Source organism: Vicugna pacos, chromosome 1, assembly GCF_048564905.1.
Source record: "Vicugna pacos chromosome 1, VicPac4, whole genome shotgun sequence".
NCBI lineage: Eukaryota > Metazoa > Chordata > Mammalia > Artiodactyla > Camelidae > Vicugna > Vicugna pacos.
Window position 1 is genome coordinate 69278033 of NC_132987.1, and position 144179 is coordinate 69422211.

The following is a 144179-nucleotide window of genomic DNA, read 5'->3' on the forward strand; positions in this document are numbered from 1 at the left end:
ACAAAATTTTGACACCCCCCCAAACTTTTGTGTCTTTAGTTTGGGTGAACTTTAAACCATATTTATAATAATAATTAAATATGTAATAGAATTTTACAAGGGTTTGCAGACAGAAATGCAGGATATTTTCCAAGAATCTCTCTTTAAGCTGCTGTGTGGTGAAACTCAATATAAAAAAACTTTAAAAATAACTGGTAATTAGCACACAGTAAGGGTCATATGAGTATACTGACAGAAAACCCATGCTTTCTAAGGCTTTTATGAGAGCATCATTTTTTTTTCAAAACCTTTCACAGCCAGAGTTAATTTATGAGCATTATTCTCCTAGGTTTTTGAGACATGGCCTATGGACCTGAAGAATAATGTGGCAGAACTAATGTTTGTGTTTTGGCAAGACTTTATTTATTTATTTTTTAGAAATGCTGAAAGTGAATCACCCCTTTCAAGCTCAGGGGGATGTAATTAATGAGTGCAGAGAAGATGGAGCAACCTCCCCCAGCACTGTAATCAAATAATTTTGATATAAAGAAACAAGCTATTAAATATTTGGAGAAGGCCAGAACTACTCTCAAGTCAAGGTCTCCAGACTCTCAGTCCAATTTTCTTCTCATATTCTGAAGGATTTAGCATCAGAAGAAGTGAATTTAAGTCCTGACTCTGTCTCTTATTTAAGCATCCTCCTGTGTTCTTTAGCTTCAGGATCTTTGTGTGTAATATGGGGATAATTAAGACAGCACTTTATATCTCAGAGGCTGCTATAGGGCTAAAATGTCTAAGGTTTATAGAGCTCTGTGTCAGTGATTGCTGTTGTGGTTGCAGTGGTTACCAGATGAGCCCTAGATTAAATGTGGTTTGACTTTCTTGAGCTTCTTGCCTTCAAGTTCATTGTTTTCCCCTCCCTTCAGAAGTTTTCTGTCCAGCTGATTTCCAGTTGCTTAGAGTATGCCCTCCCCTCCTACAACACCTACTATTATTTGCTGTCCTGTGCAGCTGTCTGTTATAAAAGGAGCTGATGAACAAAGCCAGGCTAAGGTGCAAAGAAATGATTCTGATTTTTCCATGTTAATCTCCCCTCTCCAAGAAGTATTTAGCCACAGAGAACTGAAGGTCAGAACTGAAAGGACCATGTAAACATCAGATAATTCCACCTCTTTTTATAAATGAGAAAAATCTAAGCCTAGAGTTGAAGAGCCATGCCTAAGGAAACAGAATCAGTTGGTAGAAGGGCCGTTTCTAAGGGCTGATTTCTTCTGATTCACTCTCCAGTGGGATTTTACTTGAAGGAAGGGGACATCTGGGGAAAATGGTCTGGGGAGAATGCTTCCAAAGTTCCTTTCCTTCAGAAAGCCAAGTCACTGGCATATTGCACAGAAAGGAGATCTTAAAACACCCAAAACCGATAGGAATTTTCACTGAATCTTTTAAGGCAGGGTTTCTCAACCTCACCATCGTTGACATTTAGACTGGCTAGTGTTTTGTTGAGAAGAGCTGTCCAATGCATTGTAGGATGTTTAGCAGCATCCCTGGCCTCTACCCACTAGAAAGCAGTAACACCTTCTTCAGATTTGACAACAAGAAATGTCTCCAGAGATTGCCAGATTCCCTGGGGGACTCACTGATCTGGGTCAACCTACCAGTCAAGCTATTCAGATCAACAGAAACTGTGACCAAAGTTCAGAGAACTCTAGAATGGGCAGCAGAAGAGAGGGATGATGGCAATCAGTTATGGCTTCAGGACCAGCTACAGCACTGGAGCTGTAATTTTTCCTGCTCATTTTTCTCTTGTAATATTTCCATAAAGCAGAATCCTGAAGAAGCTCTGACTATATAGGATGACCCCACAGTGATAAACAAGTGAATCTCAGTGGTGCAGGGTAGGGAGGACCACAGTGGATGGCTAGATGCCCCATTCAGATCCCCTTTATTGGCTGGTATACCCATCCCCAGCCTGCTGTGATTGGCTGGTAGCTATTTACAGCTGCTAGAGGATTGCTCTCAGCTCCATGTAAGCCACTTCCATCCCATTCCCCTTGGGTCAGACTTCAGCCAGTAACTAAGTGACACAAGTACAAAAGGTCAGCCCCCACTTAAGGCGAGATTATGTGGTGGCGTTTCCGTGTCGGAACTTCTTTGTGGGACCTAGGTGAAGCAAGTCTCAACCGAGACCACGGTCTCACATAGCCTTTTCTACTCTGCCTTAGTTTTTTCATTCCTCTTTTCTTGAGTGCACCCTCCAAAAAGAACGTATATGAATACATATTAGTATCTAAATATGTACTTTTTTCTGATTTTTTGTTATTCTCATGTAAGTTTGATATTTTGTTTTTATGAGGATTTTGTCCATTTCACATGTTTTCACATCCTTTGGTATAAAATTATTCAAATTTCCTCTTATCTTTCCAGTAGCTAAAGCATGTACTTGTGATCACCCCTTTTCATTCTTTGTATTAGCTATTTATGTACTGTTTTTTGTTGTTAGCGTTATATAAATTTTCAGTCATTTTAAAGAATAAACATTGGACATTATTGCTTTTCTCTTTGATTTTTATTTAATGCATTTCAGTTTTTATTTCCTTTTTTCAATTTTACTTAGGATTTTTAAAATATTCTTTCTTTAACTCCTTGAAATGGATACTTAGCTCATTGATTTTCAGTTTTTCTTGTTTTCTAACATATGCCTTTCTTAGGCTTAGTGGGTTTTTAAATAGTGATTTTTAAAACTTTGAGCATTTAGGAATTTCCTAGTTATATTTATGTTATTCATATCTGATTTAATTCCGTTATGATCAGATAATACAATTTGTATGACTAGTTCTTTGACATTTATTGAGGTTTTTTTGAGATTTGTTGAATGGTAACCTAGTATATTGCCCAATTTTGTTAAATGTTTTAGGTGTACTTCAAAATAATCTATCTTCTACATTTGATCAGTATATTAGGTCAAATTAAATTCACTAGTTTAAATTAAATCAGATGTGCCGTGGTGTTACCGGATCTTTATCTTTACTGATCTTTTGTCTGCTTATTCTGTCAGTTAGTTATCTATAGTGGTTGTGGATTTGTACATTTCTCTTTTTAGGTCTGTGAGTTTTGGCATTATATATGTTGAGACTATGTTATTAGATGCATACACATTTATAATTGTTGAATATTCCCAGTGAATTTACTCTTTTACCTTTAAGAAATATGACTTTTTTGTCCATTATTGCCTTTAGTTCTACCTTGTAGAACATTTTTATAGCTTTGGCTATTTTATCTTGATTCACATATGAATGTTTTACAATTAAACAAATTTAAAGGGGTGGAGTGGAAAAGAAAAATGCTCTTTTTTACAAAAGGATTTTACTACTAAATTCAGTAGAAACAATAGGAATAGAAAAATCACCACTTTATAAACAGCCGGGTAATAACTGAATAAAGCAAGAACCATCAATGGATGCTAAAATCATTGAGTGAAATGTTGTTGGGGAACAAGATACTTACAGAGTTTCCAACTATTACCCTCACATTAGTTATTAATTGTGAAGTAGAGAAGTTCTCTTACATTGGAAAAATGTAGTGGGCACCACCTTAACCAAATAATTAAACTTATCACTAATAATTGTGTAGTCTGATATCATGTGCCTATTAATGTGACGTAGTAGATGTGCACACAGTAACGCCTATGTAATATTTCTTAAAAGATTTTTAAACTAAATATAATCATGAGGAAATGATCAACCAAATCAAAATTTTGAGACATACTCCAAAAAAGCTGGGGGAATTTTTATAGATTGAAAGAGACTAATGCTATGTGACAACTTATTGAAATTCTTGGTGGAATCTGTAAGCATTAACTTTACCTTCAAACATAAATTTTTCTGTTATCCCACATCTTTTAATATGGAGAAAGAGACTGACTGTACACAAATGTAACTAAATAGTAAACACTTAACTAGTTTAGGTGAAGGATATATTATACTATTCTTGCAAATTTAGGGGAACTTTGGCATTGTTTTAAAAAAGTAAAAATTGATGCAAAATGATTTCAGAAACTGGAAACATCCCAAACAACTGCTGGCAATAGACTGGATAAATGAATTGTGCTATGTCATTCAAGGATATAATACACAGTAGTAAAAATAAATTATAGGGATAAGCATCAACCTAAATGAGCCTCAAAAACATGAAAAAATGTCACAAAACAATATGTACATCATGAGTCTACTAATATAAAATTCAAAAACAAGTTGTATATAATATTTTGACATGATAAAACTAAGAAAGAAAGGCAAAGCAATGCTGAGCAGAGGAAATGTGATGCAATCATGCAAGGATATACAGAAAACATCTAAGGAACAGGTCACATTGTATTTGTAAACTGGTGGTGAGTATATAGATGTTCAGTGCTGTTTTATTCTAAACTAGTTATCTGTTGTATATGTTTTTGTAGGTGAGATATAGTCCATAATAATGTATAAAATTCGAGAATTCCATGAAATTTTTGAGAATGTAGCAATTTAAATAGAATATGTGACTTATGGGGTTTATCAAGAGCCATTTTTTTAAAAAAGTGCTCATATTCTGCACTTTTCCTGACCCTACCCTGGTAAAGACGTTGTTTAGATGGAGACTGACTGGGACAAAGAGTAGGAGAATGGAAAAAAATGAAGGAGTCACCTTTCTTTCCCTTCACCTGTTTGTGGCAATATCCACTTGGACAAATATTCTTTGGAAATGGCTCTTTCTCCTGTGTATGGACTTGGAGTCATTTCTTCCCTGTCCTACCAAATCCAGGCCTGATTTATGTAGCCAGCTTTTCTGTCCTTTGTATGTGACCCTGAGGGAGCAATGGGACTTGATTCACATCACAAATGTCCTTGGGTTTTACTATAAAATGTCACTAAAGAGCCTTTTACTTTTTATTGATTAACTTTTTCCCCAGTTAAATAATTGACTATAGAAGAAATTAGTTAATCCAGGTACTTTCTTAAATTCTGCATGAAGGAAATATTACAGAAAATTTCTTATTTGGAAATCTGTATTTAGACCATAAAATTTAAAAGAAAGCAGTGTTAATAAAGTTAAATCATTTCTTATTAATGCAAGTAGGTTTTTACATGCTAGTTAAAAGATCCAAGGGTAGATTAACTTGTGGGATTTGACTCTTTAGTTTATTGTGTTCTCTATCATTAAAGGAAGTTTATCTCTGTTATTTGAGAATGAATTTCACTTTGCTTTCAAATTTCTTTCACGAACAGTGAAAATGGAAGAAGAATTAACTCTTAGGTACTTAAACTACCAGATCTAAATTTAAGAGTACTGTAGGAAGAGGGATATTGGTTCTTCAGAACACAAAGTCTTACCGTGAACAGCAATTGTCAGCTCCAGAATTGGCACTGCAGTTTCTAGGAAAGGATTTTCTGACATTTCTTATTCCTGCATTCAGATAGTCTTAGAGATTGTTTCACCATATCTGCCAATGGTAAGACCTCCTTCAGTTTAATCAAGAATAGTTTATCTTGCACTTTTAGAAGTATATCAAATGTGAAAGAATAATCATTAAGCCTTTTATTTTGATGAAGTCTTCAGAGATTTGTGGGGAAAGGCAACATGCAGTACTTTGTAAATGTCAGATCTCTTTACAGAAATGCGAAGGAGGTACTGCAGGCTGTCATCTGTTCCTCATGCTGCCTACTGACCCTCACTGGGAGCTACCGATTCCCAAAGATTCTGTGGCCACTAAAATAAATAGCTCTCTCAGGCACAAAGCAAAATGTTAGACAACACAGAGCAGAACAGAACCCACTTTAATTATATTATGCAATGTGTTTCACAAAGAAATAGAGATCTGGAGGGTTAGACATTGAAGGACAGTTCCAGCTGGCAGGCGATGAAGGAGAATATTTCAAAATGACTGTGGCAAATGACCTAAAAAGCATAGGAAGTAAAAATGGGTAAGTAGGTTTCAGGCATGTGAAGAGAGAAAAATGATGATGCAGTTTTTGGAGTGCAAGAGAACAAATGTATGTGAATGTTAAAAATAAAATTCTGATTGTGCTGCGTTCAGGTACATTTGAGTCGCTTAGAGGATGGGTCTCAAAACAGAGTGATATGGCGGTTGTGGCTGTGTCTCCACCACTAACTGCCTTTTCTTCTGGATTGTCTTCTGGGGATATGGAACCCAATCCTAGGCAAAAAGCTCCCCACTCTCCTTCCTCAGAATTGCTATTAGTAGTAGGCTATTTCACTAACCAAAGGTCCCGCTTTGCATGACAACGCAGATGGCCACGCAGGAGGTAGGTCCAACTATGCGTTTATGGCAGAGTGAACAAAGTCGTTTTAGTCTCCCAAGGTGAAATAAGTGGCTATGAGGCTTACTGGATACATTGACATTAGGTAAGTTATTTAAGTGCAATGAACTCCAGTTTTGCCACTTCTAATTATTACCCTCATCAAAAAATTTAGCTTGTGGAGCCAGATTGTAATCAGCAGCGGAAAAGTTTGCATCGTGCCAGCTTTGTAGGTCATGGTGTCTTTTCTATTAGTCATATTTCTTGGGTTTTGTACTTGCTAATTGAATTATTGCATTTAAAAACCCTAAATGCCACATTAACCTCAAGTCTTCTCCCTTGATTGAGAGTCTTTTCTTGATTTGATCAATGTATTATCGATAGTTTTTTCAACTCTAGTAACTCCAGAGCAACTATTCATACTGAGTCCTTCTTCCTGCAAAGTCCAGTAATTACTCTCTTTTTTCATGAACTACCTCCATTAGTTTTATTCACCTTTGCATTTTTAGATTTGTAAGGCCTCAAATCTCAGAAGTAGTTCAGATTAGCCTCTAGTCCAGTGTATGAAATTCCTCATAGTCATCTCTTCTAATTGGTTCTCTATAATCTCTGCATGAGTGGAACTTTTAGCCCTTTCCACTCTTAAATAGATCTGACTGCTAGAATCTTCAGTCTTATATTAAACCAAAGGAGATGGCTTGATGCGGTTTAGTCATTACTCTTCTGGGGGTCAGGAGATACTTATCTATCATTTTTAAATGTGTGACCTTGAAAAAGGTACTGAATACCTATGTCTGAGCCTTTACTGAACGTTTATTTTATTTTAATTTTTATCACTATTTTTCAAATTTTAGACTCTGTATATTGATCTTTCAGTGCCGTGTTTTTCAGAATGTGGCCCCTGAACCAGTCATAGGGTCAACATCACCTAGAAACTAGTTAGAAATCCTGATGGCCTACCCCCTACAGCTACGGAAACAGAAATTTTGGAATGAGGTCCAGCAATCTGTTTTAGAAAGTCTTCCAGGTGATTTTAACATGCCCTAAAGTTTGAGAACCACTGCCTTAGTAGTTTGTAAAATGAAATCAGAGGGTTAAAATTTCCATTAAAAAAAATACTATAGACTAATGAAAAGATTGCAAAAAACTGAACTACTATGAAATTAAGAAACATGGTTTAAATAATCCTTGGATGAAGAAAGAAATAGAACACAGAAAACTCTGAAACCTCAAAATTTGAAAAAAGATAAAATTATATAAATATTTCATGTTTTAGATGTGATTATAAGTGGCCATTTTAAATTTAGCTCTCTGATTATTTGTGGCTATTATGTAGAAAACAGCTGTAAAATGACTTTATTTTCTGCAGTTTTGCCTAATTTACTTCTTAATATTAATAGCTATTTTAAAAATTCCTTACAGTTTCTGTATACATGATTATGTCATCTGTGAATAAAGACAGTTTTACTTCTTTCTTCTCCTGCTTTATGCCTTGCTTTCTAATTTGGCCCAAGGCCCTTCCTAGTTTCATAGTTTTAGGACTTACTTAAACTTCCAAAGATGCAGTTATATGAAAAAATTATGTTTGCTTCATGACATGTTCTAGCTATGACTCTTTCAGATTGAAATTAGAGAAATCCAGCTCAGCTAGTTCAAGTTAAAAACATAATAAATTAAATTTACTGCTGAAAAAATTTGCAGTCCATCTGCCTTTAGGCCAAATGGTGTTTTCAGGCCTCACTCTCTCTCCACTCCTCAGATTTTCTCTGCAGGCCTTCTCCATACGGTAGCCAGTAAGACTCCCAGGGACTCCAGGCTAGCATGCGCCTTAGAGAAAGACAGCACGCCGCTTTCCTGAGAATTCTAGCAAAATCCCAAGAAATGATGCATGTAGCCAGGAGATGTCACACTCTGACTGCCCATGTCTAAGTTGTCTGAGCATTCTTGGAACCAGAGGGTGAAAAATTCAGTACAGCTTGAATACTGGTCTAAGACAGGGAAAGGAATGGTTCACCAAGAGAAGATGCAGTTATTATTATCAAAAGAAAGGAGAAGCGATTCTGGGGAAGCAAAGAAACAAAGAAAAAGCAACAAAAATAGATCACCACTAAACAAATTTGTTCTGTTAAAGCAGAGTATCGCTAACTACCACCACAACACATCTCTGATTCTTAGAATCAGTAGAAGGATTTACAATACTTATTTACAATACCTGTGTTTTCTCATATGTTCTATGGAATGTGACAAAAATGTAGGTTCTTTAGAAGGATTACATCTAACTCTTAGGAGAAGAACCTTGAGACGCCAAGATTTCTTGTCTTTCTCTTTCACATCCGCATCATATTCTAATGATCTCTGAACATTTGACATTCCTCTTGATTCCCATCTACTGCTACAGAATGTTTCCTGCTACAGTAGGTTCCATCTTTCTGCAACCTACTCTACGAGGGCTTTCTACAATACACAGTAAAGGTGCCCAGCTCCTCCCTGAGCTGCTGCTGCCAGGGAGATGGCAAATAATGCTACTAATTACATACATATTGCAGCATAAATTTTAAGTCAATGACTCCAAGCAGAAGGGACTTTTCCTCTCAAGTGGATATAAAAGATACATTCTTATCACCACAGATCACATACAAAAAATGCCAATTATGGCAAAAGAGAACACAGATGCAATTTTTTCAGTTTACACGGAAGCAGGCAGCATTTCCTTCCCGTCCTGTCTTTCGCAGAGCATACTGAAGTGGAACAAAGACTTCTGTAAAATAACTTAGTAAATATTTAGCCTTCGAATTTTATGTTTTAAGTATAGAAGAGATAACTGGTAACTGGAGCTCCAAATGAAGGAATGAACCACTTCAGTCTGTCACACCGGAGAGCATTCTGGCTGGACCATACTATTCCTTTAGCTCTTCTACTTAAAGGTCATTCCCAGTTTCCTAATGCAGAGAATGGAAACCACCATCAGAAAGCATTACCCACTCTTATTTTTTATGTTTGTAAGCAACTGCATAGTTCTCAGTTCAGTTATGGGTTCAGGCATTTTCAACAAATCTCTTGTCTCCCTAAAGCTGTGAGTTTTTTAAAAAAAAAACTTACTGTTTCTCTGTATAAATATCTGGACCATACTTGATATTCAGAGAAGAGATTCTAGTGTTCTGAGTAGGCAAAACCAGAAAAACAGCATTATTTTCAGCATGCCTTCAGAGATTATTTCTTCTGAGTTACTTCTGAATGATTCAATCTCTCAAAGAACTCAGAGTCTAGGGAGGTATTTCTTTACAGCATCAACAGTGGAGTACAGTGGGATATACCCCAGTGCTTCATTCTTCCCAAATTTCTTCCACATTTTAATCAATTTTTTTCCCTCAAGTAAGCCAAATAAAACATAGTGAAAAATAAATAAGTAAAAATAAGGGTAACAGCGGCTCATGCTCAGAAATGGAGGGTCAATGCAAATTCAGATCCCTTAGCTGGATGGATGACCTCATTACTAAGAGTAGCTGACCATGAGCCATGAATTTTAACCTTGCAGATATGTCTTTACTTTGAATTCCATGCAAGACAAATTGAGTTATCTCTGTCACCTTGAGAAGAATCTCTATTTCTATGTCAGAGTGTAAAGAAGGAAAATGAAGCAAATCTTTGCCATTAGTTCATTATGACCCTGGCTGAGAAATAGTTTGAAAAAGAATTGGTCAATTTTCATTGGAATTAACATGAGCAATCTTTGGTAAGGGTCCATGATTTTATGAGAGTTTAAAAAATTATCTGCTCTCTTAGGGTACCTTATGCTCTCGTCCCTCTCTTATTTTACACTCAGATTCTAAGGGCTTAACTTTCTCATCAACATGAACAAGAGCTTCAGGGACTTAAGTGCTCTCACCATAAGGATAGACAGAGTCATGGACTGTGAAATAATCTTGCTTCCTCTAGATAGCTTTGGGTAATTTATGGGACAAATTTTTTCTCTTATCCCTTATTTTAACATTTATTTTATTTTCCCCAGTCATTTCTATAAGCCATTTAAAATTATATTTTTTAAAATAAAGAAGGTAAAAATGTCTAAAGGTACTTGATAATTCTGAGTCAAAGTTTCCCCAATATGTAAAATTGAGATGCATGAATATCTGACTTACTAACAAGATGGTATAAGGGCATTGTAAACCATTTGCTTGGAGCTTAGAATATCTTTTCTTTATGTCGTGGTGGTGCTTTAGTTCCAAAACCAGTATATAAAATCATCTTTAACCTTTGATTTATCTGAAATATAACTACAAAACTGAGCTTTATATGTAAAAATGTTTTCTGAGGAAAAACAATTCCTTAACTTTCATTTTAAGGTGGCGGGAACACTTCTCATCCACAATGCAATGGAAATGACCCACTCCTTTTTCCTGATCATCTATTTGGTCGGTAGTATAATCAGAGGAGTCTACCAAGAAGAAATTAAAAGTCGAGTTTGTGACTGCAATAAACATACTAACAGAATGAAAATCAACAATTTTTCCTGGAAAACTCTGCCAGGTGCTTCTCAAATACAAATTCACCTGAGTCTGGCTCTTGTTTCAAAATTTCTAATCTGTGGAAGGGGCTGGTGGGCAGGGAAGCACTGGGAACTTCGTGCTTACCCAAGTGGTAGTATTTATAACACTGTATTTAATTGCTTGTTTAGTTATCTCTCTCTCTTAGTATACTGAGCATTTTAGGTCAAGATTGTATTCAGTTCACAATGGTATCCACAGTTCCAACAACAATAACTAGCACATAGAAATGCAAAATAAATATTGGTTAATCAAAGATCTGGGAACAGAGAGAGACATAAATAGGACGGTGGGCATGAAAGCTGGAGAGTTTCCATCATAGAGGCTCATGAAGCCAAGACCTGCAAAGGTCCATGGTGGCTTATAGGGAATTAATTTGTCCTTGGCTATCTACCTGGATGTCCCCCTCTCCCTTCTGTGACCACCCCTGCTTGTCTTTATAACTTGTCCTCACTCTATTCTGCTGGGAAGGAAAGCAGAAGTTTACCATTCAAGTTTCTGTGCCTAAAGCAACCACAGAGACATCCTGAGATTTTTTTTTTAAAGAGACTTTCCTAATAGTAACAATGAGGAAATGTGTAAGTAGTAGAGCTTTATGTTGTATGTTTATTGTCTAGGGCTTATGTTTAGGTTATAAACAGCAAGACTATTCTGCACATCCCTGCTGACTCTTTCTATCCACACACACAAAGAAACCAACCAACTAACCAACAAAAAAACAACTGATGGAGAATTTATTCGCATTTCAGTGAGGAAATTTGACTAGCCTTTCTGAGTATTTTGTTGTAGGAATTGGACTAAATAGGGAGATGAGAAGTGAAGTTGGGACCCAGATACAAATAGACTAGCGTTCCCTAATTCAAGTATCTGTGTGTGTGTGTGCGTGTGTGTGCGTGCGTGCGTGCGTGCGTGTGCATTTAATTAGGCAAGGACTGTGGAAAATGAGAGAAATGATCATATTACTAGACCCTCTTACTTCTCACCCACCCTGTTTCAAGTTTGCTACCAGAGATCCCACCCTAGATTTACCTTTGTGTGAGGAGATATTGCTTGGTCTTAGTAAAAGGAGAAAAAGAGGAAACAGAATAAAATCTCAACTGGCAGTATGGAGGAAAGAGAATTGCCTATGATTTCCAGGGGATCAAGCACATGTAAAGGACACAGATGCAACCCACATAAGAGAGATCAACATTTAAGGATAAGCTTCCTGTAATATATTTATTTGGTTAGGAGGGTTTGTATCAAATCTTCGTGCCATCATCACTGAGAAGCTGCTCCTCCCTGTTGTTGCCAGATCTGCCTTGACACATTCAGTCTCTTCCAAGTTTTTCATCACCTAATGATCTTGAATTACACATTTCCTTGATAAAATGATGCTCCATTTATATCAATGTCTGGGAAGGGATGGATGAGAGGCAGCGTATCACACTTTTACTGCTTTATATTACTGTTTCCTCATATCACATAACAAATCTGTAACAATATGTCAGTATTTTCTAAAAGAGTTGGGATTAATTAAAAGAGTTACAGTAGTGAGTTTACATTATCACATCACAGAAAATTTATTTGGGTATTTGATGTGTCTGTCTATAAAAACTTATACCACCAAGAGGCTGTAATTGGTCCAGCTTAGGTCAGCTGTCCACCAGACCATTCACCTGGGGCCAATAGTGCAGAGCACTTTGGTTCAGCCATCACATCCCACACTCCCTTCCTTTGACACTCAGCTATGTGCAGGTAGTGGATTCATTTAGAACTTGGTCGCTTCCTCTTGGTTACTACAATCACTACATCTCAAAACAGTCCTTGGCATACAGAAGGTGCCTAGTATGAATGAACTTGGTAGCTTCCTATGGAACTAAATGTTTAAAACAGGGTCTGAAAGAAGAGGGATTCTGTTTTCAGAAGAAGATGGAGGTATTGGGTAGACAATACACATGCTAAGAAAAAACAAAAAAACCAACCCCCCTGCCCCCCCCCAAAAACCAATCCAAAACAAAACAAAACTTCTACCATCAAGCCAAAGGGATTTCCCTCTAATTACTCATCTCCCCAGGCTCCAGACTCTGGCTTTCTAACCCATTATTCAACCTTCTCTTGTTCTCTCTTTCTCCTGCTATACCCCCCCAATTTTTAGTAATTACCTTACTAGTTTAATTATCTCGTTTCTCTTGCTAGACAAAGCTCCTAACATTTCACTCCTTGCATTTAATACAAATGAGCAAGACAGTTTCTTAGATTAAAACCAGAGAAACTCTGGTACCTGTTGTTCAAATAATTAATAAGAGAAAGATTTTCTCATTAACATATTTATCAGGCATTACTGAACTCTGACTTAGTGCCAGGCTGGACTCTTAATACAAAGATAAAGATAACATTAAGACTGACATAAATTATAAACTAAGAAGGAGACAAAATAAAAACAATTAATTGGCATGTGATACGCTGGTGATAGAAATGTCCACTGGGCTTTATTTGCGCACTGAGGGACTTGGCAGTAAGGCACCTGTAAGCATCTGGTTGGCTTCCTAGGGAGGGTGACAACTGAGTTAAGTCTAGAAGTGAATTAAGACTTATCCAGAGGAAGGAGATGGTTGGTTTTGGTATGGATGGGAAAAAATACTCCAGAGAGGTTCAATGCATGAAGGGGAGAAATAGCATGACCAGGATGAGTACAGCAGTTTATTGTCACTGAAATATAATTTGAGAGGAAAGGACTGATGGGAAAAGAAACCCTAGTCACAGGTAGAGATCAGCTCATGGAGCACCTTGAATGTCACACTGCATAGCTTGATCGTTATACTGCAGGTATTTTAAGGAGGGGTCTGAACAGATGACTTGGGTGGCAGAGTTGGATATGGACTTGAAGGAAAAAGTCAAGAGAAGTGTTCAGTTCTTAAGTTCAGGAAGTGATGGCAAGGATGGAGCTAGTAGGAGTTGGACTGGTTTATTATTTAAATGATAAAATCTACAGTTTAGTGGCTAGATTTGTTGAACCAAGGGAGAGGTTATCTAAAAAGGGTCACCTATGATAGTGACTGACAGTGGATGTTATAGGGATGGAGGAGATAATTTCCTTTCAGATCCTTGGAAGAAATTTCGTTATTATCACCCATTAAGATGCAGATCCATTTTCTTACTGAGAAAACTTAGCAACTATCCTTTTAAAAATATGTTTTCAGTGATGGTTTTGGAATCTGCCCAGGGCAAAATCATGTGCTTGATATATTGGCCAGTATTTAACATGGAATACATCAATATTTCCAATCACAATAAATATAGTATAAAGACAAGTTCAGTGCTTATCTTAATTGGCTAACAGATAATCAGGCTCATGGCGCCGTTTAATCCATTAGCATTAACAAGATAGAGGTAGGTTTTATCAATACTGACACTTGTTCAGATCCCTAGGTCCAGAAAAATAAGAATTTACAATCACAACCAACACTTCTCCATTAACAGCAGTGTGTTAACCTGAATTGTTTCAAACTTTAAAATTCTGTTATATCACACTGTAAAATTTGCTGCCAACACTTCACTGTCAGTAGCCTAGGACCTCAATACTCAAAGGGAGATCTGTGGACAGTAGCATCCATATTGCCTGTGAACTTAATTAAAATGCAGGCCCCACCCTAGACCTACTGAATCAGAACCTGCATTTTAGCATAGTTCCCAGGTGAATCATCTGTGCATTAAAATTTGAGAAGTACTTATCTAAGATACTGGTCTGTCTGAACATAAAAATTATATAGAGGATTTTAAGCAGAAGATCTTGAATCAGAGTAACTCTCCTGCTGAAAACAATGATGAACTTTGGAAAATTGCTTCAAGACACTGGAGAGCAACCACAAATAGAGAAATACTGGAGCAATTGGACTCTTAAACGAAGAGAACCACCAGAGGAAGATCTGCATTTCAACAACTTTGCTCTGAGGGTACTTCTATCCAGTTAATACAGTGTGCTGGCAGATAAAGGTGAAGCAGAAAACCAGAATCCTCTTGATCTGAGGAATTCAGACATGCCATGATAAATGGAAGAAAATAAAATTCCACAAAGTAGGGAACCACAGGAGAGCTCCCAATATTGATACAAACCATACTCAAATCTTTGGCTGATTTCTCAAAAGTACTCACAGGGGTGGAATCTCCAAGTAGCCAAAGGGAAAAACAACATGTGAAAGAATGAAGGAATTTGATATTAGCTGCAGAGACAGCAGGGAAGACAGAATTTATTAATATTTTTCATTCTTTTTTCTTTTGTCAATTTCTTTTTTTTTTTTACATTTTTTATTGATTCATAATCATTTTACAGTGTTGTGTCAAATTCCAGTGTTCAGCACAATTTTTCAGTCATTCATGGACATATACACACTCATTGTCACATTTTTTCTCTGTGATTTATCATAACATTTTGTGTATATTTCCCTGTGCTATACAGTGTAATCTTGTTTATCTATTCTACAATTTTGAAATTTTCTTGTTTTATCTTTATTATTGTCCTCCTTACTGCCTTACTTACATTGGTATATTACTTTGCACTACTTTTCTAGCTTTTTAAGTTCACTGAAAACTTAGGTCATTGACTTTCTACTTTTCTCTTTCCTAATATAATTATGAAAGGTAAATACATTTCCCTGTAAGAACTCCTTTAGCTGTTTCCCACAAGTTTTGGTATGTTGTAATTTCATTACCATTCAGTTTGGACTCTTTTCTAATTTACCTATGATTTATTCTTTGACCTGTGGATTATTTAAATGTATGTCATTCAGTTTCTGATGGGATTGCCTTAGAATCTTATTGCTGTCTATTTCACATTTACCATCATTGTGGTAGTAGAATATACTTTCTTGTCAATTATTATAATTTCTGCCTCCTTATGAGAGTATTTTACATATTAACATTTTAATTAATTAATTATATGTTTTGATTTAGCTTTTATTTATTTTTGTTCATTTCTTTTTCTACATTCTTTTGGGTTATTTGAATATATTTAAATCCATTTTAATTTATCTATTGGCTTTTTAGCTATACTTCTGAATATCTTCTGGCAGTTGCTCTATGAATTAAATATGTATCTTTAACATCTTATAGTCTACTTTTTGTAGTATTGTTCTATTTCATATAAAATGTAGAAGCCTGGGGACCTCATAGGCCTATTTACACCATCCGCCAACCCTCTTTGTCATACATATATATACATGCATTATAAAGTACACAACGTTGTATGTCTTTTGCTTTAAATAGTCTATATATATTTTAAGCAAATGAAAAGAAAAAAAAAATCTTTTGAGTTCATGTGTATTTACCATTTCCAGGGCTCTTTATTCCTTCCTGAATATCTGAATTTCTATTGGGAATTATTTTTATTCAGCTTGAGCAATTTCACTAAACATTTCTGGTAATAAATGTTTGACAGATTCTCTTATTTTTCAATTATTTGAAATTGCAGTACATTGATTTTGGAGAATGTAATCCCTTTGTCTCTGGCCTCTGTATTTTCTGATGAGACGTTAACACTTACGTAAATTGGTTTCCTCCTGAATAAAATGTGCCATATTCCCCTGCTGTTTTCAAGATGTTCTCTTTATCTTTGGTATCAACAAGTTAACTATATGCATAAGTATGGTTTTATTCATCTTTATGGGACTTGAGGCTTTCTGAGGTTCTTAAAATTATAAATTTATATGTTTTATCAAACTGGAAACATTTTGACATTCTCAAATATTTTTTCTGCTTTGTTGTCTTTTTTCACACTGTAATCTATTTATTTTGATTTATTGATCTGTTTTCAACTTCAGCTGACTTTTTTCCTCTTAATTTTCAGTCTATTCTTAAGTCCATCCAGTGGACTTACATGAAAAATTATGTTTTTCAGTGATAGAATTTTCAATTTTTCTTTTGCACATTTAAAAAAAATTCTCAATTGGGTTTTCCTATCTTTTTATTTGTTATGACTATATTTTCCTATATCTCAATGAATATGGTTGAGAGCTACTCTGAAGTTCTTGACTACAAGTTGTAACATTGGGTTACTTCAGTATTGGCCATTATCAATTGTTTTTCCTTCTTAAAATAGTTTAGATTTTGTTGCTTAATATTTCTAGTTTGGATTCTATCATGGATGTTGTGAATGTCACATTATCGAAACTAGGGTTCTGTTATATAACTGAGAAGAGAATGTGTATTTTTGTTTTAACTGACAGTTAACTTGGTTAGACTGAAACATACAATTGATTCTTGGGTGAAAACTCATCTCAGTTGTTTTAAATTTTTTTCTTCCATTAACTGGGTTTCTTACACTCTGCTGTTTGTCTTGTACATGTATGTAATTTGACACTTAGCTAAAGATTTCTACAGTTTGTGAACAAAATATGACTCCAGGGCTCTATATTTTTTTGTGATTCCTGCTTTCCATACGCACTTCATGTTTTAGTAGCTAGAGTAGCCTCAACTTCTGTTTTCTCTTTTTTCAGTCCAGAAATAAAATATTGTGGCTTAAACATTCTGTAATTGTCCTTCTTGAGGATGTGAGTATTATCTGCACTGAGGCTAAATGCCAAAATGAAGATAACCAACCCCGTGGTGATCCCTTCTGCCAAATTTTGTTTGTTTCTTATTGAACTATGATAGACTTGCAAAATTATATTAGGTGTACCTTATAGCGATTCCATATTTTTATACATTATGAAATGGTCACCACAATAAGTCTAGTTAATATCTGTCACCAAACAGTATTGTTACAATATTATTGGCTATATTCCCTATGTGGTACATTACATCCCCATTACTTTATTTTATGAGTGTACTGCTTAATTTCCTCCCCTATGTCACTCATCTCTCACCTCTCTCCCCTATGGCAACCACCATAGATGTTCTCTGCATCTATGAGTCTGTTTTTGTTTCATTACAATGTGATTGTTCATTTGCTTTGTTTTTTAAGATTCCACATGTAAGTGAATTCTTTCTCTGACTTACTTCATGTAGCATAATACTTTCTGGGATACTACTATCCATGTTGTCACAAATGGCAAAATTTAATTCTTTTTCACGATTGAGTAATATTCCATTGTATATAGATACCACATCTTCTTTATCCCTTCATCTATTAATAGACACTTAGGTGGCTTTCATATCTTAGCTCTTGCAAATAGTTTGCAGTGAAAGTTGGAGTGCACTGGGTGCATGTATCTCTTTGAACTAGTGGCTTTGTTTTCTTCAGATAAATACCAAAAAGTGGAAATGCTGGATTGTTGGGGTAGCTCTATTTTTAATTTTTTGAGGAACCGCCATACTGTTTTCCATAGTGGCTACACCACCAACAGTACACATGTGTTTCCTTTGTTTCACACCCTTTTCAATACTTGTTATTTCTTGTATTTTTTATAATAGTCTGACAGAAGTAAGGTGATATCTCATTGTGGTTTTAACTCTGACTTTCCTGATAATGAGTGATGTGGAGCACCTTTTCATGTGTCTGTTGGCCATCTGTATGTCTTCTTTGGAAAAGTGTTTATTCAGGTCCTCTGCCCATTTTTTAATCAAATTATTATTTTTTGATATTGAGTTTTATGAATTCTTAATATGTTTTGGATATTAACCCCTTATTGGACATATGTTTCTCAAATATCTTTTCCCATTCAGTAGCTTGCCTTTTTGTTTTGTTTATGGCTTCATTCACTGTGCAAAAGTTTTTTGGTTTGATGTAGCCCCACTTGTTTACTATTGCTTTTGCTGCCCTAAGGAGGCAATTACAGAAAAAATATTGCTAAGACTGACATGAAAGAGTGTACTGCCTTTGTTTTCTTTTAGGAAATTTATGGTTTTAGGTCTTACATCTAAGTCTTCACTCTACTTTGAGTTTATTATTGTATAGAGTATAAGAGAGTGGTCCAGTTTTATTCTTTTGCATGTAGTTGTTCAGTTTTCCCAACACCATTTATTGAAAAAACTGTCTTTTCTCTATTGTATATTCTTTCCTCCTTTGTCATATATACTGTAGTTTTGTAGTATAATTTATAGTAAAGGTGAGTGATACCTCCAACTTTGTTCTCCTTTCTCAGGATCGCTTTGCTATTTGGGGTCTTTTTTGGTTCCATACAAGTTTTAGTATTATTTGATCTATTTCAAAAAAATACCATGAGTATTTTGATAAAGATTATGTTGAATCTGTAGATTACTTTTGTTAGTATGGACACTTTAATAATATTAATTCTTCCAATCCATGAGCATGGTATATGTTTCCATTTATTTATATCATCTTCCATTTCTTTCATCAGTGTCATAGTTTTCAGGGTACAGATCTTTCACTTCCTTGGTTAACTTCATTCCTTGTTATTTTATTCTTTTTAATGTACTTAAAAATGAGATTGATTTCTTAATTTATTTTTCTGATAGTTTGATAGTAGTGTGTAATATGTGTTGTTTCGTCTCCATATGTTTGTTTTTTTTTCCAGTTTTCTTCTTGTAATTGATTTTTCATTTCATACTATTTTGGTCAAAACAAGTACTTGATATGGCCTTAATCTTCTTAAATGTATTGAGATTTGTTTTGTGGCCTAGCATGTGATCTATCCTGGAGAAACTACCATGGAAACTTGAAAAAAATGTGTACTCTGAAGTTTATGAATGAAAATGTTTTTTATATGTCTATTAAGTGAATCTGTCTAATGTGTCATTTAAGGCCAGTGTTTCCCTATTGATTTTTTGTCTGTTTGATCTGTCCTTTGATGTAAGTGGGTTATTAAAGTCTCTTACTATTATTGTATTACTGTCAATTTCTCTTCTATTATGTCTGTTAAAGTTTGCATTATATATACTTAGTTGCCCCTATGTTAGGTGCATATGGTTATGGATGTTATATCTTCTTATTTGATTGACCCCTTTATCATTTTGTAATGTCCTTCTTTGTCTTTTGTTTTAATCTTTACTTTAAAGTCTATTTTTGTCTAAGTATTGCTACTGCAGCTTTTTTCCATTTTCATTTACTTAAATGCAATATCTTTTTTCCATTCCTTCACTTTCAGTCTGTGTGTATTTTTAGGTACAAAGTGAGTCTTGTAGGCAGCATATAGATCCTGTTTTTTATCCACTCAGCCAACCTATGTCTTTTGATTGGAGCATTTAGTCCATTTACATTTAAAGTGATTATTGATAGGTATGTTCTTATTGTCATTTTGTTACTTGTTTTCTGGTTGTTCAGTAGTCCTTCTTCATTCTTCCTTCTTGTTCCCTGCCTTTGTGGTTTAATACTTTCCTTTAGTTTCTTTTATGTTTGAGTTCCTTTCTCTTTATATTTGTATGTAATTTGTAGGTTTTTGACTTGTGGTTACCATGAAAGTCATAAATATTCACCTATATATACAGTAGTTTATTTTAAGCTGATATAGTTGCATGAGTTTGAAAAGCACTACATCCCCCCATGAATGTTTTTATTTTTTACATTATATTTTATACATTTTTATTTTATGTATCTCTCAACTACTTATTTTAGTTATAGTTGATTTTACTGTTATCTTTTAACCTTTGTACTAGCTTTATAAATTGCTGATCCCCTGCCTTTACTATATATTTGCCTTTACCAGTGAGATTCTTTTTCTTTCATATATTTAATATTTTTATGACTTTTTTGTAAACTTAAAGAAAACCTTTTAACAATTTTTCTAAGACCAGTTGAAATGTAATGATCTTCTTTAGTTTTTACTTGTCTGAGAATCTCTTTATCTCTCTTCAATTCTGAATGATAATTTTCCGGGGAAACAATATTCTTGGTTTTAAGTATTTTTCTTGTAGCACTTAAAATATATCCTGCCACTCCCATCTGGCCTGCAAAATTTCTGCTAAAAAATTAGCTGATAATCTTATAAGGGTTCCCTTGGATATGGCTGGTTGTTTTTCTCTTGCTGCCTTTAAAATTCTCTCTTAATCTTTAACTTTTACTATTTTAATTATGATATGTCTTGGTGTGGGTCTCTTTGGGTTTATCTTGTTTGGTACTCTCTTTGCTTCCTGGACCTGGATATCTATTTCTTTACCCAGATTAGGTAAGTTTTCAGCCATTATTTCTTCAACTAAGTTTTCCATTCTTTTATCTTTTTCTTCTCCTCTGAGAGTCCTATAATGTAAATGTTAGTATACTTTTTTGTTTCAGGGGGCCTTTAAACTATCCTTAATTTTTAGAATTATTTTTTCTTTTTGCTGTTCTGAATGCTGTCCTGGTGATTTTTCCTGTTCTGTCTTCCAGATTGCTGATCCATTCTTTTATATCAACTATTATGCTGTTGATTCCCTGTAGTGTATTTTTCATTTCAGTATTGTATTTTTCAGCTCTGATCAGTTCTTTCTTATATTTTTTAACTCTTTGCTGAAGTTCTCACTGTGTTCCTTTATTCTTCTTCTGAGTTCTGTGAGCATCTTTATGACTATTACTTTGAATTCTTTGTCAGATAAATTATTTATCTCCACTTCATTAGGGTTTTTTTTTTTAAATAGGTTTTATCTTGTTTTTCTTTTGGAACATATTCCTCTGCCCCTTCATTTTGTTTGACCTTCTGTGTTCCTGTTAATTAGGCATAAGAGCTAACTCTCTCAATCTTGAATGGCTTTGTGTAGGAGTGTCCTCTGTATATACTGCATGTGCTGTGTGGCTTTGGTGGGATGACTGGTGCTAGAGCAGGTACAGACTGGTGGTATGGCTACTGGGACACACCATACCAGGGCCACCCTAGCAAAAGGGCTGGAAATAAAGCAGGCAGGATTTGAGGGATACTGGGCACTATGCAGGGGTGCTGCCCTGGTGGGATATCTGGAGCAGGAGTGGGCATGGATTCCAGATTGCTCTGTACCCCTCCCCCAACGTTGACTAGATAGCTAGAACCAGAGTGGGCACTGGCTAGGGTTTCGCAGAATGTGCCATGCCTGGGCCACCTTGGCAGGGCAGCTGGAGCTGGGACAGGCACAGCTATCAGTCTACCACCTGTAGCTGGTGTGGGCCAGGGGCATAGGTCACACTGGAATGGCCTTAGAAGACCAGCTAGGGCATCTGGAACATGTTTCCATTCATGCTATCAAGGTGGAGGGGAAAGGCAAAAAACTCTCTGGTCCTTCCAACTCAGGGAGTTCTAGCATTTCTTAGTCCATTTAGCAGATACTCTAGAGTTAGTAAATGGATTTCCTTCTTATAAAGTCTATAAAGCCCTTTAAACTGCTATTTTTTCAATATGCCCCAGGGTGGGCAAATCTGAATGAGTAATATCCCTCAGTGATACCCTACTGTAGGTTGTTGTGTTGGAGGTAGTGTTCCCATGGATACTGTGTCTCTGTCTCTCCTACCATATCTCTGTGGTTGGTCTGTCATTTGCTATGCAGAAGCTTTTCAATCAGCCCTCAGGTCTTCCTCAGGAGGAATTCCTCTATATGTAGGTGTAGAATTAGTATGTCCATAGGAGGAGATGAGTTCATAGTCCTCCTACACCAAAATCTTGGACCACCCCCCCCAAACTTCTCACTTCTGCCAAGTTATAACTCCTGTCTGGAATCTGTATTTTAATTTTCACTTGCTAAACCATTAGATAATTGTTACTATATTTTGTTCAGAGTTCATAATTTTTTTCTTTGGGACAGTTGATGCAATTAGGAACTTACTTGGCACTACCTAATATAATAGAGGAAACAATGTTTAGAGTTAAGTTCCTAGATTTCAGTCTCCACTTAAGACCACCTAAATTGGAATCTTCATTTTAGCATAATTCTTCTATGACTTGGATATGTATTTTTGCTAGTTGTTAATTTATCGCTACTTAGATAAAAATTTACCTTTAATAGTCTGCTTTGCAATAATCTCCTTTAAGCATATCTCCTACACAGAGAGTAGAATGTTAAATTTTGAAAATAGAGCTGGAGGGACATTGCAAGAGAAAGGGCACTCTCTTTCTCATTTCAGTGTGCTATTTTTGTTTCTTTTTGTTCCTACTGCATTGCTCCTAGAGGCACATGTAGATAGGGACATCCAGTGCCACCCTGCCCAAACCATGTGCCCAGAATACACAATGCCTCGGTAAATTGGTAGCCGTGGTTCAGACCTGGTGATCACCTCACTCTGGACTCCTTAAGTGGACACTATACCTAAGGCCTTTTACTACTAAGCTTGCAAGTGGATTCCCATGCCCTTGACTCTCTCACTGATCTACCTGCTAGCCTTGGCCTACCTGAACCCCAGAGGATCATTTCCTACTTGCCTGGCAGTGACAGACCAGTTTTAGTGCAGACAGCCAAATGAACTTCTCCCCAGTACAATCAAAAGCCATTTTACCTTCTACAGCTAGGTCTGAATCCCAACTTCATGGAGGTAATATCCTTTCTGAGTTCTTCTTTTGAGCACTGTTCCCTCAAACATAGACTATTCTGTATAGCTCTGTGTGTACTCTTAAATTAATTTGTTATGGTTAGTAATTCTTCAGACTTTATCTGTTTGAATTACAGTGATGTTTCTGTTTTTGGATTAGACCTTGACTGATAAAGGATTTATCTCATGAGTGATTCTAAGAAATAGACTTGCAAGGACAGGATTGGAGGATTGTTTTGTGTGTGTGTGTGTGTGTGTGTGTGTGTGTGTCCTTGGATTTCAGCAGTGATGAGCCAGTGGGAAATGGAATAATAATTCATGACAATATAAGGAAGTTACTTAAATAAAAAATAAATACATAGGAGAGAATAACTTGAAAGGACAAAAATTTGAAATTAATGCAACTAATAATATCCATTTAAAACTGATCAAGTACAAAAAATAGACAAAACACAAATTATCTCTAATTACTTATATCTGTCTCAGATGTTTTCTGACACTAACCAATTCTCTGATTCTCTGTAGATACCAACTCAATGTCCAGCAATTTACTTCTGACACTAACTACCCAGAGTCAGCATCAGACTATACAGGTTTAAGGGTATAGCCAGTTGCCAGTTGCAAGTATTGGGTCACCCATAATTCTGACTGACCAGCTATAATTTGAAGGTTCCCACAGCTCCCGCTTCAGGTTTGATAATTTGCTAGAACAGCTCACAGAACTCAGGAAGTCATTTTATTTATGTTTATCAATTTATTATAAAGGATACAAATGAACAACCAGATGAAGAGGTACATCAGGCAAGGTCTAGAAGGGCCTCTGGTGCAGGAGATTTTGTCCCTGTGGAATTGGTTGCTCTACCCTCCTTGAACTTGAGTGAGGTCACTAATTCAAAATCTCTCCAAAGCAATGTGTTCAAAAGTGTTTATAAAGCTCTGTCTCCAGAAGCCCCTTGCTTTCCTAGATATTGAGGGGTGGGACGAAAAGTGCCAACCCTCTAATCACTTGATCTTTCTGGTGACCAGCCCCATCCTGAGGCAGTCTGGGGCTCCCAACCTAAGTCTCCTCATTAGCATAAGTAACACAAGTATGATGAATTAGGCTCATAATGAATAACAAAGGACAGTGATAGCACTCAGGAAATTCCAAGGATTTTAGGAGCTTTTTTGCTAGGAGCTAGGGACAAAGATTAAATACATTTTTGTATTACACCAAAATCTGAAATAAAAGAGGCTATATAATTTATTATATATTAATTATATCTACTTATATATTAATTTCCCACAAAAATTAAAAGGAAATAAATAGGATATCTTTGGGTCAGGAGGAAAATGATACCTAGATCAAAATCTGGATCTGCACAAAGGAATTAGAGCTTTAGGAGACAGAAATATGTCAATAAGTATAAAAGATATTTTTCTTATTTTTAAAATCTCTATAAAATACAATTAAATATCTAAAGTATATAAACTGAAGTATCATAGTATTATAGCAAACATAGAAGTAAAATGATAGAAGAGTCAGTAGTACAAAGGCACAGAAAAGTGCAATAGAAGTATGCAATTGTATATTTTGTGTGAAGTTTTATTATTGTCTATAATTAGACTGTAATAAATAAAACCAGCCCTAAGATAACCACTAATTTCTAAAAAAACAGCAACAAGGAGTATAGCTAACATTCCAACAAAGAAGATAAAATGTAAATATAAAACTATCAAATTCATCCTTAAAAAGGAGAAAAGAGACAAAACCCTGAAGGGATGGATATAAAACAATCTGGTAGATTTAACTCAAATATATTAATAATCATATTAAATGTAAATGGTCTAAATATTCTAATTATTTATAAGAGATTTTAAGTGTAGATAAAAATTAAGATCCATGTATAAATCAAATATAATAATTCTACACTCAACATAGATTAAAAGTGAAAGGAAGAAAGATATTTCATAGTAAAACTAATAAAAGAAAGCTGGAATGACTATATTACTATCAGAAAAAACTATTTTTTAGACCAAAGACTATTACTAGGATTAAAGAGGGTTATTTCAGAATGATTAAAGGGATCAATTTATCAAGAGGACATAATAATCCTAAATAATTATATTTTTAATATCTGAAATTAAAAATAGATTAAGCAAAAACTGATAGAACTGACAAGATAAACAAATCCATGATTATAGTAAAATGTTTTAACACTTCTTTTTCAATAATGGAGAGTTTAAGTAGTTAGCACATCAGTAAGGATAAAAAGAGTTGAAAAATATTATCAATCAACTTTCTGTAACTGACATTATAAAAATATTCACCCAACAACAGCACAATACACATTTTCTCAAGTGCATATTGGACATTTAAAAAGATAGGACATATTCTGGATTATTGAACAGATCTCAAAAAATTTACAGATATTCAATAATATGAATTATGTTCTCTGAAAGCAATGGAATTAAGTTAGAAATCAATAACAGAAAAGTATCTGGAAAGCTCAAAAATACTTGGAAACTAAATAGCACATTTCTAAATGATTCATGTGTCAAACAAATATCATAAGGGAAGTTAGAACTAAATGAAATTATTGAAGGATACATAATTATTGAACTGAATGAAAACAAAAATACAAAATAAGAAAATTTGTGTAATGCATTTAAAGCAATGCTTAGGGAGAAATATTTAGCATTTAAGTTCTGGTGGCTTTAAAAATATGTTCACAAATTCTTTCAAGCATTTTTTTAGGGGTAGAGCTTAATTTCCCTCCCTTTCGGTGTGGGTTACATTTAGTCACCTGTTTGTAATGGTTAGAATCAGACAGAAATAAAGGCATATCACTTCTGAAAATAGATTATAAAAACACTTAGTTTCCATTTTGGATGCCCTCTATTTAAGGAATTTGTTGTACTTGAAATAGCTATTATCCATGTCAGTACATTCAGACAACCTATAGACTGGCCTGTGCAGCAGGACACTGGTCTTTGGCCAATAGCCAGAGAGGAACTGAAGTCTGCCAGCAAACAAATGCTTGAGCTTGGAAGTACATCCTTGCTTGGACATGCTATCAGATGATACTGCAAACCTGGCCAACAGCTTAATCGTAAACTTATAAGAGATCTTGAGTCAGAACCATTCAGTGAAACTAGAGCCAGATCTCTGACCCATTAAAGCTGAAACAAAAAATGTTTATTTTTTTAAACCTCTAAACTTGGGGATAATTTATCAAGATTTTGATACTGAGAAAAGAGTATTGTCAACCTAAAATGTTGGAGTGTCTTTGATAACGAGGCAGTGGCTTTTGCTGAGACTGTTATGGAAAGCCAAACATCTTTAAGAAACTATTTATAGAAGTCTCATGGTCTTAGATAAGGCTGCTGCTGAGGGCATTCAGGTGAGTGACCTAAATGTTATTAAAAACTGGATGAGGTGGGGGGGGTATCCTTGTTACACAGTGGTAGAAAGGGCAAGATGAACAACATCAGTCATCTTGAAAGTAGATAATATACCTGATGAACTGGATGATCTGGCTAAGGATAATTCCAGTGAAAATTTTGAATGTGCTACTTGTTTTTACCTTGCCGCCTAACATAACATTCAAGAGAAGTGAGGTAAATTAAGAAAGTGCTGTTAAACATGAAGGAGCTGGAACTTGATGGCTTTGAAAATTCTGTCTCTACAAACAACAAATGCTAAAATTAAGCAGTGGCTTCTGAGTAAAAATAAAACCCAGTGCACTAATGTCTAAGCAAAGAGAGTGACTGTGAAATCTTTTGTTAAGATCTCAGGAAGATCAACAGTGATGTATCGGGGTGCTATTCAGTGAAACAAAATGCTCTCCAAATAGAACAAAGACATGCTTTACACATCTTCTCTGTAGGACTTTTAGGAAGCTTCAGGGTGCCTTCCCCCAGGTTTTCATCAGAAACTCAAAATATAGAACTAGAAAAGGGTATACCTTAAAGAAACCTATGTGTGTGACTTTTGTCTAATGGAATAATAGGCTCCAGTAATTCATAGAAGATCCACAAGGATTTTTAAAGGATTATATACACAGAAACATCACCAGTTGACTCAAAGACCTGGAGATCATGCAAAAGGAACTTAAATAAAGAGAGAACTTTGGACTTCCCAAATTCTGCTGGGAGGTAGGAGACTGAGAAAACTACCAGATACAAACAGCTGGTGCTTTTCATGATGAAGTGAAGCTGATGCAGAAGGTAGAATCAACAGTGCAGAGGGCAGAGATGAGAGCCATAGGAAATTATTCCCAGGCTTCAAGACCTACAAGGAATTTCCAATATTTTCCTGGCTAGATTTCAGAATTGCTGTGGAATTTTTGTGCTATTGATTCCACCTGCTGTATTTTCTCTTTTTGAGAAGTATGACTATAGCATTTATTCTGTGCCTGCTCCACTATTGCATATCAGAATTGTGTGAGGCATTTTTTTTGTTTTAGTTTTGCAAGTCTATAGCTTGAAAGGGCCTGTATTCCAGAAGCTTTAATAATAGATCTACACTCAAGGAGCAGTATCCACATTGGGACTTGATTTATGTGACAAGATTTTGAACATAGAGCTCATTTGGCAATGAAATGAGACATCTGAGAGTTTTGGGTGGGGAAAATGTATTTTGCACGGAGGAGAAAAGTAAAGATTTGGTTAGAGGTTGAACTGTGATGTTTTGAAAATACTTCCACAAATTGTTCTATAATCCTCCCTTTAAGAGAAAGATCTGTATTCTCTTGCTTTTGAATGTGAGATAGACTTAGTGAGTCGAGTATGGCAGAAACCATGGTATGTCATGTCATGTATGTGATTAAATTGTGGGGGAAAAAATGCAACTGCCATCAGGCATGGATTTTCTCACTTTAAAATCACTTGTCCTGGAGAAAGCCAGAAGCCATGTCATAAGCTCATTTGAGCAGCCTACAGAGAGTACCACATGATAAAAATTGGAAGTCTTTTGCCAACAGACAGCAAAGAGTTAAAGACTCAATAGTTACATGAGAGAGTTTAAAAGTGTATTATCTCTGAGTTAAAAGTTTAAGTGAGACTGCAGGCCTAGCTATTCCATGAAAGACAGAAAGACCTTGAGGCAGAACCACCTAGCTATGCCATTCATGCTTTCTGCTCAGCAGACACTATGAAATAATAAGCATTGTTTTCAAGCTGCTGTTTTCTGATAATTTGTTATACAGCATTAGAGATCTAGTACAGATACCTGTATCAGAAAAGTAGAAAACTCTCAAATTAGTAGCTATGCCTCCACCTTTAGAAACTACAAAGTGGTGGCAGATTAAATAGAAAGTAAGCAGAAGAAAGTAAATACAGAGCATAAATCAATCATAGTCAGAAAGATAGTAAAAAAAAATCAATGATATTAAAAATTGATAATAATCAAAACAACATGGCATTGGCAGAAAAACAAGCACATAGATCAATGGAGTAGAACTGAGAACCCAGAACTAAATCCATACCTATATGGACCATTAATTTATGACATAAGAGTGAAGAACATACAATGGAAAGAGGATAGTCTCATCAGTAAATGGTGCTGGGAAAACCGGACATGGAAAAGAATGAAACTAGATCCCTATCTCATACCACATACAAAAATCAATTCAAAATGCATTAAAGCCTTGAATGTTAGGCCTGAAACCATAAAACTCATAGAATAAAACATAAACAGAATGGTCTTTGACATTGGTCTTAGCAATGTCTTTTTAGGAATATCTGTGAGGCATGGGAAACAAAAGTGAAAATAAACGGGACTACATCAAACTAAAAAGCTCTGCACAGCAAAGGAAACCATCGACCAAATGAAAAGACAATCTACCAAATAGAAGATATTTGCAAATCATATATCTGACAAGGGGTTAATATCCAAAATATATAAAGAATTTATACAACTCAACAACAAAAAAAACCAACCTGACTAAAAGGTAGGTAGAGAAACTGAATAGACATTTTCTCAAAGAAGACTTACAGATGGCCAATAGGAACATGAAATATGTTCAGCATTACTAATTATTAGGGACATGCAAATGAAAACCACAGTGAGCTATCACTTCATGCCAGTTAGAATGACTATTATCGAAAAGGCCAAAATAACAAATATTGCAAAGAATGTGAAGAAAAAAGTAACCCTCTTACACTGTTTGTGGTAATGAATTGATATAGCCACTATGGAAAACAGAATGGAGTTTCCTACATTAAACATTAAAAAAAAAAAGTATTATCCAGCTGTTTCACTTCTGGATTTTTGTGAATAATACAGAACACTACTTTGAAAAGATATATGGACCCGTATGTTCATTACAGCATTATTTATGGTAGTTAAGATATGCAAACAACTTTAGTGCTCATCAATAAATGAATCGATAAATAAGATGCAGTGTGTAAATATATACAACGGAATACTACTCAGATTAAAAAATATAAAATCTTGACATTTGTAACAGCATGGGTGGGCCTTGAGGGTAATATGCTAAATGAAATAAGCCAGATAGAAAGACAAATGTCATATGATTTATTCATATGTGGAATATAAAAGAAATCCAAAATAAGGGAACAAACCAAATTAAACAAAAACAAACACATAGATACAGAGGACAGAGTAGTAGTTAACAGAGGAGAAGAGGGTAGAGGACAGTGAAATGAGTAAAAGGGGTCAACTTTATGGTGATGTATGGAAACAACTTTTGGTGGTGAGCATATTGTAGTGCATACAGAAGTCAAAATATAATGTACACATGAAACATATAATGTTACAAACCAATGTTACTTCAATAAATTGAAAAAAGTAAAAATCAGTTGAGTCAAAAATTTGTCCTTTGAAGTCAATAATCAAAGAGGACAGAAAACTCTAATAAGACTGATCAGAAAAAGGAGAGAACGCATTCCAATAACAAGAAAGAGAGGTAACACTCGTATAGATTGCTTAGATATTTAAAAAGTAATTATGGAGTACTATAAACAATATACAGTAGGCCCTCTGTATTCATGGATCCTGAATCCATGGATTCAACCCACTATAGATTGAAAATATGTTTTTAATGTTCTAGAAAGTTCCAAAAAAGCAAAACTTGAATTTGCTGAGCTTTAAAAATATTTATGTATCATTGTATTGTATATATAGCTATTTACACAGTCTATACATTGTATGAAGTATTATAATCAATCTTGAGATGATTTAAAGTATACAGGATGATGTGCATAAGTTATATGCAGACACTGTATTATTTACCATATAAGAGACTTGAGCATCCACAGATTTTGGTATCCATGGGGGCTCTTGGAACTAGTCCTTCCTGGGTACTGAGGGATGGCTGTATGTTAATAAAGTCAACAACTTAGATGAATTGAACAAAATTATTGAAAAAACACATCTACTATAGATCACGAAGGAGTGAACAGGTAACTTGAATGCACCTATATTTATTAAAGACATTTAATTTGTAGTTAAAAACTTTCCAAAATGGAAAACTTCAAGCCCACAAGGTTCCACTGGTGAATTCTACTAAATATTTAAGAAAAACATAAAACCAATCTTGCACAAGATCTTCTAAAAAATAGAAGAAAATATCTCACTTATTTTATGAAGCCAACATTACCCTGACATTAAAACCAGTCACAAGACATTACAGGTAAACAAAACTACAGAACAACAATCCTCATGTAGATATTCGCAAAAATTCCTGACAAGATTTGAGCAAAAAACAAATTAAGAATATGTAAAATAGGTAAGACATTATGAGCAAATGGGGTTTATTGAAAGAATGCATATTTGATTCAACATTAGAAAACTATTTAAAAAATCACATTAAAAAAGCGTATGATTATCTCAGTGGAAGCAAATAAGTATTTGAAAAATTCAACATTTATTCATTATAAAAACATTTATCAAACAGGACACAGAACAGGATTTTTTTCACCATGGTGAAGAGACAACAAAAAACAATGAAATATCAGTGTACTTCACATGAAAGATTGTACTTTCCTTTTAGGATGGAGAAAAAAGGAGAAAAACAAATTTGTTCTTCATTTTTCTGTTTGACATTGTAATAGAGGTCCTCTTTAGAACAATGAGTCAAGAAAAGAAAATAACTGTTATCCATATTGGAAAGCAAGGAATAAAATAGTATTCATTTGCATATGATATATTTATCTATGTATAAAATCCTAAATAATGTATTTAGAGAAAGGTACTAGTAGTGAGTGACTTTAACAAGGTTAATATTTTGCAAGGTGACTATGGAAAAATCAATTGTATTTCTCTATGCTAGCAATAAACAACTGAAATTTTAAAAATTATACTAGCTTCAAAAATATTAAAAAGTTAAGGATAAATTTTATAAAACTACATTTCTGAACTAAATTAAAGAAGACTAAATAAATGGAGTTATATACAGTATTTATTCATCAGAAGAGTCTGTATTGTTCAGGTATCATTTTTCCCCAAATTGATGTATATTTCAGGGAGACATTATAAAAACACAACAGATTTTAATACTCTTATTGAGATATTTGTCATATCATACAATTCATTCAATTAAAGTGTACAATTCAAAGGTTTTTACTATATTCATAGATTTGTGTAACTGTCACCAAGATAAATGTTATAGCATTTTTATCACCACAGAAAGAAATCAGTACCCATTAGCAGTCACTCACCATTCTCACCATCCCTGTCCCTAGGAAACCACTAATATGCTTCTTGTCTCTATAGATTTGACTCTTCTGGGCATTTCATGTAAGTGAAGTCATATAATATGTGGTCTTTTGTGACTGGCTTATTTAACTTAGCAGAACATTTTCAAGTTTCATCTATATTGTAGCATGTATCAATATTTCATTCTTTTCATTGCCTAATGTCTGCTGGCCTAGTTGGTTTATAGTGCTATCTAAGTCTATTTCCTATCCTTTAAATAATAGTTATATATATTACTTAACAATGGATATTGAAATCACTTATCATTTAATTGTTTATTCTGCATTTCAGTTCTGTCAGTTTTAGCTTCATGTGTTTGGGGGCTCTTTTGTTAGATGCACTTATGTTTATAATTAGTATATCTTCCTGATGATTGGATATTTTATTATTATAGCATTTCTCTCTTTGTCTCTAGTAACCATTTTTTTCTTCAAATCTAATTTGTCTGATATTAGTATAGATATTACAGCTTATGTTTGGTAGTTGTTGGCATAGTACATATTTTCCCATATATTCACTTTCACTCTATTTTGGTCTTTAAGTCTAAATTGTGTCTCTTGAAGACAGCTGATAGATGGATTTTTTAATCCATTCTACCATTCTCCACCTTTTGATCTGAGATTTTAATCCATTTACTTTTAGTTTAGTTAAAGGTAAAAGGTAGGATTTACATCTGCCATTTGCTGCTTGTTTTCTATATATCCTATGTCTTTTTGTTCCTCCCTTCCTCCTTACTGTCTTGTTTTGCATTTGGGTGTTTTCTAGTATACCATTTAATTCCCTTTTCATGTTCTCTTTTTGTTGTAGTTATTTTATTAGTGGTGTCTCTGGAGATTAAAATTATTATCTTAAAACAATGTAGTTTGGATTAATGTCCATTTAATTTCAATAGTATACAAAAATTTTACTTCAGTATATATTTATTACCTGACCCCTCCTTTATAACATTATTGTCATCCTGATTACATATGTATATATTATAAACCCATCAACATAGCTTTGTAATCCTTGCTTTATGCAATTATGTTTTAAATAAAATGGTTAAATAAAAGTTATAAAATATATTTATACGGTCTTCTGTATATATACCTAGGTATATCTGAATGTGTATATTGTAATTTGACAGTTTGAGTGCAGATTCTTTTGTTTTCCTCACAAACTCACACTTATTTACTGACAGACATAGAAACAGGGATAGATTTGCTCATTAGGGATCCCCAGGGTTTGGAGTTCAAAAGAGGTAATTGTGTCTGGTGTGTTCATGGGTATAGTGTGGGACATGCAGGCAGGGGAGTCTCTACCAAACTCTATGTATAACTTTTATCTTTCTCCAAGTCATCTTAACACATGTATTAGGGTAAGGAAGAGGTTCCTAACCAGCATCAGGGGGCCTAAGGATTGGCAATGGAGAGGGAGTTGTGGTTCAGTCTGTGTGTGGACTTATTTTAATTTGTATTACTTGGGGTTTATAAAACATCTTAGATGTGTAGATTAATGTTTTTCATCAGTCTGGGGAAGTTTTTAGACACTTTTTTTCAAATATTATTTCTACCTCTTTCTCTCATCTCCTCTGGGACATTTATTATGCAGTTGTTAGTACAACTGGACGGTACACCATAGGTCTCAGAGGTACTATTCACTTTCCTTTTCATTTTTTTTTCTGTTCAATAATACCAATTTTTCTCTCTTCAAGTTTGCTGATTATTCTGCCAGTTCAACTCCAGAGCCCCTCTAATGAAGTTTTCACTGACGTTATTGTTCTTTTCAGTTCAAGAATTTCTATTTGGTTCTTTTTTATTTCATAATTTAATTACACACATTTAAAATCACATCATGTAAAATAATGTTTAGAATTTTTGCACTTTTTCTTTTTACAGTTCAAAACAGTGATAGTATTCTACCTACTCATATATCGTCCATGTAAGTTTCTTCATCCATTAGTTTTTGTGTCATCTGGTACGATTTTCAGAGAATTATGATTTTTTTACAAAATGTCTATCTCTTTGTTGATAGTCTCTCTTATCAATGATGAGAATCATCGTCATATCTTTCTTTAATTCTTCAGACATGCTTGTCCTAGCTCTTTGAATAAACTTAATACTAGCTGATTTAAGTCTACGTCTAGTCAGCTCAACATCCAGATCATCTCAGGGATAGTTTCTATTGAGTGAATTTATTTCTGTTTATGGGCAATACTTCCATATTTCTTGTAAATTTTTGTTAAAAGTGAATATTTGGGATAGTATAATACGGTAACTCTGAAAATTTCTTTCTCCCTCTCCCTCAGATTTGTTGTTGTTGTTACCATTTATTTGTTTAGTGACTTTCCTGAACTAATTCTATAAAGTCTGTATTTCCAATAGTGTGCTGCCACTGAAATCTCCGCTTGCTTAATTTACTGGTCAGCTAATGACTGATCAGAGATTTCTTTAAATGCCTTTAGCCAGTAAATCTTTCATCCTTTACAAAGGGTTTCTGAATGTGGGCTGAGATACGCATTCAGTGCACAGGCTGTTCACAACCCTGCCTTATCCTTCGCTTCCTGTTTGTGTAGTGCTTCAATTTCAGCCATATCTGCGAGATTGGGGTGCTCACAGGTCTTTCTTGGGCATGTGCACAGCCTCGCACATACACACAGAATTTATTTCTACAGAAATATCTTAGGAATTTCCAGAGTTTCCTATGGATGTTTTGTTCCTCAAATCTCCCTTTTAACTTTTTGTTAGGATCGTATTTACCTCAGTGACCTTACAGACTTAAGAGGCTGCAATGATAAACAATTACCATTGATGTTTTTTCAACAAAGGCCACAGGGATTGAAATAGATACCTCTGAGTTAGATTAAATTGTGACAGAGTCCTGTAAATCTAATAGTAGTAACTGTATGGAAAAGGGACTTTTTAAAGAACTGAAACCCTTATCTGTTCTCTCTGGTTTTTCTAAATCTCCTGGTTTTCACTGCAGTTGTGGTTATAAGGCTACTTAGTTTCAAGACTGCCATCAAGTCTTTAAATTAGGTTAATAGTGAGTATCTTTGGAGAGGGGAGTGGGAGTAGGTCAAGCATCAAAGCCCAAATGCCTGCTTTTGTTATCAAGGTACAGCAGTTTTTGTTTTGTTTTAAATAATTATTTGAAGAAATGACATCTGGAATCTTTTTGAACTTGATGATAAATATTAATTTACACATCCAGGACGCTCAATGAACTCCAAGTAGGATATAGACAAAAAGATCCTCATGGAGATACTTTATAATAAAAATGTTGAAAGACAAAGAGAATATTTTTAATATTTTGAAAGCCACAACTTGTCATGTTGCTTGTCATGTAATATTAACAGATTTCTTACCGGAAACAATGGAGAAGAGAGTAGGGTAATATATTCAAAGTACTGAAATTGCAAAAAAAGACAGAAAAATTAACCAAAAATGCTCAACCAATAATCTAATATCCAGCAAAACTGTCAAAAATGAAGGTGAAATTAGGACTTTCCCAAGTAAATTTTTTAAAAAGCAGTTTATTTTAAAGAGATCTACCTTAATAAGAAATACCAAAACTAGTTTTTGCTCTAAAAGCAAATGACTCCAGACTTTAATTTGAATGTACATAAAAAAATAAAGAACATCAATAAAGGCAATTATATGATAGCATAAATGTATGGTTTTCCTTTTCTTTCCTTAATGCATTTTAAAAATCAATTCTATAAGACCATATTTATATTTTTAAATAATTAATGAATAATATCATTACAGATATATTTAACAATAATGGCACAAAGAATAGGAGCAAAGCTGTATTTGAGTAAGGAAATGACACCACATGGTAACTTTAATCCACAGGGACAAATTAAGGGAACCAGAAAAGGTAAATTAAAAGGTTAATATAATAAACACTATAAATACATACTCTTTTTTCTTTTTCTTTCAAGTTCTTTAAAAAACATATAATTATGTAAAGTAATAATTATAACTATATATTGTTGTGTTAGTAATGTACATTGATATTATATATATATAAATGAATAGCACACAAGGAAGAGCGAATATAGCTATATAGAATTATTATTTTTACTGCGGTGAACTATAGAAGTTTGAAAAATTTCTAAGTAACTTTCTAAGTTAATATTTAAAGACAGAATTATCTTTAAATTATTCTAGTTTCTGTATGTTGATAAAGCTGCATCCTTAATTAGCTATTATTAAAGTAATTACATTTAAAAAAAGGCAGAAATGTGTATCAGTTCTCTCTCTGATTGGAGGATGTCATATCATAGTACTTTTTTGGAAAGTAGAAACATTTTATTCTGTCCCTTGAAAGATGACATCAGAATCTGAAGATAAAAGAGATGTGTTTATTTTTTTCCTTTGGCAGTTTATTTGTTCTACCAATTGATAAAAGAGGATGAAGCATAAAGGAAATATTTTCCACCAGGAACAAAGCTGGAGGAACATTTACTCTGAGCTACACTGAAACAGGGATGGTTTAAAGCAAATTGTTGAAGGTGCTTTAGATACAAAGTCAAATAGGTAAGTAGGTAGATCCTTACATTTACATTTGAAGGTAAATATATGACTTCTTTAAAGAGGAAGAATGAATTATAAGTCAATAGGTAGAAAATAGTTTAGAAAAACACGTGATATTTTATTTCTTTAAATATTTTTTGTTTTTATTGTGGTAAGAATGCTTAACATGAGATCTACCTTTTTGACAAATTTTTTAGTGCACTGTGCAGTATTATTAACTCTACTACTAGGTATATTGTTGGCACAGTGTTGTACATAGATGTTTAGAACTTACTTATCATGTAAACCATATACCTGTTGAACAGCAACTTCTCATTTATTGGCTTGCTCTAAAATACTTCTCTGAAAGTTTTGCCTGGTTTAAGGTAAACATCACTCAATTTTGACTTCTTTAGAGAAGAAGAGATTTTTAGAGAGGAAACTATATTTGAATCTTAAAGGTATTGGCAATCCATGACCATACATACTTCAATATGTGCCCAATTTCTGAAGAGAAGCTTTGTTCTCAAGGAAAACAATGCCGTACAGACATGCTGCTGCCTGGTAACAGAACTGAATAAAACAGATAAGGTTTTAGAAAGTCAAATTACCACATTGACCCTAAAATTATGAAAGAATGACAGGCAGCATGCTTTCCTTTATCCTGGCTTCATGGTAAGTTACCTTTTTTTAAAAAAACAATTGAACCTAGCATTTGATATCAGTGTTTATCTAAAATTTTTTCAAAGGGAGCCACACTTTGCCACGTCATAAGTTTTCATGCTTGTCACATTGAAATCTTCTGTATCCGAGGCAGCAAATCAATTTCAGTTGAGAGTGAGTGAACCACACCAGAGTGGTGACAATAGAAAGGAGTTAAAGAACTGGTGGGAAATTTGACCTTTACTTTTGCATGATGGCCTGGTTACTCTCTTCTATTTTATTAGAGTTTCAGTCATGGAAATTTATAGTCTTCTTGCTACTCATTAACAATTTTAATCTAATATTCATTGTTTAATAATATAAGGAAATAAAATGACTCTGGATTAGATTTGTTCAGTATCATTATGTGTTACTTGGATTTCATAAACTTTAGAGACATATTTCCTTTAGACAGGACTCATATTAAAATTAACTAACAGTTTCCATCTTATAAATAGAGAAGCATAAAGTTTTCAAGAAGGCGTTTGCTATTTTAATTGGCTCAAACACTTGGGTTTGTGTCATTAATATCTTATTTCCAACCTGTGTGTTGACTAGCAGAAGTGCTGTAAGCGAATCAAGTCCACAGATACAGAGTAACCATTGCAAATCTGATTTACCCACCTGGAAATATTTGACTTTAAATCACAGTATGTTTTCCTCTCCTTATGCTGTTGGGCGTTGAAGCTGATACACTTCTCTCATTCTTAGCAAACAAGAGGGTATCTTTCTGAGTGAGTATAGGTATACATTCTCCTTGTGTCCTTGGAGTAGAAATGAAGCAACACTGTATTGCAGTGTGGTATTGTGCAAAGAGGCTTGGATTTGGGGTTAAATATTCCCTCAAAAGATGAAGATGAGTATATGTCCCCAAATAGTCAATAGCTGGACTCTTAACTCTATTACTTGGGAAATGTAAGTTCAAGAAAGTTACTTAGCATTTTAAGCCTATTTACTTATCTGTTAAATGGTGAAAATACTGACTTCATAGGGTTATTTGGAAGAATAAATGAGATAAATGCATATAAAAAATTGACCACATATGTGTTTAACAAATGTTTGCTAATATTATATTCCTTTTTTAAAATGTGCAACTTATTTGCATTGTTACCTTGAGAAATTGCAGTAACTTGTCAGATACTCAATTTGCTTATATGCAAAATTTAGGTAGTAATATTAAACCTTTGTGAGAAGGTTTAATTAAATAACATTTGAGCATATTTTATAAATGAAAAAAACAGCTGTGTTAATTCTGAAGATGTCTTACTGCAGTGTCTCAGTGGAAATCAGGATGATAATAACAACTGGCATTTATTGAATATTTATGTTCTTTGTACCATTGCAAATACTGTATATGTTTTAATTCACGTAATGCTTGCAACAAACCTATACATTTGTTGGGTTTAGAATGTACTGATCTATAATTTAGGTATTACTATTACCCCAATTTTAGATATTAGGAAAACTGAGTTACAGAAATGTCATAAACTAGTAAGAGTGTGAGCCAGGAGTCTATATGAGGGGATCTATTCAAACTCAGGTATTACATCTGGTTATAGGACCGTCTACCTCTGATAATGTGGTGGGAGGGGGGAGTTGACTTCAAATTTAAAGAGTGGGAAAATGGAAGAAACAGAAAACAAAATGTACAATGTGGGTAAAAGTAACAGAAAAGAAAATAATTACCAAATCATAATGAGAGAGAAAAAAGCTAAACCAGAATATTTATTATGTGCTTATTTTCCTCAAAATTAGTACAGCAGGTAAGAGTAATGAAGTATACTACTGTCTTGCCATCTAGCTGAAAAGACAAGCTGAAAACATGAAATAATTGGAGATGGTATAAAATCATATATTTAAGTACTAGATATAATTATATATGTGTGTGGGAGATTGAAACAAGTTAAATATTTTCCCTCATTCTTTTCTTTATTTTTCAAAAGTTTCATCTGTAAAGATCTAAAAGGAAAGTTGCTATTGTACAAACAGCTCCAAGAAATGTTTAAGACACTGTTTCTAACTAAAAGTGAGGGTACTGGTAATTGGAGGAGAGGGTCAAGTTGACAGGTGTTTCCTCAGACATTCCAAGATTTACTCCAGTGACAGAATGTTCAGAACTGAAGAAGTTATAACACTAAAGAAACCAAGTATTTTAATGCAATATTTAAGGACAAAATAGTAATAATAAGTCTCTTTCTCTAAAGACTGTTCAAAAAAGATGAAAGGGGAGGACAGTCAAATCTTCTTCCCCTGACCCCAGGTCATTTTTAAAAATTCGCACACTAGGTATCAAATCAAATGCAAGCCAGTTTAGTTCCTGAGCACTTCTATAGCAGTGTTTTCAATGCAGAATCTATGTTTTTTCATCGCCAAAATCATCTAGGGTGCTTATTAAAAACACAGATTCTTTTTCTCACATGGCCAACAGATACATGAAAAGGTGCTCAACATCATTAATCTTCAAGGAAATGCAAATCAAAACCACAATGAGAGATCACCTCACACCTATTAGAATGGCCATCATCAAAAAAAACCAAGAGATAGCAAGCATTGGCAAGGATATGGAGAAAAGAGAACCCTTGTGCACTGTTGGTGGGAATGTAAATTGGTATAGCCACTGTGGAAAACAGTATGATGGTTTCTCAAAAATTAAAAAAACAGAACTATGATATAATCCAGAAATCCCACTTCTGGGAATGTACCCAAAGGAAATGAACATAAGATCTCAAAGAGATATCTATACTCTCATATTCATTTCAGCCAAGATATGGAAACAACCTAAGTGCCCATCTATAGATGAATGGATGAAGAAAATATGATTATATATTATTCAGCCCTGAAAAAAAGGGAAATCCTACCTTTTGCAACAACATAGGTGGACCTTGGGGGAATTATGCTAAGTAAAGTTAAGTGAGAGAGAGAAAGACAAACACTATATGATATCACTTATATGTGGAATCAAGAAAAATGAACTCAGAAACTGAGAGTAGATGGTTGTTGCTCTGGGGGTAGGGGAAATGGAAAGATGTTGGTCAGTGGGAAGAAACTTCAGGTTATAAGGTGAATAAGTTCTGGGGATTTAATTTACATCATGGTGACTATGGTTAACAATGCAGTATTATATACTTGAAAGTTGCTTAGAAATTAGATTTTAAGTATTCTTACCAGATAAATAGAAATTGTAATTATGTGAGGTGATGGAGGTTTTAACTAACCTTACTGTGGTAATTTCATGATATGTAAGTGTATCAAATCATCGTATTGAACATCCTAAACTTATATAACATTATATGTTAAGTATATCTCAATAAAGCTAGAAAAAATATAGATTCTTGTTGATACTGCCAGTTCTCATGAACTACCTCAATTTCTTAGATTCATCTTAAATCATTTCATTTCTGTTAGTTGCACCTGGGAGTCTGTGTCATAATTACCAGGGATACCAGGGATTCATAAATTTCAGAACTCTAATCTGGGTCTCTGTGAAAGTCAAATTGCTAAAATTTTCTTTAGACGAATCAGCTGACATATACTTACCTATAGCTGTGGGGGTAAGTTGAAATATGTCCAAGATTGGAGGATAAAGAAAAGATTTAATTTATCCATTACATTCAGAAATGGCCATTGCTATGAGGGGGCAGGACAAGGAGCACATTGTGACTCTTGGCACTTCTGGTGAATGAAATGATACATGAGATTGCAGGCACTGTGGTTTTGGACTGAGTACCCACGTGCCTATAAATGTAACATTTCCCCAATTCTCAACCTGCTGGCCCAAGCAGTATGGCTAAGCATCCCCCAGTTTCTTGATTTTGTGAATACATCCTTACTCTGAAGTGCAGAGAGCCTAAATTGGTTAAAATCAAGAAAACATTTCTTAACTGATTCTTAGGCTGTTCTTGTCACCTCCTGTAAGGACCGTGTAAAACCCTCCTGTAATCAGCAGTGTGATCATAAAGTGCTTGAAAAAATAAAGACAGTGATAGTAACATATTGAGCATTAACTATATAGTGGGCACTGTGTTAAGCATTCTTGCATAGTCCTCACAGCAACCTTATGGAGCTAATATTATACTCATTATACAGATGGGAAAACTGAGGCCAGGGAGGTTAGGTAACTTGTCAAAGGCATTTAACTGATTAGTCGCAGCCCAGATATGAAAATCCAAGTAATCTAGTTCCTCAGCCAGTGCTTTGAACCACCATACCATATTGACTCTTTAATAAAATATAAATAAATACAGCTAAAAATTACATAAACTTGTGAAGAGAAGGGTTCAATGTGTGCCACCAAAGGAGAAACTACTGAGAATACATAAATAGTGTGGAAATAAATGAAGCTTACCCAAGTGGAAAGAGCAGAGGTTATTTATACTGAGCTTGCACTAGCAAGGAGTCAGCCACCATCACTTGTCTTTGTCAGAGACTCAGGCAGAGGGGTGGGAAACCTTACAGTGGATGAAAGGGGAGGTTTCTGGTGTGCCCTGACTGAGGCTGTTGGCAAGGGAAAACTCTAAGCAGAAGAACTAGAAACGGATCATCCTTTGTGATTGGTTAGGGGTACATATTTGACTTTCTCTGGTTGATTCTAAGTTGGAAGTGGGAACAAAAATTATGGAAGCTGTCAGTTATCAATCAAATCCTGGCCATTTGGGGCTGATTGACACAGAAGTCATTATTTAGCTTCATGGACTGCTACTAGACGTAGCAGTCTGTGTTCCTGCAAGTCTGACCTAAAGCAAGCTAGCTTCCCAGTTGTTTATTACATGGGCTGGTTTTCTAGGAGGGCTGCTGCAGGTTTGTGGAACAAAGTTCTGTTTTTATATATGGTCTCACCATTGACCATTTGTGTGCCTAACTTCAATCAGTTTGAACATAAAATGTAAAACTCCCTTTTCTATGGAAAAAAAACAAAATGAACGAAATTGAGATTGAACACTAAACTGAAAAAGATAATTATGAAGTATATTAATATATGTTAACATACTTACCATACGAAGAGTCTTAACAGCCATAGTTAAACATCTCAGTGGAAAAAGTAATCTCGGCAATAACAGATAACTCGAGAAAGAAGAAACTGTATTTAACTTCCAAAATGCAAATAAAATGAGATTTAATTTTTAGCTTACTACATTGACAAATATTAAAATGACTGACAAAACTGAGTGACAGCATGAGTTGGAGGAAACAGACATTCTGATACACTGCTAATGGTAGTCTAAATTGGTCCAACTTTCCTGAAAGGCAATTTGGCAACTGTATCAAATTCCTTGAACATATGCCTTCCTTTTGGGCCAGCAACACTCTTCTAGGAATTTGTCCTAAGAAATCATGAGGCAAATACACAAATTATGAAGGAAGAAGGATGAATTTAAAACAGTGTATGAGTCCAACAATAATGAATTCATTATACGATATATGTAATCCTTAAAAATGGAAGTGCAGAAATATATTAAGTGATATGGAAAGTTATATGTGAGGTGTTAAATTAGCATAATATATTTGAGAAAACAATCTGGAAGAATTTTTAGAAAACATAAACGCTAACAACTGTCTTTGAATTGATCATGGGGTTTAAAATGTTTTAGTAGTATTATCTTTGTTTATCTGTTATTTCTAATTTTCAGCAATGAATATTGCTCAAGAATAGCATTAGTGCTTTTAGTACTCAAAACTGTAAAAATGAAGAAATAGATCGTTCACAATCTCTCCACCTACAAAATACCTATAGACATTTAAAAAAAGTATTCCATGCACATTATGAGAATATTCAAATAATTGTTCAGAAAGTTTATAATGAGTCTCAGAGTTTTTTGTCCTCTGCTCCCCTGGCCCTCCCCCAAAGATAATTATTATTAAGAAAATTTTATGTACTGTTTGGTCATATTTTTAAGGGGGAAAATAGTCCATCTATCAAAAAGGAGGGAAAAAATGAACCATTTCTAGCCTGATGTTAGCTGGCTCAGGAAATAAATCCCACCTTCTCTTTTTCTTTAGCTCTTGTCTGAATCCCCAAATTTCCAATTCATTGGCTTCATATTAGGATGATCCAAATTATACCTTACAATCTGTATTAGAATATATAGCTTTTTATGTCTTTCGGTTCAGATGCCCATCTTTCTCTTCCACTCATATTGCTTTTAAGAAGGCACAGCATTTCCTATATACTGACTATATATTCATTTTGTTGTAGACCCGATGCACAGTTGCATCATTTTGCAGATTATCCATGATGCTAAAAATTTTTCCCACACTTGAATTTGACACAGGAATTGAAATAGAAAACTAAACCCATTTAAACAAATTTAGAGCTACAGTTTCTGTGCTAAAAACAAGTTTTGATTTTTTTTTTAGTGTTGTTTCCTCAAGAGAAATGATCATCTCGTGTCCAAAGCACAGACTTTCTCATAAAGAGAATTTGAAGTGGGCTTTTATTTTCATGATGAAAACATTCAGATGTGAATTACTTCATCAAAAGAAGGAGATGACTCATGATTAGGCAAACACAAAGCACCCAAAGCAATATATGGTGGATTTTCAAAAAGAAATTACTTCTGTCTATATATGAGAGCTCTTGTATTCATATTTAATTCTTCACAGGTAAATTTACCGACTACACAAACTGGTAAATAGTTATTTTGCAATGGGTATAAAGTGCCTATTGAAAAACTCAATATTGATTTTTTTTCTTCAGAAATTTGGAACTAAATTAAAGAGAAAAGTCTTGACTGATGGCAGATTTAGTTTAATGAAGTTTCCAAATACTCTTTACCTTAAAGTTAGTTGCAAATATCAGAGCTAAACAAGAATCCAAGAGCTGTCGGTTAACATGAAGAAAGTTCTGTAGTTTGCTGTACAGTTGCATGTGTCCTCAGGGCATGACTTTGGACTGGGAGGTTTGGCCTCTTATGCTGCATTATAAAGAGGCACCACTGCATTGATTCAATGCTCAGAGACTCATGGCCAATCAGCTCAGTTGTACAAAGTGCCCTCGGCTTTGACTGGAAAATCTGAACCTCGGCTCTTCAATAATCTCTGTAGCTCCTGCTGTATACTGCCATGCCTGTCACTCCTGTGCCCTGGGTTCTGGACATACATGTGACCCAGAGTGAGGTGCTCGTAGGTGGGAGGTGCTTTCCCTAGTTTACAAAGTACAGACATCTTGCACAATATACAGATATCATATTTAACAGGGCTTATTAAAAACCGTTACTCCCACTACCAGGGCTCCATTGGAAGTAATCTCTTTCAGGACTGTTTTGGCTTCAGATATGTTGACCCCTGTGACTGTTCCGAGTTCTGATTATCTTTTGAAGATCTGGAGTACTGACTTTCAGAAATCAGTCTTCTGAAGCCTACAACCTCATGAATATCCAGAAGATATGCCATCTACCATCACTTTTTTCCTCAGTGGATTGCTAAATCACCATGGTCTGGTACCAGCTTATGTCTTGATTTGGCAGCACTGCATAAGATCTTGAAGTTGCTGTCTTTCATTTCTTATTCTTTTATTGATGAGATAACTATCTACTAAGACCTGGAAGAGTAACACCTTTCCATAGTTTAGACCAGCTATAATAATTCACTATCTTTCCTGAAGAATTGACTTTTTCAAAATAATTACAGCTGTTTTTGCCATTATAGTAGATGAGTTGCATGGAGTATATGCTGAACAATCCAGTGGACAGCATTTGGTTTATAATACAAGTGTCACCCCTGGAGCTGAGCAATATGGTACTCTCACTGAACACAGAAATGTCACATCTCACCCAAACACAGATGGTCAGAGAAGGTATCCCAGAAATAATATAAAGGGACCCTTCTGACAAGTCCCAGTTTGACTTAGATGTCTATTATTTTCCTATTTATGGTACTATCACACTGTGGTATAATTGCTTATTTTATTTCTTTGTCTCTTCAACCTACCATGGGTTTCATAAAGACAGAAATTACTCACATTTTATAACCAAGCAATAGAAAAGTGCCTTGTACATTTGAAGACAATTTGTTAAAAAAAAATAGACTAAAAGACATTCAATGATGTGCCAAATAGAAAGAAAAGGAGGTAACTCGGGAAAATGAGATTCAAATGCTAGGTGTAATGTAATTGTTGCCCCAGAGAAAATTGTGTGCTTATGTCAGTATCTATAGGTATATATCTTGGAGTTGTTAAAGATGAAAAAGGCCATAAATCATCAGTTTAAATCTAGCTACCTTCTCCAAGTGCACCCACCACATTTTCCATAGCTCTTTTACGTGCTTAGCACACTGTTACTGCCACTCTCTCTAATCCCATCAATACACCCATGAACCAAAGCAGGACAGTACACAATGAAAATTGTGATGAGCACTAGTAACAGCATGGTAGCGCTAGTGCCTAGATCTGCTCTATGGGCATATAGCAAAGGTTATGCATATGAACTTGACTTTGATCTAGAAATGAAGAGACCCTCTATTCTTGCCCTCAGAGGTATGAATGTCCCCTAGGGAAAGTGAGGGAGGAGAAGATAATATGCATATATTAGCAAAGCCCAAATTAGATAAAGCAAAAGTTCACACTCAGTTGGTACTGTTAAATCCTCAGGACCAACTTTACCTACAACTTCAAGAAAAATACAGATCACTATAGCTTCATGTTAGTCAGCTTGAGAAATGAGTCTAGATTTTATTTTTATTTTATTTGACTTTTTGTACTGAAATAGAGTTGGTGTACATTATGTAAGTTATATGTGTACAACATTGTGATTCACAATTTTAAACATTATACTCCATTTATGGTTATATAAAATATTGGCTATATTCCCTGTGTTGTACCCTTCAAATCTCTTCTTCAAATCCCTTCCCTTCATGGTTTCCTAATGGCCTTTGGACATGATAACAGACATTAAGACCAACTAAGAGTACAGTAGTATCATAGGTAATTTTGAATTACATACTTCTGGGTCTGTCTTTTTTTTTTTTCCTTTTTCACAGTGTGAATCAGACAAGCAGCCTTGAACCAACAGATCACTAAGATGGATACTTAGGTTTTCAGCAGATATCCACCAGGTTGTACATGCCGTAAGTGTAGGGACTATGCTTATTAATTTATTCATTTTGCTGTTCATTCATTTAAATCTATATTGTTTAACTTCCACATTCTAGGTACTATACTAGATTTAAATATCCAGCAATGTACCAAATATGCATAATCCCCATCCACATAGACTTTTTAAATATCCACAGAGCCATAATCTATAAATTGGAATGAGCAGAATTAATGGGGCTAAAAATTCTAATATCCTAATGTTTTCAAAGAAGGTAAAAAATTTAATAATTACAAGTGTTAATAAGTTAACTATGCATGTTATAATTTCTAATATTACCACAGGAGTGGAAACAAAGGGCCTAAACTTTATACGAATAATGAATGAAAGCATGATTAAGTATTCAATAACCAAAAGTAAGAAAAGAAATAAAAACAGAGACCACAAACAAAAAGTGTAAGATAGTAGAAATAAATCCAAATATATCATTAATTATTGTGAACAAAAATGAACTAAATACTCTAATCAAAAAAATAAAAAAGATAATCAGGAGGAGGAGACCAAGATGACAGGAGGAAGTAGAGCTCACCTACCCTCAGGAACACATCAAAAATACATCTATATGTGGAACAGTTCTTACTGAAAACAAACTGGAGACTTCAGAAAGACTTATACAGCCAAGACTGTAAGGAAAGAGCCACACAAAGTTGGGTAGGAATGGAAGAGAAGTAATCAGGTCAGGATGTGCACCCTTAGGAGAGGACATAGAATAGGAGGGGGTGGATACCATGGGCTTGGAGATCCTCCCTGTGGATTGAGAGGTCCAAACCACATATTTGGCACCCCAGCCCTGGGATTTGACACCAGCAAGACGAGTCCTCCTAGCTGGTTTGAAAACCAGTAGAACTTACAGGGAGTCTGTAAGAAACTTAGACTCTGATTGTGAAGAGTGTGAACACTTGCTTACTCCCAGGAATAAGATGCAGAAAGCAGATTGAAATTGCTTGGGACTCTGGCTGGTTTCCCATGACCACCCCAGCATATGGCTTGGCTCATACCGAGAGCCTGCCCTGACTCCTCTAGGGGTTTGTTTCAACTTCCTATTATGGTAAAGGCTGCAACTGCTGAGGAGTGAATGGTTGTGGGGACAGAGCCAGTTTTGACTCAGCACAGTATCTGAATGAGGCAAGGGCAGCTACCTGGTGTTTGTGAAGGCAGCAGATCAGGAGTGGTCTAGAGCTCTGACTGGCATGCTAGGACCACCCCAGTGTGTGCCCTGGCTCAGGCCTATCTTCTACTCCAACCTCTCTTGCTCCAGCATAATTTCCTACTAGGACAAAGGCTGCCATTGCTGAGAAGGATGTGCAGTCGTAGGGGTCGGAGCCAGATAGGACCTAATATTACATCTGAATAGGGGAGAGAGGCCATTATTGGCACTTGTGGAAGCAGCAAATCAGGACCCATCTGGGGCTCCAGCACTGCTCGCCTCTGGAGCAAAAGTGCCAATGCTGGTAGCAGGGAGAGCATACACTTAGAGGGAATGGAACCATCTCAGGCCGAACCCTCAGGGTATTTGCTCCAGCACTTTGGGACCTGCCCTTGCCCCTGTTGGGCAATGTTGGCCTCTCAGCATAGGAGAAGCTTCAGACCACACCTGGCTCTGGCTCTAGCTCCTCCGTCTCCAGCCCCATCTCCCAACAAGGTGATAGCTGCTAGTATACTGTAGGGGAAGATGTGATCCATCCTCACTCAGATCTTGCTTTCCCACTAAAGCCAGTGAACACATGTAGACTGCATAGGGATACTCCCACCCAAGGATACCCCTTCAAGAATGGGATAGGTAACTGTTTCACTTAACTTTGTAGAGACAGAGAAAGTTAAGCAAAATGAGAAGACAGAAGAATTTGCTTCAAAAGAAAGAACAAAGGAAAACAAAACAAATAACTAATGAAGCAGAGATAAAGAACAAAGCCCAGAGTCAGCAGAAGGAAGGAAATAATAATTATCACAGTAGAAACAGAGACAAAAACAATAAAAATTAATAAAACCAAGAGCTGATTAGTTTGAAAACATAAATAAGCCTTTTGCTAAGATCATCAAGAAAACGAAAGAACAAGGACCCAAATAAACAAAAGAATTAAAAATGAAAGAGGAAAAATTACAACGAATTTCACAGAAATACAAAAAAACCTTAAGGGAATAATATGAACAGTTATATGCCAATAAATTGAACCACCAAAAGAAATGGATAAATTTCTAGAAATATACAATCTTCCAAGACTCAGTCAGAAAGAAATAAACAATCTGAATAGACTGATCACTATCAGTGAAATTGAATTTGCATTGAAAAAAAAAACAGGACTAAACAGCTTCATGGGGGAATTTTATGAAACATACAAAAGGAGCTAATACCCATCCTTTTCAAACTATGTCAGAAAATTTAAGACAATGGAACACTCCCAAATTCATCCTACAAGGCCACCATTATCCTGATACCAAAACCAGACAAAGACACTACAAAGGATAAAAAAGAAAAAGAAAGCTGCAGGTCAGCATCTCTGTTGGGATAGATGCAAAAATCCTCAACAAATATTAGCAAACCGAATTCAACAATATATTAAAATAATCATACACTGTGATCAATTGGAATGTATTCCAGGGATGCAAGGACAGTTCAATATCCATAAATCAATCAATGTGATGCACAATATTAGCAAAAGAAAGGATAAAATCATGATAATCTCTATAGAAGCAGAAAAGGCATTTGACAAAATTCACCATCCATTCATGATTAAAGTTCTCATCAAAGTTGGCATAGAGGGCATATATCTCAATGTAATAAAGGTCACTTATGAGAAACAGCTAACATCAAACTCAGTAGTGAAAAGATGAAAAGTTTTCCTTTAAAATCAGGAAGACAAGAATGCTGAAGTCATCACTACTATAAAATAGTATTGAAATTCACAGCAATCAAGAAAAAGAAATAGAGAGTATACAAATTGGAAGGGAAAATTGAACTGGTACTATCTGCAGATTACAGGATGCTTTATATAGATAACCCTGAAGTCTCCATACAAAAACTATTAGAACTTATAAATGAACTCTGTAAAGATGCAGGATACAAGATTAATATACAGACATCTGTTGCTTTTCTATACACTAATAATGAACTTTCAGAAAAAGAAATCAAGAAAAAAATTCACAATTAAAATTGCATCAATAAGGGTAAAATGCCTGAAAATAAACTTAACCAAGGAGGTGAAAGATCTATTCTCTCAAAACTCTAAAAAAGAAATTAGATATGATACAGAGAAATGGAAAGATATCCTCTGTCCTTGGAATGGAAAAATTAATATTGTGAAAATATTTATACTACTGAATGCAGCCTTCAGATTTAATGCAATCCCTATCAAAATACTTGACAATTTTTACAAAACTAGGACAAATAATCCTAAAATTTGTATGGAACCACAAAACACTTTAGCCTAAGCAATCTTGAGAAAAAAGAACAAAGGTGGAGGTATCATGCTCTCTGACTTCAGACTAAATTACTAAGCTAAAGGCACACAAAAAAGACACTTAGATCAATGGAACAGTGTAGAGAGCCCAGAAATAAACCCATGCTCTTATGGGTAATTAATCTACTACAAAGGAGGCAAGAATGTACAATGAGAAAAAGACAGTGTCTTCAATAAGTGGTCCTGGGAAAACTGGTCAGCTATATGTAAACAAAAAAATAAAATTAGCGTTTTCTCATACTATATGCCAAAAGAAAAAAACTAAAAACCTCAAAATGGATTAAAACCTATATGTAAGACTGGATACCATAAAACTCCTGAAGAGAACATAGGCGCAACACTCTTTGACATAAACTGCAGCAATGTTTTCATGAATCTGTCTCCTAAGACAAAGAAAACAAAGGCAAAGATAAGCAAATGGGACCTAATTACACATAAAAACTTTTGCTCAACAAAAGAAACTACTGGAAAAACAAAAATACAACCTAGTGAAGGGAGAAAATATTTTTAAATGATATTACTGATAATGAGTTAATATCCAAAACATATAAATAGCTCATACAATGCAATATGAAAAAAATAACCCATTTTAAAAATGGGCAGAAGACCTGAATAGACATTTTTCCAAAGAAACTATACAGATAGCAAATGGGCACACAAAAAGATGCTCAACATCACTCATCATCAGGGAAATACAAATCAAAACTACAATGAGATAACACTTCACATCTGACAGAATGTCTCTAATCAAAAAGACCAGAAATAACAAATGTTGGTTAAGATGTGAAGAAAAGGGAGACCTAGTATACTTTTAGTGGGAATGTAAATTGTTGCAGACACTACTGAAAACCATATAAAGTTTTCCCCCCAAATTAAAAATAGAACTACCATAAGATACAGTAACTCCACACTAGGTGTGAAAACAAAAAAATGAAAATTTGAATGGAATTGCAAAAAGCTAAAAATAGCCAAAACATTTTTTAAGAAAAACAAGATAGGAGAACTTTCTTTGTTATTATTACATACTGTAAACCTGTAAGAAGAAGGACTGTGGTTTGGCAGATGTAGATCAATGACACAGAATGGAGAACTTAGTGTCAACCCTAAGTATAAACAGACACTTGATTTATTGAGCAAATATTACAACAGGTAAGTGTAAGAAACCACAAACTTTCAATAAACTATACTGACATAATTGCTATCAACATTTTTTAAAAAGTAAACTCCCAATTTGCATCATATTAATAAAAATCTTCTTGAAGGCCTAATTTGATCTGCAAGACCTACATTTTAATGGTTAAAAAATTACAAAGTGTTTAAGAGAGAAAGAAGAGAATATCTTTAGACCTCAGGATAGGATTTCTTGAAGAAGACACAAATTACAGAGCCATAATGATAAAGACTTACAAAGAGGAGTGCATTAATAAGCTAATAATTTCCATTAATCAAAAGACATATCATTATAGAGACAAGATAAGCTGCAGAATGCGGGAGATATTTGCAATACTTATAACTTACAAAATATCCAGAATATAGAACAGAATCCAATATATATGATAGCCTCCAAAAAATCAAAGTGATAAAAGACAGATAACTCAACAGAAAAGTTGTCTAAGAGTTTTGAAGAGATACTTCACAAAACAGGACATCTAAGCAAGTGCTATAGACTAAATATTTGTGTCCTTCTAAAATTCATTGTTGAAGTCCTCATCCCCAATGTGATAGTATTTGGAGTGGGGAGCCCTGTGGGAAATAATTAGGTCAATAGGGGTGGAGCCCTCATGAATGAGATTAGTGCCCTAATAAGAAGAGACAGGTAAGAAATGATCTTACTTCATCATGTGAGGATACAGCAAAAAGGCAGCCATTTGCAAAACAGGAAGCTGGCTTTTATCAGGACCCAAATTGGCTGGCTCCTTGATTGTGCACTTCCCAGCCTCCAGAATGCTGAGAAATACATTTCTGTTGTTTTAAGACCACTAGTCTAGGATATTTTGTTATGGAAGCCTGAGCAGACTAAGACAATGACCAATAAGTACATTAAAAGTTGAGATGAATATTCATTAGTAATGAGGGAAATGTATATTATAATTACAATGAGATTCCAATATACATGCTTCATATTGGCAGATAGTAAAGCATACTTGACTGTACCAAGTGTTGGCACACACATGAACCGAGTGTTGGCACACGTAAACTCTAATGCATCACTTAGGAATGTAAATTAGTTCAACATTTTGCAGACTGGTATAAGATTATCTATTAATGTTATAGTTTTTAAAAAAACTACTAAAGTTGAAAAATATATATTCTATGACATAGTGTTTCCATTTCTAAGTGGATAGTCTACAAATCTGCATATTTATATGCAACAAGAAATAAGATACAGGAATGTGCAAAGCAGCATTTTTCAAGTTTTACGAAACCCAGAGAGTCCTTTAATAGTAAAATAAATAAATAGATAGCAATGTCAATAAGCCAGTGAATATTATACAGCAATGAAAGTTAAGAGTTCTATGTACATCAGTATGGTGAAACTATCTTCATAGTGAAGGAAAAAAAGCAGCTTCTGTATAACTGAGTCACTATGCTATATACCAGAAACTAACACCACATTGTAAATCAACTATATATCAATAAAAAGACTTAATAGTGACCTCTATAACCTACTCTATCAATAAAATCTCTTCAGCATTCTTGAAAAGACAAAAAGAAAATATATGCAGTGTAATTCCATTCATATAATATTCAAAACAGGCAAAACTAAAGTGTTTTTCTTGGGATGTATAAATAAGAAGTAAAACTAAAGGAAAACTGGGAATTGATTATTATTAGTGTCAGAGTAATGATCACCTCAAATGGGAGGAAATGGTGGGAAGAGACACATGTAGGGTTCTGGAATGCTGATAATATTCTTTTGCTTGACATCCGTAATATTTACATGAGTGTTGCTTATAGCTATTTATCAAGCTGAAAATGTATTTTATGAACTTTACTAGATGCATATGTAATCTATTTCATAATAAAAGTGTTTAAAAAAGCAAAATCCACAAGTCTTTGTAAAACTTAGTGAGAGGCATGTGGGCTCCTTTTGTGGCCGGACCAGACCTTTTGATATTGAAGCCCAAATATTAGTCTCTTATGAAGTATCAGCAAGTGTTGGGTTGAGGGGTGGTATATGCATTTTTAAGCCCACTCCAGCACTACCTGTGTGTCAGAAGTGAGCTTTCTGAAAATCTTTGTTCCTGCTTCTTACACTCACCTACACCTACAGTCTAAAAACTAAGGACTCTAGACTGACTCACAACTGTTAAGAGAAAATGCAGAGCTACTTTGAGTGAAAGGTAAAGACTCATAACTTGAGTGTAACCAGTCATGATGGAGCACTTCACCTACTCAGTGGAGCCTGCAGATTGTCCCTTCATGTGAACTGACAGCACCTTAGAGCATTGGATTGGCTCAGCCGTGAAGCAGGGAAAACTGTCGAAGTGAAAATAATCTGATACACAAAAATGCTCTAAATCGTTATAATGGTAGAGAAAAGTTATGGTTGGTGTAAAAGCCAGTCATTACTGGAGGCAAATGACTGAACTAAAGATATTTGATTTCCCCTGGATTTTAACTTCATGGGTGGCTGCCTACAAGAAAACTCAATATATCTCTAGGACTTCTGCCTCCTTTTGTCAATTTGACTGAAATCAGCCTGTGAAATCCAATTGATTTGATTCCACAAGAAACTAGGATTATATTTGAAGGCTATATTTTAAATCTAAATTCAAAATTCCTTGTAGACTATAGCTTCTTTGTCAGATTAATTTATGGAATCGTAAAAGTCTCAGTTTCTTACACAAATAGAGAGGAAAATTTGATCTCTAGCTGAAAAGGGTCAGTTTGAGATAGACATAGTCAGTGAAACATCACTACATGATGATGCACAGGAGAATTATGTCTGGTCACTGGAAAAGGGCTAGTTTTTGGAATTAGAATAAATGAAAGAAGAGGGAAAACTGAAGGGAAGATTCCAATTCCCATTTTGGTTTTTGTTTCAGTTCCAGGCTGGCAAAGTCGTGCATTTGTTGGGTCTAGTGAAAAGATTCCTGTCTAGAATGGATCATGGATCAAATAGACTGCAAGATATTTTCATTAGTGTGCTCTGGCCCAGCGTTCTAAAGGCAGAATAGATAAGACATTAGGGAAGACATAGACATGATTCCTTGAGCTTTCTTCCCATGATAAACTACTTGGGGCCATGGGTCATGCCTTTCTTTCATTCCAATATTCTAACTAAACTTACAGTTCCTAATACGGTGTTCCTGTGAATCATCCACTCAAGGGTTATTGATTTGCCAACAGAGGCAACTTGCTTGCTCATTGTGGGGCCACTGAGAAAGCAACCTTAATGAAACGTAAGTGCTTTTACTGCAGTTGTTACATCAGTTGACCTCACAGAGGTCCCAGAAGCTAGCCCTTCGATTTCAAATCACACAAAGAATATTTTGCTTACATTAGGATTTGCTTTATTCTAAGAAGGGGATCATGAAAAATGATTAGTGAGACTGCTTTAGTCCCCAGTAAAGACTGAATGAGGATCTTGGCATCCTCCTCAAACAACTGGCCCAGGTTTAAGAGAGGCAGGAAGAAAAACAGCAGGTAGGGGTAAATCTGTTAGAGTACTTCAGCAACATCTCATTTCCAACTGACCTAAATAAAAAGGTCCTTTATTGGCATATCTAACTGGAGTCCCAGAAAGGGGATGGACTTGAGGATGATCATAAGCCTGGGACTGACAACGTCCCTGTCTGTGCCCCCTTCTAAGTAATGAATGATCATATCTTTGGGCTGCTTCTTTCTTGAAGGAAAAAAATGCCTATATTGGTTCCTGGCTTTGCATCTGCATACCACAATGTCCTGAGAGAAAGAAAATATTCTTATCACTTGTTCTAAACAAGTAATCTGAGATCCACCCTAACTCAACTGTTCATGTTTCTTGCTTATTCCTGGATCAATGATTATGGACAGTAGAATGGGTTGATTATAATAAGCCTAGAAGGCTGGAACTCAAAGGTGAGTGGAGTCAATTTTCCTCACAGTTTCCTAAATAAGAGCAGAAGTCTGAACAAAAATGTAGGTATCTTAGAAAAGAGAAAAATCGTTGTGGGCAGGCAAACCAAAAAAAGAAAAAGAAAAAAACCTGTAGCAATAGTTCTCAACTTCACACATTAAAATCATCTGGGAGCACCTAAAAATTTTTACTATCCAGGCCAGGCTAAAACCCTGGGCTAGTGGGCGAGGGCAGTACTTTTTAAGGTTCCACAGTTGATTCTAATGTGTACTTCAAGAAGACCACTACATTGCCTGGGAAGAGTTTATTACAGGAAGACAGAACTAGTATCTGACAATGTCTCTTATCACATGGGGATATGGAAGAGAGATGAGCTGGTTTTATTCCCCAAGCTCTGGCAGCTTAAAGCCACCTGAGCTGACAGTTGTATTTCCCCTTACAAAGTGGCTTCAATGTAGTGGAATTGTACTTTTCTAGCCTCACAATGAGCAACACAAAGGTTAAAACTGTGGCTAAATCCCACGTGAGAAGCATAGAGAGAGTCATTGTAAGTGCTGCTTTCCCAGAGCAACAGAAAATAGAGAGGGATTAGTTGGGTTTAAAATACCATTTCTTTCCCTCCATCATTAACAATATTTGTAGAGTATGCAACCACGAGTTCAGTATGGTCAGCTGTGGTACGGCTTTGTTTTGTTTTGTTCTCTGATTCTCATCATTATCCTGTCTTCCATTTACTACCCATTTTCTAACTCTGGTGCTCTGGATTCTGTAGTTCCCTCCCTGATATTTTAGCAGATAAATCAGGCTGAATTACAGCAAAGAGAAACTCTTCAGACCCTCTTCAAACATCAAATTTCCTCCTTTTCTTTCTTCTTCTGTGTTTTGGTTTTTTTTTTTTTATTCTTGTAAGAGGAATAAGAAAACAGAAAATAGTTTTCTCTTGTTTGATTTCTAAAACTGCTTGGGCTTTTTGAAAAGTCTCACCTTCTCTTTTGATTCATTTATTTGATTTGTATTCAGAAAATACTTTTCAAGAAAAAGATCAGCTAATAATGGCTGTCATTTCATCCTAAATTCACTCACCCATTAATTTATTCATACAACAAAAAAATTATTGAATGCCTAATATATGTCAGGCACCATACTGGGGTAAAACCAAAAAAATAAAGTCCCTCAACTTATGAAGTGTATATTCTAATACAGTCTATAAACAAATATATAGTAGGTTAGGTAGCAATAAACTTGATGTAGAACAATAAAGGAGGTTGAGAAGGAAAGAGAATCTTGGGGGAAGGGCTCAGTGAGAGAGAATAGAAGTTATCAGTTATTATCTCAAATAGAATGGTGAGGGAAGACCTCCTACTAAGGTGACAGTTGAAGAGAAACCTGAAGGAAATGATGGAGCAATCCATGGGAACATCTGGGGGCAGCATTCCAGGCAGAGCAAATAGAAGATGCAAAGACCCCAAGGTAGGCAAATGCTGGAGTGTATGATGGAAAGTAAGGCTAGTAGAGCTGGGGTAGAGTGGAGAAAGAAAGTGTTGGGCAGAGAGAACAGGGCTCAGATTATATAATATTTTATACACCATTTGAAGAACTTCAGCCTTAATTTAAATGAAATGAAAAGCCATTAGAAGATTTTGAACAAAGGAGTAACATCACCTGACCTATTTGAAAGTTATTCTCTGTTGAGAAAAGGCTAAGGTGGGCAAGAGTAGACTCAAAGCAGGTTAAATATTTATGGTTTAAAATTTTACATTTAATATTGGGTTATGGTGTGAGATAAGATTATGGCTTGATTTGTTGAATACATTCCTACTTAGTGAGGTTACCTTGCCATAAATTAAATTCTTTTACTATAAACTATAATCTATTTCAGAAGCCTTTACCCAGTTCATTGAACTAACTATTGATTATTGTACTAATACTTTAATTATTGAGTTACTGTAGTTTGTATTTACAGTGATAAAATGTTACATTTTCAGTGAATATTTGATCAATCAGAAAACACTCATTGTATAACATTACGTCACAAGAAGGAAATGTACAGAAATAGACAGTCATGTTCTTGGGATGGTAGTAGTATGATGATTTTTTCTTTATGATGACCTATGGCTTCCTAATTTTCTATGATAATCATGTATTTAATTTTATGATTAGACAAAAATGTATAAACTTTCAAACAAGACAAATAATCTCCCTTCCCACAAATACTTGCCCTTAGTAGATCCATTTTAGTAAATATAAATGCCTTGAAGAGAAACGATTTCTCAATAAATAAAGGATTCTAGATTCATATGTCTCCACCTACTCAACATTTCAACTCAAACATCTAATAGCGAAATATCAAGGTCAACATGACTGGGAAAAAAAAGTCATAAATCCTCTCTCCCCAAAACGGCTTCTCTGCAGATTTTCCTAATGTGGTAAATGATACTAGTCAGAGAACTTGCTGTCATTCTGATCCCTCATTTTCTTTCATGCCTGACCTCTGACCATTTAGCAGAGGCTTGTTGGTTCTACCCTAAAATATCTCAACCAAATCTTTTTACTTCATACCACCTTCAAGGTTACCACCTCCTAATTTATCTAATATGACACTCAAGTTTCCCTGCAGCAGCCAGAGAGATGCTTAAAATGCTTGAATGAGATCATGTTAGTCACTCCCACAAAACATTTCAATAGTTTCCTATCACACTTAAACTAGAAACCAGAATTTTTCCATGGCTGCCTAAGTCCTACTTGTTTGTGTCCCTGAATGACTCCACATTGATTACCTATCCCCCTCCTGCTCTCACGAGGACCCATCCGCCCTGGCCTTCCTATTGTTTCTCAACATCACCAAAGGCATTTGTCTAAGACACTTTGCATTTTCTGTTCTTTCCACCTGGAATGTTCTTCCAAATATTTTCATTGGTTGTTCCTTTACTTCCCTCAATCCTTGCTTAAAATATCACTTCTTCAAGAGAGGACTTTCATGACCAGCCTTTTAAAAATAATACTCTAAATCATGCTCCATCTTTTTACCTGACTCATTTTGTGCTCAAAGTATTTGTCATTGCCTACCTATATATATTTTGTGTTGGTTGCTTTTTATTGTTTTCCATCCCACTTGAATAAGAATATTTGAATGCTTAAAGAATCTGTTTAAAAACAAAGGAGGACACTATATTTTACCTGAAATGTATGATGATTAGAAACAACCAAAGGAGCTATACTTAGAAAAATATCTGTCCCTAGCTGTGTGACAGTCACTAGGAAGTGCTCAGTTTTTAATTTATGTCTAAACTTATGAGTATAGACATAAATATTAAATTCCTTTCTATTACTCCTGTTATTGCTATAGAAAGCAAATTCAAGGTTGTAAAAATATTTACTTATAGTTTTGCTTTTAAATTCACAACCATACATTCTTACATGCAAGATAAAACACCAGCTCTCTATCCATAATTCAAGGTCATTCCTCTTTACCTCAGTCTTCATTACTCACTCCCAAACACAATTATATCTTCATCATCCTTTTTCGTTTCTGTCTTTATTTAGTGTATCAACAAGGTACCAGTGTAGGGAACAGAAAATATTCAAGACATTATAAGCAGAAATATTTAATAAAGGTAATTAAGTGCTGACAAATTTATAGACATGCTGAAGGGTAAGAGTACCATCACTGGACTTTTGGTTTCAAAAGTTGCCAGTCCTGGCTGTGACTCAGAGCCCAGAACTGCTGCAGTTATCGCCACCACCTCTTCCTCTACCAGAGAGATGATGGGGAAATGAGAAGAAAACATTTGTAAAAATCTATGAAGGATATCATCAAGATTTTAAGAGAAAAATGGCAGTTACAAAGCAGAAGTAAGAGGTTCTTAAGAAATAAAGAAAAACAGAAGGAAGGAAGGAAGTAAAGGGGAAGAAAGATGAGAGAGAATTTTAAAACTATGATAGTATAAATTATATATATATTTTTTTCAAGTTTCTTGAAGAAAACTTGAAAGATAAAATGGAGAAAATCTTTCCAGGAATAGAAAAAAAGATATACATAGAAAATGGAAGACAACAAGGGAAAAACAGGGGACCAATCCAGCAGGTTACATATCTGATAAAGAGGAGTTACTGAAATAGGAATTAGAAAATAGAGAATGAAAAATATTAAAGAGAGAATGCAACAAACGAACAGAAGCCCATGACAGAGGATACAACTTTCCATAATGAGAAAGTCATTGAGTACCCAGACAGAAATTCTGAAAAGACCCATACCAAGATTCAGTATCATAAAATATTAGTACACTAGGAATAGAGAAGACTCTCTTCCAGAGAGGTAAAAAATTAGTTTCAAGCCAAAAATGAAGAATCAACATGGCAATAGCCTTCTCAACAGCAGCACTGTAAGCAGGAAATGCCAGAGTGTATGTTTTCAGTTCTATGTCCACGAAATTATCAGTTAAGTGCGGGGCATGTTGTAAATAGGTATGTAAAAAGAACATAGAAAAAGTGAAAAAATTGAAAACAGGAAGGAAACAAACTTAAGTAGAGCCACACTAATGGATAAGGGAACCAGATCTTTGGGACCCCAGGAATTTTAGCAAAAGATATAAGGATCTTTAGTCTAATCCTTCACCATTAACCTGAGTCAGCTGCTTCCTGATTTTCCATATTTTATATCCTCTTCTGACTACCCATTTACTTTTTATTTTATTGAAATATAGTTTATGTACAATATTCTGTTAGTTTCAGGCATACAACATAATGATTAGACATTTGCAAACATTGTAAAATGATCACTGTAATAAGTCTAGTAACCATCTGTCTTCATACAAAGTTATAACTATATTATTGACCATATTCCTTACACTGCATATTATATCCCCATGACTTACTTATTATATACTGGAGATTTGTACCTCTAATCCCCTTAACCTGTTTTTCCCTCCCCCAACCCCCCTACCATCTGGCAGCCACCCATTTGCTTTCTGTATCTGTAAGTCTGTTTTCAATTTGATTTGCTTGTTTGTTTGGTTTTTCAGAGTCCACATATAAGTCAGATCATGCAGTAATTAACTTTCTCTGTGTGATTTATTTCATTTAGTGTAAGTACCCTCTAGATCCATCCATACTTTCACAAATGGCAAGGTTTCATTTATTTTATGGCTGAGTAATATTCCATTGTACATATATAAAATATCTACTTTACCCATCCATCTGTTAATGGACACTTAGGTTGCTTCCATATCTTGGCTATTGTAAATAAGGCTGCAATAATCATAGGAATATATATGTATATATACACATACACATATACATATATATATACACACACATTTTTATATTTCTTTTTGAATTAGTATTTTTACTTACTTTGGATAAATACCAGGGTGAAATTTTTGGGTCATATGGTAATTCTATTTTTAATTTTTTAAGAAACCTCCCCATTCTGTTTTCCATAGTATGCTTGCACCAATTACAGTTCCACCAACAGTACAGGATGGTTCACTTTTCTCCACATCTTTCTCAAAACTTGTTTTTTGTTGTCTTTTTGATGATAGCCATTCTTAAGGTTTTGATGTAGTATCTCATTGTGATTTTGATTAGCATTTCCCTGATGATTAGTGATGTTGAGCATATTTTCATGTATCTGTTTGCTATCTGTATATAGTCTTTGGACCTATTCAGGTTCTCTGCCCATTTATTAATGGTTATTTGTTTTTTGATGTTGAATTTTATGAGTTCTTTGTGTATTTTGGATGTTAACCCTTTTCTGGATATTTCTTTTGCTGTGCAAAAACTTTTAATATGATGTAGTCCCATTTATTTTGCTTTTGTTTCCCTTGCTTGACAAGACATATACAAAAAATATTACTAAGATTAATGTCAAAGAGCTATGTTTTATTCTAGGAAATTTGTGGTTTCAAGTCTTACATTTAAGTCTTTAATCCACTTTGAGTTTGTCTTTGTATATGGTGTGAGATATATATGTGTATATTTGTACATGGTGAGTCCAGTTTGGTTCTTTGCATGTAGCTGTTCATTTTTCCCAACATTTATTGTCTTTTCCAAATTGTATATTCTTGTCTCCTTTATTATAGATTGATTGACCATGTAAGTCTGGATTTATTTCTGGGCTCTCATTCTGTTCCATTGATCTATGTGTCTTATTTTTATACAAGTACCATCATGTTTTTATTATAGTAGCTTTGTAGTATAGTTTAAAATCAAGGCGTGTGATACCTTCAGCTTTGTTTTTCTTCATCAAGATTGTTTGGCTATTGTTTGTCTTTTGTGTTTCCATACAAATGTTAGAATTATTTGTTCTAATTATGTGAAAAATGCCATTGGTATTCTGATAGGGATTGCATTGGATCTATAAATTAGCTTGGGTAGCATGGTCATTTTAACAGTATTAATTCTTCCAGTTTATGAGCATGATATATCTTTCATTTGTTTGTGTTGTCTTCTATTTCTTTCATTGATGTCTTATAATTTTCTGAGTACAAGTCTTTTACTTGCTTGGTTGGAGTTATTCTTAGATATTTTATTCTTTTTCATGCAGTTGTAAATGGGACTGTTTTCTTAATTTCTCTTTCTGATAGTTTGTGATTAGTGTATAGAAATATTTATGGATAGATTTATGTATATTAATTTTGTTTCCTGCAACTATTTACTGAGTCCATTTATTAGTTCTAATAGTTTTGTTGGCATTTTTGGATTTTCTATGTATAGTATTATGTCATCTGCAATCAGTGATGGTTTCACTTCTTGCATTCTGATCTGAATTCCTTTTATTCTTATTTTTTCTTGTTAATTGCTGTGACTACAACTTCCAGTACTACATTGAACAAAAATAGTGAGAGCAGGCATTCTTAACTTGTTCCTAATCTTAGAAGAAATGCTTTCAGCTTTCCATCATTCAGTATGATATGGCCTTTATTACATTGCAGTATGTTGTGGTTCCTTCCCTTCTATACCTAGTTTGTTGATTCAGTCTTGGGAGATTGTATGTTTCTAGAAATTTATCCGTTTCTTCTAGGTTGTCCATTTTATTGGCATATAATTATACATAGTAATCTCTTATGATCCTTTGTATTTCTGTAGTGTTGATTGTAACTTCTCATTCATTTCTGATTTTATTTGTTTAGGCCTTTTCCCTATTTTGTTCTTTTTTTTTTTTAATCTTAGTTCAGAAGTTTTTTTTTTAACATTTTTTATTGATTTATAATCATTTTACAATTCCCTATTTTGTTCTTAATGAGTGTGGCTAAAGATTTACTCTATCTTTTCAGAAAAACAGCTCATAGTTTTATTGATCTTTTCCATTGTTTTTAAGTCTCCAATTTGTTTATTTCTGCTCTGGTCTTTATAATTTAGTTCCTTCTACTAATGTGGAGCTTTGTTCTTTTTTCCTAGTTCTTTATATGCAAGGTTAGATTATGTATTTGAGATTTTTCTCTTCCAGAGGTAGGCTTACGTGGCTGTAAACTTCCCTCTTGGAACTACTGCATCCCATAAATTTTGGCCTGTTATGTTTCCATTTGTCCCAGCTATCTTTTGATCTCTTCTTTGATTTTTTCATTGACTTACTGGTTTGTTTAGTATCATATTACTTAGCCTCCACATTTTCGTGTTTTTTGAAGTTTTTTTTCTTGTGGTTGATTTCTAGGCTTCTAGCATTGTGATCATAAAAATGCATGATAAGATTTCAGTCTTCTTAAATTTATTGAGACTTCTTTGTGGCCTAGTATGTGATCTATCCTGGAGAATGTTCCATATGCACATGAAAAGAATGTGTATTATACTGCTTTTGGATGTAATGTTTTATAGATATCTATTAAATCCATCTTCTCTAATGTGTCATTTAAGGCAGCTATTTCCTTTACTGTCTGGATGATCTGTCTGTTGATGGAAGTAGGGTGTTAAAATTTCCTACTATTATTGTTTTGTTTTCACTGTCTCCATTTATGTCTGTTAGTATGGGCTTTATGTATTTAAGTGCTCCTATGTTAGCTGCATATATATTTACAAATGTTATATCGTCTTACTGGATTGATCACTTTATTGTTATGTAAGGTCCTTTGTCTCTTATTACAGGCTTTGTTTTTAAGTCTGTTTTGTCTGATATAAGTATTATACCCCAGCTTTCTTTTTATTTCCATTTACATGGAATACCTACCTTTTGTTCCTCCTTATTTTCAGTAAGTGTGCATCTTTAGGTCAGAATTGAGTCTTCTGTCATCAGCATGTAAGTTTGGGTCTTGGTTTTTATCCATTCAGCCACTCTAGGTCTTTTGATTAGAGTACTTAGTTTATTTACATTATATATTTATTGTCATTTCATTGCTTGTTTTCTGGTTGTTTTTTAGTTCTTCTATATTTCTTTCTTCCTCTTTTACTCTTTTTACTTGTGATTAAATGATTGTCTTCAATGTTACGTTTGAACTCCTTTCTCTTTTTGTTTGTGGTTACCATGAGCTTCACGTGGAATAGCATATATACATGATTATTTTAAGTTGAGGCTATCTTCAGTTCAAACACATTCTAACAACTCTGTATTTTTACTCCCCCACCCCATGTTTAATGTTTTTGACATCATATTTTACATCTTTTTATTTTGTGTATATCTTTTAACTATTGATTGTGGATATAGTTGATTTTTATTACCTTCATCTTTTAATCTTCCTTTCTTTCCTGTATGTTTGCCTTTGCCAATGAGATTTTTTTCCATTCTTAATTTTGATTTGTCTAGTTGTGGTCTTTTCTTTCTGTTTAGAGAAGTCATTTTAACATTTCTTGTGAAGCCAGTTTAGTAGTCCTGAATGCTTACCTTTTGCTTGTCTATAAAACTATTTATCTCTCCTTAAAATCTGAATGATAGCCTTGCTACATAGAGTATTTTGTAGGGGTTTTTTGTTTTTTTACTTTAATCTTGAATGAATTATACCAGTTCTTTCTGGCCTGCAGAGTTTCTGCTGAAAGGTCAACTGATAGTCTTATGGAAGTTCCCTTTTATGTGATTAATTTCTTTTCTCTTGTTCCTTTAAGATTCTCTCTTTAAGTTTACTATTTAATTATAATGTGTCTTTTGAATTCTTTGAGTTCATCTTATTTGGGACTCTCTGTGTTCCTGGACCTGAATGTCTGTTTCCTTTTTCAGTGTAGGGAAATTCTCAGCTCTTATTTCATCAAATAAATCCTCTGCCCCTTTCTCTCTCTTCTCCCCCTAGAACTCCTATAATGTGAATGTTAGGATTCTTGATGTTGTCTCAGAGGTCTCTTAAACTATCCACAGTAAAGAAAAAAAATTTTTTCTGTTCAGTGTAGATGATTTCCATTACTCCATCTTCTAGTTTGATAATCCATTTCTCTGTATTATCTAACATACTGTTAATTCCTTCTAGTATATTGTCTATTTTATTTATTGTATTTTTCAGCTCTGTCTGGTTTGTCTTTGCATTTTCTAACTCTTTGTTAAAATTCTCATTCTGTTTATCCATTTTTCTCCTGACTCTCTATGATCATTACCTTGAACTGTTTATCAGGTAGATTACTTATCTCCATTTTATTTTGTTTGTATTCTGATGGTGTTTGTCTTGTTCCTTCATTGTTCAGAGCGCATTCCTCTATGTCTCCACTTTGCCTAATTCTCTGTGATTATTTCTATGCATTAGTTCAGTCAGTTATGTTTCCCATTCTTGGAAAAGAGATCTTATATAGGAGATACCCTATAGGGTCCAGCAGCATACTCCTCTCTGGTCACTAGAGCTGTATGCTCCAGGGGTGCCCCCTATGTAGGCTGCATGGACCTTTCTGTTATGGCAGGACTGATTACTGTGAGCATGATAGTAGATAGAGCTGACCCCTAGACTGGTTGACTGCCAGGCCCTTCCTCCTTTGGTGGCTACTGGTGGGTATGGCAGGGTCCTGGTGGGTGTGGGGAGGGCTCATGCCTGTTGCCAGCCTACTGGTGGGCAGGGCTAGATTCCTGCATGGTTGGCTGTGCAATCTAGGGGGTTCAGAAGTTGTGCAAGACCGCTGGTGGGTGGGTAAGCCCCTGCCACTAATATGCTAGAGGGAAGATTCCAAAATCGTGCTTGCCAGTATCAGAGTTCTTGTAGTGGAATGGGCTCCCCCAAATGGCTGCCACCAGTGTCTCCCAAGGGAAGCCCCAGTTGCTCCTGGCTCTCTGGGAGGCTCTCCAAGATCAGCAGTGGATCTGACCCAGGCTCCTTTCAAATTACTGTCTCTGCACTGGGAGTTGGATCGCATTAGACTTTGTGTGTACCCTTTCTTTAAGAATGGAGTCTGTTTCCTGTAACCTTGCAGCTCTCCTGTATGCAAACCTCAGTGGCCTTCAAAGCCAGACATTCCGGAGTCTCATCGTCTTGATGCAGGACCCCAGTTGGAGAGCCTAATGTGGAGCTCAATCCTTTGATTCCTTGGGGAGAACATCTACAATTATGATTATGCTCCCATCCACCCCAACCTGGGGGTGTGGGTCTTGACTATACCATGCCTCCCTCTCCTACTGTCTCCTTGTGGGTTCCTTCATCATATCTTTCATTCTGGAAAATCTTTTCTGCTTGTCTTCAGATTATTCTTATAGACAGTCTCTCTGTAAATAGTAGTAATTTTGGTGTGACCATGGGAGGAGTTCAGCTCAGGGTCTTCCAACTCCAACATTGTGGCCACACTGCTGTTCACCTACCTGTTCACTCTTGTCTGTATAGTTGTTGGTTTTTCTATTTCTGTTTCTTATATTAATTGCTTATCTTTTAAACACAAACTTATTCAGAATCTTGAGAGATGAAACTTGATTTCTTCTTGTCTTTTCATGCCGAGGCATATTATAGCTCACTAAACAGCCTATGGATTGATGAGATTCTGATCTCTAATTATCAATTGAAGATTGTGGGATGATTTACTGCATAAAAAGTACAGCCACTTTTTGTTATTTCTTTAGCAAGGGGTATGAACAAGGCAGTTTTGCTTTGAGCAGTGATTCTTCATCAGTATCAACTTGGAATTTGTTAGATGAACATTTTGGGGCCCCACTCAAGATCTACTCATTCATAAACTCTGGGACTAAATTGCAGCTATGTATTTTAGCAAGGCATCTGAGTGATTCTAATACATGCTAATGTTTGAAAACTGCTGCCTTAGAAAAGGGCTATCACCGTATTATTCAATATGTAGTTCACACAATCTCTGTGCATCTAAGATTTTCCAATGTTAAAAGCTGATAACATTACCTCCCTTTCTTTTTTTTTTTTTTTTGGAAAGGTACTGGCTTTTTCTTTATTAACCCTTCTTAGCTATGGGATAGGCATGGATGGAAGGCAGGTATATAATTAGATCAATGTGATTCACTCCAAAGAGACAACACTAATATACACAAAACTTCTCCCACATTCCAGAAATATTCTCGGTAAAAATCGATGTTTCTTTCCTTGATTATTTCCAACCACATGAAACTCATTCCTTTTATTTTAATTTTACTGACTTGCTTGGCCATAAGTTCATATTCTTCCTGACAGAGCAATGCAAAATGGATTTAGATTCAGCTGTCACTTATTGAGAAACCAGTATCTGCCACATTTTTTCTTTTTGATCTCCCAGTTACCCAGTGTAGTAGATATTTTTATACCCTTGCTATGTGAAAGCCCTTGAAACATTTGTAGACACAGTTATCATTGCTTTACAAGCAAAACAACTGAAGCTCTGTCCATTGCTTCTCATGTAATATAGTTTTAAGACTTTCAACATTCTAGTTGCTTTCCTCAGATTATATTTCAGCTTCCTAACATGATGCTTAGTTCCTCATATTTTAATATTAAATACTGTGTATATAAGCAATGATCTAACACATATAGCATATTACATCTTTTGTATAACTATTCCAATTAGAGAAATCTAAAATTACCTTCAACTCTGAGCCATATAACTGTGGTTCGTTTAAACTAATGTCTTAACAGGTCTCTCCTGACATGATTTTTTTTAACCAAAGTGTATTTTACATCTGTTCATATTAAATATCATTTTAGTAGTTCTAGTCATCATTCCAATCTGTCATGATTTCTTTGAACTTTGATTCTATCTTCCCTTCTTTTTATTAGCTGTTACTCCCATATGTCTGTCATCTGCAAAGCTTATAATTGTGCTTTTATGTCTCTGTTCAAGTTGTTGATAAAAATGTTGGGTAGAACAGATTCCCATAATAATGCACATAATACGAATGTTTTATATTTGCATGGTGCTAAAACATTCACAAAGCATATTCATATACATGATCTCATTTGATGCTATTATCCTGGGTGGTAGGTAGGGCAACCTTTTTTGTTTCTTTGTCTTGTATTATAGATAAAGAAATTTGATGCTAAGAGAACATAAGTCAAACTGCTATTAGTATGGAGTTAGTAGCACTATAACTTAAATGTTTTAAAGAGGGTTTTGTTTATAGTTCTCACAAACTATGAATTTGAATCCACCTAACTATATTACCACTCAGCCCATATTCATGTGTCTGTAATTATTTCCATGAAGCAGGAGGATTAATTCCTTCTTCTGGAAGAAATGGTATTGAAACAGACCAGAAATGATAGAGCCTAGCAGACAGAAATGATGGGGGAGGCAAATGGAAGCCAGACAGCCTGTGACTCTCCCAATGCAGCACAAGCCAGATGGGCCTGGAGAAGGAAGGTCAGGAAAGCTGATGGGAAATGTGGCATGGGTTGGACAAATGGCCACGTGAGGGATTTCCTACAGTGGTACCACATATCCCATGTTTTGAAGCCTAATTTGTGTGTCTCAGAACATACTTGATGATGAATCTTGCTGATTGAAGAAGTCATCTCTGACAGTAAGCATACAAGGCCAGGGTTAGAGAACATCTTCCTCGGCTGTGAGCCCCTACTCAGCACATTCCTACTCCTCAGAGGCTTCATTCCCAAATGATGCACAACAGTGATGAACACATGGCACTAGTTACCCACAGCACAGCAACCCTACTCTCCTGCAAACCACGGTGGGGGTGAGCTGAAGGGCCTGGGTATTGAAGCACAACTCCATCCTTACCAGGTCAAGTTCATGGTGATAACTAAGGCACTGTAGAGAGTAAGTGTCTCTTAGGTTCAATCTAATAAAATTATGAATATTTGATTCTTTTGACGAATGGCAATTTCATACAGTTCATCCAGTAACTTCTAGTTTTGTTCTGAAAGGTTTTAAAGGGACTGGGATAAGGAAGTGTGCCTAAAGGATTCACCATAGCCGCCTTCCTTTCAAAGGTCTTTTGAAAAAGAAATGATTTTGGCTGTATTTGGTTATTTCATATTCACATATTACTTCACAAAAAAAGCCTTACCAGTTTGTCAAATTAATAATTAGTGGGAAATATTAAAATAAATCTAATCAACCATGTATATTGGAGACATTTTATATGCTATGCACTATAGCAGGTGCTAGGGATGGGGGAATATGTAAGAAATTCCTGACTTCAAGAGTTCTTAGCCAAGTCTAGGGTCAGACAAAAACAAATAAATCATAATATAGTAAAATTAATTCAAGTTAAAAATATATAAAGGGAGAGAACACTTTTCCAAGCTAGCAAGGGTAAGGGGAATAAGGTAAGATAACAGATCTTAGTTTTGAAGGTTAAGTATGAGTTAGCCAAATAGACAAGAGGAATAAAGGGCATTTCAGGCCAGAAGTGTAATTGTGCAAAGGCCAGAGATACGGGGATGGGGGAAGTGTTGGAACATGATGGAGAGTCAGATAGAGACACATAATTTGGAAATGTTTTCTTTTACTTATGGGATCACTTACTTATAGTGTTAATTAATCTTGTCCTGATGATAATTTTAAATATATTTAATTTTTTCAAGAGGTAACATCAACATTTAAATTATTTCCATTTGATTTTTTTTTGCATTTAATTTTTCTGTGTTTTAAGACACTAAGCTGGTTAATTTAAAAAAAGGAAAGTTGTGCCTTGATTGAGTTACCTAACTTTATTTGCATAACTATGTACATTTTAAAATAGAGCACCATATCAAAACAAACAATAATATCCCTGCCAGAGGTATGATTACACAATTTAAAACTCAATTTTATTGTGCATATGTGAAAGCTGGCTTTTGATTGCTAAGTTTTTTTCCCCCCAAACTCATAACAATTTCATTTTTCATCTTAAAGTTCTAAGGTTCAACTATATTTGAATTAACCATTAAAAAAATCATAAGTATTTTCTCTGTATGAAAGTTTCCCCCATACTTCATAACTTGAAAATTACTAAAGCAATTTATGTTCTAGAAAGAGCCGGGGCTGGGGGCATTCTTTGCTCTCAGACAACGGCAGGGGAGTTGGGGAATCAAAGGATAATTTCTTGAAAGAAAAGGCTGAAGAGGTCAAAACAGAAGGTGATACTGTGTGTTGTTTTGAAATGCTTAACAATGGCATCCCTTCCTACTTGCCTTCTGGCGACATGGTCTGAAGTAACTGTGAGGGGCTAGCGCCCTAGGGTCTCTCTGCAGATCATCGTTAAGAGTCATAAAGGCCTCCAGGTACTCTCTTCTACTTTAGAGTGAGAGAAACACAGATGATTGAAAGAAAGGTTAAAATCTAAGACAGACAAAAGGAGGCAGCCAAAAGCCTTATTCACCCTGGAGTGTAGTGAAAGATGTCGGCTCTGAGATGGAAGTTACGCTTTGTTGGAGACTTCTGGTTGCCTAGAAGTTTGCAATCAAAGAGGAGTCGGAGTCAGATGTGGTTGCAAGCCAGTATGCCTCTGCTACCTTGCTCTCCTGTGATGTAGAGGCTGTATACAGGCGTGGGTATTGAATTGGAAATCCCTGAGAAGTTCCCGAAAGAAGACTTCCAATTGTGTTCTGCTGAAGCAGTCAACTGCAAAGGGACCCAGGGTTCCTATTACAGAGACAGTGTGACTGGGAGTTGTGGCCTTTTCCTGACATTTCTGTTGTTCTTACCCATCGTGTCCTTTGCCTGACGGACCTCGCAAGCCGTGGCAGTGTCCACAGATTGTTTTACTACATTGTGAGGAAATCTCAGCGTCTAAACTGTTTATCTAATGGGTTTGGTTAAAGGTTTATAGACGGCCTAGTCATAACATGTGAATAGGTCTCTTCTAGAAAAGGAACATGGATTTAAACAAGACCTTACTTAGGTATTAATAATTGTGGGAGTGGTGTGGTAAGAAAATACAGTGTTATGAAGATATGGGCAAATATCAACATGAGATCCTGTGCACTAAAATATGAATATACTTGGAGTTAAGGTGCTAATGGATAACATACAGTGAAGGTTGAAAATGAGGACAGAAGAGGGCCCAACCAAAAAAGAATTGGCGCTCATATAATTGCTAATTGAAGGCTTGGCAGAGCCTAATTGGAGAATTGCTGCAGATTCAGCATAAATACAGAATCTAAGGAAATGAAACAGTACTCAAGCATAGTGGCTTGTATTTTATATATTAGATGATTTATTGCTCTTGAACTCATGGAATTTAAATAGTTATATGTAATTCAGTAGTCTGTCACACTGTAGCAAGAGTTAGTTGTGTATTAAACCATTTACTTATGCTAAGCTTGGAGGTTAGGGGGAATCTTAGGGTTAAGTAGAATGATAAGGAAGCTATATCAATTAAATAGGCAGAGAAAAATTTGAGAGCAGGGAATGCCTATTGGAGTAGCTTGTCTTAAGTGAGAAACTCCCCTGTCCAATCAGCCTTTGCTTGCTCTTTGAATTGAGACATTGGAAGCAGAAAGCTAACATTTAGATGAAGTCCCAATACTGAGCAAAGCTGAAGAGTGACTCTTTGTCCATCAGGTACCTCTGTGCAAAAAAGAATTGCCAAAGAACACTCTTTACCCAGATTCACCTAATGTATCTCTGTTTTTTTGCTGTTTGCTTTATCTCTAAAGATGTTTTGAGCAGAAGAAAATTCAGATGTTCCTGGATGCTTGAATGACTTTCCTGAAAGTCTAAATGAAAGAGATGCTGCTCCACCCTCTCCCATTTCTTTACTTCCTTACTTTATTCCCAAGCCCAGGAAAGCCTTGTCTCTATTTGCTGGACTGGCAAGGCTCTTTTCCCTCTGGTCTTCTGATGGAAATTACTCTGCCAGAGCTCTCAGCATCCCAGCTTTATCCAAGGTTATTTCCTGAGCTCGCCTCCCTATTTTCAGGCCCAATGCATCATTATTGAGATGTCTGCAATCTGAGTCCTGCCTCCACATCTTCTGCCTCCTTGGAGCCTTTTTTCCCTTACAGCTCCACACGCTTGCTTAATTTTCACTTCCAGCTCCCACAAACCTCTCCCCACCAGCTGCCCCTCCCATCTGGAAGCTGTCCTCCCTCAGCTACATTAGTATTAAAAAATATCCTCATTCAGTCCACACTTCTGACCTCGTACTGTATCACTCTCTTTACCACTGGAGGCTGTGCATTTGCATTTTATCACATCCACCCCGGTCCATATGGGGTCATCCTTCAATCTTTGGATATTTTTAGAGAAAGTGAGGATTTTCCTGCAGTCGTTAGTCTGGTATTTGCGGCTTTTCAGCTGAACGTTTGGGTTTTTAGTGACAGGCTGCAGCAGAGATGGAGAAGTGGATCATGGCTCTTGTCAAGGAGGAAAAGTTTGCTCAGGATTCTAGAAGCCTATAGCCTCCTCTTTCCTCCTGTGTGTTAAAATGTTAGGAAGAGTGTGAAGTAGTGATGAATGTGGCCGAGAGGAAGTGATGCAACAGGTAAAGAAGGGACCAGATACAGTTAGGGTTAGAATCTTCCAAATGCTACTAGCGTCTTCACCTATTTAAATTCTCGGGGACAACTGTTGGTTGCAGAGTACTAATAACTTTCTTTGCCAGGACATAGTCAAGGTGTTACTTTTGACCTTTCATCTGAGGCACTTAAATGATACACTGAGAATGTGGAGTTGTATGATATGTTGATTTGAGTTGTTGTCTATTCATCTCCTTGAATAGCGGTTTACCTGTCTGTAAAATGGGGGCATGGGATTTGATTAACCCAAAGGTCTAGTTCATTCCGTTTCTATGTGTGCATAGCCATTCTGAAGCATGTTGACAAGTGGAGTCAGGAACTTCTTCCTTGGAAGAGGAAACTGTTGAAATGAGACTAGGAGCATTTAACAGTCCTTGTTTGTACCTAGAATTATCCAACTATAACAAAGAGAAGATAAGTTATTACTTAACACTCAAAATGACTATAAATGCTTCTGCTTTCTAAAGGAAATTGGATAAAATGATCTCTGTGTATCGCTTCTTTCCTCTCGTGGGGACTGGTTGAGATGATAGAAAGTAAGGAAATCTCAAAGCTTCTTCTGGTTCATTTGTGTTCTTTTGGAGGCTCTGTAAGAATCTATCGCTTGGCACTGTCCCGTGTGATGGCAGGCTCTGAGCTGGGTAGGTGGTGGAGAGAGAAATTGCTCCATGTAATAATGTAAAAGGGAGTGTCCTCTTTGGGAGACTAAAGGAAGAAGCCCCAGAAAATGGTGAAGCAAGGAGTTTTTAGACAGTTAAGCAGCAGATTGAAGAAAACACCTGTTACTTCAACCCTTTGGGAAATTGTGCTCCTTGCAGTTGCCTCAAGTAAGAAAAGTTTGAGTAGACAGAAGACACCAGGGACAGTGACAAAAGGCAGCAAGAACTGAGTAAGACCAGAGTTCACTGGAAGATAGACTCAAAACTGGAATATATAATTTGCAGACATTCTGACATGAGCATAGGAAATTTGGGATAGTGGATCAAGACACATAAAGAACATGTCTTATTTGCCTAATTGTCTCTGGTTTCTTAGGAACATTACCACCTACAAGGCCCACCTTTCTCATGCCTTCTGTTCTTGCACCTGAAAGTTACAGGAAACCGCACATAAGTGAAGGGGAATGCCCTTTAAATGTGGCATAATCAACAGCAAAGGCTTTATGTGCCAGTTTGTAAACTATGGAAACTAAATAGATATAATCCATAAACTACAACACATGACAAAGGGAGACATTTAAATGTCATAACTTCTACCTAGAATTAGACTTAATCCTGTTTTATCATATTTTCTCCAGCTCTGATGTTGGATTCACTGTAAATGTTCTAATCTCTCAGTACGCTCTCAGATATTTTTCATTCCTTAGAAACTTGGGAGTTGTTTAGAGTGGTGATCAATACTTGATGGACTGTTAAATTACTTGATATGATAGCTTTTGGAAAAAACCACTAACTTTTATGGAAAATATATTCACATGCTTTAATACAGTGTCTAGCACATAGTCATTGTACAATATGTGTTAGTTATTGCCAGTATTATTATTTTTGTGGTTGTTACTGAATATTAAATATGGTCCTTTTCACAACTACTATCTCATTAGAACCCAACAACAGTACTTCAAGGTAAATACTGTCATCCTAGTTTCATAGAAAAGAAGTGTAAGCTTCAAATAGGCCAAGTACTTACCTACCTATATTTTCATAAATAGAAAAGGACAAAGTGACTATTCAAACCCAAAGCACATGTCCATTCCATGATGTGCATTTTCCTAAATATAGTCGGCCTTTGCTGGAGATGAGGTGATTATAAGTGATACATAGAAAAACAGTTAACATATTTACTAGACTTAACATTAATTTTAATATATATAAGAAAAATATTTATGACCAGTAATAATGGATTTCTAGGAATAGCAGTGATTATAAAAATAGTCTTAAAATATTTTATCAGATTAAAATGCACATTAAACTCAAGAAAATATATTTATAATAATACAGCTCTGGAAAAAGCCACAAAGGAAGTACTTGAATGGTGCAGGTTTAGGTAACACTGAAACAACTCACACTTACTCGACTTCTTAAAGTTCTCTCTTCAGAAACTGATGGCTTAGGGACTAGAGAAATCCACTCACACATTCACACAATGCATGTTAAAATATAATTTAAAATGGTATTTACTAAATTGCTGTTGTAAAGGAAATATCATTTGAAAAGCAAGTAAAACTTCTTGTATGCTTTAGCATTACCATTCGCTCTTTTCCCTCACTAGCTGCTTCTCACGATAGTCCCTAATCTCCTGCCTCACTGTGATGACCCCAGGCATCTGACCAAGGTGGTTCTCTGAGCAGCTGAGGGACTTGATCCACTCCAGTGTTGAATTTTATTTAAGTCGTCACTCTCCAAAAGGGACATCGTGCCACAGATGCACAGGTAAATATGTCCCCCACTCCTACTTGTTTTCCTGCCAGTGGAAGGCACCCAAAGGCCCCCCTACCTGGTATTTATGGCCTCCTCTTTGATGTGGGCTAAGTCTGGTGGTTTTCTTCAAATGGATAGAATCTGACAGAAGTGAAGGGATGCCACTGGCATGATTAAATTACAAAAGACTATGACTTCCATCTTACTGGGCTCTCCCCTTTGACTTCTCCATTTGCACTTTGATAAAACAAGCTGCCATGTTGGCGAGGCTCACCTGGCAAGGGACAGTGGGGAGCCTCAAGCCATAAGCCCTCCAGGAACTGAGGCCCTCAGTCCAACAACCATGAGGAATGGAATGCTGCCAATAGTCATAGGCATGATCTTGGAGTGGGTTCTCCTCCAGTTGAGACTTATGGTATTGCAGCCATGAGAGATGATGAGGGAAAAGACCCAGCTGACCTGTGCCTAGATTCCTGACCTACAGAAATGGTGAGAAAATAAATGTTATTTCAACTAAATTTAGAAGTAACTTGTTATGCAGCAACAGATACGTAATACACTGTCTTCCTAAATTAGGCTTTAAAAGACCATTGTGTGGACTTTCTCTGTACCCGTGGCTGTATTTCATTTACTTAAGGAGAATTTTCCATCAAATGTATTTCACTGGCCTTAAACTCCCTGCAGGATACTCCCTATCTCTAACCCCACCCCACCAAAGCCATTATTTCTGGTAGATACTTTGAGTGTTCTTCCTCTCACATATATTTATGAGTAAGTTCTATTAGCTAAAATGAGGTTTCTGTCTTTTCCTCCTCTCTGTCCAAGCCCTTCTTCTGCTGAGCCGTCTTTGTCTGAGCCCTCTGTTACCTGTGAAGCTAGTTAAGAATTTAACAGCCCTGCTTCTGTTAGGGAAAAATTCAACTGCCCTACTCCAGGAATTTCCACCCTCTCTGGGCACAGACAAAGATGTTCTGGGGCCTTTAAGGTATCAAGGTAATGTGGGAAAGTTTCTGAAGTCCTTGATAAGCAGAAACAGCTCCAAGTCCCAGGCTGAAGAGGAAATATTTCCCTAGTCTCCACTTTCAACTTTTACTTCTTTTATTATATAGACCTTTAAAGCTATCCTTGTTCTTTTTAAGCACTTTCTTAGCTGCATCTCACAAACTGTGAGGAGCCATTCTTCTTGTTTTTCCTTCAGTCTCTTTTCTCTTTGTGATTCAGTTTGGATCATTTCTATTGCTAGGTGTTCAAGTTCACTGATTTTTCTTCTTCTGCTGTGTCTAATTTTATGTTAAGCGCATTAAGTGAATTTTTAATTTCAGATATTGTATTGTTTACCTTTGGAAATTTTTTTTCATAAAACTTCCATTTCTCTCCTCATTATGCTCATGTTTTCCTTTAAACCACTGAACATATTTATAGCAGCTCTTTAAATGTTCCTATAATTCCAGCATCTCTATTTTTTCTGACTCTGTCTCCATTGACTGATTTTTTTTTCCTGGTTATGCGTGCGTTTTCTTGCTTTTTTTCATTCTAGAAATTTTTGAATGCCTAATAGATAATATAAAAATTAACCTGCTGAGTTTCTGGATTCTGTTGTCTCCTTTTAAAGAATGTTGGTATTTGTTTAGGTAGGCAGTTAAAATTACTTGCAAATCAGCTTGATTGTCTTAAGCCTTGTTTATTAGTTTACACTTAGAGTTTATCTTTTACTGTAAGGCTTGTTTAACTCTACTGCTAAAGCAGGGATATTCTGGGATCTCCAATGAGGAGTCTCCCCGCTGGTTGGTTGGAAATCAAATGTGTCCCAAGCCTGTGTAGCCTTCAGGAATTGTTCAGATTACAGTTCGATAGTAACTCTTCTTTTTCTAGTGGTTGTCTTAGCTCAGTCCTATAAAGACTGATCTTCGCAGGCTTAACTTATTTTCAGCCAAAGCCTCAGAGAACCCTTGTGCTATTACTAGAGATCTTTCTTTGAATAACTACCTCCTCTCTGGTACTCTCCCCTGCAAAGTCCAACCACACCTGTCCCCTCAACTCTGATCTCTGTCACCTCAACTCAGCAAAATCACTGTATTCTCCTTGGATTTATCTTCCCTGTGCTAGGCTGTCCTAAGGCATCCATCAATTGTTTACCTTTTCTCAAGGGTCAAAATCTAGCCTCTTGCACAATGTCTGAAAATAGTTGGTTTCCATTTTGTACAGCTTTTTGTTTTATACAGTTTTGCTATAGTTTCAGCAGGAGGCCAAGATTCTCTGTGCCACCTTGGTTTCTAAACAGAGCTTCTCTGTGTCCTATTATCTTTGAAGAAATAAACACAAATTAGTTTATTAACTTTTACTTCTTTTCTCCTTAGAATAAGATATAAATAATTTCACTGGAATTCAGGTGGATTATTTCCCATCTTCCTCAGGTTATAGACATCAACTTACACTCAGAATCACGCCTCCCTTTTATAACAATGCTTTGTTATTAGTCCAAGTATTCTTACTTTCTTACCTACTCCTTACTTTCTTTAGAATGAGTCTCCACCTCAGTCTTTGAATACTTACGCAAATACACACCTGTCGGTCACCAGACTTCCAGACAAGCCCCAATATGCCTGCATCTAAACACTGTGTATGGTTCAGTCTCAGGAGTTCCAGCCTCACCCACAAACCTTTATGCAGTCAGGAGAGTCCCTGACTCTTCATCATATATGTATAATAACACACTGGCTCCATCTTCCTCCCATTATGTATATAGAGTAGGCAAAATAACTCCTCGTTTTTAATTCTTTTCTTTAGAAATTTTGCTGTAAGAGATGGACAGTTTTCGTGTTTACCTCCTGTTTGTAGCTTAGGGAAAATATTCTGCCTGAAGCAACGATTCTTAAATGTTAGCAGACTGAAGAGTCACATGACAGCTATTAAAGATTCATAAGCAGGTTGTCTTTATTTTTCTAAATATCAAATCAAATCTGACACCAGATCCCTCCGATTCCTAAGGCTAATGAGAAACTGATTTTCTGTCATTAATTGGGATTCTTCCCTTCAGGGCATGCAGTGATTCTAGGGATCATACTCAAAGTGTAACTTTTAGGGAGATAACTCTGTTCTTTGGCCCACATACGATTTTGTTTTCGAAGTCTTCATGGCCCCTGAAGGGAAATGGTCCTGTGAGTTTTGTGCCACACTTGGGCAGAAGGCTCTTTGTCACACCTGGAAGCTAGGCTCATACAGTTTACCCTCTGGAAATGTATCATACAACCAGTCCCCTCCCAAGGTTTTCTAACTCTCTAGGCTCTGCCAAAGAGTAGTGCAGGCATTCCCATTTTTTGCAGAGTCCCTCTCTTCTCTGGTCTTGAGGAACCTCTTCTGCCTCTGTTCTGCCCTTTTTATCCCCAAGAACGTGCCTTACTCCTCAAGGGCATTGCATTATTTCCTATCTTCCTCAGGAAGATGTTGAAGTAATGGTTGCAAGCTCCTTACACGGCCATCAGTCCTAAAGTAATAGGATACTACCATCTCTATCCTTGAAACACAGAGGGGGAGAATTACAAAAGGAAACACACGCTCACACACAAAAATTAATATCTCAATAATTTACCCTGCTGTATATCATTTTTTGTCTAAGTTCAGTCGGTTTCTGGTGGTCTCAAGCATGGTTGCTGTACTATATTTTTTTTAAAAATTAACTCTAATATCTATTATTTTGAAGTCTACATTAACTTTTATGATATGTATGTTTACAGCTTGCTACACTTTCCCTCTTCCCAAATAAAATGAATTATATTTGCTCACCAGGGATAGAGTCTGAGGGAGAAAGACAGACAAGGATAATTTTGAAAGAAATCAGAATGTATCCCACTGATGATTTCAGCAAAAGAGCCAAAAGAGTTCCTAATGTGCAAGTTTTTTTCTTTTTTCATTTCAGCAAGTGAATTTAGTGTCTACTATGGGTGCAATACACAGCACACTATTTTAAGTACTGTAGGTGGATTCAAAGATGGTCTCTCTCCTTCAGATGCTTGCATTCTGACAGACTATTATCCAGCATTATGCATACCTCCCACTCTCCAACTTCACACTCCTCTTTTTCTTCTATCTCCTTCTGTCTTTCTCTGTGTGTCTGTCTTTCTCTTTCTCTCTCTCTTTCTCTGTCACTCTCTCTCTGTCTCTGTCTCCTCTTCCCTCCATCACTCTGTCCCTCTCTTGGTGAATCCTCTCCTGGCATTTCTGCTTCATTCTGCCTGTCAACCCAATTCTTTTCTCTGCTGACAGGTTTTCTCATCTTAACCCATTTCTTTTTCTTCTATCTTACCCCATAGTTAGCATGGTGGCCACCTGACCCCTTTCTAACTACTTTTCACTTCAGTGCTCATTCTTACCTGCTTCCATCATTCAGATTTATAACTTGTAACTCATGTCTAAACTCTAGTGTTCTTCACAGTCGTGTGCTACAGTGGGCAGGGCAACTGTTATTATTTCCACACTACAGATGAATTCATTTAGGCACAGATAGATAGTGTTATGGCCATAGTTTTGTAGAAGAAAGTGAAGAATAGAACAAAGACCTTCCAACTCTCAATACTAAGTCCCTTGCAATTTATTGCAACGTCCTTCAAGACTCTTCTCGTTCTTGCAGTGTGGCCCTGTGCCACACACAAGGTTGTGTTGTTCAATGCCACCCAGACTTCTTTTTAACCATTCACCACCTTGAGGTCATCTCTTCTCTGCCAGGGTAGCAAATTCTGAGGACTCATTAGCTACTCAACAAATAGTGGATGATACGATCCCAAATAAGGAAATAGCAAAATGTTTCCTTATTTGGGAATTGGGCAGATGGAGAGCAGAGGGGCGTGGTAGCACAAGGAAAGGGGAGGCTCTTTTGGCAGTCGTGTTGGTTCCATCCGCACATTTTGTATATTTCCACACGGATGACTGTGATGGATGTTGCAAATGAGAAGCCAGTGCTACATCTCTCTTTTCACCTGCATGGCATTCTAGGTTGTAGGCTTCATTCCATGAAGATGGAAATGACATTCCAAATGTGGGTGGGAAGATTACCATTTCCCCTAGAAGCAGACTGATTTGACCTTTAACACAAATGTTAAAAAACATGGAGGTTCCTCCCCAACATACATAGCTGCCCTCTGATTAGGAGAAAGTTATCATTTTTTCTTCAGTGGCTCTGTGCCGCCTCTCTGCTTTGTTCGTGTTGCTCTTGGTGGTGTGCCACAGGGAACTTTAACTTGCAGGGAATGCGGTGCCTCATTATGTACATCACACGGCCGTGGGCTTTGCTTTATGCCTGTGAAATGGTTCTTAGTTTGCCCAGGCTTCTTTTTCACTTTAGAAGGAATTCATGTTTCACAGTCTCCTTCTGCAGCCTCATGAAAATTAACACCTGCCTTCTCCTTGCTGCAAAGAGATGTATTGAAGATTTATGTTTATACGAAGGACTGAATTCCTTTGAGCAACTTGCCACCAATGGAAATGTTGTTATTATGTCCAATTTATGTATGGAGGAAGGAGAGTAGATTGATTGTGTGATTTGTTCAAGGTTATACGTTTAACAAACATAGTTATCAAAACAAGAGAGAAAGGATGAGTGCACAGAAACCGTCTCCCAAACAAACAGGGGTTTTACATCATTCAAAAGGAGTTCTTGAAAAAAAAAAAGGTTCCTGTGTCACATGTAGGGTTTCTGTTTGTGCCTGGTTTAAGATTAACAGCACAGGGGGAGGGTGTAGCTCAGTGGTAAAATGTGTGCTTAGCATGCACGAGGTCCTGAGGACAATCCCCAGTGCCCCTGTTAAAATAAAAAGCAAATAAATAAAAGACCTAATGACCTTCCCCCTCCAAAACAAACAAACAAACAAAACTGTAATGAACCAAAACACATTAAGTTTATTTAAAAAAAAAGATTAACAGTACATTTGGAACTTTCTTTTCATATTTCTCTGCCGTAGCACATAATTTCACTTGCCATATAGTCCTATACCAAACTCACCTACCTCCCAGACTCATCTCAGCTCCTTGGATTCTGAAGGTGGAATGTTGTAGAAGAAAGAACAAGGGCTCAGAACCCCACTGTGGCCACAGGACTGACATACTCTGAGTCACAGTTTTTCATCAGCTAGGCAGGATAAAGTATAGTCCTTTATTTGAAAGGGTTGTAGCCAATGAGATAGGCAAGAGAGGTACTTGTAAATTAGAAGACTATATAATTCTAGTTATTATTTTTATGATCCTTCCTTTGCTCTGCAGATTCTGCCTGGCTTTAATATAATACTCTGTTTACCCTCTATTAATATGTCTGTTTGCGAATTGCTTTCTAAACCTTCCCAAGCCCTTTTTGTGACTTATAAATTCTCCAAGGACAGGACTATATCTTCTGTTTCTTTTATATCCAGTGCCTGCTGCTCCCACACTGGTGCATTGTCAATCGATATCACCTTGAACATAAAGTGCCCTGAAAAGCATGTGACGGAAAATGACTTTGGATCGTCCACAGACGATGACACCAGCAATCTAGATGGTGTGCTTCAGTCAGAAGAATGAGAGCAGGAATTGGACAAGGTGGTTGTAAACTATAGCAGTCTGGACATGAAGCCACAGAACAAATGTTTATTAGTGATAGACACAGACTTGTGGGGGTAAAATGTGCAGGAGGTGAAAAAAAATGTACTGCCTTATGAATGAAAACACTGTTCCCTTATTAAGTCAAACCATGCAAACTGCATGGCTTAGCAAGTGGAGAGCTGTTGGGGTCCTTGTATTTCTTCTCTGTGAGGCTTATCTTTCTCTTAAGGCACTTTCCTGGGACCCTACTGCCCCTAGCTTTTCCTAGGACACGGTTCTCTTCCCTGAAAACTCAGGCCCAAATGCAGACAAAAATCCCTTTAGTACAGTTAAGAAGAGCTGAAAATGTCAAGAAGTTTCCTAACAGCCACAAAAGATAAAAGAAAGAAAAAAAAGGCACAAAAATCTCAAATCAGTACATTTTACAAAGCATAGGTCCTTAACCCATGAGATGCGCCAACTGTTCCCCAAGGTTCACAGCTTGGCCCTGTTCGGAACAGGTACATTTACTTCTGTCAAGATCTACATCTTGCCTTGTTTTCCAAAAGCTGACTTGATATGATGTTGCTAATACACCTCCCTGTTTGTCTTTGCTGCCTGGTTACAAACTGTGGTGTAAAGACTAAAGGAGAACCTTCATTCTCTCCACCCACCATCCAGGACTCTTTTACTAAATTTTTTATTTCATGAGAGCAAACATGTCCTCTGCCCATTGCCATAGCTTGTGCTTGAGATTCCACGTATTTTACAAATGAGTGATGGCTTCTTGCCCTTTTGCATGAGGGCATCTCATTTTCACAATAAAAATTACATCCACACCACATGAATTATGCACATGACAAAATGAGGGCTTCTTCACACTGGAAAAAATGGATTGTACCTTTTGAAGATTCCTACATTAATTTCTAGGAAAACCCATGAGTTTGAGGGTGTGGCTGTCTGTGTTTTCCATTTCAATCCCTACAGTCTACAATAGGGTAGTTATTAGTGATTGTTTGATTGGTGCTGTAGCAGGGACCTGACTGTGATGCAATTGCTAGCGTATTAAACAACAAATCATTTGCTTTCTTTCTTGTAGTCTTTCAGAAGTCTTGTAGTCTGTCAAATGTGTAGAAAATGAGTCCCTAGTTGAAACTCTCTTATGTTCTAAAGACTAAAAGAAAACTGAGTCACAGGAAGGCTCTTGAGAAAACTTGGGACAATTTCCCTCAATGATAACAATTTTTAAAATTATAATAATGTCACAACCAAGATATATTCACATCTTATTCAGATTTTCCCAATTTTACCTGGACTCCTGTGTGTGTGTGTGTGTGTGTGTGTGTGTGTGTGTGTGTCTGTGTCTGTGTCTGTGTATCAGGTACTATATGTTTTCATCATCTGTGTATGCAGCACTGCAGACAAGATATCCAACAATTCCAACACCACAAGGATCCCTTGTGTTGTCCTCTTATAACCACACTTGTCTCCCTCTTGCACTCCCTACTCCAGCCCCTAAACCCTGGCAATTGTTCATCTGTTCTCCATTTCTAATATATTGTCATTTCAAACATTTTCTAAAATGGAATCATATAGTCTGTAACTTTTTGAGACTGGCTTTTTTCACTCAGCATAATTTCATAGAGATCCATCCAACTTGTTGCTTTCAATAATTCATTCATTTTATTAATGAGTTATGTTCATTGGTCTGTATATCCCACAGATTGTTTAAACATTTGCTTGTTGAATCTATGGGCTAGTCCTAGTTTTTGACTATTGTAAATAAATCTGTTATGAGTTTTCGAGGGTTTTGGCGAAAATAGTTTTCATTCCTCAGAAACAGAAGCGTGAAGAGTTTTATCAGTCATATCTGAGTGATAGTTTCTCCAAATCCTTGTCAGTATTTGGAGTTGCCACTACTTTTTATTTTAACTGTCCTGATAGGTATGTGGTGGTATCTCATTGTGGTTTTACTTTGCATCTCTGTGATGGCTAATGATGTTGAGCATCTTTTGATGTTCTTACTTGTCATCTGTATATCCTCTTCAGTGAAATGCCTGTTCATGGCTTTTGCCCATTTTTTAATTAGATTGCATAATATTTATTTATTACTATTCTGTATTGAGAGTTATTTATATGTTCTCAATACTAGTCTTTTGTCATATGTGGTTTAAAAATATTTTCTCCTAGTCTGTGGCTTCTCTTTTCATCCTCATAATATTGGCTTTCATAGAGCAAAAGTTTAATTTTCATGAGAACTAACTTTTCAAATTTCCTTTTATGGCCCTTACTTTTGTGTAAAGTATAATAGCCTTTGATTTGCTCTAGATCCCAAAGATTTTTCTCCTATTTTTTTCTAAAAAATTTGTTTTATATTTTACTTTTATGATTCATTTTAATCAATTATGTAAGATATGAGTATGAGATTTAGGTAGAGGTTCATTTTTTTCTTTTGCCTGTGAATATTTCATTGATATAGAACTTTTTGTCAAAAAGGCTATTCCTCTTTCATTGAATTGCTTTCTCCTTAAAAAATAATTTGATTATATTTCTATGGGTCTATTACTAAGTTCATTATGTGTTCAACTGACCTATGAATCTATTCCTCTGCCAATATCACACTGTCTTTAATGCTCATAGCTGTATGTTGAGCTTTAAATTGGGTAGAGTGATACCTCCCCTTTATTCTTCTTTGCTAAGGTTGCTTTAGTTATTCTTTGACCTGTGCCTTGGAATAATCTTGTTTATGTCTACAAAAATAACTTCCTAGAATTTTGATAGGAATTACATTAAACTTATACCTCAGTTTAGAGAGAACTGACATTTTTACCATGTTGAGTATTTGAATCCATGAACATGGTATATTTCTCCATTTATTTAGATCTTCTTTGATTTATCAACATTTTGTAATTTTTAGCATGAACATCCTATGCATATTTTAAGTTTATCCCCAAGTATTTGATTTTCTTTGGAGTAATTATAATTGGTATTGTGTTTTTAATGTCTGTTCCTGTATGTTCATTGTTAGTATACGGAAATTTAATTGATTTTTGTGTGTTGAACTTGTATCTTATGACCTTACTGAACTGAGTTATTTGAGAGTTTTTGTAAATTCTATGATTTTCTATGCCGACAATCATATCATGGCAAATAGAGATAGTTTTTATTCCTTTCTTTCCAGTCTGCATGCCTGGTTAGAACTTTCAGTTCTATGTTGAACAAGGCTGTAAGAATGGACATTGTGACATAAGTAATATGTTTGAAAAGCACACTGAAAAAAAAAGGATATATTCAAAGGAACAGAACTTGGCTTTGTTCAGCTCATTGGAAGAGCCTGGATAGTTTGGTGTATATAACCATACACTTATTAAAAGCCTAAATCTTTTAATGTTTGAGGGCTCAATTTGGAAACAAAGGCATAACAATTTTATATTGCCACATGAAACTGGACCAGATTTGGAAAAAACCTGTGAAAAGGAAAGTTTTAGCTTAGAAGAAGAAACAGCATTATAGTAGGAATACTTCCCTAGCATTGGTGTAGAATGTCTCATGGAGGATCAGGTCTCTTTTCTAATGGTATTCAAACAGAGGCAAGATTATCTTCTACGCAGAACTATGTAGAAAGTACTCCTTCCTGAGTCCCAGGTGCCCTCCAAAGCCTTGTGCCATTGTGCATTCTGTTCTACTAAGAGCCTACAATTGTTCTCCCTTTTCTAAAAACACATTCATTTGCATTTTTTCTTTTATGTACTTATTGAATCCTGCTTTTTTGTGCATGTATAACTTTGGACACAGAAAATTTTCTCAGCTCATTAAGCTAATTAATAGTGGGTGGCCATGGTGATGGTAACCCAAGAGTCATCATGCCATGGAGAAAACACAGCCCTAAATAAAGTTGATGGGTAATAAGTACAGCAGTACACCTTCAGTCACTTTTTTGAATAAATTGCTTTTTTCCCCTTCTTTTAACCACATACTTGCCATTTTACTCTATTTAAAATCTTTGTGTTTTCTCCCCAGATCAATGTGAGGGCACAAAAAATAGATCCTGCTGTGCACTTATATCTTATGAATGTAATTGCCTGCCTTGTATAGAATTATAGTATATATATATATGTACATATATATATATGGTATAGAATTAACAAAGTTGTAATAAAAAGAAGAGGAGGGGAAATAGAGATGAAGTGTGAAGCCAGGACTAGGGTGAGCAAGGAGGCACCCAGGATGCAAATGTAGGAAGGCACTCACCCATTCTCAAGCTCTTTCAAGTGCTGGGTAACACCTGAGAGTGAGTGCCTCGTTAAATGCTGTGCCCTGGGCACCCAGCTTCTCCACCCAGACCCAGGCTACAGACTACTGATCCATCCTTAAGTAACAATAGCTGGTAGAAAATTTTATTTCTAGTTTAATTAAAACACAAATACGCTTAAAGAAAAAGAAAAATTTGTTCAAACATAATGTTCAGGTAGCTTTATTTCTTCACAGTAATTCCTTATATGAGACTTTTGTCTTCCTTCATGACTTTGAGCTTATTATATTAAATGACATAAAATCATAATTTTTGTAGGTAAAAAAGTTGAGTACTGGCTATTTCATGTGGTTCTTTCAACCTATTTCTCTGTGGTGTAGTGGAAGGAATATGAGTGAAGGAGTCATATCTGTGTTCAAATTCTAACTGTATCATTTAGCAGCTATGTTTGCTAGAAAATTGCTTATCTTTTTGGTTTTCTCATATGTATGATATTCCAGGATTGTTTTGATTATTAAATGAGGTGACCTAGCTACACAACTGCTATTAATTATTAGTCTTATGCACTATGCCTGACTACTGAAGAAATTCCAGGGTAGAAGTCTAAAATAGTTATGGTTGTGCAAGTATCAAGGCAGAAGTGTGGTGAATATTTTATGAGGCTCAAGACTAGGGATTTACAAAGCTGCCAGAGTATCAGATTCTGACACAGTTAGTCCAGGGTAGAGCCTGTTTACTTGTATTTTTAATGAGCTACATTGGTGACTGAGATGTGCAGCCACATTTGAGATTTACCCCCATAGCAGGAGTTCCCTTCTGACAAGTCTTGTAATTGTTTATCAGATTCTGTTTTGAGCACCTTTTTTTTCTTTTTCAGAAAAACACTCACGATACCTTTACTTTCCTCTGTAAATTCTTCCCAGAGAAGACCCTGAGCTAGCTTGATGTGTGCCTTCCTCGTGTGCACAAGAGAAACCTTTTGTTCTAGCTTTGTCCTATGAATCTGACAGTTTTGCTGGGCGCTTCTCAGAGAACAACTTTTAATTAAAAAAAAGTCAAACAAGATTACTTAGTTTTCTCTTTGAAAGGCATTATTGTTCGTCTCCACAAAATCCTTTTTTCTCTTTAACTTTCTTTCTTTGAGATATTTGAGTTCAGCAGCATCCTCTGTGTCAGCTTCTGGCTAAAAAAGATGTCTCTTGGTCTGTTGCTATTGTCTGTGACTGCCATGGCAAAACAATCCATGCCAGTAGCCCAGTGTGCTGGGCTGCCACTGATAAGACCCCCCCTTTCGTTTGCTGGGCATCTTGTTCAGATGCTATGGCAGAAGCTCTGTGACACTCTGGGGAGCAACTTGAATGTCATCTTGGTGGCTCACAGCCAGCATTTCTGTGGAAGAGGATTCTCGGACACAATCCAGAATATCCTGAGTAGAGGGTTGTCCAGAGGCTCCTACCCCCTGTGGAGTTGAAACCTGTGTTTTTGACCTTCAACTCTGATAGTCTAAATTTTATTCCAGTAAATTCATCTTGATTAAGTCTAGCCCATTCTAGAAAAAGAAACCTGTGAGAGAGTTGTTTGATACTTTAGGAGTAAATGCTAAAGATAAATTGGAACTTTCAGGTAGTTTATAGCATAAATGTAACTTTCAAATAATGGAAGTTATTACTTTATTTCAATAATGTTGTCATTCACACAACAGGTTCTCAGCCACAGAGGTATAAGGGAGCCTTGGAAGTCATTAATTCTAATATTCACCCCTTCAGGAATCCTTTACTAAAACTACCTGATAGACTGTCATCAAAACCTCTGATGGAAAACTTCTGTTGATTGGAAGCTCATTGCATTATAAGCCAACCTATTTGCCTTTGAAGTTCCCTGTTTTTAACGAAGTGTTTCTAAATATTAATCAGCCTCTCTAATATCCAGCCGTTTATTTTATTTCTGCCCTGGAAAATCACATAAAATAAATTTAATTTCTTTTCTGTATGGAAGTCCCTCAATTATTTGGTGATAGTATATCAGCTGAAGTCTTCCTTCCTCCAGTTAAAATAGCCCTAATTCTCTTTATATGTCATAGCATTAAAACCCATGGAATTCTTATCACTTTCCGTATAATTTACCTAGGCTTTTTTAGGTCCATAAATGTGATCTGACCAGGGCAGACTACTGTGGGATTATAATCTTCCTTATGCTAGATACCATACTTTATTAATAAAGTCGCCTATCACATTAGCATTTTTGACAGACTTACTACACTTTTGAATCACAATAAATTTTCAGACAATTGAAACCCCCTATGGTTTTTCACATAAACAGATATTAAGTCAAGAATTAAGGTATGAAGAGAAAGGAAATTAGACTGGATTGTACTTTGTCCAAATTTTGCTGCTACTTTATTTTGTGAACTTAGGCAAGTATCTGGTCCTCTGTTTCTTCAACTGTAAAATGGAAGTTCGGATTAAATGATTTCTAGGGTCCTTAGCAACTCTAATACTCCATTGTTTTAGGAAACCCTATGTGTTTCTCATGTAATTTTTTTTAACTAAAATATGAAACTTCTCACTTATCTCACAACAAAAACTCACTATTGCTGTTTATTTACATTTATTATTATTTCTGTTGACATTCACCTTTTAAAAATTTGGATCCATAGATACGCATATATGGAATTCAGTTATTCTCTGGGAAGCTCCTATGTGTGAAGGGGAGTAAAGTATCTTTCACTCCAACATGGAGTGTTGAGTCAGAGAAGCATATCACTACTATGAGAGATATGAAACAGGACAGGAATGGACGAGGCTGTGGTTATTTGAGAAAATGTTTATGGAAGACTGTTTTTGGAAGGCCTATGCACCTTGTGGTGGGCCTGTCACCTCTATTTCAGTAGGTCCAGTTGAGAAAAAAAAAAGCTGAACATGAATTAGGGAAAAATGAGGATAGATTAGAATTTGTAAAGATAAATTGCAACCCACGTGGACAAACTGGAACCCACACTTGTGTGTCATCACCTCTAATCTTGACAAGGTGGGAGGCCTGCAGAAGGTGTGCAGCTCCCTCCGAGGAACTATCCATGCAACTGGCCCAGCCCTTGGAGAGGCTGAGGAAGGGATATGTTGGGAACTAGAGGAGCTGAAGGCCCAGCTGCTACCTCACACCATCAAGGGGAACTTGTATATTAGCAACGATGGGCACTAGCTCTGGTGGTGACTGAACACTATCCAACTTTTACTTCACTGGCTTCTGTATCTCATGCAAACTTCCTTGCAGTCATCCTAACCCAAAACCATGCAGGGAAGGGAATTCAGAGAATGTGCTTCCTGATGGTGCAAATATGCAGCAGAAATAGCATTTTCTGACTACTTTAGACAGCATTTGAAGGTCTAGAAAAAAGAATTATAGGCAACCGTAAAACAAATTTAAAAATGGAAAGAATCAGCATCACTTGCTTTGATTACATAATGAAACGTAATAGCATAATAACTGAAAAGTCTAAAACAGCATTTTTAATGTTCAGGCGCATAAGTAAATTTTAATAAGCTCTCTGTTCAGTATAATAAAATGCATCAACAAATATACAGGACTGTGTTTTTAGGATATGTGTGACATTGAAATCATGTAAGTGTGACCCATGCACTCAGTACTTTTGAAATGTTTGTGTGTATTTGTGTGGAGTTTCTTCTAGAGTTTTTCTTCTGGAGGCTCTCTCTTGATCCTTCTCTCCTTTCTTCGAGTGACTCTTTTTCCTCACTTCCAGCCTTAACTTGAGCACTTCTCCACTAGTGTTCATTCCACCAAATCTCTTGATTCATAGTTCACAATTTGTTTTTAAATTACATTACTTTAGTTTGTATTCTCTATTTATCTATTTATATTACTTTCATCATGGAAAGCAGCTTTTGGTCTGCTGTTGTCTGTCATGGTCTCAAAGAAAGAGGTGTACAATTGCAAGACATTGTCATCCTGAATAGACAGAATTGTATGTAATGTTAAAAACATTAGTATTTTGAATACTCAGAGTATTCTGTTCTACGAATGGTTCTAAGTGCTTCTGGATGTGCCTCTTAAAACACAGTAGCTCAAAGTATTCTGTTCTCATTAAGTCAAGAGGGGCTTAAAATAAATATTCTAAATTTAATGTCTTTATGGGACTTAATTACTTTTCACTTGCCCTAAAACAGCCAAATCAACCAAAACAGAGGTGTTTTCTTAAACTTCACAAACTGATCTGGGGGTAATGTAGAAGAAAGAATGGTTAATGACTTTTTATTTGATCTGTGAGAGGCAAAGTGCATCTTTTTACGTTTAAGAAACTATTATATCAGATGTGTACCGTGGAATCTTACCTCAATACCTTATCACCTCCAGCTTATTTCTAAGTTTTTCCCTGACTTACACCAAATCACACTCCTGAAATACTAATTGTGATTACTGCTGGTGATTCCAGGCACCCAGAACTTTCTGTTTATAGCAGGGCAAGATAATGAACAAGAGAATTGCTTTCATTGCTGCTATGCAAGATAAGGACAGTTAAAAAGGATTAAAAAGTTCAGGAGGTTATTAAGAGAAACTTAGGGTTGGAGGTTGGTGATAAATGAGATTTAGATGCTGGTGACCTATTTAAGCCTCAAGGGAGGAATTCTGAGTGTACTTATGTAAATGTCAGGAAATGTTGGTATTTACCTATTCATCATCTATTTAGAATAGTAGGCTTGTGCTTTGCAGACATTTACCAAAACAGCAACAACAACAAAATCGAATAGTTTTTGACAGCCAAAGGTATTATATAGCATTTCCATCTTCTTTTAAACCTCTGTACTCTGGATAAACTTTTAGAAGAAGAGAAATTTTTTTCTGCCCAATTAAGACCACTTAAATTTCTCCATTAATTAAACATTAAAGTTTCCCTATAGTACAGCTAATTAATCCTTGAAATATGAAAATCACCATGAGAAGACGATTTATAGTAATAATTTACATAAATTCATGTCTGTGCTATGGTGATCAAGATAGGAGAAAATGAAAATTAAATACCAGTGGGAGGAGAGAATGTCTATTTTCATATACCCTTAGCACAAAATGATGGACAATTGACTAATTTCATTTTTTCTCTTCACAATTAAAATCCTTCACTTGTATGTGTCAACTTGACAATTTAAAAATTTGATACATCTATAGATGCAATGAACTGAACTTTTCTTGAAGGAAATTATGTATGAAGTCAAGCTCTACAGATGCTCAAAATTTTAGACACTTTACAAAAACTAATCATTAACTTATTTTAATTTTCACAAAGTTCCCTTATTACCATTTTTTAAATAACAAGGGAAAGAAAGGAGTTAAGGAACTTACTAGTCTCCAGTTAGTGTGTTTCTTCATTGGTATTTGAGCCCAAAACTTGACCGTATAAGGCAGTAGTGACTCTGCTCCATGGTGTGTTTGGAAGATGCAATGATTCAATGTAAATGAATTTTGCAAGCATCAATTGTTGGAAGTATTATGTCTATTGAGAAGCTTCCCCACAGGAAGCATTCCTCTTTAAAGATATCTGAAGTCATTCTTACAATTTCTAGAACGTCATTGCAATGAGGCAAAGACAGAGACTTTACAAAATTTTCATATATAATGCTATTGGCTCTTTATTTTTCCTTTTTTTGTAGACCTGCTGGATAGATTTTCTGGGCTGGACAGGAAGACAGCCTCTGGGGAGGAGAGGGAGGTAGAAGCCGCAGCTGCTCTTGCAGCTGCAGAAAGATGCTGACACAGGACTCAGTTGGGAAAGCACTGAATGGAGTGCAGTAATTTGGTGGAGAAAGGCAGGAAAGGCAGAGCAGCATGCAGTGAAGAATGACTCAGAGAGTTTTCCCTATCCAGAACTTTATTCTGGTAGAATTCTCTTCAGCGTTTTTGTCATTGTAAATTGGAGACTTGGAATCAGCAAGAGACAGAAGAGAGTCTCTGATGAACCTCCAGATGGAGGTGCTTTTTTTTTTTTAAAGTAGGAATAGAAAGAGAAGTGTACTTGCATACCAAAAAGGGGTACAATGGGTAGATGGGCATCTCTAGACCAACGAGATTGTTAAGTGACTGCAGAGGGAGCAGCACCTCTCAGTAGCCCTCTGGGTAATCTTAAGAAATGGTTCAGGAAAGGAAGAAAAAAAAAAAAAAACCCCAAGAAAGCTTTGGGAGGTGATGGATGTTTATTCTGATGGTTCTGATGTTGTCATAAGTATATGCATATGTCCAAACTCATCCAATTGTATACAGGAAATACTTGAAGTTTTTGAAAAATATCAATTTTACTTCAAAAAAGCTGGAGGAACAAAACAAAAACAGAAGAAGAAAGAAAGAAATGGTTCCATTCAGTCTCGGTCACTTCCTTTGAGAAAGGGGCTACAATTTAGCCCTATACACTACAATGTAAGAGAAAATTGACTAAATTCAACATCTAAGCTTATTTCTAGCCCAGGAAATTAGAAAAAAGGATCTGCAACTGGCTTACAAACAGTGCCTACTGTACTATTGATTGGTGATGTTTCAAAGAATATATTTAGAGAACAATGCTTAAAATATTTAAATTGTTTCTGAACAGCTTTATTGAGGTATAGTTTCCATACAATAAAATGTACTGATTTCAAGTGTATAATTTTATGAGTTTATCAAATGTGTATAGTCATAGAAGCACCATCACAATCACAAAATAGAACATTTCCATCATGACAAAAAAGTTCCTTTACTAGTGTTTGCAGTCAGTCACCTCTTCCTATTCCTGGCTCCTAGATAACAAGGCTGATATGTTCCTAACATTGCAGTTTGCCCTTTTCTAGAATTTCATATAAAGGATATCATACCACATATAGTATTTTCTTTTCAGATTTATCCGTTCTGTTTCCTGTACCAGTTAGTTTCTTTTTATTGCTGAGTAATATTCTCTTCTATGGATACACCACATGTTTATCCCTTCACCAGATGGTGGACCTTTGTGCTATTTCCAGCTTGGAGCTATGATAGATAGAACTCCTGAGAACATTCGCATATAAGTTGTGCTGTGGATATGCTTTTTCATTTCTCTTGAGTCAGTATCTAGAAGTGGGATTGTTAGGTCATAGAGAAGTAAATGTTTATAAGAAATTACCAAATGGTATCCAAAATGGATATAGTATTTTGGATTCCCACCAGCAGTGTATGAAAGATCAAGTTCAATGTCTTACAGATATTTGGAATTATCAGTTCTTTTAATTCGAGCTACTATGGTAGCTATGCAGTAGTATTTCATTAGGGCTGTTATCTGCATATACCCAATGAGGAATGATAATAAATATTCCCACTCATATATCATATTTGGTGAAGTATCTATTCAAATATTTTGCAAACTCTTTATTTGATTTTGTCTTTCTATAATTATAGACTTGTAAAATACTTTATATATGCAGGACATAAATCTTTAATCAGATACCAGTTTTGCATATATTTCTCCCAGAATGTTGTGTGCCTTTTTATTTTGTTAACAATGTCTTTTGAAAAGTAAAATTTATTAAACTTAATTCAGTTCAATGTATTGATTTTTATTTTATGTTTTATTCTTTTTCTGTCCTATCTAGGATATATTTGCCTATCCAGGATATATTTGCCTATCCCAAGGTCACAAAAATTTTCTCCTATATTTTCTTTTATAAGTTTTATAGTTTTTAGCTCTGGCATTTAGGTGCTTACATTCTGTGTATGGTGTGAGGTTAGGGATAGGTTTATTTATTTATTTAATTATTTTGCATATAGATATCCAATTATTCCAGTAGAATTTGTTGAAAAGACTAAAATTTTCACAATGAAATTCCATCACATCTTTGTTGACAATCAGTTGACCATACATGTCTATTTCTGGACTTTTTTTTCTGTGCCATTAACCCATATGTCTATATTTATGCAAAGATCACACTGCCTTGATTGCTGTGCTTTATACTAATTTATACTAATCTTGAAATCAGGTATATGTATTCTCTGATCTTTTTCTTTTCAAATTATTTTGACTACTCTGGGGGCTCTACAGTTCCATATTAATTTTAAAGTCAGCTAGTCAGTTTCTTTAAATGACCTACTGAAATTTTGTTTGAGATTGTTTTGAATCTATAAGTTTGGGGGAGAATTACCAATGTAATAGTATAGCATTCATGAACGTGATATATCTCTCTACATACTAAGGTCTTCTTTAATTTATTTCAACAATTGTAGCTTTAAGCACATAGATCTTACACATATCTTGTTATTTTTAATCACCAAATATTTTATATTTTTGATGCTATTATAAATGATGCAAATTTTGAAAATAATTTACAATTGTTACTAGTAGATAGAAATTTAATTAACTTTGGTATACTGACCTTGCACATGAAAATTTGGTATATTAACTCCCTTAAGTTTTTGGAGACTTTGGGGAAGAATTATCTACAATTGTCTGAGAAGACTTGTGTCTTTCCAAATTCTGTCTATTTCTACTTCTTGTCTTTTTGCACTGGCTAGGACCTGTTTACTAATTACAGGGGGGACACGTTCAGTTTTTACTTATTATAGGGGGAAAACGTTCAGTTTTACTATTAAGCATTATGTTGGTTGTAGGTGTTCTGAGGATGCTCTTTATAATACTTCTATTCCTAATATGCTGAGTTTTTTTTATTGTAACTAGTTGTATATTGATAGAGATGAATATATAATTTTTCTTTCTTATTCTTTAATATTGACCATACACATTTGTATTTTTGAGTTTTTTTTAATATTAAAGCAAACTAGAATGTATAAGATACACTCCAATTGCAGTGTGTTATCCTTTTGATATATTGCTGAGTTTAATTTGTTAAAGATGGATTTTTCTATCTTTGATCATGATGAATATCAGTCTGTAGGGTTTTTGGGGGGTTTTTTTTGTACTTTTGCTTTATTGTTTTTGGCATCAGGATGATGCTGGACTCTTAAATGAACTGGGAAGTAATCTATTTTTTTCTAGAAGCATTTGTTTAGGATTGCTGTTATGTCTACTTTCAAAGTTTTATAACATCATTGAAAACATCTGAGCCTGGGGTTGTCTTTGTGGCAAGGGTTTTGAACCTTTGGATTTCTTTTAGTGTTACGGACTACTGAGATTATTTCTTCTTGAATATGCTCTAGTAGTTTGTACCCTATCCATTTAATCTAAGTTGTGGATTTTATTGACAAACTTTTTTTGTAATGATGTTCCTTTTTAATTCTTGATATTCATAGTTTGAGTCTCTTGTCTTTTTTACCAGATAAATATAAATATGGCTAGAAATACATTGACTATATCGATCTTATAGAACTTGCGTTGGGTTTCATGGATTTTCTCAACTTTTTTGTTTATTTTCTATTTGATTAATTTTTTGCCACTATCTGTATAATCCCCTTGCTTATGTTTACCTTGTACTTACATTGCTCTTCCGTTACTACTTTTGAAGTTGGGAGCACAGTTCACTCATTTGACACTACTCATCCTTATCTATCATAAGCCTTAAAACCTATGAAACTCACTCTCAGACTGCTTTAGCAGTGTCACACACTTTCCTAAGTTGTATTTTCATTTTTTTCAGATCAAAAGATTTTCTGATTTTCCTTGTAATTTCTTATTTTTCCCTACGTCACTAAGGGCACGTTATTTAATATACAAATATTAGAGAATTTTCCAGATCTTCTTGTTATCAATTTCTAGTTTAGATTCATTCTGGTGAGAGAACACAGGAGACTAGAACTAAATGCAGCTTCTGGTTGTGAAAAAAAAGTGTAGTGGAAAAGTGTTTATGTTATAAAAGGTGTGCTCACTGTATAAAATAAGTTTTGTTTTATTTAAATAAAAAGTTTTCTCAGTAGAATGATATTTAAAATGTGTTTAATTTGAAACTGCTATTTACACATAACTTTTCCACATATACAGTCATTCCTTGCATAAAGCAATATCTACTTTATCATATTACTGCTACTACCGGGATATGTTACATTTAATTTCACCAGATGACTGAAAGAAAGCTAACAGACAAAAGACACTTGGGAGAGTCAGGATAATTTAGTTCTAATAACACCTGGCAGAAATGTAGGGTGGAGTTACAGAGTGAAAAGGAAAATTAAAGATAATTAAGAAGATAGATAATGATACCTACAGCAGTATGTATTGGTATTGCTATAATCAAATGTTCTTTGCATAAATATACTGTTTGGAAATTTTTGCTGACTTCTTGTGGTAACTATATAAAGGTGTCCTGCTCAGGTATCTCTTCAGTGAACCTGCTGTGGGTTGCATAGCTGATTGACAGCCGGTAGCTGCTGGATCATCAGATTGACCATGGACCGTGGACACATTGGTGCTGCTCCGAGCCGATGACCAAGCATGGCTAAAGGAACTGAATCAGGCTCTTCCTGCCTCATATGAGAGTCCTCCAACCAGCACCTTTGGCTTCGAGATTCCCTGTCATCCTGGATGAAACTTTCTTAGAACTGCCTTGTGGTCTGAGGACTTTTCCTCACAATCCTTCCTTCCCTCTCTTTTGTCCAGAGTGTCAGACTTGTGAGCTCTCTTCCAACCTGCTCCTTCTTTCCTTCCCCCTTATCCCTAACAGGCATTCGTTTCCTCCCGTCAGTCGTTTGCTTTCCTGCTCCCAACTGGGTGTCCTGTCTTCTGCACTCAGAACACCTGAAATGGCACAGTTACATTAACAAAGAACCTGTCTTTTTTCAATTAAAATGTTAAAAAGTATACAAAAATATTACAGTATAAAAACAATACCACTGGAAAAGTAGTTGGATGAAAGGTTTAACTCAATTAACCGCACTTTTAAAAAGCCTAGGCCCACCAAGGCACTATTTCACCTCACTTATCATACATATTTACATTGTAAGTGAAGGAAATAACTAATACAAGAAGTTCCCATTAGCCTTGTAAGGTCATAGAATAAAAAGTCCTATGTGCTTCCAGCAGTAAAAAAGTAAGTGATTTATTTTATGAAAATTAGTGCCTGACTTCTTATGGGCAATTTTTATAAGATATTTATGTGAGCTAGATTTCTTTTACGAGAGCAGAGGAGTGGCAAGAATGGTCCAAGACGTGAGTGAGTGAGAATCTGGAAGCTGGAGGTTTAAATTGGGTCAGCAGATATGAGGGGGTATATAGGAACTCTCTACATTTTCTGCTCAGTTTTTCTATAAAACAAACTGCTTTAAACATAAAGCTCATTAACTTAAAAAAAAGCAAACAATTTTGAATGTACTTAGAAAGAGCCAGTCCGGTAAAAGAGACTAGACCCATACTATCCCTGTATCTTAACATGAAGCTTCTTCACATATTTACTGCCTGGCCACGAAGATATTACAATGCTTCTTAAAATGGGCCTTCGATGAATGAAGCAAAGTAGAGTGGAAGATTTTGAAGGAAGATGTTTCCTTCAAGTTTGGATAAATTGGCTGGGTACCAATTCTGGAAGGCCGTGAAAGCTAGACCAAGGAGGAAAGTTGGGCTCGGTTTGCTTGCTTGTTTGTGTTTTGGTTTTTAGTGGGTCAACTATTTTGAGCAGAAGAATGATATTTAAATGCTAACAACAAATGCACAAAAAAGAATAAAACTTTACTAGAATGAAATGCACAGCTGTAAAGCAGTCTTAGAATGGCTTTTAGATTTGTTGTGTAGAAAATTAATAGGAAAAAGAATAATGGAAAAAAATGAGAGGTTTTACAATATGTCTGGTTGTATCTCGGTCATGATAGCCTTTAAATTCAAGACTAATGGATGACTCAAGAGGCAATGTAATGATTCAAATAAGAAAGGAGAATTAGGTTAGTTAGGCTTAAGTTATCTAGAAACTACCAGACAGCTAGAAATTAACATCTTCTCTTAACTGAAAAGAAACTTTCTGCTTAAAAAGAAATAAGGAGAGCTATGAGCCACAAGGATTTCACGTTTCAGTTCTGTGATCAGTCTTCTGTCTTCAAGTGTTGGAAACCATCATTAAATCCTTGATCTGGTGACAAGTAAATGGGGGCTGTTCTGAGGCTGTCAGGAGAGACAGAGTGGGGATGGCTTTTAGACAGGCATCAGTTCTCTCCACCCCATCCACACAGACTGACACTGACTCTCTCAGTGACAGTCCAGAGGACAGCAGTGTTCACTGTGGCTCCAGGTGCTAGTTCTTGCTCTTTTCCTTTAAAGTTCATTAAAGACAAAGAGGCATGTGAAAACCACAAAATGAAAAGGAAGAAGAGAAAGGCAAAATCTGTGGTAAAAGGGCAGATGGGAGATCCTCTCAAAGATGAATTTGTTATGAGAATCAGATTTATGGGTGAAGTCAGTAAAAGCCCACAAGGGGAATATGTAGTAAGAACATTGATAATAAACTCATTAGGAATGTCTCCAAAGAACGTCTGAGTAGCAATTCAGATTCTAATGTTGCATGGGCATGATATTAGCTTCAGAGATAGAGCAATATGTAGGGCATTTGGGGAGTTACCAAGGGAAATTAGAAGACAGCTCCTGGAAGGAAATTGCGATAGGTAAACCAAGGATTGAGAATATGCACATTCAGTTTTGAGATTAAAAGCTAGTACTGCAGTGTATTGTATCTGGTGTGATGCAGTCTTTAAAGTAATTTCCTTTATCCCAATACCTAAATGAAGTTTCTTATCTATGGCACTGATAACTGTGTACTGGTCACAAGTCTTTGTAGATTAGCTTCAGATTTCAAGCATCTGCACTAATGTTTCTTTTTATTGATGAGAGAGTTAATTGCATAGAGGAGTAGGAAATTGGAAGAAAACCAGCATATTAACTAATATCAGGATACGGTATCATTTTTCTTGTTTGTTTGTATATTTTTAATGGATAAGACTGTAAAATAGAGGAAAAGAATTCTATAGCTATAGAGAAAAACCTCAATATTTTCAGTTTTGTAATTTCTGTTAAGTCTCTGCCTAGTTTAAGCTAATATTCACCTAACTTTCTTTTCTCATCATTTATTTTTCTCATTTTTGTTCCTATGTTAAAAATCTGTTTTCTTTCATTCTTTCTTGAAGCTTATACTTTACCCCACCTCCAAGAATTCTTATCTCTCTGCCTTGCTTCTTTTTTCTTATTGCAACTTGCCTTCCAAAAAGGAAGTGCTTTTTAATTTGAAAATATTAGTAAAAATGAGTTAGAAGAGGGAAAGTAGAATAGCAATTCCAGGACCACATGTTTTTTCTTCTTTGATTGGCTTCACTTAATACTTTTATGCTTTCACTAGGATCTTAGTTGCATCTGCTGTAAAATATGGTAACTATTCCCATAACTTTTCCTTTGAGACAAGCTACTCATGGCAACTTGCCAAAAATTCACCTCAAAATGTTTGGCTGAAGAATGCAGGGTAGAAATAACTCCCTGCCCACTTCTACTTTCATGTGCGCAGTAGGGCAAAGTTTATGTGTGTTACTGATCACATGTACTGTTTATATTGTGTCTTCTCTCCACTGAGCCAAGCACTTTAAGTGTTTCACAAACATTCTCATTTTTTAGGACTGTAGTAGACAAAATTCTGAAGATGTACTTCCAAAATTCTCATCCCTTATTATTGAAAAAAAATGAATCTAAGTGCTGCTGTGAAGAGGCTTTTGAGATGGAATTAAGGTTACTAATCAACTGACCTTAAAACGGGAAGGTTATCTGGCTAAGATAATGCAATCTTGTGAGCTTTAAAACAGATGAGATGGGTAGAAGAGTTAGTCAGAAAGTTGTGGCAGAATAGGAAGGAGCACAGAGGAGATATGAGGTAAAACGGGAAATCAGAGAGATTCAAAGCATGAGGTGGAGTCTACTCACTGTTGCCGGCTTTGAAGGTAGAGACGGGGCCATGAGCTAAGCCAGCCTCCAGAAGCTGAAAATGACCCCTGGCCAAAGGAGAGTATGTGGGCCTCCATGCCAAAACAGCATGGAACTGAATTCAGCCAATTATCTGAGCTTGAAAGCGGATCCATCTGCAGAATCCACAGAAAGAAGCACCTTGATTTTGGCCTTAGGTAGCCTGGGAAAGTTACATTGTGCCTGGATTTCTGACCTATAGAAATCGTAAAATAATAAATTTTGTTGTTTTAATTGTTTGTGGTAATGTGTTACAGTGGCAGGACAGGATGAAATGAGTCAGACAAGCAGAACATTTTTATTGAACAACTATTACATCCCAAGTATTGGTGCTAGCTGCTAAAAGCGATAGAAGAACAAAAGACAAAAATAGTCTTTGCCCTTCTAAGCTTTTATTCTAGTGCGTAGGACTACGTATATGTATATATATGGCTACACACATATATTTGTATATATCATGTCGTTAGCTAGTGAAAATGTGTTTGGTGAGTGCTGAAAAGGGGAAAAGGATGGAATAGAGTAACGTGAGTTGTAGTCCTTTGTGGATGGCTAGTGCAGGCCCTTATATTGTGCTTCCATTTTATCTGAGAAACATGGTATGTTGGGTTAATTTATTGAGTTGTGTCTAAAATGTCTTAATTAACTTTTTAAACATGTGTACATATTTAAAATATCTCATCATCGATCAGAGAAGGGAAAACTCTTTTTTTTAACATTTTTTAATTGAGTTATAGTCATTTTACAATGTTGTGTCAAATTCCAGTGTGGAGCACATTTTTTCAGTTATATATTCATTGTCACATTTTTTTTCCACTGTGAGTCACCACAAGATCTTGTATATATTTCCTTGTGCTATACAGTATAATCTTGTTTATTTATTCTACATATGCCTGTCAGTACCTACAAATTTTGAAATCCCAGTCTGTCCCTTCCCACCCCTCACCCCCTTGGCAACCACAAGTTTGTATTCTATGTCTATGAGTCTGTTTCTGTTTCGTATTTATGTTCTTCTTCTTCTTTTTTTTTTAGGTTCCACATATGAGCGATCTCATATGGTATTTTTCTCTTTTTCTGGCTTACTTCACTTAGAATGACATCACCAGGGACATCCATGTTGCTGCAAATGGCATTATGTTGTCGGTTTTTATGGCTGAATAGTATTCCATTGTATAAATATACTAGATGTGGAAAAACTCTTTTTATTTCCTAAGACTATGCCACATTGAGATCTCATGGTCAAGCAGTGTTAAACTGGGGACTGTTACTCTGATCAGGGCATTCATAGTAATGCTAAATTTCAGGTTGGAATCCATATTCATTTCATTTGGTGACATCCTCTTCTGTAATTTCTGGCATTAACTAATGCAGAATCATTTTTATTGTAGATAAAAGTGATATACATATACGCATATATATACATATATATTTACCTATATATATGAATATATAATAAATTCATTATATATTCATTTAAATTTAATGCTTCTGAGATTTTAAATTTTTGCTTGAAGATCTTTTTTTCATACAAATGAAAGATAGTTCTATATCTCTCTATATATGTTCTCTCTCACTCTCTACATATGTATGTATGGATATACATATATATATGGCACATATATGCATAAGCGTATATGAAGACAATCATCAGCTTCTGAAATGAACCTCTAACTTCAAAAGTGGTAAGATCTTATCTAAAATCTCTTTATCTAACTCTTCCAGTCTGAGGCAATATAAACTTTCTTCAACAAACTTTTCTCCTAAAACTGGCTCCCACTGTCAGGTTCTAGACTTACCACTAGTACCTTTGCTAGTATTGTGAACACTTCAACAACTTTAGTATACAACAACCTTAGTCAAGAATTATGCTCTGGAAAGAAAAGTGAGATGATTTGAAATATGTAGAGATGAACATCCTAAAACAAATCCATCAACTAAGCACTAGCTCTTAAAAGTTTAAACATTATCCTCATTCTATTTGTGTGGCTTGGGGTAAAGATGATGATTGTGTTAATTAAAATGCAGATATATCATATGGCAGGGATAAATAACTCACTATGAACAATGATTCATTGCCTTTGATTAATTTATAGGGTTACTTATGGAATTTAGAAAAGATAAGAATTCAAAAAAGAAAAAAAAACCATACCAACTATAATTACCAAAACTGCACAAATCTTAAGTGGAGAGCTCAACTGATTATTACACTTATATGTACCCATGTAATACCAAGCAATAAAGACAAAGAATATCTCTAGCATCTCAGGAAACTCTCCTGTATGAGTTTTGCTTCAGAACAGGTATTTTTAAATATAAATTGGAAGGAAGTGGTTGAGAAAAATGAGGAGAACAGGCTTGGCCATTGGTTTATGGATATGCAGGTATGAATCTCAGATGGAGAAAGAAGGAACGAAAGCAGCTGTTGCCTACTTCCCTATTCCAGAGTGGTAGGGAAGGACTTAAATAACAGAGGTAGAAGCATTTTGCAAAGATCACATAGTATGCTAATGAAAGATATAAAACATCTCCAACTTGCAAATAGGTTGTGTCCCAAAACCTCATTTATAAATTCATCGTGGGAACTTGGAACTTACTTCCTTATAGAAGCAATGTCATGAATGTCATAAATGATAATTGGGATCCCAGATTACTCATATAAACCTATATTAAGCATAATGCTTCTGAAACATTGCACATTTAAAATAAAAAATAGGTCCTAATCCACAACACACATAAATTAAACAAAACAGAAAAATACGAATAATTATTATTTATCTTGATGTTGGTTCTTTAGAAAAGGTAGGTTTAATTAGAGGAGATACATGACATTAATTTATTTAGGCTTTGAAAAGTTTTTAGGGGTATTTTCAAATACTTTAGATGATGTTTTTTCTTCATTTTATTCCTCTAGTTTTATTCTGAAAATATCACTTCTCATTTCCCTGATACAGGTAAATCACTAACCTTAGGCCTTTTATTCATTTACCATTTATGACTAGTAATGAGTGCTTCAGGCAGAGAATTTAGTAAAAGGAGAGTACCCTTCTAAAGCTGGGTACTCTAACTTCTGTGGTCTCTGCCACAGTGCCCACGCCACGCTTTTACTCACATGGTAGCCCTGCTTGGTAGATGCCAGAGTTTTTGTCTGTTTCACTAGCATTTTTACCTTCTCAAAAGCAGCTTGCTGCTCTGATCCCCAGTCCCGCATATGCTCTTTCTTTACCAGGAGGTATAAAGGATGGGGGTACTATGCCTGGGAAATAAAAGTCCTCCAAACCCCCCCAAATCCCTGCAAAAACGTACACCTCTTTCATGTTCTGATGGGTTGGATAGGCTTGCGCCTTGTCAGTCACAGTTTCTGGGACAAAGGGCATCTTACCTGATCAAATAATGTGAAAAACCTTTACAGCAGTGCCTGGACTTTGAATTTTCTATGTGTTCACCCCCATCCTCTCCCTCACAGATATTCCAGTAAAATCTCCAGTGTCCTGCAGCAGAGACAAGTCTTCATGTGTTAACTGTCATCAGTGTAATGGACCTGTTTAACTGATGTGGGGAAGAAGAACTTCAGCATGTCCTGGATTACCATCCATGACATACTGTGGGGCTGTGTGGGTAGCCTTGGGGAAGTGTTTGCCCTTCCCATGTGAAGGCAAACTGATTTTGCAATTCAGTGGCTGCGAGGTTTACAGAATAAAGCATTTGATAAATCCAGTACAGCATGGTCCACTCCTGAGTCCATGGCCAAGGTATCTAAGATGGTAGCAAAGTTGGGCACAGCCGTGTGATGTGAGAACTACCTTGTTCAATTCTCAGTAGTCCAAGGTCACCTGCCATGAGCCATCTGACTTTTTCACCAGCCATGCCAGGCTGTTGAAAGCACTGTGGATGGACTGTACAATACCTACTGGATGCGGTTCTCTGATAGTTTCTCCTATTTCCATGTGCCCCTCAGGCAATTTATATTGTTTGACAGTTACCACTTTTTGTGGAGGGTGGTAGACTTATTGGTTCCCAGTTGGTGTATCCCTTCAGTACTGGTTTGATTTCTCCAATCCAGAGGCAGAATTCATGGATAGAGGTTCGCAGAGTTTGACTTTGTAAGATATCAGTGTCCAATATGTTCTCTGGTATCGAAGGGGTAAAAACCATGTATTCTCATGCCCAATTTTCAGTGTCAAAGGGACTTTCCTGACCATAACTGTTTATCCTCTGTAGCCATTGATGGCACTGAGGGGTCTAGAAACCTTTTGAGGGTGACCATGTATTGGAATACATTCAACTTCAGTATCAGCGAAGCTTTTGTTTATTTCAGTGGGACCAGTGAGTAGTGAGCTCAACATGAGGCCTCTAATCTCCAATGACCCTCACTTGGAGGTTCACTTGGCCTGCACCCTGTATCAGAGCTCTAGGAGGCATCCTATTCTAATAGGACCATATCCCTGAGGCCTCTGCTGGAGCATCAGGGGTGGTAGGGGAGGTCTGAACTCTTGTTCAGGTTTTAAGGCTTTCGGTGGGCCAACCAACAGTGTTGGGTTGCTGGTCTGTCTTTTCAGGTGAAGTCCCAACAGCACCAAAGTCAAAGCATATTTATTTCCAGGTTATTTTTACCAGACCCTTCACAGCAGACTGGGATAGCTTTTTGGCTGTATGAGTTCCCTCCGTCTTGAGTCTTTCCCACAGCTTAAACCTTTTTCCAGGATTTGTCAGTTTCCCCCAGACTAGTAATGGATTGCCTAACATCATAAATGTCTTGTTGGCCAGAGAAATTCCATCACACCCCACATCCCATCACCTCACTAACAAGCCTGGATGCTTTCCCTGGCCTTTTGCTGGAAATTGGCAGCTCTATCCGCAAGCTCAGCAGGAGTATATTCTCTCATCATGAACGTTTCCTGAGTTGGGGGCTGCCCCACTGGCTGGGGTTGTGGTTGCTGTGCTTCTGCGTTCCACTGTATTAGAGGTGGGAGGGCACAGGCTGTTTCATCTGTTTCACTGTCAATCACAACATCTTCGTCTTTGCTCTCCTCACTTTTCCAGGGATTCCACCTCTTAGCGTCCCAGTCAGGCTTTGTCACAAATACTCGGACCTTAATCCTAGGCATCTTGTGCCGTCCCAATTCTATATAACAATATGCTAAAGTTTCCAACTTCTTATCCTGCTCTCCTGACTTGTCTGCCAGCCCTGAAGCGGCAGAGCAGAAGACATCCACATGTCCTTCTCTAACCTCAGCTCTTCTTCCAGCTTTCCAACTTGGGCTTCAACCTCTAGTTGGATACCAGTGACCAGCCAAATTGCCCACAGGAAAGGCCAGCCCACTGCTGCAGCCCTTTTTTCTCTACTTTGTCACAGTGCCATTGTGCAGTCTTCAAACAAGTGGATCAGACCAGCAAGCATTTTAGGGGAGTCCTTGTTCATACTTTTTGGTCCACAAACATCTAATGGATAGGCCACCCCTCTCCACACAGAGGTCTATGGCCAACTCAGGATTTCCCCCAGGGATGCCTCTTCCCCAAGACTCATTTCTTCAGTCTCCTGACTGGCTCACCAATTGTGGGTCTGAACCACTCCCCAGGAGAAACCTAAAACTGGCTACTGCACAAGGAGGGCAGGGAGAGACCAAAGAAGGAGGCAAACCACTCTAGACTGGTAGATTGCATGTTTAATAGGTGAGGAAACTTACTTACCGAACTTGTCTTGGGTGGCTGCACCAGGAGTAGATCTCCACACCTGCCCACCAGAATCTTAAAAGGTTCTGTAGAGGCTTGAACTGAGTTCAGTCTTGTATCCAGTCCAGATGGTCTCAACATCACCTGGCTTTCCTAAGGCTACATCCTTGAAAATGGCTCTGGCTGTGGGAAAGTGGGCCGAATGTAGTTTCCAAGGAGAGAGTTGGGGGTGAGGAGCCTCTGATTGACCAGGTCTGGCTCTCAGGTTAACCTACGATCACGTCCTTTTGATGACCTCCTTCAACAATGTGTGTCATCATATATTTAGCCAGTTCTTTTATGATAAACATTTTCTCTAACCACTTTTTCATTATTATTAACAGTGCAATAATGAACATTCTTGTGTTTGTTTTCTGGGGCGCTTTTGCTAGTGTGTCTGTAGAAAACTGTTTTTGAAAGAGGACATGCTGAGCTAAGGTATGTGCATTTAAATTTTTGATAGACTTAACTAAATATCCGTCCAAAAAGACTGTGCTAATTAACACTCTCCCCAATAGTATAGGAGAGTATCTATTTCTAGCCCAGACTTTTGCCAACACTATTATAATTTTTTAATCATTTCAATCTAATAAAGCAATGAATGTCTAAAATGATTTATTTAAATATGAATGAGGCTGAGTAACTTTTCATATGTGTACATTCTATATAAACAACTTTTTTGTGCTCTATGCATTTTTATTGTTGATGATTCATTTTTTTTCTTTTTGATATTTAAAATCTTTCTATATTAAGGAAAGTTTGCCTGTGTCATAGAGTTGCAAATAATTTCCCCATTTATTTATGTTACTTAATTTTTTCCTACAGACATTTCTAATCTTTATGAAGCCATGTTCAGTATTCGTCCCCACTCTATATTAAAAATAGTCTCCTATGTTTTATTTTAGTATTTTTATTCTCTTGTTGTATTTAAAATTTTAGACCTTAACTGCATCTCAAACTTGTTTTAGTTTAAGTACTGAACCAAGGATACATCTGAATTTCACTTTGCTGGTATGAGTGCTGGTCACTAGTACCATAAAAAAAAAAGTTAATAATATGTATTTTCTCTCACTGATTTGTAATACATTTAATATACATTAAATTTTTATATTTTTATCTGAAGATTGGAGAATATTCCATTGATTTGTATAGCCCCATTCAGTAATAAAAATATTTTGCTGATATTGACTTATTTTTACTTTTATTAATTTTAAAGGTAGTCTATTTTAATTTTTTTAAGAAAAATTTCTTGATTATCTCTCCATGTTTTTAAATTTAGACTAAATTTAGTATCAACTTTTTTCAAGTTCCAAAAAAATTCTGTTACTATTTCTATTAAGACCCATTAAATTTCTAGACAAATTTGAAGATGAATAGTTTTACAGTACTAAGCTTTTCTGATTTTTTTGCTCCACAAATACAGTATAATTTTTCATTCATCTTCCCTGTGTCCTCTGATTATTTTTTCCATATTATTATTAAAAATGCCATGCAAGTTTATTCCTAGTTGTATATTTTTGTTGCTATAACTTAATGGAATCTTTTCTTATGTTATATTTTATAACAAAAAGCCATTGGTATTTGTATATTAATTTTGTGACCAAGTCACCTTACTAAATTCATATTTTTCATATAGATTTTTTTCAGTGATTTCTCATAATTTCCCCAGTTGTAAAATTATATTAATAGCAAATAACAAGCATAACATTTTCTATTCAGTATTTTTTGTATATTTAATTCTCCAGCATCTACATATAGACTAGGACTTTCAAAGTATTGTTAAATAACTGTATTGAGTGTAGATATCCATATAGTTTTCCTAACTAAAGGAAATCTTTCTGTTTTTTTTACAATTTGACACAATGGTGGCTGTTTGCTAATTTGGTCACATTTATAATGGCAAGGAATTATATCTTTGGTATTATTAAGTATTTTCATCAGGAATAAATGTTTAATTCTGTTAAATGTCCTTGCAGAAGCTAGTGAAATGGTCTCTTTTTATTTTGACTTATTAATATTGATGTCAAATAAATTAATTTCCTTATTTTAAAACATTCTTGGTCTGTAAACAGTACATGGTTCTAGTTATTTGTTATTTTCATATATTGCATAATTCTTTGTGCTAATATTTAACTTAACATTTCTGCATACATATTCTTGGGCAGTATTTAGTTTTCTTTTTCTTTTGAAATGTGTTGCTTTTGTTAGGTTTGAGAGATGACTGGTATATGGGTTTTATGAAATCTATTTGAAAGCTTTCCTTTTTGTCCATGAAGGTGTTTCTCCAAGTGTGTTACATATGAATAATCAGTATTAAAACTGCCTAGTGGTGTTTTATTTTATTTGTTCTTAATTATGGTGACTGTTGTTTATCTTTTCTATTTGTTTTTCTTTCAACAAGCTAGCCCTTGAATATTCTTTTCTTCTCTTTGTTTTTTACCTATCCTTTGTGATATATTTAATTTGTCAATGTCCAATTTATCATGTTTCCCTCCTTTTGCATTCCTGGCTTGTGATTTTTAATCTTCTTGCACTGAGTACTTAATTTCTTTTCATTTTGTTTATTGATGTCATATGTAAAGATACAAATCTTATGGGCACAAATTGAGTTTCAACTCATGGTTTTGATATACAATATTTTTACTACTGCTGTTTACTAGATATTCCGTTATCTCAGTCTTGATTTCCTTTCTGAACTGGAAGTTAAAAATTTCATCTTTTTTTGTGTATGTATGTATATATATTGAAATATAGTCAGTTTACAATGTTGTGTCAATTTCTGGTATACAGCATAATGCTTCAGTCACAAATGAGCATGCATATATTTGTTTTCATATTCTTTTTCACCATAAGTAACTAAAGATATTGAATATAGTTCCCTGTGCTATACAGAAGAAACTTGTTGTTTGTCTGTTTTACATATAGTAGTATCTGTAAATCTTGAACTCACAATTTAGCCCTTCCTACCCTCTCTCCTCTCTGGTAACTGTAAGACGGTAAGTTTGTTTTCTATGTCTGTCTCTTTCTGTTTTGTAAGTAAGGTTGTCTTTTTTTTTTTTTTTAAGATTCCACATATAAGTTATATCATATGGTATTTTTCTTTCTCTTTCTGACTTACTTCACTTAGAATGACCTTCTCCAAGTTCATCCATGTTGCTGCAAATGGCATTATTTTATTATTTCTTATGGCTGGTAGTAGTCCATTTTGTAAATGTACCACAAGTGCTTTATCCAGTCATCTGTCGATGGGCAATTAGGTTGTTTCTGTGCCTTGGCTATTGTAAATAGTGCTGCTATGAACATTGGGGTACATGTATCTTTTTGAATTAAGGTTCCCTCTGGATTTATGCCCAGCAGTGGGATTGCTGGATCATATGGTAAGTCTATTTTTAGTCTTTTAAGGAATTTCCATACTGTTTTCCATAACTGCTGCACCAAACTACATTCCCACCAGCACTGTAGGAGGGTTCCCTTTTCTCCACACCCTCTCCAGCATTTATCATTTGTGGACTTTTGAATGATGGCCATTCTGACTGGATTGTAGTTTTGATTTACATTTCTCTAATAATTAGTGATATTGAGCATCTTTTCACGTGCCTATTGGCCATTTGTATATCTTCATTGGAGAATTGCTTGTTTAGGTCTTCTGCCCATTTTTGGATTGGGTTGTTTGTTTATTGTTAAATTGTACGAGCTGTTTATATATTCTGGAAGTTAAGCCCTTGTCAGTCTCATGTTTTGCAAATATTTTCTCCCATTCTGTAGTTTGTCTTCTTGTTTTGCTTATAGTTTCCTTTGGTTTGCAGAAGCTTATAAGTTTAATTAGGTCCCATTTGTTTATTTTTGCTTTTATTTCTATTGCCCGGATAGACTGCCCTAGGAGAACATTGCTGAGATTTATGTCAGATAATGTTTTGCCTATGTTTGTGGGTAATTTTATTTTTGTTGCTGTTGTTTTACTGTATTATATTATAATATGTCAGAAAATGTTATCTGCACCATTTCAGCATTTTAGATTTGAATTTGTGGTAGTGTTTCTAGATTAGTATATAGTAAACTTTCATAAAAGTCCATTAGGGATATCATATCCTATTTATCAGAGATATTATTTTGTAATATCATATTAATATTGTACTATTCTGATTATTCCATATTTTTATTGTGAGCTAAGGAAAGTAAGTTAAAATGTCTATGTGAGTTAAAAAGTTAGTTAAAATTACTATTTCTCTATTTTTCATTTCTCCTTGTGTCTCTTGCAGTCTTGGCTTTGTGTTTTAATGTTATGTTAATTTGTGGCTTAAAGAATGATGACAGCAATATTCTACCTGTTAATTATGTTCTTTGCTATTGAAACACTCTTCTTTGTCACATTTAATACTTTGGTTCCTCACTCAGACTTGTTTGATGTGACTATGAACATATCAGCTTTCCTGGCAGTAGCATTTGCCTGGTTTATATTCATCATTCTTTTACTTTGAAGGTTTTGATTCATTTATCTTATATACATTTGTTACATATGACCTATAGTTTTGTTTTTGGTTAGTACAAACTTAGTTTACATTTTTATAGTAGGGTTTATCTCAAATTATGTTTACCAACATTATATTTTATCTTAATTGACAATTATTTTGTTTTTAAGTATCTTTTAACATACCTTACTGTATTCCTTTTACATTCTGCCAATGATCCGTGTTTCCTACCTTCCATTCCCACTCCATCAACTTGAAAATCCTGTAGTATTTTTTCTTATTGCCTCTGTTGATGAGTATGTTTATAGTTTAAATAATATACTAATGTCTTTATTTCATACTTTTCCATTTTAAAAGTAAAGCATTATACATTAAATTTTTAATCTAAATGATGAGGAAATTAGTTTGTACTCTCACCTTTTCCCTACCCCTAACCTTTGACTTTTATTGTTGTGCTGGAATTTCAGTCTAATCCATTGAAGTTATATTGTTGTTTTCAAATGGTGTATTTTTTCTCTCAGTGTCTTACCATCTTTTTTCTTTTCCTTAAACATCACTCACACTTTTATTTTGCCATAACTCAATGCTTCCATAATCCATGGTATTCAGTTTTTATTCCCAATGTTTTCATATTATGGTGTCTTCATTCCCAAGTTCTTTGATTCAATCTTTGGTTAGACTCCTCTAGTAAGCTGATTTTAAGAATTTATATTTGCTGTATTTCTGATTTGTTTAAGAATGTCAGTCTTCACTTTTATGTGTTCGAAATGATTTAAATGAGTATAAAATCTTGATTTATAATTTTTTTCTTTATCCACTCAAAATTCAGAACTTACAGATATTATTCTTACATCTAGTTGGAAGTAAATGTTAGTGTAAAAAATTCTGAGGATGTTTTTTCAATCTTGATAAGTTAACTGATTTATTTCCCTATCAGAGAGCTATAGGAGTTTTTCTTTAAATTGAAGTCTGATACATTCGCTAGGGAAGTTTCAATGAAAGTGACAGAAATTAAATATGAACTGACATGAGCAAAAATAGAGAGATTTGAAAGTTCATTCACACTGACTGAGAAGGGGAGGAGTATCATTCCCATTAAGGACAACTGGAAATAAGTACTTATATGAAGTCAGGTTCTTATTTGTTTCCATTCTGTGCTTTGTGTCATGTGCTTAATTCATTATTTCCAACTAAACGCTTATGTGGAGAGGTACTTAGGAAAATTAGGAATCTATAAGCAGGTCCAGATACGGATTTTCAAGTGTTAGCACCAAGAAAAGAAAAGCTGTTCTTTCCTAAATCCACCTTGAAAACTAGCATCAGGTCTCTGACTGACCTGAGGGTCATCTCCACCTCGGACCTGTCAGCAGTCAGAGGGGTTATGGACTCTGAATGAACTAGCTCTGTGACCTTCCTTCTACTGAGTGCTGAAGGTACTATGGTGAAGAATGCTCACAAGAATTGACTGAAGAATATTTTTAAAATTTGAGTGTTATTTTAATCAAAAGAAGAAATAATTGTGCACTTCACCAGGATATACTTACTATATAAGATTTTGATTCCATTTCTTACTGGAAAACAATATAGACTTGTAACCTAAAGGTTCCAGTGTTATTTCATTTCAAGATAACTTTCTTCCATTATGTCCATCCACTTTTGCTTGGGCCCTTGGTCTTCTTTGCAAGTATATGTTATTATCTTAATGGCATGAAATTCAACCTTTTCTTCATTTATGCTCCTTTGAGACAATGTAATAGGCATCCTCTTCATTATCAAAGGTTCATCAAACTATTTTGTTAAGTAAAAGAGAGTGAATAATTTAAATATTGCCATAATGATATTGTGGGAAAAAACCTCCCAGTTTAGTTGCATAAAGAACAAATTTTTATCTCATGCTCATGGATCATGAATATCAGGTTCAGCTGATATTGGTTAGGTTTGTGTGGGTTTTGTTGGGCTCAACTTCAAAGGGCAAGTTGGGTGTAGACCATCTCCAAGTTTCTCTCATCCTTCTTGAACCCCAAAGCTACCAAAGGCATATACTTCATATGTGAAAGGTAGGAGTACAAGAATGCAAGTTCAATGTCAAAGAACTTTTTAAGCCTTTATTTGTGTCACATCCACTAACATCTTATGGTTAAAGCAAGTCATGTGATCAAGCCCAAAGCAAGAGTTGGTTAGTTCAGTCCTTCTACTATGACAAGGGTATGGATATATATTATCACTGCAGGAGAGTTAAGAACTGAAAATAATGCTTCAAACCTCATAGCTTCTTTGTTGGTCACAATTACTCACATATAAAATATACTCAACCCTATGTAAACCACCCCCCAAATTTTCATCAAAAATCATAGTAGCAGACTCAAAGTCCAGGGTACGAAAACCTACATTATATACAGGTGTAATATTCCGTGACCCAGAAACCTATAAACTAAATGAATTTTCACCAGAATCTAAAGTACAAGTGGTATAACAAAGATAGTAAAAGCATCATAAACATTCCCGTTGAGAAAGAGTGATAAGGGAATGCACATATCAGTCAATGGTCTTAGAAATTTCATACTCCTGCTAGACAAACATTACCAAATCTACCCATACTAGGGGCACGCACTGCTCTTTGATTAGTCCCTGTGCCTGCCTCTGGGAATTAATGCCATTACTCTCCATTGCTTATTTTCTGTCATCCAGGAGGTCTTTCCTTTTCCAGGGAAATGTTGGCCCCTTTGGAAGAATACATGGGAGAATGAGCTTTTTTTCAGAGCAGAGAATGTTTTGAGCCTGCTTTCCACATAGAGAAAGGAGAAATCTCAAAGGTCTTTTTACATCCTGAACACTTTCATTCTCAGTTAGTCCAGATTAGAGAAATTTTGCCAATACAACTCTCTCAAAAACCATAAAATCTCTATGTATTTGATTCTAGTCATTTTTATATTCCAATACCTACAACCACAATTATTTCTGAGACACATCTCTTACTTTCATTGCAATTATAGTTTCCCTGCGTGTCAGACATCTGGGTGACCACACCGTAGGCTTTCTAGGAGACATTCCCCATTTTTAACCAGCTGAAGACCTCTACTAGATGTTCATTTAATTCTTTCAGAGGTTTAAAAAATGTTATTACAGCCACACATTTAATTTTGTCATATTCCGAGGCTGTATTTTATTGGAAGTACCAAAGAATTATCCTTTCCCCTGAGGCTATATCTTAGTAACCATATATTTAATATGGTGGAAAACAGTTTAACGTTCCAATTTTGCAGTCTTAGCATTTCTGGATTCTTCATATTTCCTCTCAATTCTATTTTTACCCTGGCCATTTTTTTCCCATCTTAGAGAACTTTATCAAATGCTGCCTGTAGTGGCCACCTCAAGATTTCAGCAATCTACCTCAAAATCTCCTCAATCAACTTGACAAGTTCATTACATATATTTTCTGTTCTCCCCATTATCGTGACTGACAGTTTTACCAAATATTTAGCCACTATGTGGCATAGGTTGACGTTTTCCCTACTTTTTGTAATTTTCTTCACAATTTTTCTAGCCTCCTATTATAGTATGCTTGTCACCTGCTGCCAGTTCCCACACCACTGCCACCAGTTTTAGGTTTTATAGTAGCTTTCCTTGGTAGCAATTGTGAGAATGACACTGCATAACCAACTACCCTAAAACTCAGTGGCTTACATCAGTAAATTATTTCCTTATCCATGCAACCATGGATGATCTTTAATTCTGCTGAAACTGAGTTTGCCTACAAGCTTCAGATTAGATTCAGATCTGCACAATGTGGCTCTCATTCTCCATGGAGAGGCTACTATCTGAGGCGTGATCTTCTTGAAGCTAAAAACAAGAGTTCAAGAAAGCAAACCCCAAAATGTGAACGTATTTCAAGTTTTTGCTTATACTCAAGAAAGTAGGTGAGTAATAATATTCTGCTTACCACAGAGGTATGGCAATTATATGGATATATACCAGTATTAGAAGGGAATGAATAATTTAGAGCTATAATTCAATCTACATAGACACATACTTTTGTTGTTCCAGAGGAATTCAATAGACAGCTTCTAAAATCATATTTTCTCCCTGATGCATATTTATCAGGGCTTACTTATATTTAAGATTATTTAAAATAGAGACAAATAAGAGGAACACTCTTGAATCTTCATGTTAATGCCATACAGATTTCTATATATCAGTCCTCTTATATGTCTTTGTGACCCATCATATCCCTATGACTCTGGCTTTTCTGTTTCCAATGGGAGCTAATCAGAACCAGTGTAAGAGCAATTGTTGGGTTCTGATATTTCATAGGATGATAACAACAGTATAAGTAAAGTTTTGACACATCCTCAAAAATACCCATAGAGGACAAAAAGAAGAAATAAAACCACCTATGACTCATTCCTAGGACATAGAAATCACTACAAACTTCAGTCATGCATAAACAAGGCAATAAACACCCAATTTGCACCAATATAACTCCAGAACCCATGCTTGTGTGGAGAGATAGAGGTAGAAAGAAGACACAAGAACAAGGGGACCAAGAGTAATGAGACACCAAAAAAATTACCCCTAGAAAGAGAATGCTACCTTTAGTAAGAAAATATTGAAGATAGGTTTGTTACCAGTAACTTAGACACTAGCTATTTAAGAATTGAAAGAAGTCTGTGTGCAGGACTCAAAGTGACAGGCTCAGAATGGCACTACTTCTGGTGAAAAGGGAGAAAACCTGGAAAGGGAATTTATCTTTCTGAGACTTGGTAGTAACAATGGAAAAGGAAACAAGAAGTTAGATTAAAGAGCATTGTTAAGAAAGTCAAAGGGAGGAAGTATGTATCAAAGATTGTGTATCTAGCCAAGCATTTGTCTTTAATGTCAAGGGTACATAAAAGTAGCTTTTATATACAAACAAACATACAAACAAACAGAATCACAAAATCAGAAAAACACAACTACCCCCTTCTAAAAGAATATTTTTTACTATACCAACAGAAAAGAGTGATCTCAACTATAAAACTTAGTAAGCTATCTAAGGCCCTTCAGCCATGTCTGCATACAAGTGCTTGTTAATCCCAGAATATAAAATATGTCAAGAAAAACAAGTGGTCTTCCATGTCCATGCAAAGTTATATAGAAAGAAAACAGAAAATAACAATAAAAATGTTGAGCTTATGAACAATTTCCTAAAAGAATAGTCATGAAGCAGAAAAAAACTATAACATGTAACATTCTGACCTAGATTAAATGTTATTAACAAGCTTTTGTGGAAATGTAAAAACAACATAAATCAGAACTATTAAAACTCCCAAAATACTGAAAAAAATCAGAAATCTGAAATAGGACCGTAGTCAGAAATGCAATAGAAGGAAAAGATAAAAATCAATAATAAATGAAGACAGGGAACAAGGCATAAAAATAGCCAAAGTACCATAAAGAAAGTTGTATAAGAGGATCAGAGCAAAGTGATCAATAAATAGAAGTAGGAAAATGAAGACCCAAGTTGCATATAATCGAAGTTCCCGAAAAATAAAAAAAACAATTACAATGGAATAGAATTGTTTTAAAAACTATTTTTCAGGAAAATTTCTAGAAATAAAACACCTGAGTTTACTTATTGCAAGGGCCCACTATCTCTGGAAAAACTAGGCCAGAAACAGATGACTCTAAAAAATACCATAATACAATTCTTAGAAGTTAATATTGAAAGGAAGAACAACAAAGCAGTACCCCAAGCTTCTAGACAAAAAGACCAATTCATATAATAAGTGGAAAATTAATATTGGCATGATAGTAACAACAATATACAAAACAAAACAACAGCAGAGTAGCATTTTTCATAAACTCCAGGGAAGAACCTGAACCATAGGATTTTTTATTCAGCCATGCTATAATGAAATATTAAAGTGACAATAAATAGGACTTAACCTGTGAGAAGCAGGAAATACTATACTCAAAAGTTCTTCCTGAGGAATCTACCAGTGAACAAGTTCTATCCAAGCTAAACGATTTCTGATTAAATTGTCAAAAAACTGATTATGACCATTGTAAGACTGTAATATGACTGATGTATTAGGTTTCAATTTTGTCCTATCATTTTATGTATATTTACTGTGTAACATGCCATATTTAAAGTGTTTATCCATGTGTTTTTATTTTTCTTTAAAAGCAAAGTGGTGACAAGAAGTAAAATTATGCATATAGCAAATACTCTGTCAATGCAGATGTAATGTAACTAAAACATGGAAGGAGAAGATGAGAAAAAAGGAAAATAGAAAAAAAGCCTATTGATTATTCTGTAGTAATAGGTGTCAAGTGAAAACAATTAAACTTAAAAGTCAAATAGCTGAGTGATGAGAACATTAGGCATTATTAAAGGTACACATATCAAGCTAAATATGTGAAGAAAAATAAAATCTTAAATGCTAAAAAAAATTAAAAATAGAGTAAACAATAAGACCCTGCCAAAAAAGTAGGATTGTAAATATAAAATATTAAAAAATAAATTTATAAAAATTATATGTAAATATAATTAAGATAATTTTATAGAATTAAAACCAAACACCAGTCACATCACTAAAATGTAAATGAGTTTAATCATACAAATCATATTAAAGTGATCTTTAAATTTCCTCACAAAGAAAGTCCAAGTCTCTACTTACAAACTCTGGATAAAAATAACTATTTGAAAGCACTGTAGAGATGGCAAAAGCAGACAGAAACAACTTTTGGAATAAGAAAATACTGGATGAATGTCTCTTTTTATGACCTTCTGGCTGAAGGCAGACCATAGTCACGTGCATGCTGCACTGTGTTGTGCAAACGTGGCTAGAAACATGAAGCACTTCAGGTGTGACTCAGAGGGCAAGGTTCTGGGCTATTCCCACAACTGAAAAGTAAGAGGAAAATCCTGAAAAGAAGAGAGACTCAGATGGGAAGACCCAAAGTCTGTGTATAAACTCTGCCCAACTTGTTGGCTGATGTATAAACTATGATTGCACAGAGTTCACTCCAAAAAGTCCAATAAGACTAAAATAACTGAATAGAAATTATAATGTCTACTTATCAAAGGGAAGAGTTTAGAACTTGAGTTCAGCCGATATAATTGCTAAAACAGACAAAAACAATTGGCATTCTTCAGAAGACAATAACAATCCAGTTTCAATAATATATCAGTCACAATATGTAGTAAATATAATAGTTTAAATTACTAGATAAATAAAGGAACAGAAGATGTGACCCACACTTAGGAGAAAGGAAATCAATAGAAACTAAATTGGCAATGACTAAGACATTATTAGAGTTACCAGACAAAAATTTTGAAGCAGCCATTGTAATTTTGTCCAATGATATAAAAAATGTTTGGTCAGAATGATAGAACAGGTAGAGAATCTCAGCATAAGAATAAAAACTGTAAACAAACAAATAAAAACCTTGTGTTAATTCCAGAACTTAAAAATAAAATAACTGACATAAAAATTCACTGAACTGGCTTAACAGCACAATAAAGATGACAGAAGAAAAGATCATGGAATTTGAAATAGAGCAACTGAAATTATTTAACCAGAAGTATAGAAAGAAAATAACTGCAAAAAATATGAATAGAGCCTCACTGACATGAATAAATATCAAAAATTTTAATGTACATCTATTTGGAGTCTGAGAAGGACAAAAGAGAAATAAAGAATGAGACAGACATATAATCAAGGAAATGATTGATTTCTCCAAATGTATTGAAAGGCCTAAATGTAAAGAAACAAGAAGCAAATCTCAGCAAGGTAAATACAAGGAAAAAAGACCTAGGTGAATGATTGTCAAACTATTGAAAAGGTAGAGGAAAATAATGTTTAAAAGAAGTTGGAGAGTAAAAACTCCAAAACATTCATATATGGGAAAAATGATATGAATGATAAATGACATCTCAAGAGTGGAGAACAGAAAATAGGAAGACAGTGGACAATTATTTTTAAGGTGCTGAAAGAAAAAAATTCAGACAACCCACAGTTCCATATCCAGTGAGAATATCCCAAAGGTAAAACAAAGGCATTATCAGGAAAAAAAAATAATAAGAGATTTCATCACCAAAAGACATGAACTATAGAAAATGCCAAAGGAAGTACTTCATTTTAAAGTAAGGTAATAATATACAGAAAGTCAGATTTGGGGAAAGAGTTGAAGAGTATCAGAAATGATAAATATGAATAAATATAAAAAGCTGTATTTCTCCCTTAATTTCTTTAAAATGTGTATGACTTTCTCCAATTTTTACTGTAGTGAAATAAACATAACGTAAAATTTTGGATATTAACTGTTTTTTAAAATTGAAATATAATGGACATATTAGTTTCAGTTGTACAATATAGTGGTTTTACATTTGTGTGTTTTTAAGTGTAAAGTTTAGCGGTAGTAAATACATTCATATTGTGCATCCGTCACTACCATCCATACTTGTAGCTGTTTTCATCTTGTAAAAGTGAAATTCTATACCTAGCTTCTGGCAACCATCATTCTACTTTTTGTCTTTGGCTGCTTTAAATACTTCATATAAGTAGAATCAGGGTATTTATCTCTTCTTGACTGGTTTATTTAATTCAAACACAGTGGCCTCAAGTTTCATCAGTGTTGTAGCATGTGTCAGAATGTCCTTCTATCTAAAGGCTGAAAAATATTCCATTGTATGTACATACCACATTTTGCTTATCCAGTCATCTGTTGTTGGATAGTTGGACTGTTTCTATGTTTTAGCTATTGTGAATAATGTTGCTATGAACATGGGTATACAAATATCTCTATGAGACCTTGTTTTCTATTCTTTGGGGTGTATACTCAGGAGAGGAATTGTGAATCATTTGACACTAATTTTTAATTGTTTGAAGAGTCACCATACCGTTTTCCACAATAGTCATATCATTTTACATTCCCACCAACAGTGTAAGAGGGTTCCAGTTTCTCCATATCATCATCAACGCTTCATATTTTCTAGGTTCTTGATAGTAGTTACCCAAATGATAGTATTATATTTTTGATTATAGTATTATAGTTTTATAGTTTATAGAGATAGTGTTATAGTTTTGATTTACATTTCACTAATATTTAGTGACGTGGTATATCTTTGGAGAATGTCTATTCAAGTCTTCTGCCCATTTTTTAACTGAGTTTTATTGTTCTTGAATTTTAAGAGTTATCTATATAGTTGGATATTAATCAGGTTCCAGATGCCAGCCAAGGGCCACTGTGCAATCAGGTCTCTCTCAGAACAGCAGTCTTGGGGGAAAAAAGAATATTATATATATGTGTGTGTGTATATGATTTGCAACTATATATTTGCAACTATTTCCCCATTCTGTGGATTTCTTTTTTTCTCTGTTGATAATGCCTTTTAATGCACAAGATTTTATATTTTCATGAAGTCCAATTTGACTATTTTTTCTTTAGTCGCCTGTGTCTTTGGTGTCATATCCAAGAAATCATTGCCACATTCAGTATCATAAAGATTTTACCCAATGTTTTCATTTAAGAGTTTTACAGTTTTAGGTCACACATTTAGACCTTTGTTCCATTTTGAGTTAGTTTTTTGTATGCCACTTTTAGTAAGGGTCCAATTTTATTCTTTGGTATGTGTTTATCCAGTTTTATGAGTACCAATTATTGAAAAGATTGTTCTTTCTGCCAAAAACTGACCTTGGCACACTTGTCAAAAATCAAATGACCATATAAGCAACATTTTATTTCTGGGCTCTCTATCCTCTTCCATTGGTTTATATATCTGTCTTTATGCCAATATTACACTGTTTTGATTTTAGCTTTCTAGGATGTTTTGAAATGAGGAATTGTGAGTCCTCTAGCTATGTTCTTTTTCAAGATTATTTTCGCTATTTAGGGCCCCTTAAGATTCCATATTAATTTTAGGATGAATTTTTATATTTCTGCAAAATCACTAATGGGTTTTTGATAGGGATTGCACTGAACTTGTTGCATGTAACTATTTAAAGCAAAAATTATTGACACTGTGTCATGTAATTTAGTTATATGTATATATAATATATATATATAAAATAGCTAAATGGATGAGGGAAATAAAATAAAATATTTAATTCCAGATTCTTACATTATATATAAAGTGATGTTACATTAACTGAAAATAGAGTGTGGTATGTTTCCATGTCCTGGTGATTGTAAATAATGCTGCTATGAACATTGGAGTGCAGGTGTCTTTTCCAAATAGGGTTCCTTCTGGATATATGCCTAGGAGCGGGATTCCTGGGTCATATGGTAAGTCTATTCCTAGTCTTTTGAGGAATCTCCATACTGTTTTCCACAGTGGCTGCACCAAACTGCATTCTCACCAGCAGTGTAGGAGGGTTCCCTTTTCTTCACAACCTCTCCAGCATTTGAATGATGGCCATCATTTTGAATGATGGCCATCCTGACTGGTGTGAGGTGATACCTCATTGTAGTTTTGATTTGTATTTCTCTGATAATTAGTGATTTTGGGCATTTTTACATGTGCCTATTGATCATTTGTATATCTTCCTTGGAGAATTGCTTGTTTAGGTCTTCTGCCCATTTTTGGATTGGGTTGATTGTTTTTTTCTTAAGTCTATGACTGGATAAAGAAGATGTGGTATATTTATACAATTGAATACTATTCAGCCATAAAAAACGACAACATAACGCCATTTGCAGCAACATGGATGTCCCTGGAGAATGTCATTCTAAGTGAAGTAAGCCAGAAAGAGAAAGAAAAATACCATATGAGATTGCTCATACATGGAATCTAAAAAAAAGAAGATAAATACAAAACAGAAACAAGACTCATAGACATAGAATAGAAACCTGTGATTGCCAAGGAGGAGAGGATAGGAAGGGATAGACTGGGAGTTCAAAATTTGTAGATACCGACAGGCATATGTAGAATAGATAAACAAGATTATACTATATAGCACAGGGAAATATATACAATATCTTGTGGTAGCTCACAGCAAAAAAAATATGTGACAATGAATATAAGTATGTTCATGTATAACTGAAAAATTGTGCTTTATGCTGGTATTTGACACAACATTGTAAAATGACTATAACTCATTTAAAAAGTGTTAAAAAAATGGAGTGTGGTAAGATAATGATGCCTTTTGTAATCCTCAAAGCATCAGATCTGAAAATAGAATAAAAGAGGTAAAGCTAGCAAAATAGACATTAAATTGAATTATAAAAACTATTGTGCTGAACACTGGAATTTGACACAACATTGTAAAATGATTATAAATCAATAAAAAATGTTTAAAAAAACTACAAAATAAGCACAAAATTTTGCAGAATAGAAGCAACAGAGGGATTTTTTTTAAAAAACATATGTAACAAATCGAAAACAAACCGAAAAATTGTATACCTAATTTAATCATGAATAATTACATTAAATTTAAATGGATTAAAGTCACAATTAAAAGGCATAGATTAGCAAAACGAATAGAAAAAGATGTTCCAAACAGAACCTGTCTGCAAGAAATAAAATAACAGATAAATTGACAGTTAAAGGATGGAAAAATAGAATTAGCCCAGAGATACTAATAAATAAGCAAAAGCTAAAGACATTTTAAAGACAAGTAATATTATAAGATAGAGAGACAACTCATACTAATAGAAACATATTATTAAAATGAAGAATGCTTCATGTTATATTACATAAAGTAGATATTCTATAAGGTTATCAAGAATACATAAAATCAGAGCTATATATCCACCTAATAACTAAACTATGAGAGAAACATGAAGTAAAAATTATACTATGTATGAGGTTTCAGTTTTTCCAAGTTTTTCTAACCTTTGGTATTTTCAGTTTTTGATTTGTTACTAATTATGGTGAGTATGTCTTGGTATCCCATTAGTTTTTTTTTTCTTTGTCTTGTCAATGGGTTTTTAGAAAATTAAGATGGTATTTTTTTGTATATATATATTTTTATTGAAGTATAGTCAGTTTACACTGTTGTGTCAATTTCTGGTGTACAGCATAATTCTTTGGTCATACGTGAACATACATATATTTATTTTCATATTCTTTTTCACCATATTTTAATACAAGATACTGAATATAGTTCCCTGTGCCATACAGTATAAACTTGTTGTTTATCTATTTTATATATATTAAGTTATTATCTGTAAATCTCAAACTCCCAATTTATCCCTTCCCACCCCCTTTCCCCTCTCCCCAACCCTCCGTAACCATCTGTTTTCTGTGTCTGTGAGTCTGTTTCTGTTTTATAAATAAGTTTGTTTGTCTTTTTTTTTTTTTTTAGATTCCACATGTAAGTGATATCATATAGTAATTTTCTTTCTCTTTCTGGCTTACTTCACTTAGAATGACATTATTTTTACAGAGCAGTTTTTTTTTTAAGTTTACAGAAAAATTGAGAGGAAGGTACAGTTATTTTTCCGTATACTCCCTCCCTCCACACATACATGTTTTTTCTCCCTACCGGAGTGGTACATTTGCTACAATTGATGAACCTACATTGACATATCATATTTACCCCAAATCCATAGCTTACATTATGGTTCACTCTTGATGCTGTACATTCTATGGGTTTGGGCAAATATATACTCTATCCATTATTGTGATATCATGCAAAGTATTTTCAAGGTCCTAAAAATTCTCTGTGCTCCATCTTTTCATTCCTCTTTTACGCTAACCATTGGCAACAACTGATCTTTTTATTGTTTCCATGGTTTTGCCATTTCCAGAATGTCATATAGTTGGAATTATACAATGTATAGCCTTTACAGGTTGGCTTATTTCACTTAGTTACATGCATTTAAGGTTCTTCCCTATCTTTTCATGAGTCATTTCTTCTTAGCACTGAATAACATTCCATTGTCTGGATATACCACATTTTATTTATCCATTCACCTACTGAAGGACTTCTTGATTGCTTCCAAGTTTTGGCAGTTTATTTGGCAGTTTATGAATAAAGTTGCCATAAACATATGTGTTCAGGGTTTGTATGAATATAAGTTTTCACCTCTTTTTAGTGAGTACCAAGGAGCATGATTGCTGGATCATATGTTAGAGTATATTTAGTTTTGTAAGAAACTGTCCCTGTCTTTCAACTTGACTATACCATTTTGCAGTCCCACTAACAATGTTTTGTTGCTCCACATCCTGACTAGCATTTAGTGTTGTCAGTGTCCTGGATTTCAGTAATTCTAGTAAGTGTGTAATGGTATCCCATGGTTGTTTTAATTTACATTTCCCTAATGATATATGGTGTGAAGTATTTTTTCATGTGTGTATTTTTCATATGTAAAATTTCTTTGCATATTTTGGATAACAGTACTTTATCAGATGTGTTTTTGCAAATATTTCTTCCAAGTCTGTGTTTTGTCTTTTCATTCCCTTGACTTTGTCTTTTACAGAGCAAAAGCTTCTAGTTTTAATGAAGCAGGTAATCAATTGCTTCTTTCATTGATCGTGCCTTTGGTGGTGGACTAGACAGTCATTGCCACACCCAAGGTCATCTAAGTTTTCTCCTATGTTATCCACTAGGAGTTTTATAGTTTTGCATTTTAAATTTAGGTCTGTGATTCATTTTGAGTTAATGCTTGATAAGAGTGTAATTTATACCCAAGTATTTTGTTTTCAGGAATGCTAAAATAAATGCTTTTGTTTTTAATTTTAGATTTTATTTGTTCATTTTTTATATATAGGAAAGCAATTGACTTTTGTATATTAACTTGGTATCCTGCAACCTTGTTATCACTTATTTGTTCCAGAAGATTTCCATCACTTCTTTTGCACTTTTTTACATAGTCATGTCATTTGCAAACAGAGATAATCTTATTTCTTTTTTCCCAATCTGCAATCTCTTTTCTTTTCATTTCTCCTCTCCTCTCCTCTCCTTTCCTTTCCTTTTCTTCCCTTACTGCATTAGATAGAATTTCTAGTATGATGTTGAAAAGGAGTGCTGAGAGGGGACATTCTTGGCTTGTACTTAATTTTAGTTGGAAAGCTTTGAGTACCTCACCATAAAGTATAATGTTAGCTGTAGATTTTTTGTAGATATTGTTTATAAAGTTGAGGACGTTATCCTCTATTCTTAGTATAATGAGAATTTTTAGCATGAATGGATACTAGATTTTCTCAAATGTGTTTTCTGCAACTGTTAATATTATTATGTGATTTTTCTTTTTTAGCCTGTTGATGTAATGGATTACATTGACTAATTTTTCAATGTTGAACTAGACTTTCATACATGGGATAAGTCCCACTTGGGAGTGGTATACATAATTGTTTTATACATAGTTGGATTTAATTTTCTAATATTTTGTTAAAAATTTTTGCAACCATGTTCATGGGAGATACTGATGTGCTGTTTTCTAATATTATCTTTGTCTGGTTTTGGTGTCAGGGTAATGATGGCCTTATAGAATGAATCATGAAGTATTTTTTCTGGTTCTACTCTCTGAAAGAGATTGTAGAAAATTGGTATAATTTCTTCCTTAATTGTTTGGTAGAATTCACATCTGGGTATGCTACTTTCAGTTTTAGAAGATTATCCACTTCTTTGTTCTCTTTGCTTTTTGGTTTTCCAGGATTCCAGTGATATATCCTCTAGCTCAGAGTTTCTTTCCTCAGCTGTGCCCAGTATACTAGTAAGCCCATCAAAGGCATTATTCATGTCTGGTATAGTAGTTTTTATTCATAAATTGGGAGACCTAGTCACCACTGGAAAAAACTACTGCTGCAACCAACAATGTTGATGACTTTTAAAAATTATGTTGTTGATGCAAATATCCTAAATAAAATATTAGTAAATGGACCTGAATAGTCACATAGGAAAATAATATCATGAAGTTTCTTCATAGTAACTTCTGGGGAGAAAAATTGTACTTACTCAGAAGGCCTTTGACACAAAGGATACCCGTCTTTTTCTGATAATAGTTAATGGATTAAGAATGCACACATGCACACACACAAACACATGCACACAACAGAAGCAATTAGCTGAGATCAAAAGCAAGGCATCGATGCCTATTTCCCACTGTTACTTAACATTGTATGGAATAGCTGACAAAAATCGAAAAGAAGAAGTAAAACTATACCTATTTGCAAATGATTTGACAGTATTCTGAAAATGTAAGAGAGTAAATTATAAGAAAAACTCATAATAGGCATTCTATTATGTAATCAGATATAAAAATTAACATAGAAAAATCGATAGCTTTTAACTGCACAAACAATAACCAATAAAATACATAATAGGAGAAAAATCCCATTTAAGCTGCAACAAAATACATAAAAGGCTTAGGAAGAAACACAAAAGGCACAAAAATAGATTCGAACAAAAGTAAAAACTTTCCTTGATTTGTATTCAATATCATATGCATGTCAATTTTCCTTAAGTTAATATATGAACCTAATGCAATTTCAGTAAATATTCATATAATTTAAATTTGTAGCTACACAAGTTAATATGGCAAAAATCTTGTAGAAAAGCAAACTTGAAAGAATAACACTGAAAACTTAGAGGAGAGCCATGGAATGATGGTATGTATACTTAACAGATACCAAAACATACCATAAACCTTCTATAATCAAAACAGTTGTGTATTGGCATATTAATGGACAGAAAGAATAATAGAACGGGATAGAAAGTTCTGAAAAAAATCCCAAATACATATAGAAATTCAGTGTAGGATAAAGATGACACCTTAGTCACTATAGAAGATATAAGATAATGAAAAAATGTGATTGGCCATCTCTATAGCCATTTGGGAAGAATAATATTCAATTTATATCTCATAGGTTACACAAAATGGACTCCAAAAGGATCAGAAATCTCTATTTTTTTTCCAAAGGAACCATACATGGAGTAGAAGAAAACATGGATAAATTCCCCTGTAATCTGGATGAAGGTAAAGCTTTCTACCTGAGTCTCAAAATCTTGATGCAATGAAAGAGTGGTAAATTCAGCAACACAAAACAGCAATCTTTTTTTCTACAAAAGAAATTAAAAGTACAATAAAAATATAAATTAAAACTCTGAGAATATATTTGTGTAACAGTTATCCTAAGAGCTAACTTCTGAAAAATATAAAAAAAAACATAAGAAATCAAGAAATAGCAAGTCTTTAAAAATTGGGGAAAAATAAGGAAAAACAGTCCGGGTAGCATAAGACATGAGAAAATGGGCTTTAAACTCTTGAAAAGATGTACAGCTTCATCCAAACTACTGTAAATGTGATTAAAACTACACTGAATTAAAGCTTCATTTTTTTCCTATTAGATTGGCAAAATTTTAGTTTGATTTACTGTTGCTTGGCCGTGGGTAAATAGGAACTCTTTTATATTCATGCTGTAAATGTAAAATTGCACAGCCCCTATGGAGAAAATTTTGGCAATATATAACAAAACCATATACCCAGCAATTTCAGTTCTAGATATTTTTCCTAAAAATACACCTTTAGTAACACCCTCATACAAAATGCATTACTTATTCATTATGACATTATTTATAGCAACGAATTATTAGAAAGTTACCTATATGCCCAATAATTGGTGATAAGACTAATCAACAATAATATATCTACAGAATTAAATAATACACAAATATAAAAATAATAAAAAAACTCTGTCAGTGATACAGTTTAGGCAGGAATAAGATATAGATATAGATACATATAGATATAGATATTTATATATTTATATAATTGTGAAAAGAAAGAAGGTGAAATAAAAACGTTTGTATATGTTTGTGTTTATGGAGATATGTGCATCTGCATATTTTTGTAAAGGTAAAGGAAACACAAGCAGGATATATCAGAGAATGATTAAATATGTTACCTACAGAAGATATCTGGAAATAGATTAGAAGAGATAGGAAAAGGAATGAGACTTTGTTGAGCATTTTTCTATAGATTTAACTTTTGAGCCATCTTATGAATTTTATATTCAAGAAATAGTAATTCAACAAAGAACTGTAAACAACTCTAAAATTAAATACACATATAAGAAAATATCTAATTGCATATCAAATTGATCATACTCTGACTATATTCCCAGTGGCATATATTCTAAAGACAAACCTTTAAATAATATATTTGTTAGTGGTAGTGGTGAGTCTAAACTCTTTCTTGTACATTTTATGATTGAACAAATAAGCATATATATTGGTATTAATGAGACCACAGTTGGAAACAAGTGTGGAAGAAGGAAGTTAAAAATATGGAATGAGAGAAGATGAAGAATATTACAGTGTTGAATTTGAATTGGAGTTACCAATATGAATTAATTATTTTTAAAACACATGTTTCCTAGCTCTGTCTACTGATAAAGCTAATAGCAATAGTACTTCAGTAACAGTGAGCATACTTAGTACCTAGATCTTGATTTTTATAAGTACCCTTCTCCTCTAAAAGGAGCCAGCACTCCTTGGATAATGGGTGGCTCTGGGTTATGTCTGGGGAAACAAGATGGGTCTGAGACATTTTGTTATGCCACAGAGAAAGAAGCTCTCAAAAGTTGATAGGAGTATGTCAAGAGGACATGAAAGCATGTTTGAAGTGGCTCCACTGGCCAAATTTGGGGTTATTTGAGCCTCAGAGAGAAATAATGATGGAAATGTTTTTTAATAAATTGAATAAGAAATGAATTCAGGAACTATAATAATACTAGCTAATTTTCAAAGGGTCAAGGAGGAAGGGAGTGAAGGGAAATCTCTTCTTTTAACAGAAAAATGCCAACTAATAAATATAGGAGGAATGATAAAATTAGAAGATCATAATTTTTCAACCAACATTTGAGGAACTGATTCAGAAATAAATCTTCAATGGATACTAAAACCATTGGGTTAAAGACTACTGGGGAACAGGATAGTTGCACAGTCTCAACATATGACCTCAGAGATTAGTTATGAATTATAAAGGGAAAGAATACCATAGAAGAGAAATTTGGTGAACTCTACCTTTACCAAACAGTCGAATTTAATCGCAGGACAAACTGACAAAATCCATCTCCTGCTATGGTGCACTGAGAATGATACAAAACCTTCTATGTAATATTTTTTAAATGTTTGGAAAATAACCTGAAAAATATATGTATATGTATAATTTAATCACTTTGCTGTACACTAGCACAGATTTGTAAATGAACTATACATCAATAAACAAACAAACAAATAAAATGTTGAACCTGAATGTACTAATGAGGAAACAAATCCAAATTAGAGATATTCACCAAACAAATGGCGTGCATTTCTCAAAAATATGTATCATGAAAGAGGAAAAAAAACAACAACCAATAAACAAGTCTTGGTTACAACAGACTAGAGAGTGATAGCGATTAAATGCATTGAGTCCTGGAAAGAGGGAAACAGACGTACGAAACATTATTGGAATAATGAGAGAAATTAGAATATGAATAAGATATGATGACAGCAAATCAGTATTAAATTTATTTAATGTGAGCATATTGTATTAAGACTAAAGAAGAAAACATCTTGAGCCTTAGGAGCTAAATGCTGAAATATTTGAGGGTTAATATAAGATGTTAAAAATTGGTGAATGTAAGTGAAATATAGAAGGATGTTTGTTGTTACCTTTTAGTAAATTGTCTAAAATAAAAAGTTGGGGGAAAAGAACACTGTAAAGGCTAAACAAATTCCTAGATTGGACAATTTTTTGTTTGTTTTGAACATTAGGTAAAATATTAATCTGCCTTTGAAATTTAGAAAAGTGAATTGTTTTTCTATAGTATACTAGTCCTTCAATTTTATTAAGAACCAGGATAGAGATAAAAAGCAGATATGATGTAAACAATTCTAAACAACACACTGTTCCTTGGAACTAACATTCTCTAGGCTGTAAACACTACATTCAGAATATAGTTTTTTAATATATACATTTTTACTGACATATAGTCAGTTTACAACGTTGTGTCAATTTCTGGTGTACAGCATAATGCTTCCGTCATACATGAACATACATCTATTCATTTTCATATTTTTTTCACCATAAGTTACTACAAGATATTGAATACAGTTCTCTGTGCTATACAATATAAATTTGTTGTTTGACTATTTTATATATATATATATTAATTAGTAGCTGCAAATCTCGAACTCCTAGTTTATCCCTTCCCACTGCCTTCTCTCACTGGTTACCAGCAATTTGCTTTCTATGTCTGAGTCTCAGTTCATTTGTCTCATTTTCTTAGATTCCACATTAAAGTGATATCATATGATATTTTTCTTTCTCTTTCTGGCTTACTTCACTTAGAATGACCTTCTCCAAGTCCATCAATGTTGCTGCAAATGGCATTACTTTATTATTTTTTATGGCTGAGTAGTATTCAATTGTATAAGTATACCAAAACTTCTTTATCCAGTCATCTGTAGATGGACATTTAGGTACTTTCCATAACTTGGCTATTGTAAATAGTGCTGCTGTGAATATTGGGGTGCATGTATATTTTTGAATTAAGGTTTCCTCTAGATATATGCTCAGGAGTGGGATTGCTGGATCATATGGTAAGTCTATTTTTAGTCTTTTGAGGAATCTCCCCAGTGTTTTCCTTAACAGCTGCACCAAACTACATTCCCACCAACAGTGTAGGAGGGTTTCCTTTTCTCCACACCCTCTCTAGCATTTATCCTTTGTGGACTTTTGAATGGTGGCCGTTCTGACCAGTGTGAGGTGATACCTCATTGTAGTTTTGACTAGCTTTTCTTTGGTAATTAACAGTATTTAGCATTTTTTCATATGCCTATTGGCCATTTGTATGTCTTCATTGAAGAATTGCTTGTTTAGGTAGTTTTGAGGTGAGTCTCCTATTTCCAGAAGTGAATTCTCTTCCTTAGAGAAGATGGACACCAATATGTGAGGAACCAAATGTGATCATCAAGGATTAACTGTGTTTTCAAGGTGCTTGGCATTGGTGGACTTGGTGGGACAAATGTTTCTCCTCTTTTTTGTTTGAGTTCTTTTTCCTGCCACTAGATTAGTAAGATAGAGAAGTCCTATTTCAGAGATGCCCTCATTTCTGGATGGCTAAGTGAAATACGAAGGCAGGAGCTTTAAGCCTAGACCTTAAGGGAAAGTGGTAAAGAGGAGTGTGGCAGACATTGTAGATTAGCCAGGTAACATTCTACTAATGTTGGCCATGTTCCAGACTTCTCACTGATGAAATTTAGGTAGATATCTGGTAGTACTGCTTCTTTTTCTTTATTTTTCTTGGCCAAATATGATGCAATGACAAGAGTCTCTGCAACCATCTTGCAACCACAATGGGAAGGCTAAGGGAAGTCACTCCTGATGGCTGAGTTACTAAATCAACCCTGCAGTCAACTACTTCTGGACTTCTTATGTAATACAAATAAACTGATTTGTTTAATCCACTATGTTTGGTTTATGATACAGCCCATCTCGCTGGGGTTAAGACCAGGAATTTGTAGCAAAAAACTCACACCAAATATGAAGAATTTAATTCAGCTTGAATGTCCCCTGTGTCACCTCCTTCAGAAACCCATGTGACCAAATGTAGTTCACTGACAGCAGAGATAAATCATACCTTTAACAGGTGTAAAATAAAAATTGCCCAAGGTAGGATTAGTTGAGCTAGGTCAGGTGGAAGGAAGAAGCAAAGTAAAGACCCTGAGGAGGGAGAAAGAGAGTGTGGAATTTAACTTGGCCCAGAGCTTCCCATATCAATCACTTCGAATCAGTAAAGGCTAGGAGGTGTGGTGTGAGTTGGAGTGATAGTGAGGAAGTGGCCTATTAATAGTAAGGCTGAAGAGAGGATGCAGAGCACAGTCAGGTGTTCAGAAAGGGAGTTGTCAAGTAATTATCCCCAAATTAGGTGTTTTTCAGTTGAAATTTTGAAGGTCTTTCTTCAGACTAGCCAATAAAATATTTAAAAAGTTATTATATGATAACTTGAAAAAAATAATAAATCCTGATGAGGACAGTTGATCCAGAGACCTAGCCAATATTAAAGTTCTTGCCAGAGCAACCCTGGCAATTGGCTTCATCACAAAGACAATCCCGTAGATGCAGAAGCATCTGCTCTCCTACTTACTGCTTATGTTCAAATGAAAGCTCTTCAATAAAATATTTATAAATATCACTTCCACTGGTGGCTGGATGGAAATAAAATGGCGAGAAACCAAATTCCTAATAAATATATGAATAGCCACTCAGTTGACCACTCTGACATGAACATCATTCATAATTCCTGACTCTTTTTCACTGTGTGCTTTCTTGTCAGAGAAATGAAATAAAAATATTCTAGGTCTCTTAAATGAGTTCTATCAATACAGACAACAGCAATCAATTGGTGTATTTTTCCTCTTTATAAATTAGATTGTAAACTCAATTGCTTATTAGTTAATCCATTGAATGTGTATTTTGTGCCAGATAATGTCATAGGCTCTGTGGATAGATGAGTAAACTTGACCTTCCTAAAACTTACCTATAGTTGATAAAAGGGGGGTTAAAAAAGAAAAAGTAAAACATGCTTATTATCTTTGTAATATGCATCAAGTCGAGCTAGTTGTGAATCTTGCCTTAAAGCCAGTCTCAGTAGAGACTCATTTTTAAAAAAAAATATAATTAACAAGGGAACTATATTCAATACCTTATAACAGCCTATAATGAAAAAGAGTATGAAAAGGAATATGTGTATATATAACTGAATTACTATGCTGTACACCAGAAATTAACACATCATTGTAAACTGACTCTATTCAATTAAGAAAAGTAATCAAAACCAATCTGGCCATTTAATACAGTCTCCTTTGAAAAGATAAATAGACAGATCATAAGACTTCTAAAATTCTACCTTCTTTGGCTCCCTATGTCAAAATCTTTCATGAGTATTTCCTTTCACTCTATAAACTCTTAAAACAAATTGTACCTTCACACTACATATACAGGTTCTGGATGCCTTTTTCCTTCTGCACAGCCTCAGTTCTTTACGGCATATCATCTTAGCCCCTCTGGCTTTCTCTTTTATTGGCTAGTGGATGAAAAGGTTAGTATTAGACATATTTTTGTCAGCACTTTATAGGCCTCTACAAAGAGAGACAAGATAAGTATTTATAATACCTTATGCTCTTTACCAACCAGTTTTTAAAATTTTCCTTTTTTTTGAGTGGTATTCATGTAGGATAATTCCAGGAATCTTTCCAAATTCAACTTTGTATTGCCCACCCAGGTTCCATCAAGAAATTCTGTGAACTCAGGGAATTTGAATTTCTCGTGGAAGGAGGGCCAGGTGAAGGCAGGTTGGCTTGCTCTTACTTTGAGCATGGGCTCAGAACAGAATTAGAGTTAAAACCAGCAAAAAACTAGAATTTGTCAACAAAAGTTTAATCAGGAGCAGTTTGAATCTTGACTATAAATCCTCTCGAAAAACTTTACTCCAGTTTATTCAAAAGTGTATTCCAATTACATTGCTTCCCAAACATATAGAAAGCCTCTCTTCCAATGGCTTGCTAAGTATCTCACTTGTCTGGCTACTGTCTGCTCCCCATTGCTTCCAAGTGTCATCTCATCTTCCAACTCGGCAGTTCTCTCCTTCTACCCAGACTCCATAAACTTTCGACCCTCCTCATCCTCCTATACCCTGGCCTTTATTATGTAGGTAACACTAGTTATTTTGTTAATATTTTTCCCACTTTACTTATTACTTCCCAGTACAGGAGGGCCTGACCTGGCATAGAGGACATTAACGAGGGTAGATAATGTGCACTTACAACTTACTAACATTTAAAAAATATATATTGTTGTATTATTTAATTAGGGGGGAGGTAATTATGTTTATTTATTTTTAGAGGAGGTACTGGGAATTGAACCCAGGACCTCATGCATGCTAAGCATGTGCTCTACCACTTGAGCTATACCCTCCACTCTAACATTTTTTTTTTTTTGTCTTTGTCACAGGTAAGAAGATCATAGAAAGGGTGAGGGAAGGAGAAATAACACTTATGAATATCTACTGTAATAAGAACCATATTAGAGTCTTTTTATAAATATGTCACTTAGTGGAAGTTTGATCTTAAGAAATGTTAAGTGCAGTGATCTCCATCCATGTTTATGGGCCAAGAACTTTGAGGGGGCTGTAGGTATATTTTAAAGGAGTATTCATATCAATGTCCATACCAAGCATGAAGTCAAGGAATTACCAGTGTGTATAAAAGATTCTCAACATACTATTTTTATTTTTCTTATTAAGACACACTTGATGCATTCTATGACCCTTCTAAGGAGTAGACTTTTGTAAAGATTAGCAGAGTAGAGAATGAGATTCTGTTTTCAGTGTGCTTCCATTAACCCCACCCTTTCTCTCTTACGCACCGAAGTATATAAGGATGTGAAGGAGACACAAATACAAGAAAGTTTCTTAAATCCCTTCTTTGTGTATCAGATAAATTAAACTTTACTTCTGTCATATTAACAATAATTACTTTCATCAAAACTTAAAACAAATATACTGTTTCAAAGTATGTCAGTAGCAAATGACCAATACAAGGGCTTCTAAATGGTCTGTGCCACCTCCCAGGAAACAGTCTGCTTTATCCTGCTGTTTCACCAGTATCTGCTGAGCAGTTACTAAAGTGCTGAGAGTTTTTATCAGTGGACCAACAGAAAAAGTATCTGCCCTTGTGGAGCAGAAAGTTTCAGGAAGTAAACTAACAGATACAAAATATAACATCAGGTAGTAAAAATTTTGGTTTAAGGTGGGGGGGGAAGCAGAGAATAAAAAAGAGTGAGGGTAGGGGTTGTGGAGGAGGTCATTGAAAGAATGTGGCCGCTGGCTGACCGGGGCAATCAGAGGCGCCTCATCCCCTCCTCTGGCCCTGAAATGTACATTCTGCCCATGGTCCCCACAGTGGGAGCTGTTTTCAAGGATGCAGCCTTGAGAGAGTAATGTGTTGTTGAGACCATCTGAAGGGTACCCCTGATGGAACTCAGTTAAGGCCTCTATATAAACTGTTAAGATTCTGGTGGGCAGGTGTGAGATCTACTCATCTTACAGGCACCTAAGACAAGCCTCATAGTTAAGTTCCCTTGCTTTTTAAACCTGCCACCTACCAATCTGGAGTCATCTGCCTGTTTCTTCAGTTTCTCCCTTTCCTCCGTGTATTGGGGCTAGTTTAGGCACCAACAAGTGTGTTGCTATTCTAGAGAATGTATTCCAGGAGGACCTTGCTGATAAAATAATAGTTGAGCATACCCTAGAAGGAATTAAAGGAGTCAGCCATGGGAGAAGAAGATTTCAGAGAGAGGAACCTTATGAGAAAGGCCCTAAGGTAAGAGCGTGCTTGGAGAGACTGGTAAGTGTGATCAAATAAGGTCAGAGAGGTAAAGAGGGACTAGATCAGATAAAGGGCTCTGATTTTACCCTAAAGTGATGGAAAGTCATTACAGTGCTTTCAGCGAGGGTGTAACATGATCAGATTAATGTTTTAAAAGGATCACTCTGGCTACTGGGCAGAAAATAGCTGTTGGGGGCTGGAGTATGGGAGTTCAGAAACCTATTGCAATAATTCACAAGGGAGATGTTGTGACTGAGAGGCCTTGGAAATGACTTTTAAAAAGTAAACCTGCAGCTGTGAAAACTAGGAACATCCCAATCTCACGGAGGCTATTGTAGTTAGGTTAGGGCAGACCATAAACTGGTCCTTGATATATTTGAGAATAACTGACAAGTGTGGTCCTCTGAGAATGAGGGTGGTGGTATGGTCAGATGCACCTTAATGCAACTGTAAATGATCACATATTCAGGGGTATGTATAACTTTACTGAAATAAGCATAAATTCATCGTAAGAGATCTGTTAGTACAGCAGAAAGGAAGGGTAAATGGAAGGTAGTCCCGTAAGACAAGTTTTGCACATTTCACATACTTGTCTCCAGAATCCCTCTATCCCTTTGTCTATTTTGGACACGTTCTCTTGCTTGATCACAACCTGCCCTTTCACACTTGATTGTTGATATTTTCACGGTAGCTTCCTAAAAAGCTTTGGTGTTCAACAAACTCGTGTTTACTGTTATAGCACCAGAGAACATGTTCTCTGAAAGCAGGCAGGTAGAGGCTGGAAGATTAAGAGATGCAAGTCTTTGGCCAACCGCTGCAAAGAAAAGGGCACACATTCTGTAGGAAAGGTTGTTGGTTCAGGCCTTACATGAGTCTGAACGTTTCAGAAGTATGAGAACATCTACATAAGAATGTGTCCAAATGTAATTACTATTTTAAATCATGTCATTTCACATGCAAGAAGTGTTGACACCTGTAAGAAATATCTGAGGTGGTCAGAGTTTTAGATGAAGTGAGCTATAGTGTCAGATGCACTGGACACTTGATTCTTGTCTTGAATCTAAAACCAGCTTCCTGGATACATGCACAAACACAGATAAACTTAACTTTTCTAAGCCTTAATTCCCTCATCTAAGAAAATAATTTGGACTAAATGATCCAGAAAGTCCTCTCCTGCCTTAGCAAAATTTTTGTCTTTTCATTGAATACAACCTCAAATTCTGATGTTCTTTCCTGTGTGTATTTCCACTCTCTTAGTCTAACAAGCATTTTCTCTATCGCAGCCTACACCAAAGTTCAAAGAAAGAGCTACAAGAGACATTTCCTCGTGGTCTCCAGACTGGGCTCTCCACTCCAAGAAGCCAGGTAAGACTGAGCGCTATGATCTGAATGTTTGTGTGCTCCCAAAATTCGTATATTGAAATCTTGATTTCCAATGTGATTGTAGTTAGAAGGTGGGACTTTTGAGAGGTGATTAGGTCACAAAGGCAGAGCCTCACGAATGAGATTAATTCCCCTATAAAAGAGGCCAAAAGAGCTCCTTTGCTCCTTTCACATTATGAGGAGAGACGGGGTCAGAAATCTGTGACTCCAGAAGTTCCTCACCAGACCTTGCTGGAACCCTGATCCTGGACTTTCAGCTTCCAGAATTGTGAGAAATAAATCTCTGTGTTTTTAAACCACCCAGTGTGTGGTATTTTGCCAAAGCAGCCCCAGTAGACTAAGATGCTGAGTTTGGATGAAGGGAAAGAGCGGGAAGATTTGCAAATTGTGTGGGAGAAGGGCTGATGAGGGGAAGGAAAGGAGCTCAACTTGGGGTGTGTTGGGTAAGAGGGGAAAGAACTTTCATGATGAGCCTGGAAGTGGGGTGGTAGGGACCCTGCATGTCTTCCAGTGTGGGCTCCTGCTTCTCCCGTTGAGTTCATCCATCTGCTTTAGACAGTCTGCATTTAACTGTTGTGAACACATGAAACTTTTCCCTCTGACCCGGCTTGAACACCTTGTCTGAAGAGGGGAGCACGAGGGAGAACACTGTCTCCTCGCCAACACAAAACCGAACAGGATAGTTGGAATTTCTATCTGGTCAAGGCAGCAGTGGACACAATGTGTGTTACAATTCCTTTCTTATGGGAAGAGAAACAGAATAGCAGAAAGATTAGGAAAAGAACAATTTCATATAAAATATTCATATTAGTCACACATAATTTGAAGGTTGTTTTAATATATAAAGATAAATTGGTAGCACTGGCTGTTTTGAAAGTGGTGTAAGTCTAAGTTATCTGCTCAATAATTGCATGACCTCTGCAAGTAATTTCACTACTGTGAACACCAGTTTTCTCATTTATAAAATGAGGGAGCTGCAATTGACAATCTCCAGGATCCTTTTGAGTTGTGACAATTTCTGATGCTATGAATGGAATCTGATAAGGTATGGTCTACAAAGATGAGGGATGATTTAGGTGTATTGTGCCTGGACTCAATTCTTTCTTCTGGGTATTTTTTTTCACAGTTGAATTAAGTTTGAGTCAAATGCTCAGTAATGTAAAATGTTGTTACTTAAACATATTCAGAGGGTTGACAGAGAGAGAGAGAGAGAGCAAATATAGTAAAATGGCATAAAGATTGTATTTGAGAGGTGAGTCTATGGGATAATCTTTTTCATACCTTTTATTTCCTAGTACTTTCTAGTTTTTTTTTAATTAAACTTCTAGTTCTTTAAAAATACTTTTAACTAAAATTTCTACAGCAAAGAGAATGTTACTGGTATTCTGTGTCTATGTGTTTCTGTCTCTCCCTCTCTGCAGTGAAGAATGGCTGAAATATTTTCTATGACAATCCAGCTTTTACATTTAGAGGTCAGGGAACCTACTGTGAAGGTTTGGTATCTCTTTCAGACTTACCCTTGAGCTTAATGATGTTCATGTTGAATGTTCTTGCCTCCAATGTGAAGGAACACATTCTGTAATTTTTTATAGAGTTGGTCCTAGATAATTTTTTTTAATCTGATAATAGATTAGCTTTCTTTTTGATCTCCTCAGTTTATTTCTGGGAAGAAGGCAAGTGACTAGAATACATATTTCACCAGACTCCTTTCTGCAGAGTACTAAATCCTTATGTGAATTCATTTACGTGTACAATGACTTCCTTTTTACATTAGAGTATGCCAAAAAGCCTGCCTTAGCAATTAGCGACTTTACTTTGTAGAGACTAAATATTATTGGACAGATTTCTGTAATTCCTTGTCTTCATTTCTTGCTTTAGGTGGTCACTTTTGGTGCCAAGACCTCTACAAGGTATAATGTAACTCAGGAATATGGTTTCCATGGCAGCATAACTCTCCAGTGCACTCGTATCAACAATTGCAGCCACTCCTGCCAACTTAAGCTTGATACCTTCAGATGAGAACAGATGGCTAAGTAGTCTACTTCAACTATCAGAATGATCCAGGCAGATCATCTTACTTCTCTCTAAAGCTATCCTTGAATTCCAACTCCACTAAGGCAGTTTTGATTAAGTGGGAGTGAGATGGGTTTAAATAGCTGGTCCTTACACAGCCATACAAATACCTTGCTGACCCTTATCCTTGCCACAGATGTAAATAAATACTAGAAAATGAATGAAGCAGAAAGTGATGTGGCATTAACAAACACTCTAAAAACAGTCTCCGTCTCACTTCCTCTCCTCTAATGCTGCTAGGACCTCCTTGAGGTCAAGACTCTGACTAGTTACCCCTAATATATGGAAATGTTTCAAAAATGCTAACTTAGGTAAGCTGCTTTCATGTCAAATTACTTCTGTGTGCTCTTATATTTCAGTATTATAACTACCTTTTACATTAACAATGTACCTCCATCGTCTTCTGAATCCTTTACAGTAAACTAGATTCCCAAATTTGCTTAACTCATGCCACCCAGCTTTTACAATTTGGGGCCTGTTTTGTGTGTGTGTGTTGGGGGAGCCATTTACTTCACACTTATTATTGTGACCAGCTGCTTTTCATTAGCCAGGGTCCTCTCAAAAGGACCAGGCCTGACTTATCTGGGTGGAAATGGACAGTCATAAAATCATAGCTCTTTTGTACTGTTATGTCAAGTTGGCCCATGACATGTGCATGTACAATTGAAAGGAAGCTTTACCCAAACAAAAAGATACAACTTTTCTGGCAAAGGAAACATTTTACCATTTAAAAATAACTTTTCCTCGGTGAGTCATGTGGTCCTCTTCAATTCCTCTTCAGCAATTTTTGGAATTGTATTGGAGTTGACTCAGATTCAAGCTTGTATCTCTCCAGAACTGATTTCTATCAAAAAGACAAAGCATCAGGCTCCTTGAATTGAAAGGGAGATTTATAAAGGGGATGGTCACAACTCTCTAAACCTTAGCTGACTTGCACTTGCTGGTGAATTTCCAAGAAAAAAAGAGAATGGGTCCAGTTTAGATTAAGGGTAATCAGTAATAATTGGAGAATAGTTTCTTAAACATCTTCGCTATTTAAGATGTTTCTCTATGTCAGTCTAATAGCAGCTGGGTCAGTTTGTTACTTTGCAGTGAGTGAGGACCCCTCAACAGCATGTCACGGGCAAGTGAAATAGGACGGGACGTTTACAGTTCTTTCTTGCTTCTCTAGTTATCCACTTAGTGTTTTGTTAATTGACCGGCCCAGAAAAGGGAAATTCAAAGCCAGTGATAACTGGCAGAGTGACTGAAAACTGGCCTCTTAAGCAGGCAATTTGGTTTATTATTATTAATGTTAAAAATAATAAATAATAAAATAATGATATATTTAAATTTCTATAGTACACATTTCCAGTGTTCAGTCCTAGACCCATTGGGAGCTCAAGAAGTTAGAAATTGTGAATTACTTATAATATTTCAAAATAATCTAATAAGGATAATATTGTGGCTCTTTATTTTACTGCATTGTATGTTATGTATTTATCTGATTAGTGAAAGTAAGGAAATAGACTTCTTATTGACAAATATATCCAGTTCAATTTGGTACAGCAGCTTTTCAAATGACGTAGGTGAGTGATAGTAAGAGGTATCTTTAGAGGTGTAGAAGTCATTAGAATACTTTATAGTTAAATGACTCATTTGATTCTCATGTCACTCCGTGTAGTTGGCAGATGGATGTAGCTAGCTCCATTTATCACATAAGGGACCTGAAATTTGTTACTCCTATCTGTATTATCTGTTCCTTCACGTTTCATATACTATAGATCTCTCTTTCATGGTTTTTTTATTTAGTAAGTACTCTATTGAAGTCAGGACTTGTTTACGAATAACACAGTGCCGAATCACTATAAGATTATTATACCTGAGGCTTAATTTTTGCCCATCATGGAGCTTATAGTCCAAATAATGATAAAAAGTAACCCGCATGAAAAGTCACAAAAAAAGGAGAGGGGGCAAAGTACAACTTGTTCATTTATCTGTCTTACAGTAGCTTCAGTGATGTTAGATTGGTAACTTGAGAGATCATACTTAAATACAAAAAATGAAAAAAATGCAAAGAATGTATTATAACAAAAGGAGAGTGTAAGGCAGTATATGAGTACAAGACAAATGAGTAATACAGACAATATGAATTAGCAGGAAGGACGAGTCACTATAAATGTACTTAGTGTTAAAGAAACATTTTAATGGACATAAGCTTGGCTTTTTAAAAAAATACTGAAGTGTAGTTGATTTACAGTGTTGGTTTCAGGTGTACAGCAAAGTGACTTAGTTATATATATATATACATACATATATATTTTGTTTTCAGATAAACAATAAGGACCTACTGTATAGCTCAGGTAACTATATCCAATTTCTTATAATAGCATAATGGAAAAGCTTGGCTTTTAATGATTGTTGTACAGCGAGGGAAAAGCAATAGAGAAAAAGACATTTAGGGTAGGATATTGACTCTTACGTAGCACCTCCTTTCCAGTAAGATGCTACATGTTCATATGTTCTAACATTATGTTTCTGCCATTTTTTAAACTTTTGAACAGAAAGATGAAAAGGAAAAAGTAAACTAGAAAGAAGTAAATGCATGAGGCATGAAAGTCTTAAAACAGATAAAGAAGGGTTAATTATCATTACCTCTACTCTCCCCTACCAATGGAGAGTGAAGGAAAAATTTGACCGTGTGTATCATAAATACTAAAGTGAAACTGGGTTTGGGTCTTTAGACATCATGCTGCCATTACATTAGAAATAGCAAGGAGAGTGAGCACAAGCCAGAGAGAGCTAGTAAACAAGGGATATCGAAGAACATGCGAGGCGGGCAGAGGAGATGAAAGTCCAGGGAAATAGACCAGAAAAATAATGGCAGCCCTAAAGCAAAATTTGGAAGAAAAAGTGTGCTATGCAAAGGTCAGAAGCCAAAACTGGGATGGGATCTGCCAGTTACCAGGTATCAGGAGAGTAAGGAATCTGTATCCAGTTTGCTCAGTCTATCAGCCTGGCCAGGTGTGAGAACATTTATCAAGCTCTTGATAGACTACAGCACCCATCCATGAGAAATCTCATTTCTGGACATTCAGCAGTCCTTGACCTTGAACGCGGTTCCAGACGGATAGTCAGTCTAACTTGATAAATGATGATTTCTCAAAGAGAAATGAAATTCTCCTCCTCTACTATGACCACAAACACACACTCCCACACACATAGGGTATAAAAATGTATAGCAATGTACATGGAAAGACCCATGAATGTGTGACATACTCATTCCACTGGCAAGTCACAGATAACAGTGGCACACTTGATGCATTCAACATAATTACAGATACCAACACCTGTGCCTGCCCTGCTCTAAAAGCTCCCAGAGAAATCTTGGCTGTCTGACAGCAAGGTGTACAAGGGAGTCCCTGCCAAAGAGTAAGAATACAAATGTTTATTACAATTAATAACTAGGATTATGGTCGTGTTCTTTGTAGGACTGCAGTGGCCCGACCAGAGCACCAGGCCAAGGAATACCAAAATCGGATTTTATTTAAATATATATATATATATATATATATATATATATATATATATATATATATATATATATATATATGTTTTGGTCTAAGCAAGCACAATAATGATTTTTTTGTCTCCTCTTCTTACATTACTGTTATTTATTTGTTGTGTTCTCCTTCCTCTCACTAAATTATAAACTCCTGCGAGGACAGTCACTCTGTGTCACCTGTCTCTGTCTCTTGTGCATCTGTCACAATTCTTTCTCTGTCTCTGTCTCTCTTTGAGTGATATTTAATCAATGGCTGCTTGTGTCTGAATTTATCCATAGTCTTCCTTCATTCCTGAAATAATAAAAGTAAAATGAATATGTATGACACTTAATCTTAGTAAGAATGAAGTATTTTTCCAACCAACAAGCAAGCATCAATATATTTTATAGATGGGTAAATATTGACACATGTTTGTTAACAGAATATCAGATTTGGGAATACATATGAGACCCACACATGGATCATCTTTTTGTTGTTGTAAAGATTCTTTGTTCTGAGACACCAAGATTCTTTACGCATTTTGATACTACACATATAGAGGGACAACTATCTCTAGATTTATTTGTGTTGCAGGGAAAGATCTCTTATACAACTGTACATACCCAGCTCCTCAATTAACAACCATCACTCTGTTCGCCCTCTTCTGACTGGGGCCCCCTGATTAGGAGTCCTCCTTAGCACACCATGTTCTCCTTCTCCCATTAGCTAAATTATATGTTTATCAGGTGTGAATTATTTTTTCCAAATGTATTTATCCCAGCTTTAATGCTATGGTAATTACATAATTTAACTAATTACTATTTAAAACAAACAAATAACGAGAACAGGAAGAAAAAGTTGCTGTTTTAATGAAAACCATATTGAATGCTTTGGACGTTTTTGTTAAAAGTAAGCTGGAAAAAAATGCTATTGAATTAAATGAGGTGAGACAACTATAAAAGACTCAGGGATAATTGAAAGAATCTGGAAGAAGTTCTATCCTCAGATTCTTTCCGGGTATGAGGTATTTATAAGGAAGATAATGGGCCTATTCAAAGAGAAGGCCTTGGGCTTACATTGACATTGTGGTAAATAAATGTACATTTCTAAGCTTTAAGTTACAATAAAGTGTTCAAGGTATGCATATATTTTTAGAAGAACAATGATCCTCCTTAATAGATTTTTAAAAATGGACTTACTTTAAGATGGCTTGATATAGGGCTCTTACTCTTTATTGGTCCTTGAATGTGTTCAGTTTCAAGTAGTACTTGTTACTTATTAATGTATAGTTCAGGAGATTGTCTCAAAACCTCAACTGTAATACATTAATTAATTAATTATTATATTGTGACCACATGTTTAAAACAATCATTCATTCATTCATTCATTCATTCATTTTATTGTGTCCACTGGCTACATTCAGTGGCATGATCTTTGCCCTTGGTCAGTTTACAATTAAATAGGAAAGGCATGCTACCTGTACATACAACTATAGTCAATTACTTATAAGTTGTACAAAGCAAAACACAGTCTCCCTTCCAGAAGCATAGATGAAAGATGCATTTCTTTATTCAACAGCTATTTTTAGACATATCACTTGGGTGCCAGGAACTATGCTTATTTTCAAGGACTTAGTGGTGAATGAAACAGGCAAGTCTTATCTGAGATGCTCCTGTGTCCATAGGTAGACACAGGCTTTGAAGAAAATCAAAGACGTAGGTGGGTGGCTTGAGCAAAAGCACGAAAAATCTCAAGATTTGTTGAGGGATTAGTGAATAATTTGGCTAGGGGATGAGATATCTCTGGTAGTGAAATAAGAGATAAGGGTGAAAATGTATGCAGTCTCCTCTTTTCATTTAAGGACAATTCTTTGAGAGTCATTTCTGTGCCTTCCTGAGCCTGTTTCCTCATCAAAACAGTGCAGGCAGGGTGGACTGACTCCATGATCAACGAGGTCCTTTTATAGGTCCTAATGTTTTTCTCTTTTGAATTCAAATCGCTCTTTTTGGTCTTTGGAACACAATCAACAGTGAAAAATCTTCCTTCTACGTTTGATTTGTTCTTAGACTCCCATCTTGGTCTGGAATTAACTTGGGGAGTGAGGGTGAAGAAATGGAATTTTGAATCCTCATTGCTCAAAGCAGGTTGTCAGGTCCTGCTGGAGGACTCCATTAATGGCTAAAAGTACAATATAATAGGAAGGCACAAGAGAAAGAAAACCAGAAGCTTTTCTAACTCCATTTGGTTCCTCTAATTCCTAGTTCTTAAGAGTGTGTTTTGCCCCCCTGAGCCTTACATACAAAAGTGTCATCCAGATTTGGAATTTATAGCTTCTTCTCCTTTTATGTTATTTGCTTTTATAGTTTAGGCTTTACAAATTCTAAGACTATCTCTATATAATGCCCCAAAAGATTTATTGGGCAACAAATTTGCTTGGCCATTTGCATCCTAATGGCAAAAGCAATTTCTTCAGCCAGAATAGTTTATTTTCTTTTCAGTTGCAAATGGGGATATTTTAAGGGAAAAGAAGTTACTATGGTTCAAAGGGGGATATTATAGCTCCTTATTTCTGACACCTGTCAACCTCCCGCCTCAGCAAAAGTCCTTTACTAGTCAAGAATTAATGTCTTGACTCAGATGATCCCAGGCTGTATTATCTAGTCCTTATCTAAATTAAAATAAACTTTGGAATTTTTCTCTAGGTTTACATAGTTTAGAATTATACCATCTAAAGGAGAGAAAGTTTTATTTTATGGAAGAGGGTTGGTGGGAAACCTTACCTTCAGTTACATGCTAAGATAGGGCACTGTTAGGAATCAGAAGGGCTAAGTCCTATTTTTTGTTTAGCTTTTTGACTTTGGACACAATGCTTGAGTTTTGCAAGCCTTAGTCTTTGTTAAATTGGAGGCGGGAAAGTGGGTTTAGGGAAAGCCAGAGGGTGAGTAGTGGTGTTTGAGCTAGTTTCATGAATCACCTTCACCGAGTGCTTAATGTAGGTCAGGAACCTTGTATATCTTACTTCAATAGGTACCCACACTACCCTTAAAGAATGAACTAGAGCTCAAAGAAGTTGGGTTATTTATCCAGGGAGGGAGGGAAGTCATCGAAAGGACACAATCCCCAGTTGACTAAAGAGCTCCTTACCCCCACCCTTGTCTCCTCCCCTGCCATTGTAGTGTATATTCTGCCCGTTTTTCCCACAGTGGGAGTTGTATTCAAAGAAGCAGCCTTGAAACAGCAGGGTGTTGTTGAGACCATCTGGACTGTGGACTTGACTGAACTCAGTTGAGGCCTCTACATAGACTCTTGAGATTCTGGCAAGGGGGTGTGGAGATCTACCTATTTTGCACCCACCCAAGGCAAGCAAAAGTTCCCTTTTCTGTTTAATCTGCCACCTATCTATCTAGGGTAGCCTATATCTTTTTTCTCTCTCTCTTTGCCTTCTTGTGGGTCACTGTGCAAACCAACACCAGAGTCCCATGGTCAGTGAGGGAAAACCTCTTATATGTTTGAGGTTACAGCACATTTTTTTCTAGACCACACCACACTGCCTTATCTAAGTTCCCTTCAAGAACTGAATTTCTTTCTCTTGAAGCTCAACTACTTGGTTTCTTGACACATCAGGTTCTAGCTTTTCCTTCTTAAGTTGTAGACTTCTAGGGAGAAACAAGTTGAAGGTAAGGAAACAAACTCCCACCTTCTGAAATTTTCTCCGTGGCTGTATGAATGAGCTCATGCACATGAAGTAGTTTCACAACCATGAGTTATCATTGTTAGGGGAGCACAGTTACTCTAGGCTGTTCAGTCTGGAGCTGGACTTGTTTCATTTCAGATGCCCACGAAAATCTGCATTCTTGTTCTTCATTTTCTAATTCTATGTAACTTTTGCAGCTACTTCCAAGATTGGTGAAAACTGCTCTGGCAGGCATTGGGACAGTCAGAAGAAACCCCCAGTGCAGACTGCAAAGTCTGTTATGGAAGATACTGTGCATATCACCTTTCTTGCCTAAAGTCAAGTGGTGGGAGTGTAATAAAGGCAGGCATGGACGGCAGGTGTACGTTGCTACAGGATGATGATTCTCTAGTTTAAAGAGGGGGAAGAACAGCTCTAATGTAGGAAAGGTGAAACAAGCAATCCATCTGTTTGAAAAGCAACAAAACTTCCTTTTTTTTTTTT

At 35.4% G+C, this 144179-nt stretch overlaps 2 long non-coding RNA genes across 2 annotated transcripts; one reads left to right on the forward strand and one right to left on the reverse strand.

Moving 5' to 3' along the window:
• Positions 1 to 78437: 78437 nt before the first annotated feature.
• LOC140698058 (uncharacterized) lies at positions 78438 to 79933 on the reverse strand. The gene is made up of 2 exons (XR_012075471.1): positions 79865 to 79933; positions 78438 to 79268 (listed from the first exon to the last, which is right to left on the reverse strand). It is a non-coding gene; the product is annotated as an uncharacterized lncRNA (long non-coding RNA).
• A 29-nt stretch (positions 79934 to 79962) lies between these two features.
• LOC140698065 (uncharacterized) lies at positions 79963 to 80429 on the forward strand. The gene is made up of 2 exons (XR_012075475.1): positions 79963 to 80050; positions 80264 to 80429. It is a non-coding gene; the product is annotated as an uncharacterized lncRNA (long non-coding RNA).
• The last annotated feature ends 63750 nt before the right edge of the window (positions 80430 to 144179 follow it).